The sequence below is a fragment of the Eleginops maclovinus genome, chromosome 3 (genome assembly GCF_036324505.1).
Source record: "Eleginops maclovinus isolate JMC-PN-2008 ecotype Puerto Natales chromosome 3, JC_Emac_rtc_rv5, whole genome shotgun sequence".
NCBI classification, from domain to species: domain Eukaryota; kingdom Metazoa; phylum Chordata; class Actinopteri; order Perciformes; family Eleginopidae; genus Eleginops; species Eleginops maclovinus.
The window spans coordinates 6,879,620-7,023,798 of NC_086351.1; the positions used below are offsets into that span (position 1 = coordinate 6,879,620).

The 144,179-nt window shown below is 41.8% G+C and overlaps 3 protein-coding genes across 4 annotated transcripts; 1 reads left to right on the forward strand and 2 right to left on the reverse strand.

The window, feature by feature from the left end:
• Positions 1-9,707: 9,707 nt before the first annotated feature.
• Positions 9,708-12,274, forward strand: LOC134862190 (free fatty acid receptor 2-like). Of its 2 annotated transcripts, none has more exons than XM_063879946.1 (2): positions 9,708-9,934; positions 10,544-12,274. In XM_063879946.1, the coding sequence occupies exon 2, from the start codon at positions 10,788-10,790 to the stop codon at positions 11,799-11,801; it is 1,014 nt and encodes a 337-aa protein (XP_063736016.1). In that variant the 5' UTR covers positions 9,708-9,934; positions 10,544-10,787; the 3' UTR covers positions 11,802-12,274. The 2 variants fall into 2 exon arrangements, with proteins under 2 accessions (XP_063736016.1, XP_063736017.1); XM_063879947.1 differs by having other exon boundaries at positions 9,878-9,934; positions 10,547-12,274.
• A 580-nt stretch (positions 12,275-12,854) lies between these two features.
• Positions 12,855-16,969, reverse strand: LOC134861684 (uncharacterized). The gene is made up of 5 exons (XM_063879091.1): positions 16,789-16,969; positions 15,482-15,895; positions 13,938-14,024; positions 13,812-13,853; positions 12,855-13,561 (listed from the first exon to the last, which is right to left on the reverse strand). The coding sequence occupies exons 1-4, from the start codon at positions 16,967-16,969 to the stop codon at positions 13,822-13,824; spliced, it is 714 nt and encodes a 237-aa protein (XP_063735161.1). The 3' UTR covers positions 12,855-13,561; positions 13,812-13,821.
• Positions 16,970-20,160: 3,191 nt separating this feature from the next.
• On the reverse strand, positions 20,161-111,613 carry iglon5 (IgLON family member 5). Its single transcript, XM_063878567.1, has 8 exons — positions 111,070-111,613; positions 41,296-41,374; positions 38,223-38,455; positions 36,223-36,342; positions 30,549-30,680; positions 30,150-30,270; positions 28,861-29,012; positions 20,161-26,582 (listed from the first exon to the last, which is right to left on the reverse strand). The coding sequence occupies exons 1-8, from the start codon at positions 111,128-111,130 to the stop codon at positions 26,479-26,481; spliced, it is 1,002 nt and encodes a 333-aa protein (XP_063734637.1). The 5' UTR covers positions 111,131-111,613; the 3' UTR covers positions 20,161-26,478.
• Positions 111,614-144,179: the final 32,566 nt, after the last annotated feature.

Here is a 144,179-nt window from a genome sequence, read left to right on the forward strand (position 1 = left end):
GTAACTTCTCAGAAACACTGTGCATATAGTTGTGGTGGGGGATGAATGAAACTATGTTTGCTTGCACTTTTTTTTGACTGCGTGGTGGTAATTAATAATAGGGTGTGATGTATGTCATGCGTATGTGTATGAGCCTTTTTAACCCATATAGCTTTTAACATAAGACCGTCAGAGGAACTTCACATATCCTGCGGAAAGGCCATAGACTTGTAATTGCATGACACCAGTCGAATAGATTTCAGTCACTCTTTGACAGGTTTATGCCATTGGCCTACTTTTTTGTGATAATAAAGCAGAGCATTGATACTCATGACAAGTTACTGTGTGTACCGAAGGCAAGTTTTCACAGCTGCATTACAGTAAAACTGCACAGCTGCTCTGCCAGCTCACATGGTACAAATCACTATCAACTCTGCATAACAGCAAAGCCGTGCACATGTTCTCTTCATTCAATGTCCAGCCATCACTATGCATATAAAGGTTTCAGTACTTCCCTCCAGCCACTAGCATCGGTCAGGTTTTCGTTGACATGCCTACATCCTCTTTAAATACGGCATTTGGCCCCCATGTGTGTTATTTGATAATACAGCGTGCCCTACTTATTTGGGCTCTGCAGCTCAGCTTGACTACTTTAAGCTCTAAATATATCTTTTTACACCCACAGGAGGAAATGTGATTGGATTTGAGTGACAGATTTGTCAACCGTAATGAATTTATCTCTGTTTTAGCGACTCATTAAACATTTCTGATTGCAGAATGTCAAGTTAAATTTATTTGCATTAGTTTTAGTCACAGTTCATGTCTAAAAAGAACTTTGGGGGCTTTAAACTATGTATAAAAAAGGTATAACAATTGTGAATATCTTCAATATTATATCCTTTAAAACAGAACCAGAGAAAGGCTACAATTTATTTGCACATTTTCATTCTGCCATTTGTTTGTTGATGAATACGTCATAGATTTAGTTCACAAGCATAATATTTTTTGGTATCAGTTTCTTCAAACCCGACCCAAACAGAGAGCTCAGATTTAGTTTTGATTATGAAATACAACAGAAACCAAACGTTCCAGGATTATCGCTTTCATCATCAATGTCATCAAAAGGAAACCTGTCAATGGGACATTGCTTTAAATTTGGTCTACTGTAAACCCCTGCTACTGTTCAAATTGCCCCCAAAATGTACAATAACCTGGTTCTGAGATCAAGCCTGGTTGGTGGGAAAGTGGATGATTTATAACTTTGCCATCAGTTAATCACCTAATGATTAAAAAAAGATTGATTTTGAGAATCCATTCACCGCTTTAGTTATGCATTAAAAGTACAAAGCTCTTTGCTGCTTTACATTTTCTTTTGTAAAATCGCTTATTAGTTCATATGTGGACCAAAGTCATTTACAAACGTGCTCTGCTAAGTTTTAATGGTCTTTTTTAATTAAACCGTGGCATTTAACAACAAACAATCATTGAGTTTTAACATGTTCCTGCTCTCTTTTTGCTTTACCTTACGTTATAAAATGTGTCCCAAAGAGCCTTGCAATATCCTTTCCCTTCAAAATGCCACTGTTGTGTCATGACCTCGAGTTAGGAAAACCTTTGGGGGAGTTAGCAGTGACATTTACAATATTTTTTGGCAGGGTTCACTTTTATGACATTACTCACTATCATATATTTTTGGAGCAGCTTTTGATAAGGACAATATTTTCCAAGGGAAGTTGAAGGCCTTTAGAAATGTACATTTATTTCTGACACAAAAAATGTGGTCCTATCAACCTGAATAAGCAAAAGCACTTCAAAGAAACTGCATTTTGTATTCATCTTTACTATCTTCAGTGGTAAGGATTTAAAACAGAGCCCTAAGAGCTTGAATCTACATGAGGCACTACAGAAGAACTTATTCATGTATTTTGCATTAACAATTTCCATGTGGGTACTTTTGTTTAAAACCATCAGTACATTTATTTAAAGCTGCACTCATCTTTATTTTTAATACTAAAGGCCATGAAAAGACATTTTTTCTCGAGAGATGTTCAGAGATGCATGAACACATCTTTTTTTTAAGCTAGTTTTGATATTTCTGCATTTGTCATCATTTCAAGGTTGCATGGAGGAGGTCTGTTGGATATGAACCAACCACAAAAACATTTGAAGAAAAATGTCAATTAAATCTGATCAAACCATTACTCAGAATCAGACTTTAATAAGCAAATAAGCTTTTAAACCCTAAAACCATAATCTTTAAGGATATTTTATTGCCAGCAACGATTGTTGCCTTTCCAAAGGTCACCTATTATGGAAAATCCACTTTTTCACGTCTTTTATACATAAATGTGTGTCCGCTCAGAGATTTGGAAAGTTTCAGGTAAAAAGATTCCCTCTCATTCTCCTCTGATCCAATTATATTAAAACCTGTCTTCAAATTTATCACAATGTTTTTTGGGTTGTGCATCCATTAGCCAATAACCAACCAAGGTAACACCCGCCCACCTTATCACCTGAATCTCCTCCTAGAACAACATTGTGTTTTTTTAACCTATCACTTTGCAGAGGGGCGTGGCCAGCAGCAGCTCATTAGCATTTAAAGCTACAGACACAGAATCAGAACTTTAGAAACAGGGCTGAAATTCAGTGGTACAGCTGCCGAATAAGAGATCACTTCAGCATAATTCTATGAACTACTGACAATTGTTTTCTTTGTTGGAATTCAACAAACACTGGAATGGCTGCCATACATGTAGAGATAAAGATTTAAGAAAAATTTGGAGTCGTCTGTTAATTTTTTCTGGAACTGTACATGGCAGGCTGCAATGCATGATCTGCTTGGTATTCCGAGTCAAACACTTTTGAGACATGTTTTGTATATATCTGAGACCTATAATGTATTATTGAAAAAGAGTATAATAGGGGACCTTTAAGTCATCCCATTTAATGTTGCATATTATTTGAAAAAAGTTTTCCGAGCTAGGGAAGTAATCAATCCAAAAATCAGGCCCTGCTTGTGATCAAAATCAATGCACTGTATAATTTTAGGAATAGCCATCAATTTACCTAGCTTCCTCTGTGAGTCCCATCTATTCCCATCCTAATTCAAAATGTCTCCATGCTCACAAAGGAGGATGAGATGCATGCTTGTAATCAAGTGCTAGTAGAAATATTATTGAAATCAGCTTTGTGGTATATTACATTGTGTGTAGGCAAAGCTGAAAATGAACTAAATAGTTTGTAGAGCTTAAAAAGAACACAATGCTTTATAGTATCAGTAAGGTCTTTTTTATTACATTTCTGGTCAAAAACTAAATCAGGAAGAGCAATAATTAGGGATACTTATTTTACAGAGAGTACTGGTGTATCATAATCGGCAGCTGACTGCTCCTCTAAATGCTCTCAAATGTTAACAAATGTTCCCCGTGGCGATCATTAAAGTTTCATCTCACCTAAACACGGAAGCACAGTTGCTTTCCCGCTCTATTTCCTATTATGCTGCACAAAGATTAAATAGGTGAATTCTGTACGTCTATTGAACCATTTTTAAACTCTAATCAGAAGAGCAGTGAGTTTCAAGTTTAACCGACCTCCAAGAATGAGTTGGACGCCGCCGTCTCGGAGCATCCTTTAATCTCGCCAATCACTCAATGTTTGACAAAAACATTGATTCAACTCTCTTTGGTCCAATAATGAGATGCATTTTAAGAGCTGTGCTTTTTGATCTTCCAAGCCCATTTTTATCTCTATGATCTAAGGTCCTGGTCCGAGGATCAGCAGCTTTTCAGCATCGGTTCAGTAAGTGTATCTCTCACATGCTCTCTGCAGCTGCACAATAACAACTCAACTCCATTGCCCTGAACTGACTTAGAGCATTTTGTATTCAAGCCCTTGAATCATGGCTGATTAATAGAGACAGGTTTTTGTATGAAAGCCAGAACTAAAAATATTGGTAATCAAGGATCTAATTGTACTGTAAATAACAAGAGGACAAACAATGGCTGTTTTTTAAATAAAGGCGACATAATAGATGGGCGGTGCAGAGCACGGTTTAACAAGCCCTGTAAACAATCAACAAGCAGTTTCCTGTTGTGCATATTCATCATTTTCAGGCTGATAACGAAAGGCCCGATGGCACGAGAGCATTATTGCTTTGGAACCTCAAACATTAATGCTGTCGGTCTCTGCCCATTTTCAAGGCTCCTCCATACATCCGTCAGCCTGGATATCAGCTCTGCTTTTACAACCACTTTGTGAGTCCCAGCAACAGATAACCCAATAAATGCCTTCGACTTGGATTCATTGTACAGGTGTGTGTCTTGGCTTTGTTCCCAGTAGTAGAGAGAATTTTAGAAAATCTCCACATTGATCATAAGTAGCAGTGAAAACTAATCCTGGTTTCCGTGTTTACAAGACTAAGACAAAGCAGGGTGTCACCGCATGTTGTTGGCTGTGTGAGTAGCCTGCAAAGAACTTCAAAAAAAGACTACACCATAATTTCCTTTTGGATTTATCTCTAATAGGAATTGATGTGATCATTATTAAACTGATTAGTTGTTACGGGCGGGGGGCCATGGCTTTAAATTCTATTTTGCCTCCATGGTGTCTATTTTTCTCGCTTATTTTCTGTCCTCTAACATTTTATTCCTTTGACTCAGGTCAGACTTTATAAGGCTTCCAGCCAAATGTGCAAGATTATCTTTGCAATGTGGCAAGCTTTATTTTATGAATGTGTCACTGGAAATAAAATGAGTCCAGCTGGAAGCGAAGTCACTCTCCAAATAGCAATATGGTGGCTTAGCAGCTGCTGAACTCTTCTGTTGGGATGGCAGAATTGTATTGTTTTTTTTTTTCTCCTCCACCAATGTAAGGAAGCTTATAGGTTCATGCTCTGGGTATTAACAGAGGGATTAGCGACGTGGTTTCTGGGATGCTCAAGTCCGTGAAGTACAGAGACACAATCTCCTCATTGTGGAGATATCTACTTGATGTAACACAATTAACTATTTATTTCAAATGCACTGAGGTCTTATGGAGGCGAGATGGAAGCGGATTTCAGTGGCAGTCATTCTGCAGTGTACGTGTTGCGTCTGACCTGCTGTGGCTGAGCACACAGCCCCTAGGAGACAGCGGTTAGCCTCTTCTGATTTGGACCAAAACACATTTACTGATAAGAGGCTGCTGACACTGTAAGATGCTGTTCAGATAAACTGTGAAATTGGACAAATTAGCTGTAAGAGCTTAGCAAGCCTTGCTGTTTCCACTTCCCAGTGTTCAACTAAATGAAAAAAGAACAACTTTTATTTTCAACAACATACAGTAAACAATAAATCCCATTAAACCTCAGAACAAGATAACTATTCTGTCTAACCAGAGGAGGAACTTTTCTAAGTACTAAATAATCTTGCTGGGCTTTAGCAAGAAATGTTCTCAGATCATGAGTTTACAATTAAAAACATGATGATAAATTACTTCACATTTTTCACAAACTGCTGGTTCAAACCTTTCTGGCATCTATGATCTCTTATTAAACAAATGAGAGTATAGTTGGGCCCACTCTTATTTGAGATATGTTTGATTTGATACCAAAGCAACAAAAGAGAAATGTACCCTCTGAACTTCAACTATCCAACATTTCCATCAAATCCAAAGAGAAAAGTTCAAATTAGTGCAGCAGAACTTTTCTTTAATTGTTTTATTATTCCTCTCTCATCATCCATCTCAAGATCCGTCCAATTTATTTTGGGTCCCTTTAGACATATTTGTGATCAATATTAAAAATAGTATAATGTTAAAAACAAATTGTTCACTGGTAGAAAAATACCAATACCCCACTGTATCAAGAATGATACCTAACTAAGTAAAAGTATTTAAGTACAGTTAGGTAAATTGCCTTAAAGTATTCGGAGTAAAGGTAATTATTGCAGATAAAACTGAAAAAAATAATAATATTGAAAATAATATGTTTAATATTTTAAAGCAAAACCAGCAAATCTTCACATTTAAGAAGCTGGAACTGTGAAATATTTATGAACAAAAAGCTCCCATTTTCTTACGGTTATGGTTACTTAACTATAATATTGGATTGGTTTAATCTATTCCCAATAATAATAAGTATTAAGAAGAATAAAATGAAAATACTGCGGTATAGGACAAGACAAGTACCACATCACCCCGGACTGCTTTCTTTCACATACGCAACATCTCCAGACTCCGCCCATCCCTGTCTCAATCGAACACTGAAGTCCTGGTCCACGCATTCGTCACATCCCTCATCGACTACTCTAACGCCATCCTCTCAGGCATTCCCGCCAAACTCATCAATTAACTTCAAATCATACAGAACTCTGCAGCCCGGATCACCTCCCGCACCAAGTCCTCTGAACACCCCCATCCTCATCCAACTGCATTGGCTCCCTGTTCAATCCCATATCAACTTCAAAAACCTACTGCTCACCTACAAAGCCCTACAGCCCCCCCCCCTCTCTCTAGTGCTTCCCCCTCTCTAGTAAATCCTTCCTCTTTCGCATAAGAGGAAGGAACTACAGAAAAAAAAAGCTGGGTAGCTGAGTGTTTATTTATATTTTCTCAATTTACAGTAAATCGATGAGGGGAAAGCACTCAATGGCGTCCACTTATACTGCCAACATCCTGTTCCTCTTCATTCCTGCTTTTCAAAAGGCTGTTGACGAAATCCAGGGCAGCTCTTGTGTACACTGCCTATGTTTACACTATTAAACAACACAGCACTCTGACACTTTGTTCATAACAGCCATGTCAGTTGAACTTCAAAGTGGTTCTTCCCAGTGAGCACGTAGCTTAGGGATGCAGTGACGGCCAGTAAAATTTATGAGTAACGCCATGCTTGAGTAAGGTGATTCATGTTAGGATTCAAGCAGGTTCCTGAAGTCTGACATTTTGAATTAATACATTCTATAAGTTTGTTATTAATTAATACAAACAATTTAAATTCTGGCACATTTCATCCTCGATGAAATATTCAAAGACACCATTAAAACAGTACTTTAAAATACTTACTAATGTAATTCACTTATACTTAGCAGCCCCATTAAACATTATTGCCCACCCTCTGTATTTAACCTCTGGGATCCTTGGCAGGGAAAAAAAGATTGTAAGGGCAATAAAATATATCTATATTGATTGAAAAATATTTCATGGATTATTCCAATGTAGTGAGAGGAACCTGCATCTGCATTTTGATCCAGGACCTGATTCATCTATTCACCAGTAAATCTTTTGACTTTTATGATATATGAATGCATTCCTGATGCTTCAGTAACCCCAGTCATCTTCGCTACAGGCTTTAGTCTGTATCGCAACAGAGGCTGAGACGTGTCCTTGTTCTATTTTGTGTTATTGTGTCTTTCTCACAAATATCCTCCTGTTGCATCAGCTTTGCATAACTCCAGTGTCACACAATCTGAAAAGCACCTTATGTTTATGTGTGTGCTGCTGCGTTGCAACACCTATTGTCACCCCACTCAACTTTTCCGACACTGCTGGGAAAGTCCCATATTTTGTCTTTACACACCATACCTGCAACACCTGCCTGGAACGTCCATGATTATTTGTTGAGCGCATTTCTAAGCACACATAACACATCAGAAAAGAATGAATCAGCCATGTTTTTTCTCCCACGGGTACCCCCTGAGGAGCCTTTTTGCGGCTACCGTTGCTATGACACAACACCAGCAGCAACGTCCAGCAGTGGCTCAGTCAGTAGGGGCTTGGACTGGGAATCGTAGGGTCGCCGGTTCAAGTCCCCGAACAGACTTGAAATATGGAAAGTGGACTGCTACTTGGAGAGGTCCCAGTTCACCTCCTAGGCCCTGCTGTGGTGCCCTTGAGCAAGGCACCGGACACCTCCAATCCCCCCTCCCCATTGCTCCCCGGGCGCTGCACGATAGCTGCCCACTGCTCCTAGTACTAGGATGGGTTAAATGCAGAGGACTAATTTCACTGTGTGTGCTCTGCTGTGTGCATGTATGTGACTGATAAAGAGGGTTTCATCCGACACAACACAAAAAAAAAAAACAGCCAAATATTTTTCTGTTTTTTCTGGGTGTGTATATTTTAAACTTTAAATTGGCTTTCTTTTGGGGTTATTATATGTACAGTAAACAGTCAGATATTTCTCTTGTTCTTTGGGGACTTAAGTTCTACCTACGACCTTGCTGCACCTGTCTCTGCTTGCTCAGATAATAAAAATCATATCATGAATAAATGATAATAATTATTTCAGGGAAAGCTATTAACTAAATGAGGTAATGTTTAACGATCAAGCATTGCATATTAGACATTCAGCTCAATGTACATTATAAAATGTTCTTTTGGCAGAGGAGCTTTAATAGAGTAATGTGAAATATTATATTTGAAGGGCAAATTGGAACCCTGTCTATATTTCTCATTTGATTTGTCCTCTGTCTCTTGTCAGGACAGGCGAATTGTCTCTAATTTCTGAAAAAAGCTTGCCTGAAACTGTCCTCCCTTTGGACTCGTGTCTGTGGTACGGACGCATGTCAGAAGTTGAAAGAAGGTTTTTTGACTAAGATTAAGAGCAGGGGGTAGGAAGTGACTGACACGGTAAAGGGGACTAAGGCCTGATGTCAGACGGTAAGAAAATATCCAAAACTCACACAGGGGACTCAAGTGTTTAAGGACTAAGCTCAAGTGAAGGTGCCTCAGAGTGATTTACATACATTAACCAACATCAAAAGGACTCTTTGCACACCTCTGAGTCATTATTACTTCAAAAGCTCCTTTCTCTCACTTTGTGAAATTAACCATGACTACCTCCGCTTCCACCTGTTTCACCTGTATAATAGAAACATGACCCTGCTGATGTGATATTAGGCCGTAAATAGGAAAAGGCCATTGACCTCGAATATACCAGGATGTTTTTCCTACAGTACACTGAAAGAGCCTCGCAACTGAGAGTCTCATTATCCTTTTTCTGAATAAACCACCTTCATATACTATCGTGTACAGTATATGGCGATTCAAACAATGCCTTCTCTGTAAATAACTATTTGGCCTGCCGCCCTCGCCACATGTTGTAAAAGGAGAGACTTAAGATATTCCATTTTAATGGTTTATTCACTTTAAAGGACTCATTTCTGCCTCATGTCCACCCCTTCTCTGAAGTAGTTGGTTTAGTGCTTTTGGTTTCTCATCAGAATCCCTTCCTGGTGGGCCATGCTGTAAAAGCACATAACTCTTTGGTTCAGAAGAGTGCACAGTCTTCTCATGTTCAATTAATTTCTTTGAGCGAGTCATATATGGCTGTGAGGTGTTGCAAGAGGGGAGACTCCATACCTGTTTTTTCTCCTCATAATACACAGATATAATAGCTGTGGGCATTGGATAACTAAATATGATTTAATAACATGTGATCAGACAGGCTTGCGGTCTGTGACACTCATATTGCAAAAGGGCCAGTTGTTTCCACGGAAACCATGTTTGCCGAGCGTGGGAGATAAATTGCAGCAGTATCTCCCTAATAATAATTTTCTATTATCTGCACTGGATGTTTAGATTATCATGTAAATATGGGGACGTGCCAGGCGACAGCAGGTAGGAGCTGCAGGCTGGTGAATAGAGGAGATCAAATAAAACAGTTGAGCAATTCACAAACGTGGGTGTGCCAAGAAACACACAGTGGAATAAGGTAAGCCACTATTACTTCTTTTTGTATTGGGTTTCTTTTCCCACACTCAAAATAGCTTGTAGAGGCTACGTAAAAATGTGTGAACATATAAACCGCCAATGCTGACGGAGAGGAAGTTGATGAAATTGGTGGGACTTCGTTGCTTTCTTCACAAACCTCAAAAGAGAAGTTAAAAAAACCTCCTCCTCGTCTTTGTGACTGGACTATAAGAGCTGAGCTTCTGTCACATATGTTCACACTTTTTGAAGCAGCTCATCATAAAAAGGGGTAAGACCTACTTTGACAAGCCTTTTCTGACTATTATAAGCTATAATGTTATTTCACCAAGACTGAATGAGAGCTTTTATAGATTCTTCAAATTTGCTTCAGTCTTTTATTTGTATTTTCTTGTTTGAAGAGGCAGGCATTGGATACTGAAAAGTGTGTTGTGAAGCTGTGCCAGCTAGAGCTTTGAGGCACTCATTTCCCTGCTGTAGTTTAGTCATTATGTTTCTGAGGGTCATCATTTTCACAACATGTTCAGTATTTGTGCACATACTCAAAACAGGGTTAGGACGTTAATGATAAAGGCTTCATTGTACTGTATTTACGACGATGAGGAAGCAATAACACAGCATTATGGGTTGTATACAGAAACCATGGGCAGGACCAAAACACCGGCCCCTAATTAAGAGATAATTCAGCTCCGCAATAAACTCGGATATAGAAAAAGAACTAAGAGGCATTACAGGAAAAAAGGAATAAAAGTTTATCTTCTTGTGGTCTCAGCTTGTTGGCTAAAATTGTGTGTTTAAAAAGTGTAGCAGTGCATACACTCAGTAGGTAGGAATATTGCGCTGTGCAGTGTGCTTATCTCTTTCCATTCTGTCTTATCAGCAGAGCTCAAAGCCCTCGAGGAAACGATGAGCGTTGGTTTATCGGTAGGGACAGGAAAACCACGCTGTCTCGCCGGGTTTGTTCCAGGCTACTGACCCAATAATAAGCTTCGTCTCCTGCGGTTCTGACTGCCTGACGGATCAAACCTCGCTGTGCCGCAGTGTATTCATTCCGCCCAGGGTCAAGGACATAATGTGACACATCTCAATCCCTGACTGCCTGACTGACATACACCGAGGCCATCATGCAGAGGTGCCACACCGGACTGTGTCTGTCCGTCTACATTATTACCTTTGTGCTGGGCTTTCCGGCCAATCTCCTTGCCCTCTACACCTTCTCCAAGAAAGTGAGGCAGAAGTCCACGCCAATCGACATCCTGCTCCTCAACCTGACCATCTCTGACCTCCTCTTCCTCCTCTTCCTGCCCTTCAAGATGCAGGAAGTGATGAACAACATGCTCTGGGACATGCCCTACCTTCTGTGTCCGCTGTCTGGTTTTGTCTTCTACATGACCATTTACAACAGCACCTTCTTCCTCACTGCGGTCAGCGTGGAGCGCTACCTCGGCGTGGCTTTCCCCATCCAGCACACCCTGAAGCGTCGTCCTGTGTATGCTGTCGCCGCCAGCATCTTCTTCTGGATGTTCTCCTTCTTGAACCTGAGCATCGTGTTCGTCATGCCCTTTATCGGCTCTGACGTCCCTTCAGATACTACCTTAGCCCGCAATGACACAGTTATTACAACCGAGAGGAGCGAAGTGTGTTATGAGAACTTCACAGAGGTTCAGCTGAGGGTTCTCCTGCCTGTGCGTCTGGAGCTCTGTGTGGTTTTGTTCTGCATCCCTTTTCTGATTTGCAGTTTCTGCTACATTAACTTCATCAGAATTTTGACCAAGCTGCAGCATATTGACCGGCGGCGCCGCCTCCGGGCCATCGGCATGGCTCTAGGAACACTGCTGGTGTTTGCTTTATGTTTCGGCCCATATAACGTCTCGCACATTGTCGGTTATATCACATGGAGAAGCCCCGACTGGAGGGACAAAGCGTTGCTGTGCAGCACCTTTAATGCTTGCCTAGACCCTCTTATTTTCTACTTCTCCTCCTCTGATGTGAGAAAGAATGTGGGTAGTGTGATGGCAGGGGTTAAGAGTCGCCTTAACCGGTGCATGTCCTGCCACATGCTCAGGGCCTTGTGTGGGAGGATTAACGAGACTGCAAAAGATAAGGAACACAAACAAGAGGAGATCAATGCTATCTAGGCTGACTGAGAGAAAGCTGTGAGCAGCTGCCTTCGCTAATGTTCTTTCTTCATCCCTGGATGCAGGGGCTTAATGCCATGTTTATGTTGTTACACGTGTGGAAATGGCCTGGCATGCTGTATACAGTGCAGCATGTCCTTGTTTGAGCGATGAACTTCCTTTTGAGAATCGAGAAAGAGAAAACCTTCAGTCTGAGCAGACCACAGCAGTTTGTATGCACTGTAATAAGAATGCCACGGAGCCAGACCACTTTGAACTGCCATATTTTAAATGAAAAGCTGTTCCTACAGAGCAGCAGGATTTCATAAAGATCTCCCTCCATGCAGTCGGGTGTTGCCGAGTGCTGCGCCAACAAAGTGAATATCTAAGCAACAGCTTCAGACGTCACCTCTTAGCAATAATAGATAAAGCTTTGCTAACAGCTTTAACCATGGACAGGATATTTTCTTCTGATTGTAACATCATTATGTAAAGATTTGTGCAGCTTTACAAAAACACATGGTATGCAGCTATAATGTTGTTTGCTTTTTATGTGAACATTGATTGTGTGTTTGCCTTACATAGGAGACCATTCTTATGCGGATTTTAGTTTGAAAAACTATATTTATATAGGATTTCATTATATGGTCATGTTTAAGCCATACGTGGTACTAAAGTAGCATATGTGTATGAAATTCTGTATGAATGCAAAACATCTGAATGCTGTATGACGGGGGTTGTTTATGAAAAAGAGAAAACAGATATGCTATTTGCATATTCAAATTGAATAAACATATATTTTGCATAATGTGTGACTCATAGACTATTTTCTAAATGCAGCAGTCAGATAATAGATGATACGTAATGTGACGTCATAGAGACGAATGATAGATCTACTATTTCCATAAACACATCATGTATTAATATTCTTTTTGGATGAGTGAGTGATGCACTTGTCTTTATATCCATTGCATTACATGACTTTAGATGTGATCACCATATAATAACATCCATAAAAATAGTAAAATAAAAACGGATAGAATGAGGATGGATTGTGAGAAACAGCAGGTTTTATTGAGCAGGAAAAAAAAGCCAATTTGACACCAATCTTTATCTGGTCACACTGTAGATTCATGTCCTTACACTTACAAAGGTCATTATTACTGGCAGTATTTGACGTTTTTTGCAGTGTGCGTAGGTCTTACATTTTCCCCCAAAGACGTGAAGCAAGATCTCACCCCACGCACTGCACACATAAACAATGCTATCACACAAGCAAGTACTGGCATCGCCTGTAATCCTGTTTAGTGAGGATTAGGTCTGCGCGGAGGTTGAGCTGATCACTGTATCTGCTTGACAGGTGGCTCATGCATGAAGCATTCATTCTGACACACAGACCAGAATGAATGGCTTAAGATGTGCGAACTACCAGCCACTGGCACAAAGAGCAGATACAGAATAAAAAAACACCCAAGTCAGCACACCGTGGTGATGAAGAGTTACAGATAAAAACAGCTTTGATGTGCAGAAAGAAATCAGCATTGCATCAATGTTTAAAGGATATATGGTATGCTAGAACAGTTTACAGCAAGCGGTTTAGGAAGAGGATTAAACACATTTACTCAGAATTAACCTTTAAGTCAGAGTTAATTCTCAGTTTTCTGTGATGACTTTATTTGCGTGGCGCTGTTTGTCAATGTTCGGTCGGCCGAGATGAGCTGTACTAAACAACCAGCGTCCCTTTTTTTGTTTTCTTTTTTTCCAATTTCATTTTGTATTTCCTGGAAGACAATAATTGGTTACTGTGTCAGTGTTGACTTTTACCTGACAATATGTGATAGGTTACGGGGGATAAGGCAATAGGAAAAAAACATAGCCCTGTGCTGTGTGTTTAAAGTCTGCAGGGTGTGTGTGTGTGTGTGTGTGTGTGTGTGTGTGTGTGTGTGTGTGTGTGTGTGTGTGTGTGTGTGTGTGTGTGTGTGTGTGTGTACATCTGTGTTTGCCAAAGGCGGAGGAAAATATTGTACTCACATAGTGGACATCATTTAGCTTGCACTCTGCAATGTTTGAGTGCTGTTTAGAGAAAGAACACATCAATTAAATATAGTCTCTTAATGACTTTCTGTTGTTTTTGCCAAGAGCTTTAACAACATTTACCTTCCAATAAAAACACGGCGGTCATGGCAGAGAGGACACACATCTTGAAAATGTTCAAGTGTCCAATCAGCTCATTGGGGGCGGCATCTGGAGAGGAAAAAAAGGACTGATTAGCACAGACTTATCATGCTATCGAGCACAACATAATTAAATAAGGAAGGTTGAACTTGCTTTGCTTGATGGACACTTGCCTCCTCGCTGGGAGGAGAGGTGTTTAAACATTGATTAGGAAAATCTTTAATTTGTTCAAGTGCAGTATTGCAGGCAATATGTTGCCTTGGAGTGATCAATGTCTGACACCACATTAACAGTCAAGTAGGGCAAAGACTGAACAAGCGGCTTGTGGTATGTGTGGCCAGGCATACCTGAAACCCGTGAACAGACTGCAATTATTTGAAAAGGAAGTTGCATGTCGACTGGCAAAGTTCTGCTTGGTTTCTCAGAAATGAAAGTCATGCTTCATTTCTACAAGTGCAGTTTAAATGCAGATGGAGTTCTTCGCAGAATTAGATAGGCCGGAAAATCTATATTACCCAGCAACTGGGTAAAACATACCTGGGTGTTGGAAGAAAATCAAAGGTACAAGCTTGTGTACATGAACACATTTATTATCAATCTTTTTAAACCAATAATTGATGAAATACGTTATGTAATGTGATAAACCCATTGCTAATTATCAAAATATGTTCAGTTTCTTTCAGCTCTATATGTTTTTATAACACAACTGTGAACAACACATTATTGTATTTTCTGATGCTTTGTTTTCCCCTTTGTTTGTTTGACTGTTTGATTTCTTTTGCTTTCTGTGTCAAAAAAGTGTACTTTGTAAGAAGCCTTTTACTTCCAAAATAGAAAGGAAATAGAAAGTAAACTCTGATGAACTAGCTGCATAATACAAGCCCAGCACCAAACAGCAGCAAGGCAAAATGTGCAACTATAGTGAACATGGTTTCGCAATGAAACAAAGAAAGGGTCAGATATTCTTTATACACTTTCCTCAGGAGATGGTGAAGACCAAAAACAGAGATAAAAGTAGACGGAGAATCAAAGTAACATTTCTCAGGTGGACAAAAACACAACAATTTTATAATAATTTATAAACTATTTCTATTAAATAACTGTTGCTATCAGGTTTTTGAGAGGTTAACATTGCAGTTCTGTTTTTATAACTTGTTTCAATTATCTGTAATTTGCTTTTAAGGAGAAATATTGCTGCCGGCTAAAGGTTATACTTTGTAGATACCAAATGATGCCTTCAGCAGTTTGTATAAGTCCACTTTCAGATTCTGGATTGAATTCAGTAACTATATGCTGTTTTTTCTCACCAAAAACGAAATGACAAGTGCTCTACATTTCTACAGCAGTGATTTGTAATATTTAGAGAAATCTGTCACACCAAACTCACATAAGAAAAACATGATTTCTCTAAAGCAAAATTAAATATTTAAAAGGGATTGGCATATTATAGTCCTGTATTATATAAGTGATGCAGACTGATTTCTCCTGTATACAATTTTTGGGGATAAATCAATTCTTTCATTTACCCCATGTGAAGGAGGTAGTCAAAGCCGTGGTCATTCCAGGGTGGTCCTGTACGCTACAAGTGAAGGTGATCCCTGTTTCCAAGGACTCCTTCTGTGGGAGGTAGAGCACACTGAAGAAATACGCTTTCCGGCTGTGGTTGTCCATCACCTGGAAACACTTTGGGTTCACCATCCCGTCTGAAGACAGCATGACAGCATCATTCGGGTGTTCAGACAGGTCAGTATGAGGGTGGAGCGCAGGAAGGGTGCAATTGGTGATTGGCAGGTGATCGATATTGGCTGCTGCACTCTGGTATGTCCAGGTGACGGTGAGCTCGCTGGGGTGGAAGCCCCCAGTGAGACAGAAGAGAGCCCACTGACCAGTCTGTGGGTCCGGGGGAATCTGGAGGTAGATTCTCGGTGCAGACGGTGGTGCTAACAGGAGAAAATGGGTAAGAAAGAACATCAAATGAGATGATTCAGAAGGAGCATTTGGGTCAATGCAGCAGCAAATAATAATATGCAGCAGAGGAAAATAACAGAATTATGCAAAGAGCAGATATAGTAGTAATATATTATTTATAATGCAGCCATTTATTTTAAAACAAGGACAATTGAAGCAGAAATGGCTATGAGAACACATAAACAGACTACGGATGCATTGGGAACAATGTGCTCATTGGTAAAGTCCTCGGAGGCAAGAAAAGGTTTTAAAATAGTATACAGAACTCAAATGAAAACATGCACTATATGAAAAATACCACTACTTCTTTTAGAAATATATGTAATTACTATTTGCACTGCACATAATTCTAGGTAAACAACATCAATAGTTTTACTTATCTGGAACAAAAACAATTAACAAGAATGAAATGGGAAAACAAATGCAATATCTATTGTAATTTGATGAAGGCAACACTCATCCAGAGAAAAACAAAGGGATTCTTTTTTCCACATGAAAGATTTCCACGTAATAATTTGGCCATCCCTCCCTGCCTTGTTTTCTGGTGAGTTTCAATTCCCAGGGCAAGATCGATACAAGGCACTGCACATGGTGCCGGGGTGATTATTTCTAGATCTGTCATGAAACTGCTGAGGCAAAAAGATGAACTCTGAGGGAATTTCCCATGACTTTTTAGATTGAGCCTGGCCGTTTCTGTTATGGTGAAGCGCGGTCCAAACAGACGCCTGTATGGAGCTGCCTCAAGCCCTAAATACTGTGGCTCTGGTTTAGAAAAGATACAAATGAGACATAATTAGCAGCATTGCAAGATCACCCAAGCACAGCAACTTTGATGAAGTTCTGAAATGATCAATTGGTTTCTTACCTAAAACAACCAGCTCGGTCCCGTTGCCCCACTCTGGGTCTTTCTGCAAGACGTTGACCTCGCAGTAATACCACCCAGAATCCTCCGGTGTTACCTCAGGGATCACCAGGGAGGAAGTTTCATTCTTCTCCACAACGAACTGCCTGGATGACTTTTGGATGAGCTGCTTTTCCGACTTCATTTTGAACCACTGAACCCCATACTTCAGGGATTCAACTTTGAAATGACAGGAGAGGGTTGCCGTTTCACCCCGCATCACACTGAGAGAGGGGGGGTACTGTCTAACCCACAGTCCCTCTGGGGTAGCTGTCAGGGCTAAAGACAGAGCCATTAATACAACGTGTCATACAAGGAACTTTTGGAAAGTGTGGAGCAGACCCGCAGGTCAACTACAAATACTTTAAATGTGCGTTTAGTACGCATGAGTGACAGCTGGGACGAAGAACAGACAGAAGCACACAATTGAATATTACTTTACCATAATGCACAACACAGTTATTGAATGGTTCCTAATGCGATAAACAGCACCTAACGGAAAATGCGGTCTTCTTTCCAAACAAAGATGAATGCGGACACTCAGGAGTACAAAAGATTTCAACAGCATTGCAGTAACTATTTGATTGTGGTACTTGTCTAGCTATGTGTGGTGAAGTGATTATTAAGTGCGATGATGAAATACTGCAGATATGATAAGCAAAACACTCAGGAGCTCTCAATGGAGTACTGACGACAAAGAAGATCAGCAAAAGTTAAGGTCCAAAAAAAAGGTTGCATAACTAAATCTTCTACTTCAATCATTGTTATAGATTTATATTTTACTTTTAAAATGGATACCCAAAGAAACTAACCTAGAAAACTAACTTGATGTCAGGGTATAGAAAGCAAACACATTTTGAAACATGACTGATTCGCACTGACCTGGTTTTTGGCCTGCCAACAAAAGAAGCACACACAGGTGAGGCAGTTTTGCCATGCTACTGTTGCTCCCCACTCCAAGCTTAAATGGTGAAATAACCTCTCAGACACTCTCAAGTCTGAAGCTCGCTGTGTTTTAAAATGTGATGGTGTCAGCTTGTTCTGCTGTTGCACTCTGTGGTTAGAGGGGATGGTTCATTAATAGGTCATTCTTCAACAGAAACCTGAATCTCAGAGATTGTTTTTGTTGAAAAACCTTCACCTGTCAAGAGTCTGGTGAAACCAATAGACATAGTGTTTGCATGCTGAGAGAAACCACAGTGCAACAGCAAGCATTATTCTACAGGTTTATCTTTCTTTCTACACTAGGCTCTTTAAATCACAGATTGTCAGATTTATACTTTGATTCATGTGATAACAGTAATGGGAAAATAATACTATAAGCCTTAGGCCACTAAAGGTTCGTGTTTACAGCCAGTTATCTGATAAACAACTGCTGATTTAGAGACTTATTAAAGAAAACACAACACAAATAACCTCTTAATATAAGTTGAAGTAATGATCACTCAAAAACAACTCAGCATTTTGAGCCAAAAGATCATCACAAGTAGCATGAAATTGTTTTTTCTGGTTTAGAGGATCTTAGAGGATTTGCAGGATATAACTCAATGTGTAAATATGTTCCTAAACTCTTGTTTTGATTTGGACTTTTTGAGGTTGTCTTCCGTGCGATAGCTGTAAATAGGAATTTCCTGAGTGGCCTAATGAGCTAGAGAATAATTAATTTAGATCTGCGTCCAATCTCTTGGGGGAAGAAGACATGTGGTACTAGGTGTTATCATCATCATCAAAGCAGGCACACAAGGTGAAAAATATGAGTTCAACTTGAGGAAAAAATTGCACTTCAATTGAAACAACTTAAAGGGACATTATGTTCCTTTCTGTAAGTCAAGTGGCTCTGAAAACAGCTATATGTGACCTAACTTAAACAAAGAAATTCCATACTTTAAAAAGAGAAGATTTCAAATAAGAGAGCATCAGTGAAGTAAACATTTTGTTTTTCTAGGTCCCAGTATTTGTAGAAATCAATGTGACCTTTTTAGGTCATGCATGTCTGTCAAATACCCCCCTTCGGTTGGAGCATTACAAGATGTACTTAAATTTGACATCACATTAAAGTTCATGTATGGGATATTTCAAAGTCTATTAAATATTCAAGCATCTTCGTATACAGCTTTATAATAATGACATATACTGATCCAACATAACTATTTCTTTTTGGGGAGGGTTTTATGTGTGGGGTTAAAACCAGACTAATACATACAGTTAATCTTGTGTTTTAAAATGCAGCTTTATCAATTTTCCTGGACAGACCTAATACTTCAAAGCATTTTCGGTGGACATACAGTATATTGTATGTATACACAGAATACTGTATACTGAATGAGAGCAAATACCTAAAGCTATTACTGGTGTGATTGACAATAATTGACTTTACATGTGGAGCTGTAACGACAAGTGGAGAATTTCCTACTGTTTGTAAGAAATTAAGACTAATCACATTACAACACTGACATATTTTCACATTGATACTTAGTAATGACTACAGATCTATTATGAACTTATCACCCACGAATAGCATTTAAATAATTAGCTGGCAAGTGGTTTGGTATGAGCCATTTATTCTGAGAGCCTCATCAAACCAAACATTCAGACATTTTATTAAAAAAATCCGAGACGAACCTGCAAACACAACAAAGACAGAGGCTCTGTACGCAGCAGGAAGCCAAAATCAAGCCGAAGCAACTCGCCTGACCTCGCCTCCTTTCCAACCAGAGGAGTCAACAGAGCCTGGCTTCCAGCAACAAACCACACATAGCGAGTTCTGTTAAAAACAAAACTGATTTTTTATTTTTTTGTCTCCCTCCACTTGATATGATTTTTAACTCCACTTCATGGATTTTGAAAAAAAAAAGACACTCCAAAAATAAAAGTCAAGAAGACAACAAACGACAAAAACGGATCAAAAGGAAGTACAATCATCGCTTCACAGCAGGAAACATTTGTCGGGGTGAAGACAAATGTTCTGTTCCTTTCATTGTTCTTTTTTTCAATCTTGTGAGTTTACATTGATGAAATCTTGACAACTGAATTATGCCTGTTTGTGTTTTGAAGGAAAACAATGTGACTGCCATGTGCAGCACAGAGAATAAACACACACGCGCACAGACACACACTTTTAGATATTTGCACATAACCCTTGAATTCCTCATGCTCAATGTGGAGCTTAATACACACTTGCGTGCACACACACACACACACACACACACACACACACACACACACACACACACACACACACACACACACACACACACACACACACACACACACACACACACACACACACACACACACACACACACACACACACACACACACACACACACACACACATACCATTTATATCGGCAACAGCAGAGTGGGCAAACCTGGAGCACTGAGGGGTGGGAGGGCAGAACATTTTCCAGGTTAACTCCCCACAAAAAAAGAAGGAAATGGAGGACAGGAAGGACGAAGGAAACACTACATGGGTGTGTGTGTGTGTGTGTGTGTGTAAGTGTGTCTGTATGAATGTGTGTAGGGAGGAGTAACAAGCGAGGGAAGAAGAACAAGAGGTGAGTAGGAGAGATGGGTTCCACATTCAACACTAACCTAAGCCATCTCATTCCCTCAATTAGCCACGGTTGTTTTTTTCTTCTGGTAAAATTTCTTATTAGCTCCCAAATTAGACATTTCCCATTACTCTGCAGTGAGGGTTTCCTGCAGTCGGTTCACTGTGATTGCCCTCTTGAGGCACAAAGCACATGACCAGCACCTATCATACATCCTGTCATGTATCCCAGACTCAGGCGCACCTAACACGGTAATAAGACACTTGTAGCCCGCATCGCTGACTTCACCGCAGACCCGCCGCCACATAACTGCAATATAAATCAGCACAAAAACACCAGTTGGTGCTGTCACTTGTGAAAGAAATCCAAGTTTCCCCTGTCAGTTCTCAGCACCACAACCAATATTTACCCCCTTGGTTGATTGACAAGGAAAATGCCAGGCGTGGGCTGGTGATTCAGAGAGGCCAAGTAATGGGACTCTTTCGATGTTGGAGAAGTGAGGTGGGCGACTTAATGACTAGGGGAGACGTGGTGGGCGAGATGCCTCCATTGTGTTGCCTGGTCCATGCGCACGACGCTGTTGCTCGACTGGCGGAGTGGAGCACGCTGTTAATTATCCATGCGCTCCCGTTCTCAAAGAGGTGAGTGATTGACAGGACGCCATCTGTGGTCGCAGTGAGGAAGAGGGCGAGGCTGCCTCTCTCTGGCTCGGCATCTTTGCTGCAAGCGGGGGTTTTAATTTATATACAGAACACCTGAACCGAATGATATGTGTAAGGAATGTTACTACTCTTAATTACTATCTATTAGAAATACACAGATAGACAGTATTGAAATATGGGCTTAGCTCCCACTGTTTGTGCTTTGCAGGGGCCGTGGATGGATAATTGTGCCATGGAGGTTTTGTAGGGCCCATGTCTGCATGTCACAGGTACACACCAAGGTGAGCTTGTCCTTGAAAGCAATAACATTAAGTTGATCCTTCAATTTTTATTTTTCAAACTTAAAATTATTGCTTTCACCAAGCCTAATACAGTTAAGTGAAATCTGTTGACATAATATCTTTAATTTAAGTCAACGTTTCAGTTATCTATCTATCCATCCATCCAACCATCCATCTAACACTAATCTTGATCTAAACCTACATCCTGCAATGGTCATGCGACTTTAATTAATCTGAACCTGAAGTGTGCTCATGCTCTCTGTTGTGGAGACTCTCCGCGTCACAACTCTGTCTAGCATGCTGTATGATAATGCACTCATTAGCTGGGGTAATGAAAAAGTTCTGGGCCCTAATAGACTTGCAACATGGACTTTGCCCATGAGAACCGAATGAGCCGGTAGATCGTTGGTAAACAATGGATAATTAGGATAATATATGGGAATTAGACGTGCTTTGTTGTAAAGGACGTGGGCAGGAGATTTAGAGCAACGATAATCGTCATATATAATTATCACTGTGTATATAGCTTATTTGTATACTGACTCTGGTGCTGAAACATTTTGCCATTTGTCACAAAATTATAATCTGTTACATATACATCATTTCTTTCTTTTGTAGGCTATATTGCGTTGCCGCCATTTCTTTATAACAACAAACCAGCCTGTTGATACACAATGCTGACTGAACTGCAAAATGATCCAGAGCAAATCGCTCTCATTGCTAATAAAATGAAAAGTTACCTTAGAGCACACACTCAATTGCACAGAGCGTAACCGCCCAGGGACCATGTTCGGTTAACAGGATATTATGTAGCAGAAAGCAACAAAAAAAAACCACCAGCCTGGATTGACTTGAAAAGAAAAACAAATGATTAATTTTTCATTCCCTGGATCTGAAGCGTCTGAACACATAGTTTACTGAGCTGACATTACAGCTTGCCCAAATAGTTTCGGCGCAGGGTTTGAAATCAATGCACAATTAGGAGTGTCTTGTATCAGGCATGATGAATTATGCTCTCTGTTCTAAGGCTGGTCTATAGACACTTGATCAATTCAGCTTCTGGGGACCTGGTAAAGCAAGCCAGGGAGAAATTGCTCTATTCCAAAGCCATTTGGTCGAATGTATTGATTAACCATTGCATTCAAAATTGAAAATCGGTCCGGGATCTGTTCTGCGAGGGTGTTGTAGGAAAAGCTACAGCATAAGCCTGCCACATACTAAATGGAGAAAGCACTACGTTGACACGTTCTCTGGGCTTTGCTTCTTGCTAATCTAGTCTTTGCTTCAGCAATGATGGGTGGAGCAGAGACACAGTGCTTTCAAACTGTTCAACGTATTTTAAAGTATTTTACCAACCCAGTTAAAAAAAAATCCATCTCTTAACACTGCACTGGTTTGTTAACAAAAACTACAAGTTCCATTCAATGACAACACAATACCTTCAACTCCTTTTCCACCCATGAAAACCCATTGAATAAATCTCCCCATAAACAACAGTGCAGCTTCAACACAATGCTATACATGTTAAAGTGGCACTATGTGCTAGTTTTGCAAGCTCTAAACAACAGCCTCGTGGCACCTTATTAACAAAGTAAACAGATCATAACCTTCAGCTGCAGAAGCCAATCAACACTTTCTCATCAGGGTGCACCGAATGTAATTAGGGGCCAAGCAAACGTCTTGTTTATATCACCGTAAACTCATTGAACCCCAGTTGGGTTATTATTTATACACTTGAAGTAGGCCAGACTGTGTTTGCGATCAAGGCTATGTTAATGCTATTCATTACATAGCGCAACCATAAATAGTGTGTGGTACACCTTCCCCTGGGAGGGACCACAGTGCCCAAGTTTGGAAATGCAATACGAGCGCTTGCCTGTCTCCCTTCTCTAACTAGAGGGTTCACAGTCACAGTCATCCCATCTCCCCCTGGCTCTCAGCTTTTGTTGTATTGTCATGGTATCCTCCCACAGGCCCGTTGCACCGGGTGCTCTCTCAACAGCATCCTCTTCTACCCTCAAATTGTGCACCCAGGGGATCTGCTGCCTCCTTGCCCACACCCTCTCGAGTCTTGTGATTCATCTTCATACACCATGACTAATGAAAACATGTTATTTTGCTGTTTGTGTGTACACATGCCCACATTCTGTTTGTAATCACTCCTCAATCTCAAGTCATATTGCCTGAATCGCTATCCATCTGGAACATTCAACCATGAACCTGAACACAACATACAATGTTTGCTTGTTTCTTTTTTTTCAAAATCCACCCACACACGAACATTGACGTGCTTTTTTTCAAACCCACATTGAGAAACATGACGGAATGTTTTTTTTAAGTCCATGTTTTTTTCTTTTTAACATTTTCTTCCATTTTTTTTCTTTTTCTTCATTAAGGACAGATTATGTACATACAGATGTTATATGCCACCGACAGACCCAGTGGGATGCTGACATGGAACAGTATACAATATTTGAGCGGAAAACCAAAGAAAAAACAAACAGCATGAATGGCTGAGATGTTGAGGCTAAAAAAGTGAATGAGATAGAAAAAAGAAGCATTGACCGAACAACCTGCTCTTGTGCTTGAAATGGAATCCATCATTATTTTTGGAGCGACAAGATGCATGCACAAACAGTGTGTTGTGTCACAGAGACAACCCGAATACATCGCAGAGGGCAAGACTTTTTTGAGTACAACATGTATTGTTTTAGATTAAGGGCCATTTAAACAGAGCTTCACAATCATTTCCGAGTACTGCACACAGTGAAAGTACAACAATAGACCTATTTGATATACCTTGTTAATGTGATTTTTTTCAGATATTACACCACAACTTTACCCATATCTGATACCTCTTGCACAGTAGAGTTAGGGGTTATTGCTGGTTTGAAACAAAATCAAACAAAACACATTCAGACAATTGATTCAATACAGTAATCAGAGTAATTCAGAGTAATTTCCCTTTAAGGTCGCAGGGTTCAGCCGGGGGAAACTCGTCTCTCCGTGCAGGCTCGTTATGGCATATTTGCATATAGTCGCTGCATGTGAGTGGAACAGTGTTTCAGTGGAGAGTCGAGTGCCACCGTATTGAAATATGGGCTTACCTCCCACTGTTTGTGCTGTGCGGGGGCAGTGGATGGATAATTGTGCCATGGAGGTTTTGTAGTGCCCATGTCTGCATGTCACAGGTACACACTGAAGGGCGGACCGGCGCACCAAGGCGAGCTTGTCCTTGAAGAGGATTCCTGTCAGTGGCAGGATTGAGCTTGATTTATGGGGGCCATCACTGGCTGGCAGGAGGGACAGGTGGAGCCCGGGTTCCTTCACTTAGCCAGCCACAGGTAATGGCTAATTACATCTTTATCTCCCTGTAGTCCGGCCAAACAAGAACCAACTTACAGTACAGCCACGACCAGAGCCTGACATGGATCCAAATCATTTATCTAGCTGGTCGGAGAGAGACAAACTATGATAGGTGGACAAATATGCAGTAGGTGTGTGTGGGTGATGCAGTTAACAGCATGACAAAAAAAGAGTCCAATACATAAACTGTTACAAATGATAAATGACATCATCATTCACTGCTTCTGGACTTGGATGAAATAATCCTTCAGACTGTTTCAAATGCGTTTTTAAAAAGCTTGTCATGGCAAAATAGAGCACATCACTTCAAAAACTTTACATGTCTTTTTTTTGTTTGTTTTTTGTTGTAGTCGTTCAATGTGTGTGATTTCTCAGAGTAAGTACAAAAATTATTTTTCCCACGCACGGTTCATTACCATCAGATTTGTTCTTTTTTTTCTCACATGGAATTACTATTCATAGTTATTCAAATACTTATTAACATCATCATCATCTGTACTATTATTAACACCAAGAAAGTAAAAGCAGGTAACCTTGCAGAGTAAACAGACACAGTGCAGGGAAGGAGGGAGGGAGTGAATGGAGTCACAACAGGAACATCTCTAACCGGTACATGCTATCAACAAGCGACAAAGAGGATGGAGTCGCAGCTTTGAAACAGAAGATATTGGTGTCACTTGACAGTCTCTTGCTGCTTCAGATAACTGGAGCATAGTCGAGGCTGATGGGAGCTGTCGTTCGGCGCCAGGCAACATGAGGTCACCGGCGGGGCCTCTGTACTGCATATATTTACACTGGGGAGGGAGACTGGGGGAGGAAGGGGGTAACACGGAGCAGGAAACACTACAGCGATGCATGGGGGACTAGACAGAGCACGTTGAACAGACGGGCGGGGGCGGGGGTAAGGGGTCTAAAAAGGTTTGGGTAGTGAGGGGGTCTACATGCGAAACCTTGGTATAAACCCCCCGAATTACATAAAGGGGAAGTTAAGACTGACACCTTCACCACCCACCCTTTTTTTAAAATACATTTGACATCATTCATAGCAGCTTCCACTGCTACACAGTTAAAAGTAAAAAGCCATACGTGTGTGTGTGTGTGTGTGTGTGTGTGTGTGTTTGTGTGTGTAGATGTGTGTGATCACAGGGTGACACTTCACATAGCCACCAACTGGACAATTTTTCAAAAGGTCACATGACCATCAGTACCACATGATAACTATAATTTCCATAAATATCCACCGTAATATTGAGATTTTATGTACCATTCCCATAAGGCAAACATTGTAGGTCAGTCATTAGTCTATGTAGTATATTACATCAATGATCGTCCAGTTGTTAGATTATCTATTTTCTCATTGATCACAGACACAATAATCGTTAATATACACTCTCTATCAACATCAGCCCAGTGGTAATCATGAAGGGAAAGCTAGGTGAGGAGGGGGGTACCAAGTCAGACAAATCTGCAAGGCATTCTGGGAGACAAAAAGAGAGAGACAGACTGTGAGAGAGGAAGAGATGATTACAGTGGTTTGACCTCGAAATTGAATTGAGGGTGTGTGTGTGTGTGTGTGGGGGGGGGGTGTTGGGGGGGGGTTTAATGGGGTTGTGTTTGATGCAATGATTCAATGGATCCTGGAATAATGCATATTCTTTTTGTTCACAGTGATGGGTTCGTAATTAAAGAATTTCATTTCCTTCTTCCATCCGTAGAGGGGGAGAGAGGGAGGAAGAGGGGGGAGGGGGCTTTAAGGGACATTTCGGGACAATTCCAGGTGGAGCTCCGTCTTTACACCTTCAGCAGAAGAACAGCAGAGAGGGAAAGCCAAACAGACACGCCGACACTCATCCCTGCATGTAGACCGGCTCCTCGCCCCTTAATGGCCCCCGGTCCTGGAGGAAAAACAGATGGAGCAAAGAAGAGGAATAAATATATATTAAATAAACTAAGAAACCTATGTAGTAGTAGTAGTAGTAGTAGTAGTAGTAGTAGTAGTAGTAGTAGTAGTAGTAGTAGTAGTAGTAGTAGTAGTAGTAGTAGTAGTAGTAGTAGTAGTAGTAGTAGTAGTAGTAGTAGTAGTAGTAGTAGTAGTGTAGTAGTAGTAGTATAATCAGTAGTAGTATAATAATGGGTATAATTATGGTTATTATTATAAAAATGAATTAAAGAAATACATTCTGATACCTGGTCAAACTTTTTATAAACTGAAAACTAGGCCTGTGTATTACAACAGTGATATAGTGTACACATTTAACTATATTTCCATTATTCCAGTAGCTTAACACCACAATGAGGACGTGTGTGTACATTAAACATGCAAAATACGCAAAAAACGTTGACCTGTCAACCTCTCACATTCAAGATGACTCATAGTTCCTTTAGGGTTATCAGAAAGGCAAGCAGCTGATCATGTCTGCACAGTACGAGCACTCAGCCATTATGAATGGTATTAGTTACACCTCTCTGAGGGAGAGATCTATTCAATTCCCTAATTTAGCAACATGTTGATATGAAGTTACTAAGCCATGAGATGCTGGAGTTTACATGTTAAAGGCTTTCCGAGCTGACATTTTGATGTGCCAAACACAGGTGAAATGATTGACTTTAATACTGGCTTTGTTCCGAATAGTTTTGGCAGAAAGGCACATAGCCGGCATGCATAGTAGAGGTACACAGTCTTTATTAATGTGATTTGTTTTGCCTATTTGTTACGTCTTAATTGACACTGGGAGGAAGGCCTATTGAATTTCTTAATCTAGTCACACGTGTATGGTTTATCTCAAATAACAAAGTGATGAAAAGCTTGAGTTAACATGTTCAGGGCTTACATTTTGAATTGTCTAACACAGGTAAAACTAATAACATTTATTATGGCTTTGATTTGATTTATGTATGCCAGAAATCTAATCCAGTCAGCCAGTAAACACATTATGAGCACTCTGGCACTGGGACACTTCAATGAAATGCAACCCTTATTAATGTTGTTAGCTACACCTGTGGCTGACAAAGTATCCACAGTGCGCAGGTTCTATTGAGTTATATAATTCAGTAGGTTGCCATGGCTCATCTTAAATTAAAAAGCCATTAAATACAGAGTATAACCTAAAAAAATGGTATTGGTCACACAAAATTACACAATTATTTTAGAGAGAATTGCAAGAACACCTCTTCCTGTTTTGGACCATTGGCATAGTAGCAAATTGTAACGTAATAATGTACAGTAACAATGTAGATTCAAAGCTAGTACAGGCTGCCAATGGTCCCAGTAATTGGATCATTGGTTCAGGGTAATTAGAATAATGTGCCAATTTTGATGTGACAGTGGGCTGTTGATATGTAAGTGCTACATCAGGTACCTTTTAAAATAGTGAACCAAGAGGTACAAAAGGATATAAACAAAGTCAGAAGAGACAATGACAGTGAGGGACAGTGTATGAATAGATATGCCACATAAGTATCCGATTATGCTCCGATTTTCCGTGCCTGGACCATAACAGAGAGGGGTTTGTTATGTTCTAATGATGGCAGGAGGAGATTAGGGAGGAAAGAGGAGGCAGAAGGACAGATGATGGAGAGATAGTCTGACAGAAGTGGCAGCGGTGGTGGAAAAAGAGAGCAGGAAGATGTATGGGTCTGACGAGGGAGTGAGTCATTGAAGGGAGACTGGCCGAGATAATGGGTAAAGGAATGAAAGAAGAAAGGGGATAGATGAAGGACTCACTTAAGATGGTAATGCTGAATGCACTAAAGGGAGGTATGGGTGTGGAGGGGGGGTAAAGGGAAATGAAAGGGAAATCGCTCATTGGGGACAGTTAATGTGAATTGGGCTTGGAGAGAAATGACAACTTCTTGGGTAACGGGACAGAGCCGAGCGAGTGTGTGTGCATGCAGGAATGTGTATGAATGTGAGATGGAGGGTCGAGAGCGGGAACAAACTAAAGAGAGAGAGGGAGACGGTAATGTAGGCAAGCAGAGCTTTAATGGGGCGGAGAATAACGAAAATGGCGAGGAAGGAGGGAGGAGATGGCTGAGAAAATTGCTGTGCAGAGTAAAAAAGAGACAGGGCGCAGAGGGAAAAACAGTGTGTCATTGCATATGTACCGTTTTGTGGGAGTATGTCACATGTGATATATTAGAGCGTTCTAATGTTCTTGCTATGTGAAAACTTACGAAAAAGCAGCATGCTGGCGTTGGAGGCCCCAAGACTGTTTGAGGCAAAGCAGGTGTAGTTGCCAAAGTGTTTCTCTGTCACATTGGTGAACAGCAACAGCGAGCGCGTCTTCTCGTTTTTGATCCTCAGGGTGTTGTCACTCTCTACCAGCCTGGGTGGTAGAGGTGGGGAAGCGAAAGCAAGGGAAGTGGGGAAAAATAAGGGTGCGTCAGAAAAAGAGAAACAACACACAATCACACCTAGTGACTCAGCCCGCATAAGAGGCTTTTTCTACATCTCTCCAGAGACGACCTTGCAACATAACCCCCCCTCCACACTCTAGCTCTGCCTCACCTTGTACTAATAGTGAAATCTAAAAGGCCATGAATAACAGAGGCCTCCTGCTGGGGCCCATTATACTCTATTAACAGCTCTCTCTGGCTGACAAAGTCTCGTCTAAGAACTTTTGCATCTTGCTTTCGCTGATGCCAAATCATCCTCACTCTTCCTACACTCTGGGACCTTTTACAAACTTGGATGGAGAGATTATGTGTGGGTGATAGAGAGCAAATAGTTTTCCAACCAGCTAATATTTCTCCAGTGATGGCAAAAACCATGCATGATTTTCCGACCTATACAAATGTCAGGGGTTAGGTAAAAGGACAGCAGCCATGGTAAGATGTCTGAATGGAAAAAAAAATCTAATATTTTTTGCACAGATTTCATGTTGCCACTTTCAGATGCAGCCAAGTTAATCAAATGACTCTCAAATGCCAGTTAAATGTTGTTTCTGTTCCCTCCTTTCCTCTGTTATCGCTGAACTCACAGTTTAACAGTTCTCATTAACATATTCTCTTTTTGTTTTGGCAGGCAACTGATTATTGTAACACATTGATTTGATTGAGGCTCATAAAAGCTACATATTAACCAGACACGCTGTTACTCCTGTGCTGCTGCAATGATCCGCTGTCCAATCAACGTCACAAAAAATAAAGGTTAATGAAAACACGGATGTGATCAGCTTTTTTGACATTATGAAATGACTATTCACAGAGGGAATGAGGGGCAAAACTAGTCTTCTTAACTTACAGCCCCCACACTGTGTCTGAGCCGAACCACGTCATCATTTTAGAAGCTAAGTTTTTAACATAAACATTTAGATTCAAGGCCGGCGATGGAAGGATTTTGGACTCTGTGGAGCATTTCTTTTAAGCTTACCATAGACCATGGATAGAAAAAACATGTATAATAGATGAAGATGGTTGAGTCTAATGCTTTAACAAATTGAGATCTGGATTGGTTGCCTCACTTGTGTTCATCTCTGTACCACTCGAAGCCGGCTTGTGGGACTGCCATGGCTTCGCAGCGCAAGATGGCCGTTTTACCCAAATGGGCTGGCATGTTCTTCATGTCTGTGATCATGGGAGGGTCTGGCAGGAAAAGTGAGGGAGGAAACAGTGGAGAAACATAAGGAGGGAGGCAGCAATTAGTATACATCTGCCTTCACCGGGAAGTCGAGTCAGGTCAGCAAACAAGGTTGATAATCCCCCGGTGAGAGCAACATTAAGATGTATAAGCTCATACATAATAATGAAACTAACATATTAACATATATCATTACCACATCATTGTGCTACAACGCAGGACGTCCAGTGTGACTTGAATTATCACCACTGGGATGTGGTGAGGCGCGGAGAGGGATACTTACAGTTGACCGTGACCTTGACCTTGCGCTGATCGGGAGGAGCCACTCCATTGTTGGTGATGCATTCGTAGTCCTCGGCCTGCTGCCTCTTGATCTCTGTGATGTCTAGGAACTCCCCGTCACTCACCAGCCCATCTATTGACATAAGGCAGATGTCCGGAGGTCAGTATATATCAAATGCAAGGTGACTCGGGCTACTGATTTAGGGTTTACCACTTGGAGATACTGCGGCAGGGGGAGAAAAAAACCTATAGCTCAGATGGTTTTAAGAGCATGGGGGAAGCACCAATACATATCAGATAACAATATAATGTATATTTGGATTGTGTTCTGGAACATTTTTCCAATATTGACATACCGTATATATATGGTGGAAATCGATATCTTGATGTAGATTAAAATTTGATGTTTTACATGGCAAGTATACATCTAAAAAACACAAATCCATGTTCGTCCTCATGATCTGAATTACGTCAGTCAAAACCTTTCTTAATATGTTTATTTTCTATTACAATGTGTTGATTGGAATCATTATTCATCATTTGGACCACCCAAACAACAACATGAAATGAATAGTAAACAATTTAACTTGACACATCATTACTAGCTGAAATATCAAGACATTTTTATTTTATTTAAATCATATTTGTGTAATGATCCTAACTAAGAACCTCAAGCTACTTTGTTCATTAAAGTAATAGACCAGCTGGTGAATTGTTGTCTAGATAAACATGTTGTAAGTAAATATGATATGACAGCACTGACACCATTTTCTTGTATACGTGTCAGGGGAAATTGTAAGTATTTCTTCCAGGCAGTGGACACCAGGGGTGACCTGTTCACTACATCACGTATTGAGAAGAATATTTGGCTGTTATTTGATGTTAACAAAATCCCAGGTGCCCCAAAACCAAATTAGTCAGTCTAGCACTTTCAGTTTTTTTCCCCTCAAGGCGACAAACAGCCACAAAATCTCTTCAGAGGGAAGAGTCAAAGAGACAGGATACAAGTTATTGCTCCTTCATGTGAGGGAATTGATGTTGGGGTGTTATTGAATCGGCAGCAGCAGCAAAGAGAAGAGGAATGAGAGTGAGGGTGCACCCCCCCTCCTCCCTGCAAGCCAGCTGTCTCACAGTCTCTAAAACCATTAGGTCTTTTTTTTTCTCCCCTTTACCCCATTAAAGAAGTCAGACTGTGGAACACGACATAATACATAATCTCACTACTAACAAGGACATCCAGCTCTTAAATTGCTGCTCACTTTCCCCTTTCAAAGCCCACTAAACATACACACAACCACCGTCAATCAGTGGACCTTTACTTCCCCTCACAAACACAAAAATGGCCCTGAGCACGTTTGTGAGCTACACCGTTGCAAACACACACAAAAAAGGCGCTAAACGCCATGATTATTCCTGTCAGAGATTAGCGCGGCGGTTCTAATTGGAGATTATACTGGAGGATTATTAGTGTGGCTACTGAGCTGGAGACGATTATTCGCAGCTGCTGCGGCAGAGGCTGAGCAGCGTGCGTCAAGGGCTGCTCCTGCCACCCGAGAAAGTGCGTGCAGGCGCTGGGTGATGAGGTGGGGTGGGTGCAATGTTATTCATTCATTCCATTAGTTTAATAAATATAGCTCTCGTGTGACATCTCTGTCATGTAAGCAGAGCAGCCAACTTTGCCAGGGGTGGGGGGAGCTGAGGCGGTATGCAGGGGGGAAATGTGGAGAAATAGATCGAATCAGACAACTAGCACTGGAGAACACACAGGGCTGTTACAGATGACTTCCAAGAAATAAAAAGCACAAAGAAAAAAAAAAAGAGCAATCGAGCGCTAGAGAGCGCATTACAGATTCACAGAGAGTGGTAATTTGCAAGAGATGTCGAGCAAGACAGTCAGAGAGAAACACAGATATAAAGATAGAGGAGAAAAACAGCAACATGAAGAGGGAAACAGAGAGATGTCAAGTTTGGTATTTGATGCGGTTCGTTCCTTCATGGACTTTTAATCCTCAGCACCATGTGTGATGTAATATGACAAAGGAGGCTAGCAGCCGTCTCACACTCACTCTCTTCCCCTCCCTTTCTCTCTTTTCTCCTGCCTCTCCATCCCCTGAGATCTCTAGACAGGCACGGCACACCTTTCTCCACTTTGGTGGGAGATCATATCTGACTGGAGTCGGCCTCTAGCACCCTTACAATGGTCTGTAAAATACATCTCCATCAACCACTTATGGCTTTTGAAGTAGCCTGACTCCTGACCACCAGAGATAGTTGGATTGCACCTGAAAAGAAAGGGGGGACTGCATGAAGGAGAGGAGGGGAAAAAGGATCATGGGTTCAGCCCTGCCCTAGAGTGACACCATGCTCTATTTCCACAGCAGCACTTTGAGCCTCAATAGATCATCAGTGCACTTGATTTCTCGGCTCCTCTTCTCAATTTCCATTACAAAAACTACCATCCAGACAGAGAGGTCTGTCAGGCTAAAACAGAGATGGATGGGTGGCCATACAGTTTGTAAAATCTGTGCTTTAGACGATTAAAATGCTGAAAAGTGTGTTACTCAAGTTAAATGAAGCCAGATGCAAACCAGAAAAGCCACCTGCTCAAATGTAGCCCATTGCTTTATCTTTGCTCGGATTGTTTATCCAACATTTTTTAAACAATCACATTTGTTTTTCTATTATTAATGCCTGCTGAAGAAGGAATTTTATCGGTTCGTTGAGGTGTCGTCCTCTCAAAAACCAACTGATTGTGTGAGTAACATCTGTAAAAGCTTTGAATGAAGTTGCTTCGTGTTAAAAATCTGAGTTTTTCCATTGCAGTTGGGTGAACATAGCTGGAGGTGCTGCGAGTTAATAAATCACGTTTTGATTTTTGCTGAGGTTGGTTCTCAGATATCTGAAGATCCAGATGTTTACGAGGAGCAAGAGATAAATTATTGGTAGGGGTCTTCTCCTCTCCATACTTTGCTTGCTTTCGAAATACACATCTGTCTTGTGCTTACAAATTAATCAAAATATGGGAGCAATTGAATTAAACTGAGGCCTTACATTGCTAACTAATTATACATATATAGAATAGACAGCCTTACATTTTAACAAAGAGCCAATATATTATCTTCCTTTTCAAATCTCAGCAGGAGTTGAAAAATAAACTTGGGAGAACTTTCCTGCCTTTTCCAATCGTCTGATTTCCACACTCAAGCTGCACACCGGCATTTCCTTCTCTCATCAAGTCCACTCAGTATATAAAACCCACGCACGCACACACACACACACACACACACACACGCACACACACACACACACACACACACACAGACAGACAGATTTTTGCATCTTGTCTATTTTGGATTTGTTTGGCTCTGCTGACTGCTTAGCTGTTGCCAGACTCTTACCTTTCCTTTTTCATTCCTACTTTTGTCGATGACTCAAGCTTTTGGATGCACACAAACATCAAAATCCTTTTTCCAGTCTAGAACTACAAACTCCTCAAAGGCATACCCTTCTTTATGCTTATTATAATCATTGCTTATCAAGTTCTTAGTGAAAGTGCATTCCTCCTTCTCGTCTCACCACCAACAGCATCCATCTATTCATGCTAAGATTGTGTGCCCGTGTGTTTTAACAGATGGGACGTCAAATGATAGGGCCCTTTCGCTGGTCTATTAAACGACAAAATGCCAGTATTTAACAGATAGTATCTGATCTTTGGTGAAATGAAGAAGAAGTCACTATCTGTATGTGACTCTGGTAACTGTGGACGAGTTGCAAAGGGGTTAAAGACTCGAAGTACGTCTCTGTCTCGCCTCCAAGGGGTTGCACTTCTTCTTACCCCACCACCACCTGACACACACAAGGATCTTCCACCCAACCTCAACATACAATGTTCTCCCCCCCCCTCTCGCTGCAGCTTCTCTTTGCAGTCTCTGAGTAATGGGGACAGATGGCTGGCAGCTTCTTGCTGTTTCTTTGGGCTAGTCCTCCCCCTCTTTCTCTTCCGCCCCTGGTCTCCTGCAACTGATGGCTTGGTTGCACAGACTCCCATGGAATAGCAATGCATCCCCTATCTCCTTCTCTGCAAGCTGTGGGGCTATTATTGGAGAGGGAGGAGACGGGAGAGGCGGTTTGAGATGGTGGGGGTGGCTTGAGAGGGAAGATTACTGCTGACAGAGAAGAAAATGCTGTAGGCTTGCAAGTGAGGACATAGCCGCACACAGTTTGTGATGTAAGGTTGTGTGTGTGTTGGCTGCAGGTGTGTGCTTGGGCACGCTTTACTTTTCTACCTCATGTGTTTTTGGGTGTCAGTGACCACTATGGGCTTGTCCCTGCCTGAGGTACTGTGTACGTTCACAAACACGTACTGTACTGTGCAGAGAAGGACATTGCACACACAGCAGGCTATCCCAGGGACAATCCAGGGAGAGCGGAGGAGGAACAGACCTCTGAGCAAGCCCAAAGCTATCAGTAAGTACAGCAGTACAGTATAGGTTGCGCATGTATTCGCCCAATAGTATAATTACAGCTTGTTGACAAGATGTTCACATTGACCTATTTATTATTGCTGTCTCGGTGCTGCATGTAGTCAAGCTGAAACTCAGGCAATACTGTTGTGTGGTAGAAAATCTTCAACCGTGACTTTTGTGACATTGATACAACATCCTCCTTACATTATTTGACTTTCAGAATACAAAAAAACCCTTAAATAAACCATGTTTGTTATGAATCTCTCATTTTCCTTGTTCAAAAGTTCAATCTAAGATACTTTGGACTTCTCTCCACACACATGGCCATATTAAAACACAAGAAATACAGCTTAGTTCATGTTTCAACAAAGAGGTCATGGAGCTCATGCAATATGCAATTTATTTCAGTTTACTGAGGCCAAGCTGAATAGCAAGTTATATTATTGCAAAAGCTTTCAACGTCTAAAGCGATGAACATCCTTTAATGGCTGACCATTTCTGAAAAGTAAAACAAATTCAGAGGTATTGAGTCGTGGAATAATGTTATATTCAGTACATGGGAAATGTCTTCATGTGCCAAGCAGTTCAAACAGCACTGCCGTTACAGTTCTAATAAAACCATTTAATCCCCAGTGACAATGTAACGGTTATTTGCCTGACTTTGGACATAAGTGGTGACAAATATGGGAACAAATAGGAAATAAATGCAGTGCTGATCAAATCAAATGGATTTGACTTCATCCGTCAGCCTGACAACTCTCAACTCGTTATTATTCTACAAAATGATGGAAGCTAAAAATAGCTGATTTAATGCAAAAAGGGGCTGTTAGCGTAGGTTGGCATCATGATGTCAGTTGACAGGGCGGATGAAGACAGATGCTGATGATTACAGGTGGCGCGGTGGGGATAATTACCTTTAATGTGTGGTTATTTGGGACAAAACATTGGGACATTGGGAAAATGCGGAGAGTATAAATTTAAGATCAGGACAGACTAAACAGCTGGGTTTAAGAGTTATGGCACAGGTATAAAGATGTGGATATGAGCTGAATGCTGATAAGCCTTGAGGGAGGAAAACAGGGGTAAAAAAATGAAAATGCTAAGGCAGACCAGGGGTAGGGATGAATGGGAAGGCATGGAGATAAAGGTGAAGCTGTAAACAAGAGATCTCTGGATGTGAAGACAAGCAAACAGGAAGGGGTAGCTTACATTTCTGGTCTTTCCAGGTGACAGTGGGCTCAGGCCGACCCACCGCCAGACAGAAGAGGTTTACGTTCTCCCCTTCGTTCACAGACACGTTTTTGGAGATGTTGACGATTCTGGCCGGCACTGAAAAACAAGATCATGCTATTAAAATATGACCTCAAAATCCCCTTTCATTTCATAAATTATTGATGAGATATGCCCTCACAGCCTATTAAGGTGTTTAAAGTATAATGCAAATCCCTGCACCTAAGACAGAGAGGCAATCAGCTGATTAATGATCTGTGCCTGAGTGCTTACTGAACTGTGCAACAATATGCTTGTCCGTCTACTTATGATGCACTGAATTCTAATCTGCCGGAAAGGGCAATAAAATCTCGTTCTCCTGGCACCTAATCAAATCTGATCTTTAAAGAAAAAAAAAAGAACATTTGTAGAAGGGATAGTCAGAAATGTTACTTAAAAGTAGAATGACCACTTTGCCCCAAACCCACAAAGTGTTGGAGTGCTATGCATGTAGTTAGTTTGATAACAAGATGGCCCCTTGAATTTAAATGGCCCATTATCATTTCTTTTAATGAGGTTGGCCCTAAGATTGCTTTTTTTTGGGTGCAAGGCATCTACTGAGGATCCTATTTTTCTTTATCTTGCTCGAGTTGAATACTTGCAGCGATAAAGCACAGACTGGAGTGGCGGTGAAGCCTGCTTGATGCACTGACTTCAGGGTGTAATTATTTTGTGAGATACCAAGCTTGGGCTGGAACTGCAGGCGACTTGGAATTAGGTATATGGTCATCTGTGCCAAGCTTTGCGCCCTGCAGACAAGAGTGTTTGTTTGGCTGCAGTGAAATGTGAAAACTCTGTTAGTAAGCAGCTGACACTGTCTCCGCCACCTGTAAGCGCTGAGCCAGGCCTTGTGTTTTCATTCCAGCAGAACTTAACCTAATATATCCGGTTAAATGTTTGATTCTACTGGTGATGTATTCATGCAATTTGCTCCACACACAGTCCAAAATATGCATACAAATTGACACATGCAGCAGTAGAAGGTCTGAGATCCATCCTCTGGGCAGGTCTGTGCCCATACATCATGTCACTCAGGATCAGCCAGACTCTCACTCACTTAGCTGCTGACTTGATGACTGAGCCTCAGTCGCGGTCCTGAACTGTCAGTTATTTAGTCAGGCAGTTGGACAACCCCCCCTGTGTATCTCATCTCCATCATACACATCCTCATGCATCTGCATATCTTTCTGTTTATACAGACAAGTAACCCTAACTGGTTAAATGTAAATAATGGGAATACGATTTGTCACCTGCACTAGACTGGCTTTGCTGTAGCCAGTGGTGGATTCAGGCCAATTTTACTGGGGCGGCCATGCTGGGGCCAGTTATTTTAAGAAAGGGGCACATGTATTGCGGTACAACATACATTTTTTATTCAGTTTAAACTCATAGAGCCCTACAGAAAACGTGATTGGCGTTTGTTTGTTATATGACTCGTGTCAACAACATTTTTTTATTAAATTACAATTTGTTGCCCCCCTCCCCCCCCAGAACTGCCCATGACTGTAGCCTCACATACACACCGGCTTTCAGACTGAATAAAATACTTGCTATTTGATATAACCACAAATACCAACCTTAGATACTTAAACATCATAAAAACAGTAACTACTAATTTTCCCATCATACATTTAGGCATGATTTACCAGAAAAGGAACTTTATTTTAACGATAGTTTAATTAGTATAATTTAACCATAGGAAATCTGAATCGCTTCCCCTGATGTCAAACCTCAATCATATCCAATAGACAGCCCTGCTCGTATGAATTACCAATTAAGCCATTCAGGTCTTATCCAAGGCTGCTTACAGTAACATCGGTGCACACAGATATTATTTAGCAGTTGCCTTGGCAATCAAATCTGCAAGTTCTGGATAGTTTTGGGAAAAAAGCCGACACATTTATTACAGATTCCTGTTTGATCTCCACTCAGTTGCTCACCTTGGACGATGAGGTAGACATGGGCGATGCGGGGCTTGTTGTTGGCCTGGAAGGTGCATGTGTAAGGCCCCTCGTCGGATATTTGCACCTTGTCGATGTGGATGGAGAAGTCACTGTTGTTGCTGTTGGCCAGCGTCACACGCTTGTCCAGTGACCACTTGTCTGTCCCCGTGAACAGGATGTTGGAGCGGTTCAGCCAGGCCTTGTGGGTCACCTCCTCGTCAATCCGACATCTGTGTGGGGACAGGAAGTGATTAATAGGTGAGAAGCCTGCTTGACTGCAGAGGTGTTTTATCATTACATTTATAATTATCACATAAACAAAGGAGTGACTTATCAAATTTTAAAAAACTTAGTTGTACTATTGAAAACAACCATAAAGATTTCAATGCTTCTCAGAAAAGATATCTCATGAAAGTGACAGAAAGGGTGGTGTTTTCATCATGTTGTTGAACAAGTTGTTTTTAAATATCCTACAGGGGTTCACTTATGTGCAAACACAGTGGCTGCAAAGGTCATAATATATGATTCACATCCTTTTCAACTAATTATACCTCTCATGGAATCCTCATGCCCAGTGCTGTATCCAAGCATTTGCATTTATTATGTCTCTAGGCTAATACTTTTTCAGGTTTTTCCTTCATTTCCCTGTAGCCGCTAATGAATATCCATCACTCCTATTACACAGATGGAGAAAAATGGGTCATATTATAAAAAGAATAGGTGGGTGAGATCAAAGCTACAGCTTGCGATCTGCATTGAAATGGTTGTCCATTATTCTCTTAACAGCTGGGTTACTTTGTTTGTAAAATTACCAATGGATGCGATGCAAGATACATTGAAGATCAGAGGTTTGTCCACTGGCCATTTGCCCTGAATTATCTGTTAATTAAATATGATTAAATGGCAATACATGGAAACATTAGTGGAAATAATGAGAGAGGGACTTATGATGTTAGTGATAAAAGTGTAGTATTCATTACTTTCGTTCTAAAAGATTGTGGCTGTATCAAAACCACAGTCCACAGGTGTGACTTCAGTTCTTGTCTCGACCACTAGATGTCCTTACCCAGCCTCGACTAGCTGTGAGGACATGCCTCTGTAGTCCTCATGTTTAATTGATAAGACCCAGATAAATATCACGGTTGAGGTAGATCTTAGATCACCTGCCAAGTCACTGACACCACAATGCATAACAGCCACAGTGCAGCAAAGCATGGAAGTCCTCTACAAATAGGCTACAAGGCACTGGGCTGACGTTCAGGTGGACACATGACCTGAGGGCACAACCACTTCTAACAAGTTTTGAAATTCAGGAAATAAAAGGAAATATTATTTTATTAAAATGTGGTTTGTGGTCGGTGGATTTAAATAAAGAGACGAAATAGGAAGAAAACCCTCCATTAAAAATCATTATCTGTAGACCAACACTCTTTTATCTATTTTTGAAATTAATCACTTCTGCACTGATGATGTTGCTATAGGACTGAAGGCCCACAGAAAATGAGCACCATAATAACATCAAATGTCTTAATGGCCCGCATCAAAGCCAACACAACAGCATTGTCTCAAGCATTTGTGGCACTCAGGCAAAAGTGATTTTACATAAAAATAGAATTTATTTATAAAGCTTTATAGTCTTATGTTTGCCAGCATTCTGCCGTACTGCGCAGCCGTCCTAACACACACACATTACAAAATATGCCATTACATCTCTACCCAGGGAGAGAGGCAGTGCTTAAGCAAGGATTTAAACTAGGAGTACGGTTCTAAAGCAGTGGTTCCCAAATGGGACACCCAAACACAAGCTTGAGGAACTGTGAGATGGTTAACTAAAGCAAATATGGAAAAAGATGTTTCTGCAATAAAGGAAAATAAACTGTTTGTTTCTTTTCAGGCTTTGATCAAATCTTTTTTCCTTGTGAGAAACTGTATGATGACTAAAGAAATTAAATACAACACACATTCAGAAAACAACATTCATTTAGTTGAACTTGTCAAAACCTGTAGATTTATCTCTACTGTTTAGTTTTAACAGTAAAATGGGGAAGTCTACAGTGACATGTCTCCATGCTTTAATGTTCAAAAAGGTCTTTATTTTTGCTCATACTGCCTGTACTACAGCACCTCTTTTCACCCTCTGTCTGAAACCAGAGCCCAGTCTGCCCTGATTGGTTAGCTGGTTGGCTCTGTTGTGATTGGTTAACAGCTTAGAGATGTCCCGCCCCTTAGCCAATCACTTACAAATTGTCAAAAGTCATGGGAGATGGCCACCCTGTTTTAAAACACGTAACACATGATGCACAGCTCTCCCGAAACCCAACTGTAAATTAATTAAAGGTGACAGTGGAAGCACAGATTTTACCACCCAGTCTGAAAACACCCAAATAACTTTTATAGATTTAACATCTCCACAGCATCAATAAAACACCCTCAGGCTTCACATCTTGATGCCATTATAGATCAGCGTTCTGGTCCTTTGATTTCCAACATGGTGAGAGACATGTTGATGTTAACAATTATTGGCAGAGCTGTACATGGCTTCCTAATAACACATTTGATTTAAGTGAAAGGCCCACTCCTTTTTCAAGAGAAAAATGTGACTAAAAGAAGAATTTGTTTAGAGATCTAAGGCGCTGTAGGCTTAAAGGGGATGAAAGTAATGTTGACTTGATTTTTTTAGCTGCAGAATGTACTGCATTGCCAGGTCACATCCACAGGAAGGGAGAAAGCAGGTCGGCTGTTTCTCTGCTTGGTTGGGAGCCGGGGAAAGCTGTGATTTCTACTTTATCACTCACAGTTAGGCAGGTGTGGTTGGACGTAGACGAGCTCCACCCCCTGTATCTAAATAAAAATGGAATGCAGACAGACGGGATGACTGCAGCAAAAATGAGAAGTTATACCATTTTGTTAGCTATAGATAAAGCTGAAAAATATGGCACAATGTGGGATGCTTAATTAAAGTTGTGTGAGAGAAAATTGGCAATTAACAGGTGGCATGACAGGTGGGTGGAAAACACAAACATGTTTTTTTTAGGCAATTAGTAGTTGCAGGTGTGGGATTAGGAGTTACCTCAAAGTGACGCTTTCTCCTTCCAACACTGTAATGTTGTCCGGCAGGTGTCCGAATTCTGCTCCACGCACACTGGACGCTGCCAAGGAAAAAAAGAGAAAAGAGACCAATGAGCTTCCAATAATGGTAACAGGCGCTGGTGTTCATCAATCTCAGGTCAGGTGCTTGAGAATCGACTGCCTAACCAAATCACGTTTGGGCCGGGATGTGCTCTGCATCCTGCTTACCTTCTTCGGAAAAGGAAAGTAATAAATATACTAAACAAAAGAGTCACAACGTCTGCACTGACCCCCGTTCTTGAATAATGATTTGGTTTTACCCTGCATTCTGGTGGGATGCACGTTCATTGAACAGCACTGATAATGAGCCAAGGGAAGAGGATTCACGCGGAGCTGCCGGAGCGTGAAATGAAGGGACAGCAACGGTAACAGAAGGGATGCTCATCCTGCCTGCCTAACACACACACACACACACACACACACACACACACACACACACACACACACACACACACACACACACACACACACACACACACACACACACACACACACACACACACACACACACACACACACACACACACACACACACACACACACACACACACACACACACACACACACACACACACACACACTCAGAGAACAGAGACACATGCTTACCAAAGCACAAACACACACAAGAACATACACACATACTGAGAGCCATTAGTTGAAGAGGAAAAACGAACTTGGCATCTTTGAGATGTGTTTCGGCACTCAGGTGAGAAAAACACTTTAAAACAGTTTGAAGTCTTTTTGTGAACTTGCTTGGGTAGAAAACAAAGATAACCAAAGACCTTATACGCTGGCAGAGAAAGTGTCTACTGAGGCAGGCCGCTCCCCAGTAAGACACCTGGCTATGCCCGTCTAAACTCTGCCAAATCACAGCATGACACCACGTACCTCAGCTTGTGTCTTCCCTCCATCTCCAACAATCTCTTTCTCCCTCTCCCAGTAAAATGACCCCAATATCTCCAATAAGCTTTTGCCGTGGTATAGCCTTGAGGTTTAATAAATGGTGACTTTATGAAATGAAGCCGGCGCAGTGAGGAGCTTAGAAGCACCTCAAGGTTTGTTAAATAGCGGCACCAAGTCAGAAACATGTTAAGCATGCCGATGGGGATTCCGCTAAGCAATGAGACCCAAAATGATGGCAATGCAGCACTACAGGAAATGTGGGTTTTGAATTAAAAGTGGGTCTTTGTGGAATCATGGTTTGATTACAAAGAATAATGAGAGAGGCTTCAGAATAATAATGTGCCTCATGGATTGCTAATCAAAAGGTTTTCCAACTGCATAACAGAAAGTCCGGAGAAGTGCCAACTACACTAAATAATAATTAATCATCTCTTAAATAAAGACTCATTATGCCTGTTCTCTTTTTCTGCGTCTTGTTGTGAATGTTGTGGTTTGGTTAATGTGCGTGAATATGGCACAGTAAATATGGGCTACATGCTTGTGTATTCATATATTCATGTGCGTATGATTGTGTGTGCACCATTGCATGTGCTGCGCATGGTTGGGTATAAGCAGTTACAGTACCTAGCCTTCTGTTACTTATTTGTGTGTGAATGCGTGCGTTTGTTTACCGACATACCGATGGAGAAGAAGAAAGGAGGACAAACTAATGATGCCTCTAAAGAAAACTGGCCCTGAAAATCTTCAGCTAAAAGCTATAATCGCATTAATGGGTGCTGCTGCTGCCACTGCTGCTGTGCTATCTAGGCCGGCCAAGGATCCAGGAACTGGCTCCATTATTCTCTCCCTCTCTCTCTCTCTCTCTGAAAGCCTTAGAGGAGGGCTGTAGCACATTAGCCATTGTGTCCAATGTTCAAAAACTGACACAAGCTTTCGTTTATCTGTGTTTTTCACAACAGAGTAATGTTGCCTTGCTGTGCTTGTGCTTTCTGTCTTAAACTCAGACAGTCCTTAGCTCAAGCCCTCAGCTGTTCCCTTTCAAGTGTTCTGTCTGCTACACACTAGAATTTATTTAGGTTAATTCAATTCCGTTCCAGGGCTTGGGGCTTGGAGACGGGTGTGACATGCTGTCATAAATACACACTACCCCACATACGCAATTACGGACACACACATAGAGAGAAGTTGCTCTCTATCACATAATATAACCATCGGGACACAAACTCAACCCACACTTTTTGATTGAATGAATGATGAATGCATACGCTGAATGCTTCAAACAACATTGCGAAGGTTACGGACCAGCAGGGAGCAATTCCCATTTCCCTACTCAATTCCCATTTTCACAGCTCGATTCCCATTTTCACAGCTCGATTGGCACCTCAACATTCAAAAACCTGTATCGCCCTGCCTCTGCTCACAGACGCTGCACAACATGATAACCTGGTTAACACATTCAGCACACATTTTCTCTCAAACACACAACACCAATCACCGACGTGCTATGCACACATATGCAAACACACTCGTCGATGAGCCAAGCAAGCAGTGGAGGAGCTTTGTCTGAGTTCATTGTGACAATAATCCTAGGGGAGATTTTTTGTGGGATTTACAAATGTGTTTGAATACACACGGGGAACGGGAGTTTCTAGCTATTCACAGTTTCTGATTTATTCACTGTAACTCTGAGTGACCTCTGTCACTCACTGAATGCTCAGTGTGCATGTTGCTTTAGGTGGTGGAATCAACAGCTGGTGTAGGCCAAACAAACAACAGCAACATCTGTATTTGGGAGATGGAAGACCAGCTTTGTTTTGAGAAAAAAGCTTCCGTTTCAAACCCCTTTTCTTCATTTTGGTAGCTTAGTATTGTATGAATAGCAATTATACTTTCTGGCACCAATGTCGTAAATCTAGAGCAGACCACTTTGCTTACAACCCAAGCTTTCAGGAAAATGTACCAACTCTATCCTCAGAACTAGCTATCAGAATATTATATGTTGAAAGCAATACTTTGAAATAACAACACAAACAGATATTTTGAAAATAAACCCTTCATTTTTTTGTATGATTACTGTGGCTCATTTTCCAATTTAAAAAGTCTAGAGCCGGCAATAATTAATTTATAAACATATCTTAATTACCTAATCTATTAACACTGTTTTTAGTAACCAGGGTTTTCAGACGCACGAAGGATTAAACGTCGAGAGTATTGCACATTGAAATTATGTTGTGAAAATTGGCCAAAGCAACCAACAATAAATATTACAAGGAGGTAAATGGGTAATTTTTCCACAGATAACAGGATAGAAAGTGAGCCTCGGAAGCATCTCATTAAAGGGAGAGTGGGAACGCTGGGTGTAAAAACAACAAGATGCAAAGGGTGTAATAACAACAAGATGCAAACATCATCATCTGGCTGAATGACAACATGTGTCCTTTTGATATCATCCATATAATTTATCCCTTTCAGGCTTTTCCGACCAAACACAGTGGACATGATCAAACGGAACAATAACGAGTCCAGAGTGCAACCAGCAGAGTGCGGTTGCATGACCTAAACAGAATGATCAGACATCACTTTCAATTTCTGGATTACTTTCGGCATTATTGATCCCTATCTCAAATCCTGCTTTTTCTCCTGCTCCCACCTGGGACTCAGCATGCAGGCCGATGAACTGCACCCACCAGGAGGAGTCTCGCCCATTGACACTCTAGAAAGGAGGGTGTGCTTGCCAACAGGGAAGCTTCAACCACCGTCTACCCTGCAGACTCTAAATGTGGAAAACACAAACACAATGTGAAAGCCAAAAGAAAGCTTCTGTCTTACCCGCTTTGGCACACTACTTTACTAAAACGAAAGTGGATTTGCTTGTGTGAGTGAAAAAAATCCTGAGCCTGTTTAAAACCACAAGTTAGCCGAGTACGAATAAGGGGATGATGTACAACCTTATCAAACAGTGTTGGTGGGAAACACTGCAGTGGCTCCTGGTGTTGGTTAAAATGTCCTGCTCACTGCTGTCTACAGCTCATACAGCCTGTTATGGCCACTGGTATCTCTTGTCCTTGCTATGACCTACTGAATTGGCACACAACAGGAACCCCCATGTCCATACATAACACAAATTCACACAGAAAGACACACTTGTATTCTGTCCAAATGACCCTGTGAAGCCTTTGTCTGCACACAGCAGTGAGCCTTTGGTCTAGATTTGTTTGGCCTTTTTAGGAGAATAACATTTTATGGACAAGCCAATTACATAAAGGAAAACACTAGACTAGCAGACCATTAATTCATCTATACGGGTCAATCAGTTCAGTGGTTATAATGAACACCCTGAAAAAGCAAGACCCTGTTCTGCTCATCTCTGGATAACATTTTATCAACTGCTAGTCTATAGTTGGACATTCATATAATTATTTCCACTTATGGTACACTGTTTTTGTCTCCAAGCTCTCCTGCAGCGTGTATTTTGCAGCATTGCAAGGCTGCTTGTTCAGTATCCACAACACATCTATTATGTGATTTGTATTCTCTTGACTTTTACATGTGCCTGTTTGTAATTGCACTTGCTACTGGCAGACACTTATGAGCAGAGCTCTATTGAGCTGTAAGACTTTAGTCTGCGTAGTCTTTGCAAGGCTGTCTTTGAACAGTTCATCTGTTCGCATTGCCCTTGACGATCAAATCAACAGAGAAAAGGAGGCAAAGTTACATTTGAAAGCATGATTGGCGTCAAGACGGATAACAGCGGTGGCTGTAATGAAACACATAACAATAATCGATTTTAAGGGAGGCTGCCATGGTTTCGAAATTGAAAAGAGCAGAGAGGCACAGCACAAGGTTGGAAGACAGAGGTGAAAGAGATAGCTGGGGTGAGTCCCCAAAAGAAAGTGATTGAGAAATAAGAAATGCTATATTGGAATATAGAATTACAGTGTGTTCTGCAGCAGCAGCAACAGTAGAGTAGTTCTACAGCTGTTGTAGCAGCGGTAGTAGGTGACAATAGCAGTATTGATGTTATAGTGGTGTTATAGTAGCAGAAAGAGGAGAGACGAGTTGCACCCTGATGAGGAGTATGAGAGATGTGCGAGGACACAATCTGTAGCACTGGGGCAGAGAGCAAAGCAAAGGAAAGACACACCCGCATAATTAACATCGGCATGCTGCAGCCAATTAAATATTTACAGAGGCACTTCCCTTCAACACCTTGATGATGAAGAGAGGCAGCCTAAGGATTATCCGATGCTGGGAGCCTGAGGCAGGAGACAAGGGGTTGGAGGTGGAGGATTAAACATTAACCGGCACAGATATCCCTTTCTCTTCCTCGTCTGATCCCATTAACTCTGAACGGCCCAAATCCAACCTCATGTCCACCTCTCTGAAGCCCCATCTTCTTGCTTTCCTCCTCCTCCTTCCCCTCTTCTCCTTCACTCCAATACTCATTCATCCCCTTTACTCCCTATCGATGAAATCCCGGACTTCCCTACTGTCTTCGGCACCACCTGCCTGGGACATCGCAATAGGAAAGCAGGGAGCGAGTGATGGGCAAAGAGTGGGAAACCACCTGAATGCCACGCTCAAACAGCACAACAAGATGGATATGCAGGACGTTGCTTTTTACAATTGCTGGTGAAGCAAAATGGATGTCAGCACGATTCCACTTGACAGGAAATCTAAGAAATGTCAGAGAAGTCACGGTGAATGAATTGTTTTGAATCTGTCTGGTAAAAGTCATTTTTCTCCACCTCCTCAGACCAAAGAGTTTTTGAAGTTTAATAAACAAGCAACCAATGTTAGCATTAAAAGCAACTCTTCTGGTGAGATCCAACCCACTATCAATCTAAACCAGAGCTTTAGGCGGAAATGGGAACTCCTGAAAGGGTATTTCAGTCCCCAGATTGGTCACAATTCAAAGGGTAATTCTAGGTCCTCTGTTTTTCTGTTTCAGTGAAATTGAATGAGTTCTGATGTGGTTTCTGATCATGACTAGAAAGAGTGTTTACGTTATATGTGGCTTATTTTGACATTAACTGATCTCTTGAACTTGTTCTGAAGCATCAACAGGCTCGATTGGGGCATTTAGCTGCCCGTAAATTCAAGGTCATTTATCTGGTCTTACTGGCCCCCAACCATTCTGACTAACCGCTAACACAGCTTGATCTCAGAAGCACGCCAGAATCATCAGCGTTTACAGAAAGGCAGGGCAACACCCTCGGGTGTCTGACGTGGCCTTACCAAAGATGTGACATCTGCCCCTCTTTTATTGTACACATGCTGCATGCACAATTCTGCCTTTGGTCGCTCTGCCATCCCCTCCTTCCCTCCCTCCCTCCCTCCCTCCCTCCCTCCCTCCCTCCCTCCCTCCCCGCATCTCCTCTGCTCCCTCCCCTCCACCCACTAATCCCTCTTCACACATCAATCAATAGAGCACTGCAGAGTGCACAGAGCCATACAGTACTCAATGCAGCAGTTGTACAACTTCAATGGGCAGCCACAGATCTTTACCACTGAATCAAGCATGGCCGGGGAGAAAAGCCGAGCGTGCTAAAACCAGGGAAGAGCCCCACTCCTTTTTCTTTTACCCCCCATTTTCCTCGGACTGACGCCTAAACCCCTTAGCACTCTTGAAATCAATACAGCAGTTAAACTGTTACTTCCTTTCCTAGTGAGTACACACACACACACACACACACACACACACACACACACACACACACACACACACACACACACACACACACACACACACACACACACACACACACACACACACACACACACACACACACACACACACACACACACACACACACACACACGCCCTGCCTTACACAAGGCCCTGTAGACTGTCCTAAGTACACCCTGTGCACTGGTAATTTGACAGATTTGGAGGGAAGTGCTGCCACTGTTTTGAAAGAGAAGCTTTAAATACTGATTCACTCAAAGTAGCCCTGGATCTTTTGTCCTCTGATAATAACATACTTAAACAGCAACAACATAAATGGAATACTCATATGTAGCAGCAGCATGGCCTTTGATGGCAGTGAGTAAATCTGAGTTGTGAATCGTTTTTCTTCCTCCTAAAAGCATACAGTAAAGGTACCATATATAAGTAAAATGTTAATCTCATTGTCAGTGTCCAACCCTTACCCACTCTCTATCTCTGTTGGTATATTATAACAAAATATTGCATTATGTTAAGGTACTCTTGAGGGTGTTAGAAGTATTGATTTACTTACCTTCCATAGAGAACATTCACAAATAAATGTTATTTTTGAATACGGCTTGCATCTGTGGCTGATGCTAAAAATATATTCCTTTTCTGCCTTTTCATGATACATATGAACAATCATTGTTGCCCCGCTGCCACTGAGTGTTCAAAAGTGTTCAATCAAAAACAGGTAAGTCTATCGGGTCCAGGTGAGTGAAGTACAAAACCGGAAGATGCAATCACAATAGGGACCTGCTTTTGGAAGTATTGCTCCATATCGCCACAGAGTCCCATTGATGAGAATATCATTATGTTTCTATATCTATAATAACATATGAAGAAATGCAAATCATAAAAGTTCTTCAGATTAATCTCAACAACATAACTGCTGGACAGCAACATAAAAGCGTCGCACAAATGAAACTGTTTTCAGGTCCTATGTCATTTCCTGTTATACTAAGGGCCAGACTTGTATGTAATAAACAAAACTTCAAAATACACATATTTTCTTGTGTTACATATTTTTTACTGTTTACAGGAGCTCTGTCAGACGCTGTGAGAATGAACACATTTTTCCAGTCATGCGGTTAAGCTTCCAGCACAGTGGCGAAGCTTACCCTATAGTTTACACTTGAGCTTCTAAGAGGCTACAATAAAAACAGCAATTACCAGGCGATAGTGACAGGAGACAAAGGAGTGTAATAGCATGGGAGCAGTTATTTTCGATAGGACCATTGGCTGTAAAGTGGAGTCAAAAAGAATGAGGCATCTAAAAGTCAGTTGAGTGTTGGGCAGTATGTGTGAGAAATGAATGACCAGGTAAAACAGGTTGCCAATCGTCATTTATGACACTATTGTAAAGTAGGACAAATGGGGGAAAAACAGGAGTTTGACAAGAGTTTGATAATTACTGCCGCTGGACATTAACTTCCTGAGCTGAAATCATGCAATTTCCATCAAAAACAAAATACGATGTGCTGAAAACGCATTCAGTACATTTTGAACCAAATCTTGAGTCAATGCAGAGCTGTTGAATAAAATCTCTCATTAAGCTTTTGTTTAGATGTTTTCTTGCATTAAAAAGCCTTAACTAAGCCACCATTGACTTAGCTTATTAATTCCTCCCATCATTCATTTCCTACTGATAAAGACATTTTTCTGTGGAAATATGCAAAATATGTAATATACTCAAACAGAGTAATAAGACCAGTTAATTGTGATGAGTGAATGGCGGGCAATTAGCCACAGTCTGAAGCCGCCATGGTAATGAGCAATCTAAAATAAGTAAGTCTTTGTCTGCGCCTTTTGCAAACAGTAAAACAAAAGACAGCAACATTAGGCTGCAGGGGAACAGCAACGTTTGCACATCAACACACTCAATGTCAATGAAAGCACGGATAACTGAGTGTACTGCTGCAAAGTGGCGGCTTCAAGAGCACCTGGGCTGCATTGAGCTTGTGTGCCTCCTTGTGTGTATATTTCCTGGCATGTGTTTTTTACTGACCATTTGAAGTGTGTGTGCACGTCCATCTCAGCATGCTATGCCTTCGTTTATATATGTGTGGGTGGGCTGATGTGTTGTTCAGGGCCACTGGGCAGCTCGTCCAGGGGACTCTCTAGCTGCACCACAGGGGGGTGGTAAGAGAGTGTAGATGAAAAGAGAGGTTCAAGGCAGGGAGGGAAAGATGGAGGGGCAGGGTGTAGGCAAAGAGAGTGAAAAGAGCAGGGGGTAGGAGAGGGGAGGCGGGGGCCAGAGCCCAGGAGTAAGGTGCTGTCAGGATAATTCACAGCAGCAGTACTTGCTGCAAAGAACAAAACCGAATTACCTGAGGGAACAGAAATCAGCTAACACCTGCTTAGGAGGGAGCGCCTGTGGGATGGAATGGGAGAAGGAGGAAAAAAGGAGAGAGGCATGGCGCAGTGCACTAAGACACTGGCAAGTACAGATGAAGTAAGCATCCATGTGTGAGCATGTGAGAGGGTGAGGTTGAGAATGAATGTGCTCTTGTGTATTTGAAAGCTTGTATAAATCCGTGTGCTGTGCGTATTTGTGAATTTGTGTGGGTGCTAAAGTGTGTTTTTGTGCATGTGTTTGCAAACTTCCGTCTGTTTGTGTGCAGTTGGACTCTGTCTGGCGGTGCCCAAAGCCATCCTTACAGCTGTGGATGGGGTTGATTTGCATTCAGAATCGCAGCAGCCCTTGCCATTGTTGCACCGCTGCTGTGACTCGGCAGCGATAGCTCCTGCACACATAAATGCTGTGCCAGTTATGTTTGGCTACTGCTGTGGTGGAGAGCTTGTGGCAGACATTCAAACTGCCCCCCCGCCTCTACCAAGCTCCGGCCCTGGTCTGCAAGTTGGAGTGTGTTTGGTTCAGGTCATGACAGGCCTTTGTAGGCTACCTGGTTTGCTAGGCCACAGTGTGTAGCCCACTTTAAGGAATCTTGGAGCGCCCCTATATTTTTCTCTGCGTCCCTGTCTCACACCAGATGGAAAGCGGATGACACCCTGGGTAGCTTTTGGCACCACCGTGCTGCCACCGTTCGATTGCTAGAAAGTGCTTATCCATTCCCTGGACAGCTTGATACTCTTGCTCGCACGCTCCCTGGTTGTTCTCTTCGTCTTGTTCAACAAAGATGAAGTAAAAAAATATAACCGACTTTGAACTCGAGTCTCCCTCCCTTTTCACTTCAACCCCTTCTTTCCGCCTGGGTGATGACATGCTTTTGCTATTTCTTTGGAGAGGACTGTGTATCAGAAAAAAGCAATCGATAGGTAGCCCATTTCATATTTGCTGCTGAGCAGACCTGAGAAAGCTCTCATGTATGACATGCAGAAAAAATACTGAGAATCAAGAAAAGAGATATGAAAAAAGGTAAAGGTGAATTAAAGTGTCATAGTCGGATTGAGGAGGAAACAAGCATGCAGCCAGTTACTTGGGGCAAAGCTAAGCTGTGTGTTTATATCAGCCCTGGTGGACTGAGCCACTGATGAATCTGCTGGCTCGTGTTACTGATGAAGCTGTTTTACCAAAGCCTGAGGCTATTGAGAAACATGAGGAAGTCAGGGGCATAACTAAAGCAGTGATAGAAGTAATGTGTGATTATACATTGCCACTGGCTAATTTGTCTTTCATTTGTCGCTAAAACCATCTTGGCTGTTTCCTTATTGTGTTTTCTCACGGAAAGGGTTGTATAACTCATTTTGCTGAGGTTATTAATCTTTCAGTGCACTTTTACAAACATAAACAAATTCCTTAGTCACCATAACTTATTACGGGTCCGTCTCCTTGGAGCTGTTTGAATTGGATTAATGCTCCTTCATGTGGAGCACTGAAAATGATCTCTGGCTCTGCTCTCCCTCATGTGTGAATGAGCTGCAGAACAATTTCACTACTGTGCCACCAGCACACACAGACATGTGAAGACTGCAGACATCCTTCATGCATATGCATATATACCCACATACAAATGCAAAAGCAGGTATCATATAGTATTGTGTATTTAGGGGGTTTTCTAGAAGATTCAAGGGTTTTATTATCAAGTGCACAGTAGCTACAGTGTGGTTTTTAATATCTAAGGTCCCGAGCTGGTCCAACAGTGCAAGATATAATATATATAGGAAATAAGACAATAAAAATAGTGCAAAAGGAATCAGAGTAGGATAAATTCAAAATAAAATTGTAAAAAGTATAGTATGAGGGCAATACTGTGGCGGTCTGATTTTCAGATTTTTGGAGTAGTTATACCGTTTTTGGCGAACAGAAATATTGTTTTCTGACATCACTTTAAAATGTTATAGGGAAAATCGGCATTTTGATATGAGAGCGCACGCCGAAAGTAAGAGGGCTGTTAACCGGTTTAGACAAAACCCTGATATTCTTACTATATTCTTCACTTTGACAGTTGAAATGTCGATTTCCTGGAGAAACATTTAAAGTTTAAGTGTGTTACATTGAACAGCATACAAAAACAAAAGGCATAAATAAGTAACCATTTTCCAGAGACAACAAAATACATGTACAGGTATCTTCCTTTAATGTTCCGTGCTAATGAAGCAAACATTTTTTCCACAGCCTCAGGTTAGTGTTAACTACACTAAGGATAATCAGACGGCTTCCTTAATTGACTTGTCATTCATTATTACAGTAAGATGCGGCATGTGAGCAAGTGAATGTGTCATAGCGAGATTGCTTTTTAGCGCATCAAATTCTAACTTTTATACAAGCTGTCTCATTATCTTTACTCACTCCATACTGTATCGGCAACGACTTCCTCTGCAAATGACCCGACAAAACATTAGCCAGATGTTTATTCTCTACATTTGCACAAGAGTCTGGAGTAAAAGATTCAAATCAACCCCCTGGGACATGAGATAACCCCCAGCGATACATTCAGGGCCTGATAGGAAAAAAAATATGCGTTTTAAACAAAGAGAAGTTGATTGAATGAATATTTTTAAGGAAAGATCCTCCCTCAGACTCTTTTACACTGTTATGAAACCTATCATGATGGTAAATGTATTCCAGGAGTTATTTGTGGAGAAGTAATTTGTTCTTTTACATTTACCCACTTTGCTGCAACCAGCCTCATCTACTTCTAGAAATTTCACACCGTTCCTGGAATTGTAATAGAGTAAGAGAGTGAAATGTCAGATTGAAAAACGATTACTCACAATAAAGATTTCCTTGAAAAACATTTTTAGACCTGCTTTTCATTTAGTTCTACAGGGGCTTCTGTCAGCTGAGAAAAATAGATATCATAGTCTAGTCTGCACTTAATGCATCGCTTGAAATTTGTTGGACCACAGTGCAAATTTGTGTGTCTGGAAAAAAACGTTTGAACTTTTCTGAAGTGCAAAGCTAACAAAATGCCTTGCTAAGAAACTTGCATGATGTCACATCTACGTGGAGTGAGTTATTTGAGCAAGGAAAAAAAACATCAAACCATGAAATGAGCAGAGAGTGTTTTAACAGCATTAAAAATGTATAATCCTCGAGGAGCATGAGAAGCTGACAGGAAGATGAAGCAACAAAAAGGGAAGTCAGTCAAAGCAGCCGCTCATTCCTGCTTTTAAGACCTTCTCTGACCTTGCACCTCTCCACTAACACTGACCCTCCAGCTGCCGTTATTAGCTGTGCTTTATCAGGGGGGACTTTATGCACTGAGCTTCACACATTGTCAAAATCACATTTTCCTCACTCACCTTATGTGTTTGCGTGAGTGTTGTTGCAGAGGGTACAGAGTTTATGTTTGCATACAATGTTGTGAGCTTGCATGCAGAAGCCACATGATCTTATGGGGATGCACAGAAATGTCATGCATACATGAATACATCTGAGCCCTGAGAATACAAATCTCCAAACCCCTTCTCCGAACACCGACTGTTCAATCTAGCAACTCTCTTTCTCCACATGTTAATACAATATGCATGGGGATGTAGTAAAAGCAACATGCTAGGTATTTGCCAAGTTTGAATAGTGGCAGTCATTTGTTTAGTCTTTTCACAGCTAAAAGCACTTTCTCTACATGTTTTTACAAACAACATTTCTTTTTGCGTTAGGGTATGAAGACAGGCAACTGATAGATGGATGCAAGTTTGGCTTTCAAAAGGTCTTTTGTTAGAATGTAATAACTATATTTACTATTTTCATTTAGCTTAGCCCCAGTCTTTTGGCATAGTAAAAGTGCAATACAGTGCAGCGTTAAGACTCTTTTAACAGATTGTCTTTAATCAAGTGTGTTGTAAATATAAAAAAATCTGCCAGAGACAGCATTTCAACCATGGAGTTATTAAACATTAGCCAGCTAGCCATGGCTTTATTTCAAATTTCAGCCCACAAAAATCACAAATGCTTGCTACAAATGAGAAAGCACATTTGTTCTTCCTACCCAACTTTTAGTTTTAATCTGCAAGCTTGACAGGCATAGTATGCGTAACCGCCCATGTCTCCTTGCTTCCACATACTTTGCTCACCCTTTCTAACCTCATACTAACCTTACCTCTTCTCTCCTTTTCCCATCTTGGTTCAACCCCATATCCCCTCCTCTTCTAGAAACCTCCCTACTTTCTTATCTTCTCACCTCCTTGCTCATCTCCTCTCCCCTGCAACACCACAGCTGATCGTCTTCACTCTCTAATTCAGCAGCTTATCTGAGCATACAAGTTCTACAAAGCTCCATGATCCCTGTCACCTCACAGCCCTCGTGGGAATCATGAGTCAGGGCTGCAGATAGATGACGTTGTCAGAGCAGGTGGGGGGTGGAGGAAGGTGACAGAGAGGTGAAGGAGGGGTAAGTGCTGCCGGGGGGGCACAGACCGACTAGACCAAGGGAAATGCAACGTGAGCAAAAAAGAGAGGATCAATATTAGAGATCTGAAATAAATAATGGAACTGGAAGAGAGTCAATAGCATCCTACAGGCTAGGCAGCATAAATCCATCTACCTGATTATCTTTTGGGGCTTTCTGTAATTTTAAATTAAGCCAAGAGAGATATTTAAAGAAATTAAGCAATAGAGACAGAGAAAGTGAGAGACCCGGCTCCCCAGATAAAGATAGAGTGTCTTTGTTAGAGATTTAGTACAGATGAAACACACAAATCCTGATCTTAAGTCTGACAGGCCAGAAGAACATCAGCGGTCCCCCGCTAGTCCATCTGCCTATCATCTCCTCCTTTTATTTCCCCTCTCCGAAAGCTTCTCCCTCTGTTGTCACTTTCTGTCTGCCTCATTTCTCCATTCGCTTCAATCCATTCCTCACTTTTTTTGTACTTTTTTGCTCTAAACCATCCGTAGCTTCTCCCATTTGCTCAGTTCACCGCAACCGTCTTGACTCAATTTTCACACTCCCAGTCCTTTCCGTTCCCTTCGACTCTTTTCTTCCTTCCATCCTACTCTTTTACCTTCTTTTGAGAGTGAAGTTTCATTAAAAAGCTTCAAAAGTCAGTCTTGCTGCCCTTTCTGCTACTGCCCTCTCGGTCCCCTCTCTTCCCTTCTCGTCTCTGGCTCTCCTGGTGTGTCTCTCTCCTGTTGGATTCCCCTTTGCCTCTCTCCACTAATGAATTTTGGGCACTTTACAGCCACAGATGGTGCAGCAGGCGGCCACTGGCGTCAGGGCATTGGCTTAACAAAGAGGGAAAGGGAGAGGGAAAGTAAGACAGAGTGCTGCAACGAGAGACCGTCTGCCATCACCTCCGTTTAAAAGAGGATAGAAACCAACACATCACTGCATCTGCCATCACCTATACCTCACTACCTCTCATGCTGCATGGAGATACAGACATACACACTTTAGTCAAACAGCCACTGTGAGCTCATGGATCCCCTACTCTATTTTAATGCATTACCTCTTTCCTCAACACCCATCTTTTTCTCTCAGTGGCTCTCTAGTTAATTGCAAAACCTTGTTTTTTTTCTGGCAAGCTTGAAGCCTCCTTTCCCTGCAAGGGAGCCTTCGGGCAAGGAAAACAACCCTGAAGTCGTGCTCATCTCCCCATCTTTTCAAACCGCACCACACCCTTATCCATTTCCTTTTATTTTATTCAAATCACACAACTTGAAAGATTCAATGCGTAATTCATTCTGCCAAGGTCTAAAAAGGTATCAGAGTGGATGAAGGCACAAGCGATGAAAGTGGGCATACCGCAGAGTGATGGAGTAAGTGAGCTTCGGTACAAATGTTTGCTCAGTAAACAATCATCCAAGGTCTCAATAAGAAATCTTCATTCCCGTTTATTAAAGCCTAGATCTCATTTTATGGTTTTGTGTTTTAGTTCTGCTATGATAACTTTTTTCTTTCCAAGGTAAATGTTCGCAGGAATTTTAATCTTTTTTGAATACACAATTGAAACATCTGAGACAGAAAATCATTTGTTGGTGGAAAACGTCAACTTGTTTATTAAGGGACTGCTAGAAGACTTTGCTTTATTTGAAGGGATCTGAATGTAAAAACATGTTGGAAACAATGATCTGAACCATTATTTTAAGGTGAAAATGAATGTGAGCATAATCCAAGGTGAGCTCACTGAGACACTTCCAGATTTTAACTTATTGATATTAATACTTCTTATAGGAATGAGGGTCACGTTTAAACAAAATAGGCCTAATAAACCTAATTGATCCTTTAAAGACACGTCCCCTGCAGCCTGCCGCTGTGCTGAGCTCATGTTTGGTTACCTTTGCCCTCGCTTCAGCTGTAACATCAAACGGGAGTCCTGCAAACACAAGGACATCAGAGAGAAGCTGTGTACTCAGCGGATCTTGTGTGGGCTTCACTATATGGTCAGCACATCCTGAGGTAACACTGAATGATTTATGATTTCTGGAAGATTTAACAAGCTCAAATGGTTCGTCTCTACTCCATGCTATGTAACCTCTATAGAGAGCTATGTATAGTACCAATGGGCATATAGGTTAATTGTGCCAAATCAAGGGCGGCCCAGCTGTGGTACATTTGAGAGTACTATACATTTTTAAGGCCAAACAATGCTTCTCCCTAAAGCTTTCCTTTACCCTTTTTTTTCTCCCTCTTTCTCTCCATTTTATTCCTCTTTTTCTCCCCTCTGCAAACAAACTGCAGAGTCATCATCTTCAACTCCCTTGACGATGATGGTGGCTTTTGGTGCCGCAGGTGAAAGCTGTTCTCCCACGCAGAGGTCAAAAGTTCAAGTCCTCTGTCCATTCAAAAACTTTTTTGTGAGCAGTATCACCTTGCTGTACTATTTGTACTCTTTGTCTTTGAGGGCGAAAAAATGCTGGTAACACAACATATTAATGTAGCCTTGAAGTTATGTCTGTTCCCCCTGGTGTTACATGGTTTTCTGAGGGACTGCTGCAATTCATGTACTATCTAACATATTTTCTGTAGGTGTAATTGCTGGGTTACATGATGAAACCTTCAGAAAATATTATATAATAAGTTAACGTGATTAATTATTTATTTTTGAATCAAAGTCGCACATGTTCTTGTAGCTCTTCATAAGGAGAGTCAGAAAGAGACTCAAGTCAATAAATAAGGTACACATTGAGTGCATTATCCACAAAACTAAAGTTAGAGAGTCCAGAGAAATACATATTCGACTCTTCTGGGAGAGAAATAACAGATGGGAATGTCTTTGGCTAATCCAATGAATTTAATGACAAAAAAAACCCGTATTTTTCAACAAATATGTATTTTCTCCTTATTCTTTTTTCATATTTTTATCAAAAAATAGTCTTCAAGGCCTTCAAACCATTCCAGAAACATAACAATAGGTCCATTTACAGTCATTTAAACAAATACAGCTGAAAATCAAGAAATAAAGAAAGGTAGAAAAGTAAAATAATTGATTAATTATGGGCAGCAGTGGCTTAGTCTGTAAGGGCTTGGACCGGGGTCCAAAGGGTCGCCAGTTCACGTCCTGAATGGACCAAAAAAATGGAGTGAGCTGGCAGCTGGACAGCCTGAGCCACTGCGGAGGTGTCCTTGAGCAAGGCACCAAACCCTGAAATTGCTCGCTGGTGCCGGGTACCTGGCAGCCTCCCTGCTCTGCCACCTCTCCTGTCTCATGTATATCATCTGTGCAGGTTTGGATACATCCTAATGCAGATTCCCAAGCACCTAATGGTTCACCACGCATATAGGTGGAGAGGCAAGAGGTGGAAAGTAACTAAGTACTCTTCTTCTACTACTAAAGTAGCAGAGCCGACAGATGTCTAAAATTGTCCCAAATGGACAAGAACCAATGGTAAAACAAAATGAACTACCCTAAAGAGTTAAACAGCATCCCTTATCACTTCAAAAGCACTATATCACCTCGGGATATCTATCTTCATATCTCCCAGTTCTAAACTGAACTAATCGCACTTCATCCAATCATGAGAGCTGATGATCCTCTCCTTTATTCGCCAAATTAACACACCACACTCTCTCCCTAATACAGTCCTTGTCCCTCCTTTTATTTCCCTCTGAGAGAAATAAACACACTCCAAAAAGAAGTTTTCTCCAACTTTCTTTTGCTTCAATTCTTCATCATTGCTCTCTCCTTCTCTCCCTCTCCCTCTATCATTCTCTCATTCTCCATCATTCCCTGAGGTAGGCGGCGGTGCGGGGGAAACTGACAGCCATCATTGCATCGTTTGTTGGCTCGGCTGCTAATCTGCATGGCGTTAATAATTGATTGAAGCCTGCAACCACAGATCTATGATGGACTCTCTCTCCCTCCATCTCCTTCCCTCATTCGTTCCATCTTTTCTCCTCCGCCTCTGAATATACTCCCACTTCACTTCCCCCATGCTATCAAAATGCATTTTCCTAGCATCTTTCTTCATTCTCTCACTCTTGATGAATCTACTGAACCATCGTAATTCTTTTCTCACTTTCTCAGTCTCTGTCTTACACACACACACACACACACACACACACACACACACTAGGCCCTCACTGTGAAACCTTTACATCTATTTTTCAGCTTTTCCTGCACCTGTTCAGTTTTGGAGATGAGCCTTTTCAAGTCGTTCAGCTGTCTCCGTCCTGTGAGGTGGCTTTATGTATCCCCTCTCGAACAAGCAGGACGGAACAATGCTGTGTCAATGCCTCGCCACCTGTCCTACTGTAGGCAGCACCACAATACACACACACACACACACACACACACACACACACACACACACACACACACACACACACACACACACACACACACACACACACACACACACACACACACACACACACACACACACACACACACACACACACACACACACGACAACATAATCCTGCTATGCTGCTGTCTGTGATTTATGAGACCCAGTTAAAAGGATGTGAGGGTTCTCTCTTCCCTTCCCTTCACCTCTCTCTCTCTCTTCCTTTCTCCAAGGTGTGTCTGTGTGTATGTGTGTGTGTATGTGTGTGTGTATGTGTGTTGAAAAGGAGGGGGAGCATATATATGAGGCACAGGGCGAATCAAGTCACTTGTGTCCCCCTGTGATTTCTAACCACAAGCTCTTGCGCCAAAGCACTGCAGTGCTCATCACTCACCTGCCCAGTATGAGTAAGTACACACATACACACCGACATAAATGCATGTACACAAAAACATTGAAACATCCATGCGCGCACACACACACACACACACACACACACACACACACACACACACACACACACACACACACACACACACACACACACACACACACACACACACACACACACACACACACACACACACACACACACACCAGCCGCTGTCACACCAGGCAGGCCTGCTGTTCCTTTTCCACAAAGGTTGTTACTTATGGATTTATGTCTGGAAAAACAACAAGGCAAAACAGGCGACTGCTCTGAGGTCCCAGACCCTCATTGGCACTGAAGGCCTCATGTTGACTGTGTGGCAGGTAGTTTGGGGCGGCAGTGGTCTAGTCTGTAGGGACTTGGACTTTGGATAGAAGGGTCGCTGGTTCACGTCCCGATCAGAACTAAGAACACGGAGTGTGGACTGATACTGATACGTCCCGATCAGAACTAAGACGAAAATCTCAATAGTTCCTCAACAATTATCTTGATATTAAGGTTGTTGATTAGAAAAACTAACCCGAACGAAAATGTTCTGAACAGACGGTACACCAGATAGGTTATCATAGGCAGAACGTGGCCATAAGTGTGCTCTGGGTCTTTGATATGGATTTCTGTTTTTGGCAGAGTTGAGCTGAAGAAACCAACCCATGCTCTCAACCATTTCATAACAGTTCCATGATCCACAACATCCACCGACATTAGGATTAGGCAGAACCAGCACTGAGCAATCCACAAAAGGGCGGTGGTGGCAAAGTCCATAGGGGCCTGGCCTGGGAACTGGAAGGTCACCAGTTCAAGTCCCCGAAAGACCAAGTGCTACCGTGGTGTCCCTGAGCAAGGCACCGGTTCCCTACACTGCTCCCCGGGCGCCGTACATAATGGCAGCCCACTGCTCCTAACACTAGGATGGGTCAAATGCAGAGACTTTTTAGTCCTGCGTTAGACTTCATTAGGATAGTATTGGTAACCCTTCGATTGGCTCCGAGCTGTGGTGCTGTTGGAAACCTGATTGATAGTTCTCAAAATATTGTTACTGATCATGACTTCCAACAATTGATTTGAGACAATTTTGCCAGTATTTTTGGTAAAACAAATGAAGCTTAAAAAATTGGTCAGTAATTGTTATGGATAGAGGGATAATAACCAGGTTTTTCTGGGAAGTGGCCGGACACTAGAACCTTTGAAATAGTCAGTAAGACCTAATGAAGATTAAGATCTGTTGATATTTGAAAGCAGGCAATAGAATAAACAACCAAAAATCGTTGCTAAGGATTTTGGATTGTGTAATAAAATGTGGGGACTGTAAATCTTCAATCAAAATGTCTTCAGTCATGTCTGCTGCACATCAACACAAGTGAAAGAGAATTAAAACAACAAGTAATTACAGTATTCCCAAAATAAACATTTGTTTTTAATCAAGGTACAAACTAATCGACACAAAGCAAACCTGGGGCGGTATAGTAATCTAGCAGAGCACAGTACAGTACAGGGTTTCAGGATTTTTAGTCTGTCATTTGCACTGTACCTGATGGATGCTTAAATGCAACAATATGCATTCTTAATGGGAGAACAGAAAGGGAATTGAATAATAATTTCTGCCTCAGGGCCCCCTTGCAGGTGATTATGGCCCTAGTTTAACGTTTTCCGATGCCGTACACAACCATAACTTTCACAGCTGCAAAGAAAATCTCTCCACACACACACACACACACACACACACACACACACACACACACACACACACACACACACAAAATAATGTCTTAAGGCAACCACCCAAAGCAACATAACCACATTTAGAGGAACGTGAGCAGCAGGAGACACAGTGATGTATGTGTGTGTTTGTGTGTGTGTTGGAGTGTGGTGTGCATGGGGGCTTGGCTTGGCCGGGGTTTTGGCAGCAACCACTCTGCCTGGACTGTTAGTCACGACGCTGTGACACCCCCAGCTCCCAGGAACTGCACGGGTCATTAAGGAGCAGCACACAGTGGAGGATGACCACACACACACACACACACACACACACACACACACACACACACACACACACACACACACACACACACACACACACACACACACACACACACACTGTATTTGTTGTATCAATTTCTCAGTTCCCAATAACCACCTCAGGTTGCTGATATGCAGCTCATGGTACACACTGATGATTCAACCACATTCCGCAGGGGGGGGGCAGTGAAATGGGAATCATGTATTAAATTACTTAATTAAATCCAGATCCCCAAGGGCCCCGGAGACCCAGGAGAAGGCTAATTGAGAGGATGGGATCCTCACCGCGACCCCAGTGTTACTCTGCCTCCTGACCCTTGCCACTGCATGTGTCTGAGGCCAAGCAACACATCATGAGGACAGGGCCTGAGATATGATCTCCAGCGTCACAGCAAAGGGGTCGGCGCTGGATGAATCGATGAGATAAGTGGATTAGAGTTAATTTCTGCTTCGGTGGACTTTGAACCTGAGGTGGGATAGCAACAGGATAAATAATCATGAATGGTTAGTGAGGCAAGATATATCCTTTTAAAACCCCAGAGAGAAGTTGTTTACTATTGTGAGGACAAAAAGGCACTTTTATGACTCCCTTTTTGGCCTTTAATTGCACTGATCTATAGGTGTAATAAAAGAAGCTCAGGAATGATCACAGTCCCAGAGAGCGTTGAGCACTTTCTCTGCCACCTAAGTGAGATGCTCCCCACCCTGAGGGGAAAGTTGTTTCTGTTAAGGGCAATGAAGGAGGAGGGAAAAAAGTTAAATGGCTTTTAATTACATTTTAATCAAGAGATAATTTTCCCTTCCCCAAACTGGTTAGGAGGAATAGATGGATAGACCTGAGTAGAAAGCAAATAAGGGTGACTGGTGACTCGTTAAAATTGAATCGATCAGTTGATTCTCAATGAAGCTGCCAGATCTTAAAAAATATGAAGCTGCTATAAAGGTGAGTTCTTCAATCAGGCCTTGCCTTGCTAGTCTGATCATAGTCTCATGGGGAAACATGTTGTCAATACTGTTGTCTTAACATCAGGTCAAAGTGAGACATATCTTTGTAAATGTATTTGCACTATGAGAGTTAATATAATTAGTGTCCTCTTTGGAACTCAGACATTAATATCAATATTACCACCACGTTCTGTACAACAAACACCTTTGCTATGCCACCCAAAAAATGACCTGACCTTTAAGCAAAGCCTGGTGCTCAATACAACTTTATTACTTTATTGACGTGACTGGCTTAGCAGCGCCAGTGCTGCACAGTAGACATTTCATCCCGAATGTCAGACCGTTGATGTCATAGTTGCCCAGAAAGCTGGACCCCATCTTCAGGAAATCATAGAGCCATGTAATCATCTAAACCCTCATCTCCCCCTTCCCTTTGCTCCACTCTCTGCTCTTTATGAGGTGCCTGGTGGGATGGGCAGGCTGCATTGTGGCCCGGAGCCTGACCATAACATTACATTCTCTGCACAGACAACATGCAATATAAGAAAACACACCAGTAATTACATCATTATATTCACGCAGCATGTGTGTGATTTATAGAGGAGTAGCTGCAAGCTTGATGTTACACTGGATTACATTTCAGCTGAGTGTTTCCTGCCATTACAACTGGCTTTAACTATCATCATCTTCCTAGCTGGGCAGGATAGGAGCGCAGTGGCACATAAAGTGAAAATGTCACGGGGGTTTTAGTGGGTAGGAGGAGGTTTGAAGGGGGAGTGTGGTAAGAGGCACCGGTGCACAGGGCTGAGTGTGTTTCTGACATGGTGTGTGACGAGGGGCATTGCGCCGACCCCCTGCTCATGAATAAGACATGGGCTGAGAGAGCTGCCGGGAAACCCGCTGTCCATTTGCCATTTGCACGCTTGGGCAAAGCCATGGAGGATGACTGGTGAGGGAGTGCTGTATGAAGTCGCTCTAGGAATTCAGCATGGAGGAGATCCCTGCATGCAGCTGTGCCATTTGTGGATTGAGGTTTGGAGGTCTGCTACATACCATAATTATTGACTGGCTTGCCTGATTACAGGGGCATAAACAGCCTGTCAATTTGATTGTGTTTTTAAGGGAAAGCATCTGGAATTTTGAATTGCATGGCTCTGGGTCTTTGCAATACTCTCCTGCTGTACAGTATTTGTCTCATGAAGGAAAACACTATCTTTGTATTCCTGTCCAGTGTGTGTCAGGTATATAACACCAATCTAACATATAAATACATAACCTCACTGCAGGGAAATATTTGTAATGAATTGCAGTATACTTCCAGTGAGTATTTCGGTTATAACATTTTCAAAGTTGGACTTAAACTGATTCCAATAATAAACCAACATCTTTGCATTTGAATTTCAACATATAAGGAGGCCACTACAAATTGCAGGGAAATGTGAATTTTGAGGTAGCTTTTGGGGTTTTTTTTTTCACTCCAGCTGGCAAACCAGAAATGGTTAATGACTTTCATTCGAAAAAGCATCTGCCCCATCCCCCCATGAGAGGTCAAGCTAACTTCGATCCACCACCCTCCTCGCCGACTTTCTTCTTTTTCTCCTTTTCTTCTCCTTTCTCAACAGAACAAGTCGGATGGAAATCAATAGAAAATCAAGCAAAATGCTGGAAAATAAGTTGGTCGTGAAATGTTCCAGACTGAACTTTATTTCAAAAGGAACTTCTGAAACAAGGAGGGAGACAGATACACCCATCACAGAGAACTTTGAAAAATAGGCCTTGTGAATGCGAAGCAGCAAATTGAGGTGGAGATATATAGGGAGGGTGCTGGCAGCTTAGATAGGGGATAAGAGGTCAAAAACACTACAGATGAATGGATCAAATAAGTGCTGTGCTGTTAACACAAGCTGACACATTTACAGAAAGGCTAATCCTTGTTCAAAATGTTTTTTTTCTTTCTTTCTGGAAACAAGCAACCTGGCTGCTCTATTCAAGGCTTGCTCAAATGTTAACAACTCCAACTGGTTGACACAGCCTTAACCTCAATGTCCATGGGTCTCCTCAAGGTTTTTAATACACCTTTTAACTGGAAAAAAAAGTGTATTTCCAAAGGTAGCAGGATAGGTCACAGGAGCTGTTAACCATTGACCTTATGGCTAACAGTGCCTGTTAGCAGATTGACATGTCCAACCCAACTACACAAAACAAATCAGTCAATAAACGAGGCAAAGGACGCAGCTGAAAGCTCCAACCACAACAGCTTCACTTGGGTCCAGTGGAGATGCTATAAAAACAGCTGCGGCCACATATAAACATATCCCTTATAATGAAGAGCTGAAATGAAGGGGAAAACTATTTGTCAAAAGACCCAGAATTGATTGGGTCTGTCTAGACAAACCTGAAACAAAATACTCAGAATACCACAGTCTACAAATCAAACAGCCCACATTTTGCTAAGCCTTCCAGCGTTTTAACCCATAGGTAAAAGAAGAAAAGATGAATGGCTCAGTGTGCGTACAGTTGCATAAATAAAATTGCAACCTAAGTCATTAAGCTGCTCAAGGAAACATTGCTTCAGTGTAGTACAACATTACAAGATATAAGATATAATGACAGAGATACCCATTAGCAAGCAGTAGGCATTCCTTATGTAACAGATACGTGTTTAATGAGATCACACTACATGGATGCTACGCGCTCAAGAATAAGGACTCAGAGTAGTAGAAAATGGGTGTTCATATCAGAGAGCCTTTAATTAGAGCTGAGTGGAAAACATCTAGAGTACCAGGAAGAAAGCTTGCTCAGCGGGGACTTGGGAGTGCCAGAGAAGGGATGAAACATATCCAGAAACAATTGGGTTAAAAAGAGGAAGAAAGTTACTCTGGCAATAATTGCGAACAAGTTGGAGAAGGGCACACTGCTGTTGGAGGAGAAGGAGGTGTAACACAACAAAGAGTCTGAGGCCTGTCGAAGGGAGAACTTTGGTACAGTAGGTAATTAAAGGTGATAAAAGCAGACTCTTGTAAGTGAGGATTGTAGTAGAAGAAGGTACGGGTGTGAATAGACTGAGGCGTGGAGGCACAAAGGTGGAGGGGTGGTGACAGGTGGCAGGTTGGCAATGTTTTGTGGTAATTGGTTGGCAGGCAGCTAGGCTAAACCTATTCCTGCACTTTGTGGCAGTTTGGGCAGTTCCTAAGAGTGAGTGATGCTAAAGGGAGAGAGAATTGATCATTAGATTTGTTCATTCCTGTGGAAAGGCTGGAGGGTACAGAGGGTCAGAAGAACTGGGTTTGTCTAAGTTCGATCAAGGGAGAACAAAGGTAAACAAGGGAGACATGGACCAAGACAGAGAGAGAAAAAGTATAGTAGAGGCAGTGTGAAGACAAAACGTAGGGAGAGAAACAAGCTGTAACACAGAGAAAAAGAGAAACACAGACTCTTGAGAGGATTAGGAGCCGAATGCAGTGGTGGAAAAATAAGAAACTAATTTACAGAAGCTGGTCAGAGGCATCTTCAACATTTTGGAGCTGATCACAGAATTTCAAGAAAGATTTCAGCTATCTCACTCCGAAAGGCTGGTCCACTGAGAGAAATACATTTCTTTCAGACAGCAGACGTGCATTATGTCATAGCAAAAATTGTATGTCTAAGTCCAATTCACTCCCGATCTTTCCTGTTCAAATTATAACTCTCAATAGTGGCTTTGACATTTCTTTAACAGGTAAGGCGGAAAGGTTATTCAGAAATTCTTACTTTTCCCAAAAGGGCCTGGGAATCAGAGTGCAGTGGTAGAGCTCACTGAGTGATGCATATTGAGGTAAAAGTCCATGATGGAAAATAATGTTTTCTCTTCAATAGCTCAGGCCAAGTGGCTCAGCAGTCATTGCTCAATCTGCAATGCTTACATCAACTGTCAGAGAGCAACATTATCAAGTATCCCAAATGTGTTGCCTTAGTACAATGTTTGAGTTCAACCTTCACAAACATCATCCGCTCGCACCTACACACCCACACACCACACACACTTTACTGTGCGAGCAGGCTGATAAATGTGCAAAACTGTAAATCCTTTGGGATCAAGTGGAGGAGAAATGCTGTGAATGAAATGCCTTTAAACATTTGTGTATGTCTTCGTTTAATGTAAAAACGTTTGAAAAGTCAGGCTTGCTATGGGATTACGTTTGGATATGTCAATCACAATCAGTTTGAAGAGAAGGCTGAAAGGGAGTTACAGTGACAATGTCTCCACAACAGAAGGAAGGGTAAAGGGAAGACAAACTGTAAAATGAACAAAAATAAAACAGGAAGGGAAAGAAAAGAGAGACTGCGAGCGTAAGCTAAAGCAACGTCATTGTGAAAGAGAAAAAAACTACTGTATATATTTGTCGCAGTCACATTGTATATCTCTCCAGAGAGGAAGTGAGGTGAAGGGAGAGAATAGCAAAGAAGAGAGCCATTAATATTGCAAGTCAAGCAAGACTTAGGTGTGAAAATGGCCTTCAGTTTGTTTGCCAGTACTACTGCCAAGCTTTCAACCTATTCCCTTTAGGCAAAATTCTCCAAAACACAAACAGACACTCATATTCAGAGAAAGTGAAAGCATTTCTCGCGGCAGATAATCAAGCTGCAGTTGCATAGTCCAGCATGTGTAATTTTCTTTCACATGCTTAGGGGTTATAACTCAGGACTGAAGGATTATCAAGCAGTTACATAGCCTTGGTCACTACGCTGTTAAGATTATTGGTGAGACATTGATAAATCTTCCATGAGACCAGCTCAAAAGTGAGCGGAATAATTACACAAGCCAAGGGGAAAGAGGGGGAAGGACTTCAAGGATTTTCAATGGGAGAGAAAGACAGAACGCAGACACACTGGAAGAAATGAGCAAGCTGCCTGTCTCCAAGCACCCTTGACCTACATGTCATGCCATGAGGCTGAAACACAAAGACCACCCCCGATTTGCATGGCAATACATTTTGGCAGCAGATGCTTTCATGTCAATCAAGCTTCCTTGATGAATTTAAACTAACTAATTCAACTGAACGAGAGGCTCCAGCCAGGAAGACGGGTAAACATAGAACACAAGAGAGATGTAATTTAAGACTTGAAAGACCGAAAGAGGGAATAATTGGTCACCATTGAGACTGTACTCTCAACTAGCGTGCGCCTGCCTTCCCAAAACTGGCCCCCACCCTGTAGACGTCCTCTTGAACCCCAACTCTTTAACTCCACTTCCCCAAACCGTCAACCAAGTCCTCCAACCATCCCCCTGCCTGCCCCCTGGAGGCCGCTCATACTTCCTGTAAGATTACTCTTTTCAGTGCCAGAAACAGGAGCTTGTTGCCATAGAAACAGCCTTGTATAGGAGGGGAGGGGGGAAAAATCTCTGCCGCATTGCTCGACTTGGATGAGTGTTTTGTATGTGTGCGTGCGTGCATGCGTTTGTGTAAATGTGTCTGTTTGTCTGATAGAGACCTTATGAATAAGTGTCTAATCAGGCACTTGTGGAAAGGAGATGCTATATGTTTTTGGTTGCTTGTTTGAGAAGGTATACAGAAAAAGAAAGGAAGATGGCAAAAGAAACTGTGCGCTTATTCATTTAGTTTCAATGTACATTTTAAATTAGAGCCAAATCTCCACTGTCCATCATCCTACTAAGCATGCTGTTAATGTGGTCATGTGCACCCATGGACATGTAAATGTATGTAACCGATTCCATTTCCTGCCCATTAATGTATATCATTAATGTAAATGAGACAGGATCTTCTATTGGCGACATCACTTACATTTGCTACATCCATGCCAGGCTCATTACGCAACGTGTCCCACTTAAAGCCTCTCAGCCAATCCCAGGATTGGAATTGGAATTGATTCGGTTTGATTTGCTTCTGGATCCCCAAGACCTCAACAGCCTTTACTGTTGGCCCACCCCTTCCCCCCACTACTCGAGCTCAGACCCTCCGACGACGAAGGTGACATATTGTATTAGACCATCAGAGGAAGGTTAGGGAGCCTTGGTCTTCGCCCCCAATTCTCATTGAGACCCAGCCTCGGCCTCCTTTGCCTTTCCACGCCACTCAGCAGCCCCACTCCTCTATTGATCCCACAATCTCATCAAGCATGTTTCCTTGAAGATGCAATTTCCACCACATCAACACATGGAGCCGGATCACTCTGTTCCAGCCGCACCCGCCGTGTCATTGATCTACTTCGCCTCTTGCTCGATGGCCCCCCATCCTCTTTTCCCTGTTTTGCCCATCATTGCACTGTTGCCAGCGTCGCTTCCAGCTCCAAGCCACCACCCAACACAAAAACAAGACACTTTCCACCCTCCGACACCCCGCACTGCTCCACCCTCCCTCAACATCACGAACATCCATGCGCCGTTCACTTTTCCATCACTCCCCGCACTTTTGACTGAATGGGGTTTAGAGCGCTGAACCGTAGTGCTCCTACAGGCACGCACACACAATGCTTACAAACACACACAAAATGCACATACAAACACACACCACATGGAGAGGAAGACACGCAAGGGCAGGTGTATGCCCCTCATCAAAGCTGTGGCAGCAAAGGCCATGAGGGACTCAATGGGGAGGTTGATGGGTATCCTGGTTGTGAAAAAGAGAAAAGAATCCTCTTCTGAAAACTGTGTCACACTCTTTAGACAAACACAGCCACTCTATTTATACTGTACAGTAGACAATCACCAATGTAATCCTCCTCTGTATATTTGCTCAACCATTTTCCCTTTTATTTCTCTGTTTCACCCATTTCAACACACTCTTTAGTACACCCACACACATCAAGTGAACAGAAAAATCCATGCATATACACAAAGTCACACACAAACCTCAACTGTTTGGCTTCAGCGGTGAGGTCATGGCGATCTTAGTCTACACCTCAGGGCCTCCGAGACCTCATCCAATTCTTGATTCCTCCTACTCTTTCTCCCATTTCTCCTCCTCCTCCCCTCTCGGCCCTCTGTAATCCGCTTCTATTTCTCTTTATGTAATCTTGTCGCAAGCGTGTTTCAGATATGACTTACACATCCTCCCGACCATTCCCCTTTTCTTCCGCTCCTTTCTCGCCTTCTTCCTTTAATTACAGAGGCAATCATATTTACCAATTTCCCCCACTTGTTTATCCCTCCCCGAAACTGTTTGAATATTGAAATTGCAATATTTATTTGTCTTCACTGCTTTACATTCTTGGAGAAAAAGGAAAATGTAAGACGGAACGGTCGGGGATTTAATTGAGTGGGTCAGTGGCTTCGGGATGAATTATTAAATAAGAAACAAACGTCGCTGTCATGCAGGCGGTGGCACTGGCAAAACTGTGATTAAACACACTCACACTGCTCGCCACCTCCCTTTCCTTTCCACTGCTTCTCACCTCATCCCCATATTGGATGTCAAAACTGTCTGTCACAGTTCTTTTTAGCAAGCAGACAAGAAACAGACTGTGCTGCGACTGGCCTTTGAGGCACTCTAATGTCAGTGTTTATTTTCCAGTGCCCACAATTATGCTACTCGATTTTTTTTGACAGTGTCACCTTGAGTTATGCCATGAAAACGGGGTTGGACAACACGGACGCAGGTGAGAACTCAAACCAATGCTGAATATTTTTAGGTACGCACAAGACATTTGAGTGAATGCCTGTCTTCCTGATTTACCTACGGCCGTTGGATGCCTCCTAACTGATGCTGCAAAACTGGGAACTAGAAAACAGTGATCTAGCTTTCCTACGGCTCACATATCTGCAGCTTTTATAGCCTCTGACATTGTTTTTCCAGCAGCCTAAAAAAACGATGAAACCAATTATCACATCACTGTCATGCACTAGAGGAGTGGCAGTACTGTGAGAAGTACCTGCATTGGTTTGAAAGACTAGGTAGAGAAGTAACTGAAAGATGGTTACTTCAAAGGTTAAATATGATGACTGTAACTTTGATGAACTGGAGTCACAAAGCAGCATGCTGCGTCAACTCTTTAAATTGAGAATCATTGGCCACGCCGAGGTGTAACTGGACCATCAGCAAAGACTGTCACTGATGTCACATTTGGCATTCAGCACAGATCTCCTCCAGAAGCCAGGCTGATTAGCCTACCCCGTAGGGGGTGATGACATTTCTAAGTGTAATTATTCACGTGTTGAGCGTCATTTTCCGCCGTCGATGTGAATCATGCAAAATATACATACAGAGACAATTTCGAAGAGAGGCCTATAGTGACTACTTTTCCCAGCTTGTGTCCCATTTACATTCAATTACCTGAAGGTAGGATTCACACACATAAGTGGGCTTTGTTTCCAAGAATACATTGACCTTGTTTCTCCTTGCTTATGAAACAGAAATTAGAAAGCCTCCACTGTCTGACCAATCCTACCAAGTGTCTCGTTGCTGTGCTCTTGGTTTTAATCAGTAAAAGGATGGGACTTTCTGGCCTGTCTGAGGTAATCAACATCAGGGGCCATAAAGCGATGCTAATTGAATGGTCTCCTCATTGTCATGCACAGGGGGTATCTCTCCTCACTCCCTTTCTCTCCCAATCCTTCCCTTTCCAAGCTGACTCTCCCATCCCTTTTTTCTCTTCTATGCCTCTCATGCAAGTCCCTTGGAGACCCTCCATTGCCTGCGCTGGCTTTTCCCACAGACAGCTCTAAGAAAACAGGCCTTGTTTGAAGTGGATGGAGGAGCTGCTGAGAGAGTTTAGCCCCTGTTTGGATCCAACTTGGGGGGGGGGTTTAGGAAAGGCGAAGAATTGAAGGAAATGGTATAAACATTCTTAGGAGATCAACAGAGCAAATGAGGTGAACATGCACATCAGTGAGTGTGTAACGGCATGTGTCAGACCTACAGTTAGTGTTTTTTCATGTAGTAGAAGATAGAAAAACACATTGCCTACACAGACTAGTTTGTATTGAATTCCACTTTTATTTCAAAGATTTATGAGAAAGTCGGTCATGTGAGGAAAATCCACTTTGGTTTTGCTGAAACTGCTAAAAACTATTGACTGTTTTAAGGGATCTTCCCTTGAAATGGCCCTTAATATTTAGACCCACAAATGAATACCCATAGAGACAAGCCAGAACCGTGACCAAGCTTATTGGCTGCAACAAAAGATCACTGTTTTCATATTCAGCTTTACAGATGAAAGGAATCCAGTTTACATCATGTACCAGGGTATAATGGCACATCAGTGAGTCACATCGGAGCAAATATTGTGGGAGGATATGTTTTGCTCCAGACAGCATTCGACAAAATCATGTGATTGCATAACAAGTCCGCTTAACCTGAACAAATGGCGTTGCTCACACTTAAATCACTGCCTGTTCCGCATATGGAGGCGATCCCCCACAGAGAGTCTTTCCTTGAGGCCACCATGGCAGAGAGATGTCATATGGGAAAGCATGCGCGCCACTTCCAGAACCAGAGGCAGTGTTCTCCAGCGACGACTTCACAAAGCGAACCATCGACACAGCACCTCCGGCGTCAGAGCGGAAACCACACAGCAGAGGGGCTGCCTGTGTGTGTGTGTGTGTGTGTATGTGTGTGTGTGTGTGTGTGTGAGTGTGTGTGCGTGTGTGTGTGTGTGTCACACAGGGACTAAACAGGCAGACCATAGCATGCTGCCGACAATTGATTTTGTTTTGTGTGTGCCCATTTTCACCTGGAAATGCAACAAAACTGTAATCATCCCCACGCTCCCCATCTTCCTATCCTACAAGCTCCCCCTCCTCTTCATCACCACCCACCCTCCCACCCCCCAGGCAGCTGCTGCTCAGTCTGCCATCTGGAGAGAGGCTGACCACCGCTTATCAGCCCCTGGCTCATCACACAGCTGGCACAGTGGCACAGAGAAAGAGAGAGAGAGAGAGAGAGTGAGGGAGAGCGGGAAGAGAGACAGAGATGAAGGATGAGAGGAAGAGTTAATGACAGAAGGGAGGATGGCGAAAGAGATGTAACTGAGGAGAAGTAAAGGAGGGACATAGGTAGAGGAAGAGCGACAGGTGAAGAGGGACAACGAAAAAGAAGCATACCAGAAAATGGAGAAATAGCTTGAGAATCTGAGTGCCAAATCACGAGGCAACTGAGGGAAAATCCGAGGCGAAAGTGTGTTATGGGGTAAAAAATAGATTAAAGGCAATTAGACAGCAGAATCTCAGGGGCAGTTGGAGCTGAACCACTATGTTTGTCCTTTATGCCTCATAAATTGCCTTTCAGGACATCATAGTAGGGGCCATTGATCTGAAAAAGACAAACACACCCCATCTGGTCAGGGGAGACGGACGCTTGTTGCCACCATTGCTGATGTCCCTGTTCACTCACTCTTTCACTGCGATCCATTCACTCCTTGACTAGAGAAGAGCGATCTCCACACACAATCTCCTCTGTTGGCCTCTTAGCCATCCTGGCCTACGTATCTAGAAGAGAGGGAGGAGTGGGAGGCTCCAGGAATAGCCTTGTGGGTCTCCTCTCCTCACCTCCCCCTACCTGTAATGAGACTTTGTGTTGCTGTGAGTCAGTATGTCAGTCAGCTCACTCGGTTGAGGCAGTGTGTCTGTCAGACAGCTAGTGTAGATCAGGGAGTGTGTCATGGGGGGTAAATGGTACACAGTCCACTGTATATCTCCCCATCAGCTGACGCAAAGTGTCTGACATTGACATAGATTAAATCAAAGCGCCATGCTTTGTATTTCCGCCTTAATACCCCGGCGTTGATCACGAGTCTAAGGGTTTCTCTCTGTCCGATGGTGGACGCTGCATTCTTAGGGCTGAGATTCCCCCAAAGGTTTGAAAACATGTTACTTGTTTGGCCCTGCTTTCTTCCTCCTCCTTGTCATCCAACACGTATTTACATGAAGGAGCTGTTGGGAGTGCTTGCATTGCACATCGAGACCCAGTTTCCCTCCTGCAGGATTTCATGATGAGATCAGTGAGTAGGACTGCAAGACATGACGTGTTTCATATGCTCAGCCAGTCGTATTTCCATGATTCAATCATTCAACTTGACTCCTAATTGGTCCTCTAGTGCTGGGATATCCTACTGGGCCTGCAGCTGTGGGAGCATGTTGAGGCTCCATGGGCAGGGTAAGCCTGCACCAGGTGTGGTCTGACTGCCACCTAAAAGTCAAACTGGCTTGCTCATTTCCCTTTCACTCCTGGCCCTAATTAGCAAATTCAACAGGTCATTTGGATAATCACTCACACTGGCTATTTTATTCAGTTTTTTAAGTCTTAAAGACATGTCCTAATGAGCTGATAATTAGATAGTACCTGAACTTGCGTGCCCCCCAGAGGAGTGACATTATCTCTTCTCTTGGATCAGTGAGACGTTGGTTGTTGCTGCCGTGGCTACCTCCTGTCTCGGAGGCAGGGAGTAAACCCACTCGGTGAGAGACAGTCAGAGCAACCTGATTAAATCAGCAGATTTATTTTTCTGTGTTGGTCCCCGTTGTCTCTTTGTTCCAGTTTGCTTCCTTTCCAGAATGCTTCTGATGGAGCAGAGGGGAAACAAAAGGAGCAGCGGCAGTAGCTTTCTTCTTTTTCCCTCTAAAGAGATTATAAGTGCTTGTGAAATTACTTCAAGGGAAAACCCGTTGAATTGCCTTTTTTCACTTCATATCAGCCTGCAACCATGAGCATGAGACGGCTTCTGGGGAGACAGAGTGGCTTCAGACATCTTGCCACACACAGAGTAGCAGCAGACAATGGACCATCCTTGTTTTAAGCCTGTCCCCCTAGCCTCTGCAACCATCTGGATGGTCTAATAGCCTGTTAGCCTGGATCCAGTGGAGCAGTCAGGGCTGGTGTAGTGAGTAGAGTTGGCTGGCTAAAGGCTAAAGGTCAGATGGCTGGACAGGGCTAGTCCGCTAGGCATCCACAGAGATGATTTACAGTGATCCTTTTAATTAATCCGTTCCAACGTGTTATGAGTCCTGCCATGCACACCAGAGCTGACTTATTACACATGCAATGGACAGGCAACATCAATGAACTGCAGGCTTGGATATACAAGAAACGATAGGGTGCTGATTGTGATTCCTTCCTAAATGCCTTTTCTACTGTCACCGTCTATTTGCAGTTGAATATGGCATGGGATAGCAGTGCCCTTTTGCAAGGAATTCGCATAAGCGTGGGTCTAAAGATCATCCATCAAAGCTGGTATTTCTTTGTGCACCCTCCCTCTGATTCTACCTATTTTTTGGATGATCAGTTCGCGCAGCCTACACCACCATCCAACACTCTCCCTTGTGAATTGCTTCTCCTATCCAAAGTGACTGATCCAATTCCACATGTGATAGGAATTCTGGTTCTGTATCGATGTGTGGGCTCTACTAGCTCAAATCTTTGAAAGTCAATTGTATCGCTTACTCCCCGTTCCCTCTGTCCCGTGACACTCATTTCTGCTCGGTGGAAGTTCTAATGAGTTTTTGGCACGGCTCTGGCTGATGTACGAGGCACTGATATTGGAGGAGACTTTGATACCAGGTGGTGGATTGCTCTATGGAAAGAATACTTGGATATGGTTGTCGTCAGAAGAATCCTATCCAGCTGCAAAGATAAAACAAGTTTAATGACTTAATGTTGGTTTTAGAGATTTAATTAATTTAATTTAAGTAAATATATAGCCATGCTATCCAGATGGCTTTTTTTCTCCTTATAGCCTGATGAAAATGACCTATATTTTTGGTTTTGGCAGTGATATCGTAATATCTTGTCACTTGTTTCCTAATAATTGAGTGATTCAAACCAATTAGCAACAACACATTTTTTGAGTGCAGTTCTCATGAAAACTCATTTCACTTTGTTCATTATTTGCGAAAAGAGTGTTTCATGTAGTATTTATGAATCAAAGTTATTGATGCCATGATATTGGTATTACACTATTACAGTGGATAATTACAACTTGTGTAATTGTTAGCCAATTTGTAAGAAAATAAATGGATACAGTGTTGTTCTGCTAAGCAACGCCATAGTTGTATAATATTATATAGGATAATGGGAATTTCCTATACTGCAAAGGAATACATTAGCTTGGACATCAATCCTGACATAACAATCCTTTTTGCGTGAACATGAACTCTTGTCAGAATGAGGAAAATGGGGATATTGCTAATTGCAGTTATTAAATGCATGCCTGTCAGTATCAGCTTGCTGGGAGGCAAACATGATGGGCTTACTGACTTATATAGAGAAAGCACTTCATTTGCTAATTATCTGAACAGCCAGAGCCTCTCATGCAGCTTCCTGGAAACATGAGTGCTAAACCAATAGGTCATGTCCATCACTTACAAAAGAGGTCCCGAGCTGTCTTTTAGTGCATCCACCCTGCCGGGTCAAATCACACGTGTAAACTTTTTAATAACATTCAGATGGGTATATCAACGCTGAATTCCATTTGATGGAGGCATAAAAATGCATGATGGTACGCTGCTTAGTGTGAGGATATGACAAAAAACTGTCAACATGAGCGACAGCCGGCAAGCCCGAGCCGACGCATGATTGCACTCTGCAAACCACCTTCTGGGGAAAGGGTCAAATGAGACTGAAATCCTGACAGGGTTCTTAAAGTCGCCAGGCTCATAACTCATAAGTATAATTTAGGACAACAACGGCTGCAGCTGAAAATAGAAGCTAATGAAACAGCCCCCGGAGTTGTGTTGAGGAGGGAGTGACAAAGCGATGATAATGTGATTGGACATTTGATGAGATGAGAGTTAAAACAGAAAGCAAGTAGGAGAAAAAATGCCACTCACTTTGTGTTTCTCTGTCTTTCTGTCTTACTATCTTTCTCACAGACACACTGGCACACACCACCAACACATATTGACAGAGTCAAGTAAAGCAGAGTTGCCCTGGGTGCTCCCCATCAGGGACAATTAAAGCCAGTGATCTGTGACCTCCCTGCCACTACATGTCACTGGTTGCCTTTTCAGAGATACACACAGACTCTTGGGTTTCCCCGAGTTTCACTGGGGGCTACAGTCAAATCAAGGAAATCGCAAGTACTGTATCTGCAGTGAGTCATACGGTGTGTATTCTTAATCTTACTTTCTCATTCTTTGTCTCTTCACCTTCTACTCGGTCGAGCAAACAAATTTCATTGTCATTTCTGTCAGTGTTGACCTATTTTTGCGCTAAGGTAACATTTTAAATGCAACATCATGAGCATGCTGCTAGGCAGGACATAGAGAAGAGAAGCGTTAGCCTCCTACAATGATCCTGGGTGACGTTGAGGAATAAATGCTGCTGCCATTAGATCATCTCACAATTGGTTTTGTTTTTGGTTATAATTTTCCTCCTGTCTATCAAGTCCAGCATCCCTCCGTCACCTTAAGCTCAGCACTCCGACATGCATGCAAATTGCCTGATCTGTTGCCTACTCTTATTTCCCTGCTGACTAATTTGTGAGGCCTGGCGTCTGCCGAACACGAGCTGGATGCACACCAGCAGGTTCACAGTCAATTAAACACAACACAATGCTACGGTGATGAATAGAAAGCAAATAGATTTGACGATAATTTGTGCCCTTGTAACACTGTTTGTGAAACTTCGCTTCTGAGGGGATCTATGATGCTCTACACTACAGAGAGAAGGAGCCAAAAACAGAGAGAAAAGGACAGATCCCATGGAGCTGCTAGCATCAGCATTCAACTTGTATAACAGCAAGCTAGTTATGAAAAGCCTGGGCGCATGTGGGTGTTCTGCTTTTAGTCAAGTGCAAACATTTTAGCCTTAAGAGGGAGTTCTGCCAGAGCCCACTGCCAATATGTATGCAGCATCAACACCCACGCCCTTTCCAGTTACTCAAGTACACACCTCATACATATGAACAGCGCAACAACACACACTCAGAGCAAGCTCCACTTCCATTTACTCATCTGCAAACACTTTTATGCTCTCATGTGAATTCCCACATGCTTCTACATTGTAAAAACATACGCAAATACAAATACTACAGTTTGATTAGTGTGTTATATCACATTTTACAGTACAGAGCAAAGAGGGCCATATACATAAATAACTAACTATGTATATTTGTTACTGCTGAGACCCAATGCATTAAACTAATCCCAATAAACAAAGGAGTCGACTGTCCAGTGGTTCTCCTAATAAAACTAATGAACCTCAAACTTTTAATTTAGTTCGTTTTTTTCTTCATTTTTGATCTGTCCTTATGAATTTTAGAACGCAATAAAAATAACCCTATGACATTTAAAAGAGATCCTCATGCTGAAGGAGGCCTTTTTGATTTGCCATCCCTAACATTAAGCTATACCTACAAGAGTAAGGATCCCCTGTTTGCTTTGTGTTAAAATAAACCACACCTCCTTAAAATACTCAATACAACAATGTAACCCCGCTTACTGAAATGTGAAAAAAAACATACAACTTAAATCAAATTATAGATATGGTTTGTAAGAAATGAGTAAACATAGTTTGCCATTTCTACAAATGACCTGTGCAGTTGTTTTTCATTCCTCTGTGGCCTTTCATCATTTTATAAGTCAACTTCTGTGGATCATAATGAAAAAATAAATGATGGGCTTAACCTGATTTATAACCTCTGAGATTTTTTAATAAACTCTCCTGTTCCGAGGCTTCTTGAGTCCCTTTAAGCCACCACACCAGAAGGTTCCGTCAATCAACATAAATCTCCTTCAATCAGAAATGTTTGCAGCGCTCTGCTGGACCAATTCTACAAAGGAAGCAGCGGCGCACCAATAATAAAAAATGATATGCATCTTGTTTCTAGGCATGTCAAATGAAGTTATTTATTCTGATTCGGAGGGCCAACATCTTGGGGCGAACTCCATGTGATAAATCTGGTTTACCAATGTGATGAGTGAATTTAAAACGCAGAGGAGGTGATGGAAATGTTCCTTTTAACCTTGTAGCTGACGACAGCATCATGCACAGGTCACTTGCAATATGTACGACAACAAAATAAATTCCCACCATATTGCTGGGTAATGAGGGTGATAGTGATTCTGGGCTGTCATGTGTGCACACCGTGGGTTCCCATCTGTAGCAGTGAAGGTCACCGTAACATGGCGACGAAACCAGCAAAAACCTTTCACCCCGTCACAGTGACGAGCAGGCGATGTTGCTGGTTCCCTTTACAGATCACCTCCTCGCTGATTAATTAGGCTCATTCTGCTAATTGAAAGTCACCCCTCACCCACTGCTCTGCTGTGAAATTGAGGGCAGACTGGGAGATTGCGACCGCCCCACTATGGATTGGCGAGCCACTGAACTGCCACACTTTATTAAATCAACCAGAGACCGCCACACTTATTCTCATGGCACTTCTTCCCGTAACCTCCCATTCATGTTTCTTATTGGTCCAGACAACTCCCCCTCTTTTAATGTTTGCGGAGGCCTCCGATGAATGACAGCCAACCCACACCGGCCGCCCTGGGAGCAATCGGCGTAATAAGCCAATTAACTAATTAAGACCTCGTTTGGAGGCCTAACGAGGAACACGGACACTCATTTGTGTAAATAAACAGGGATTTTTTTTGACAGCATTTGGAGAGCGCAGACGCGTGTGTTAATATGCAGAGGTCAATAAATGAAAAACAAAATAACAGCGAGTGTACACAGGTTTCTGCCAATTGACGCCTCCTCCTGTATGGATGCAGCGAAGAAGCGGAGACAGTGCAATACGGTGATTCATTTATTCTAATGATACTGCTGACATCAGCCAAGCGAAGGAACGGATCGGATCTGTCTTATCGCAGTAGGGAGAGGGGGCTCTTAGCCTGCTGACAGTCAACTCATTGGCAGCCTCTGTATCGTAATAGCGTGGCTGCATACCAAACCGTAAACAGACGCGTGTTGAATTGTTACTGATTCTCCTGCTGTCCAGTATCCATCTACATCAGGACACATGATGCCCATTAATCTTGTATCTTGGCGCAGGCTTTGATGAAAATGCTCTATGAATTCAGAGTGTACGATGTAAAATTGAAGGCGTAATGTGCTCTCGTCTTGGTTATTGGACAGTGAATAGGTAAGATATTGAATCCACGCTCCTCTTTATCAATGCTTAAAAGCGTGTGAGAGCAGCCATCATCAGGATATATAATGTTGAGAATCATTTAAAGAGTTGAATAGTATTACTAGCAGTGATTGATTTGGAAAAATGGAACTAAGGGGAACGCGATCTTCAAAATGTTTTTCATGATATCCAAGGCTGCATAGGGGCACAGTGCAGTGGTAGATTTATTATTTCTACCTTTCCTCCATCCTTTAATATTTGAAGAGTTCTATACCAAAGTGTTTTTCCATTTTGAATTGTTTAATATTTATCTGAAGCCTATGATTAAATATCTCAAAGATACCAAGGACGCGGGGAGTTAAGGTTTCCTCCTCCTCCTCCTCCTCCTCCTCCTCCTCCTCCATTTTATTCCCTGAATAAATAGGTGTCTTCTTTTCTGCTAATGACAGATATCTACTTTGTAGTAAAATGTTCCACATTTTATAAACTACTGGCTGGAATAATGTGACACCTGGAGGGTACCAGGTAATGAAAGATGATGGGATCCGATAATTGGCACATGACAAAAACTCTTCAGGATGAAATGTTTTACTGGTGGAGCAGAAATGATTTGTGATGTGCAGTTCTCTCATTTCTAGTGTCTACAAAAAAGGACTAGAGTATAGAGCATGAGTAGTCCTGCCTGCCTGCTACACACAGCTGAAATACAGACATCAGGTTTGAAACCTCAACATCTGTGTGTTATTAGGTGTTGTGTGTAAATCTTCCTGCCACAGATACAACCTTGGCAACCGCAGAGTCTCTGATCATGTCTGTCACTAATCCCCTATGACTGAGCCTCCAATATGTGCTACAAACAGCAGGTGGGAGGGTAGAGAGAAATGAATGCTTGTGAGTTTGTGTGTATGTGCCTTTGTGTGTGTATGCGATTACCCTGGACGAGCCCTTTTTTCATCTTTCATTCAATTCAGAAAGGAATTGACTAATTTAATTTGTGAGAAGCTGTTGATCCTTTTGCATGATTCACTTTACATTTACAATGTGATAAAATTGTCTAAATCTCCTAACGCACTGCATTTGTTATTTAACCAATCAAAGAACATTACAAAAATACTTGTTTATATGTTATTGAATAGGATTGTCATACTTCCTGTACCACATAAGTGCTGCTGTTGGTTTTAAGCAGCATTTGAATTATATTTTATTCATGCTAGAGAGGCTGAGTGGATCTGGTCCTAACCATCTTGCCACAGCAGATCAATAGGCCTACAGACAGGAAGCTACAAAAATTACAGGAAACTATCTAGAAAGTCCCGCAACAATTAAATCCAAAATATCTCATGGGAAACGGGGAGGGTTCAGATGTTAAAAGACATAAAGCATCACTCACCCACCTGGGGGCAAGGGGGTTGCTACAACACCTCTGTGTCACAGTGTGTGTGTGTGTGTGTGTGTGTGTGTGTGTGTGTGTGTGTGTGTGTGTGTGTGTGTGTGTGTGTGTGTGTGTGTGTGTGTGTGTGTGTGTGTATGGAGCCTCAGGACCAGCTGTTCTTACATGCATAGCGCATCAATCAACAATGTTCAGTGAAAACTTTCCTTAATACTTACAAGCATTTTCCATACTTTGCAGTGGCAGCAATTGTTAATCAGTAATGATCGTCTGTGTCAGTTTACACAGGTCAATAGATGTGCATAGCGAAGCAGAAAGCAGCAGATGCAAAGGGGAGAGGGTGAAAGATGGATGCGCTAGAGGTAGGAATATGAGAGATGGGCAAGGGAATGGAAATATTGGATCTCAGGATGAGAAAAATGCTGAACAGGGGAACAAACACAGGAGAGAGTCACATCTGATATAGTGTGAGTGTTGTCTGGAGACAGAAGGGTGAGATGGAAAATGGCAGGTTTGATCGTGGGGGAGGAAGAGGGACCAAAGTGTAGGAGCGACCTGTTTTGTTGATGGTTGTGATAGCGGAGGGAAGAAAAGCGCTGAGCGGTTACTTTTTTTTGTCTTTCTTTATTTTCTCCCTGGAGTCAGCAGGTTTGGGTGTGGACTGCAGGCGAGTGGATCGATGTGAGTTTCTATAGCCAGAATACCCTCCTCCATCTCTGACAACCACTGTGACGACGTGATAGACCAATGGGGTTGAGGAGAAGGACGGAGGCAGGAAAAACCAAGTGAATGAGAGAAAGAGCGGAGGGAAAATGAGCAAAGCAGTGATGGAGTGCAAGGCTGGCTAACCCGGATTATTAAAAAACATAATTTTGTATGTGTTGATGATTAAAAGGCCGGCTAACATTTGCTTTCTGTTCTGGTCCTGCCCCTGATAGATTTATCTTGCCTTGGCTGCTTAATCCACACACACAGCTTCATACATAAAGTATATTCCATCCTGAATCCTGAATCCTGAATGTAAAGTAAGGTCTGGCCTTGGACTGCCACCCCAGAAGTTAACAAGCTGTATTAAGTGAGCAAGAGGAGCGTCTCTTTACAAGGTTGAACATGCTCATCAGGGCTGAAAACACGCACAAATAGAGACACACGCACATACAACCTCACAATTCATAATCTGAGTCCAGCCAGATACTGTATATATGATGTTAATGTGTCATTCACTATAGGATTATGCTCTGGCTTAGGGGAGCCACTGAGAGATTAATGTTTATCTTTATTTCCAGTACCACCTCACTCTGGGCCTTTCCTCTCATGCAGTGTGATATACAGTCCAGTCAATGAAAGGGGGAAAAAAAAGTCATGAAAACAAAAGGCTGTGTTTTGGAGTAGAACCAGGCCATTCAACCCTGCAAATGGGTTTTGAGACACCTATTGAGGAGCCGCAGTGTGAAGTAGCCCTTGCATCCACTCCATGCGGGGGGAGAAAAAGGGAGGCAAAGAAGTGTATAAGACAGCGGATAAGTCCCAAGATGAGGGAGTGTGGAACAATGACAATGCCCTTCAGGAAGATCCTTAACCTGACCCATTCAGGCAGTACTAATTCGCTAATGTGCACTATATGAAAAATGTAAGTGGCTTAAATTGCATTAGATTAAGGCAGCCATGAAGCGAATAACTGACAGAATAAAACAATAAGTCTCAATGGGAGTAGCACCAGCAGGGAAATAAAAGCACTGGCTTGTCGCTTTAGTCTCCAGGCCTTCTGCTGCCGGCTCCACGCTGCCGACAGCAGGTTGGACACGCGCCACAGCCAGGTGTAGGGGATTTTATGCTTGTTACCTTGTCCTCTGTGTGAATATTGAGTTAAATTACAATCTTATAACCTCAAATTTGTTCGAACGACTTTTTTTTTTTTTTATGTATTTGCTATACCTCTACGGCAATTTAGATCACAGTAGCGCCCTTGTGGCTGTGACACACTTGAAAATGGATCAAAGTGCTGCATTGCATTTTTCTTCCCATCGCTTTTGGTTTTTTCTGCAGTGCCAGGTAGAACTGCGCTTGGTACTTTATGTATATAACACAACAACTCATAGCCAGCTCAGTTTTCTTTGTCCCCAGCTGTGTCCCTTGATCCCAAACTGCTTTGCACCAAGTCTTGCATTGAAGAACCTTGAGGGTAAGTGCAGGATTTGCTTCTCAACGTTTTTTTATGCCCCCCTCATCGATCCTATACCCCAACATCAAGTAGTTCTATCAGAATAATACTTTGAAATAAAATCACTTTTCATGGCCTCTTCTACTGGATGTTGGTGTAAAGACACAAGTATTAATCGTGTAAGTCAGACATTCATCTCTAAACCAGCTCTTTGTCAAAGACTCTAAAAGGAAAACTGCAGGACGAACTTCAGTTCATATAAATATATACGACACCACAGTCTCAGCTGCAGATGGGATACAATGAGACTTCATTAGTGCAGTGCATCATGAGAGACTTTTATATAAGATCAAACATAAAATTGTGCTAAGAGGATTTAGAGCATTGATGTTAATTCTGAGGTTGTGTCTCTCATAGTGGCATGATATCTGATCACATTTAGGCTAATGGAAGACGCTTTCACATAAATGCACATTAAAGAACTTCAAATATGGCTCTTTATGTCATAGATGTGAGCCAAACCTTTATTCACTCAAGGAGCTGTACAGTACTTTCGTTTTTTTTTATTCTGTCACAGTTTTTAGTGGCCTATGTGAAAAAAGTTAGATTTAAAAATAGAAAGTGGGTTGGCTAATTAGAGCAGAGCCCCTAAAGTATAATTTACTAAACAGATTATATATCACTAATTGCTATTTATTAGTTCTGCCAGAGAATTTGACTTTTGCCTCCATAGCTTAGCATCTTCAGCTGCTGGAAATGAAAAACTTTAGTCCGCAGTTGCTGACTTATGGTTTGTTCTTCAACTGTGATACTTAACAGCTACACATAAGTTCATTTTGTGCTGTTATAAGGCAAAAGGAATTGTTACAACATTTTAAAACAATATAAAGAATAAATTACAATAAATTCTGTTAGTATGACATTTAGGGAATAGAAATGTTAGCGAGTGCAGCAGGGAGCGAGGAGGGTTCAGCTAAGTAGGCCAAGTATGGAATGCTCCCGCTCACCTTGGGGCTCTGTTTGTTTTTTTGCGGAAGCTCGTAAAACTGTGCAACAAAAGCCTCAGGCCTGCAAAAAAATCCCCTATCTTCAGTAACCAAAACACGGCACTGCAGTCATGATGCATAAGTAACATGTAAATTGCAACGTTGTGGGATAATGAGTGATAGCCTGCAGTCTAACTGTAAACAATATGTGAAAAAGAAGACACACATTTTTAACACAGAATCGTTTGTTAAATAATGTCACTAAAAGTGAAGAATGCAATTAACCGTAATCACATTCCCATTGGAATACTGCCGCAGTGGTTGTCATTACCCTGTTTTATCTCAATATTTGCTTTACTGATAACATTATGTAAATACTGTATGTGAAAATAATTTAATCTGATGAGTCAATATTAAAACAAAAAGGGGATCATCAAATAGATTTGAGTTGCACATCCTTCCACTCATCTATCACTTAAGTCTTGCCGTAAACTACTACAACACAATCAGCTGATAGGATGAACAAGGAAACAGAATCCAGGATTATCATTCATTTATTTTTATGTGGAACGGCTTTGGTTTGCTTCATTGGCCGGTTCCCCTTGGTGAACTGATGATCCCAAATGATCCTTTCCTAATGATCCCCTCATAATGATCGCAAAGGCAAACTACTTATACTGTATCCTCTAGAATAAGGGTACATTGCTATCAGCTCAACACTGACTTGGCAAATTTAGAATAATACAAATCCCAACAGAGGGAATTATTTGTTTAATCGTCATAAGGAGAAGTCTGTGACTTAATGTCCAGACAAAATCATACTTAAAGAAGTAGAAGGCCCAGTAAGATCACGAGTGCTATTCAAATCTACAATTCAGTCCATAAAGGCGATTTGACAAGCAATAGTCCGTTTGGCTGGTCCGAGTCAGAATTTAAATTGTTGCTTTTGGAGGCAAGTGTACAATAAAGGTCGGAAATTTCCAAGCAGAAGTCTTTCTTTTTGATTAGTTGGTGGAAAACGTAAACATGGAAATCATCCATGACAATAACGGAGCACCATGGAGCAAAAACGTGCTGCATATATGTTTGTAGAGACTAGCAGTAATCCTGATGGTGTTTCTACGTAACACAGTTGGAAAGAGTCAGGTTGAGATCAGATAATGGTAGGATCCACCTTGTTTTGGTTAACATCATGCAATCTGTTCCCATTATGTTCTTACAGGAAAGCTGCACTAGGGTTCAATGGGAAGGTGTTCTCTTTCAAGCAAGGCAAGTTTATGAGCGGTCTCGGACATGAAGCAGAGTTTCACCAGAACATAAAATAAATATGGGTGTACCATAACTGTTTCATGTTTTAAGTCTACTGATAAAGACAGGTTTGACAATACACCCAATGAGTATAGAGAGGTTGAATATTGTAGACTTGTTTGCAGTAGTCTTATCTTCAAAGTTAGATGTGCAAAGTTTGGTTTTCATCCATTTTCGGTGTGAGGATCATCACTTAATATAATATTTGCAGATCGTTCACAGGGAAATTTAAATGAGACTTCTCACCTTGTGTACATTTGGATTCTACCCGTCCCTCTTTTCAGACTGTGACCTTTCTTTATTATTGTACGCTCTTTATTAATGGAACTTTTCAGTCCTTGTTATTCTGAACCTGTCTACCAATTATCCAGTCACCTGGTTTCCTCACATACCTGAACACCTGATCCTAATTCCATCATCAAGCCACACCTGTCTCTCATCAACTCCACTCAGTATAAAAACCTGGCCAGCCCAAAAAAGACGGTCCCCTGCCAGATTCTCTTAAATGCCATCGCTGTGAGCTGCACTTGTTTTGTCTGCCTGTTCATGACTGCTACCTGTTTTACATTTATCCCCTTTTTCTAAAGATTTACCTCTTTGTGACCTTCTCTGCCTACAAGTCCTACTTAAGAGTCTACACTGCACTTACCACAACTTTAACACGCTACAAAAAGGCTCAAAATAGCTGCTGCTTTGGGAGACTAGGACTGTGCATCAAGGCTTTGTGAACTGACTGAAATGTGTTGTTCGAACTTTTTTTGAAAACTATCAAGTATTTGGAGTTTTCATCCGACTTTAAGCCCAATTCCAACTCTTATTTTATTATTATTTAATTCAATGTTTCCTGACAGGTTGATTACAAACCTACTAGTGTATTAAGGCAAAGGTTATGAGTTGTTGCTTCTGTAAAGACAACATAATGCTTTGTAAAGGTTGGCATATTTTTAAAGATTATTACAAAGCCTTTTTAATAAAAATTCACAGACAGTCTTAAGTTGTGTTCCTGTATTAGCTCCAAAACTCAGATACTGTTCATAGAACTTTCAAAGAACAATTTCAAACATTATCCACACTTAACCAGGTTTTTTTTCGGGCAAAAACAGCCCTGACAACCAGCATCAAAGTGAACACTGTCGAGAATAGGTCTATTGTTTTTTCTCAATAAAATATTCTGATTTGATAAGAACAAGTTTGCTAAGTCATCACAAGGTACATTGTTACCTCTCAGCTTTGCCTCATTGTATGACAACCTTTACACCCTGTATAAACACAACTGTACTCTCTTTCCCATCAGCACAGCCGTACGCAGAGCACATCTCTTAGCACTCATCTAATTATGGGGGTCATTCAGCATTGCAGACGGAAGAGAAAAACTTGACAGATTTGCATTCATGTCATGAGTGGAGTTCAGATCATTTGCAAAGCCATCAACTGGATGTCCTTTCATATCCTAAGTCTCTGCTGTCCTATCACTCCTACACGCTAGGGATCTTAATGATGGCTCTCTTATTTGCAGTTATTTCAGGAAATTCAATGACTTGCTTGCCGGGGTCATGAGCAAAATGAACAAGACAAGCATCTTTGAAGATTATGATAATGGAAACGGAGGGCAAAATTGGAATTGTTTAAAAATTCACCCGCACGTTCCACATCTTATTATCCTTCCACTTGGCAGCCACCCATTTTCAAAAGCGTGATGAAAATACACATTAGATACATTCACTGCTACTTCTATGGAGCAGAGAATTTTATGGCCTGTAAAGTTTGCAGCTTGTGCATGAGAAAAATAAACACTCTTCACAGCAACACCTAAAGGACACGAATAAGAGATCTACTGGGAAGACGGATTTTAGTCCATCCACAAAATAGTCATTAGGATTCATTCAGCTCAGTAGATGAAAAACATTCCCACATCATATAATTTACTCTGGTTTTTGACGTTAAATGCCACAGACGCCCATAGTGAGAACAAAATTGAAACCTTCCGTTTTTGGTGGGAGAATAGCTACTCGGTGCTTGAAACAGCACTGAACTAAGGACCAGATGGTGCAGACTAAAACATACTTTAAGAGGGAGGATGTTGTTTCAAAAGGAAAACTCATGCAAATCAGTTCCACAGTGAGGCTGTTGACTCATGCAATTTCACAGTGTTTACCAATAACAAATTGGAAACGAACATTAATAGTGCTTTTGGAGCAAAACCCCGGATAAGTCTAAATGTTCAGAGGAATACATTATTAAAGCTGACCTCAGAACTGAAATGCTACATTAGCGAATTATGAAAGGTTTTGTAGGTGCCTGGCAATAAACGACGGGCAAGAAAAGACACAGTGACCTCAGAAAAATACACCCATATTAAGAAAAAGTCAGTAACAGCCTTTGATCTTTGAGAGCTAAACAAGTAGTGACTAAAACATATGCAATTACATCAGCTGGACAGCCTCTGAGGCCACATGTTCAGCAGTGTCACCGGCAGTCTGCCTCCCCACAAAATTATTCATCTCATTGTAAACCTGCTGCTACTGTGGTTTGTTCTTCCAGCCACTAATTAGAATTACACAGAGTCCAGAGTTTGCATACTTTTGACATTGTTTTTAGGAGGAAACAGAGATTTTAATCAAGTCTGAATAGCCTTAAACAAGGCACAAGAGTATTGTGGGCTGAGGGTTTGATTGTGATCAAGCCAAAGCATGTACTTGTATGATAAGACTATATTTACTAAATGTTCCACAACCACCCTTCTCCGTCCTGTTCCCCATTGTGGACATCTGGAGTGCAGCACTAGCTTAAGGAGTTTGGAAGGACACAGCAGACTGCGGGGAAAGGCAGGTAGCTGTACAGTGTGCGGGGGCGTGAGGCAACCAGGTGCTGTGAAGTGTGAGGCTCAGCCCTCCCAGCTGATGATCAAAGACGGCCATAACTGCCACTGATGACCATGGCTGCTGGCCAGACCAAATCCACAATGTGGACTGTGATGTCAGCACAGATGAGCCGCATCGAGGCAATTCCAGCTAGAAAAATACTCCCCATTGCTGGCACCTCAACAATGCAGTGGATCCACACAGACACAATATGAAATAATGCTTAACCAATTAATCATTTTGTCTGCTTTTATTAACCTTGAGTTTGCTCTTTTAGTCTGTAATGACTGTAATAATGACTCTTTGGTTGCACATTTAAAAAAAACGGTTTGGTGGCTGGGGATTACTCAGGACATTGCAGTTGTATGAGAGAAAGAATATGTCCCTCTAGCCAGCCAGCCAAGATAATGTTAATGATGTCTTGTGGGATCCTCCCCTTGAAGGACTCTTGATCTAGCTCCAGGGGGATCCACCGTGACTTTTTGCATCACTGTAGAGCTCATGATTACTCCTATAATTTTCTCTTTAATAGAATTAAACTCTTGATAAAAATCCTTTCCATAGGACAATTATCTTTAATATCGAGTTATGTGGGCACGGGTCCTCTTGGGTAGGCAGAGAGAGGACCTTTAGCATTTACTTAGTGCTTTGTCAGATGAATCTTATAGAAGAAGAAAAAAACAGTTTGACTTAATGGGAGATAGCTGTCATGTTGTCCCAGTGCTCTGTTGTGATAAAGCACCCGTGTAGACCACAAAAGAAAGACCATTCATTTAATCGATGACCCTGGGCATTATCTGTCCTAAATGCCTTCACAGAAGGAACACTATATCACATCAGGTCATAACACAGAACCAGATTGCTTTGTAAGACAGACTCAAGTGTACTTCGAAAGCAATGCAATTCAAATGCGATGTGCCTTATGTTGAGATAAGATAAGAGGTACTTTATTGATCCCAAATTGGGATATTTTTTGAAGATGAGCTTTGAGGGAGAATATGAACTACAGCCATTAGGTATTTAAAACACAAGTCAAAAGCATGGAAACAAATCATTCAAGAGAAGGGAGTTCAGAGTGTCACCTTGTTTTAAAAATATCATAAGTTGAAGACAAACAGAAGTTGTATTTTTTTCCATATGGATGGAAATGTTGTTGGATCATGTCATCCCAGACTGTGATGCACTCAGTGCACAATCCTCTGTTACCCTGTCATCTCTGACCATTAAAATTCCATAAGTAAAGTCAGCATTTCATGCAGTATTTATTCGACAGAAAGACATATTGATGGCAATGCCCTTTACTCTGTGTGCAGCCTCCACTATTTGCAAATGCACCATGTCTTAAAGCCCTACCTGGGTGTACTCCATTGTCAGGGATGACATTCCCTATAGTAAAAGCACTGAGAGATCAATGCATGCAGGGCAACCACCTGCGCTGCCTGGAGCCCCACTTAAAGCCTCTGCGTCTCATCTGAAGACGGAGCTGGCATCCCCGGGGAATCACCTTACAGGAGAAAGAGGGAACCCCCCCAACTCCCCTGCATCATAGCTGTGAAAAGCTCCACCATACAGTCATCCACTGCTGGGAAATGAACGTGACTTCTTGTAGCTACCCTGTCTTTTCAACTTTTTTTTCACTTGTGTGGTTTGAGCAGGCCTAATTAACTTTTTGTTACAAAGGGCTTTACCGCCGTTGCTGCTGGGCCTTATTGGGCGTGCTTGCGGCACGATAGTACAAGCTGAATGTCACGCTCTCCTTGGGCCGATCAATCCAGGCGATCAGATATCAGACACCTGAGGGATGGCTCTAGCCTCAGATCACTCACGCGCAGACACACACAGGCATGCATACAAACGCAATTGAAACACAATGTCGGGCACGTTGAAGGCACGCAAACAATCACACACATGCACTAAACCACGGCTGGGGCCAAGGGCAAGAGCTTGTCCGCAGACAGACATGCTGAGCCGAAAGCTTTTCCAAAACATTTTTTCTTTCTTCTATTTCAGCCATAGTATTATCTGCATGTCAGCTTGATGAGATGACTCCCATGTTGATAAGACCCTGTGTTTGTCCTGATGGCGCCACTTGTCACATGCTTACTGAGTGAAAATTGCATACCTTGCTCAAGGTCACCGACAGTGGTTTTCCCCGGGGTGGGGGGAGAAGGATCCAGACGGTGCAACTCCCTCTGTTCGCATGTCTACACCTTTGCTCGATTTCTAATTGCCTTTGTGAGAGGTTGTGGCCTGTGGCGGGAATGTAGTGCTGACAACAACAACCATTTTGTATTTGCCTGTATAAGTCATTCATTAAACAATCAGCGATGATTAACATGCAGTTTGCCCTCCCTGGGAGTGTTGATGACAATCATTTTGTTTGTAGATCATCTGCCTCTAACCTAGAGGGATGACAACGACTCCCTTATGTAAACCTATGAAGGGATGTTGCTTGCAACGTCAGGATGAACTATAGACACTGCTCAGAATTCTCACTAGGCTCTCGGATGCTGTAAGAAGAATACATGCTTCATATGTCTAAATAACACCATTGATATCCTCTCAACCATTGCTCCTATCCACCAGTACTTGGTTTCAAGACCGTCAGTTGTTCTCGTTTTTTCTGCCTAGCAAGCTCAATCAATATGGTCAGCAATAATACACAACTCTCTCATGCCTCTGTATCTGTATCTCACCCTTTCTTTGACTCCCTCTCTAATTCTTCTCCTAACTTTACAATGTGAGGCTGTCTTCTCAACCCTGACCATCTCATTATCCCCCGCGACTATTCTTTTTTCCCCCCCCAAACCACTCCCATTTGGTTACTCTCCACCAAGGCTTACAATACTCTTCAGTGTTTCCGTCATCAGCAACATATTATCCTTGACACTAGCCTGACTTCTCTTCTCCATTACAACAAACTCCTATTATATTCCCTATTTCTTTTATTCTCCCCATTCTACACTCTCTTTATTTCTCCTTTTCCTCCCACTCAGTTTTGTTGAAATGTAGGGGAGCTGACGGGACCCCAGACATTCTCTGTGGCATGTCCACGACCCCTCTTAGCGGCAAAGGAAGGCTACGGTACGGGCTTTGGTCTCCTGCTGAGCTGCAGCACTAATCCGCCTGGGGAATCACATCAAATAGAATTGCCCTCATGTGTCATTTGTATAAAAAAAAAAACAGAAGCATGGCTAATAAGCCTTGCAGATGTACTTCCTGTAGGAGATTCACTGTCATTAAATGGCGTAGCGGACTGCGAATACAATTCCTGGGAGAATTTCCCCACGAGTCACCACAGATGACGCATTTGTTGGACAGAGCTGCATAAACACACTTAAACAAGCTCTTAAAACAGATTAAGCGTTAATTTGCCTGATAATTTTGCGGCCAGGGAAGCACTGGTGAGTAACAAGCGCTCCAGTGTCATGGGCTGCTAAATCAATCGCAATCTGAGCATGTCCACTTACTCTCCCCTCACTGCACTGCCAACATATTGAGCAAGCCTCTTCCTGGATACTGGAGTAATCCAATCAAAATGCATCATGGGGAAAGCATTATGTGCTCATTTGTACAGCTGCAACGCATTCACTTCGAGGAAATATGTGGGAATCAATAACTCAAAACCCAGCCCTCTCTCAGCCTGTCCTTTTTAAGAAGTTCAAATTAGGTTTGTAGAGGAAATCAAATAAAAGTTGTGTTTTAATCTCACAGCTGAAAAAAGGGCTGCTGTTTTAACAACAGCAGAGTGAATAAAAAGGTTGTATTGTTAAATCGGAACTTGAGATTTTGTTACACAGTTAAACTGGTAAGAAAATGAAAAGAAAGTCAGAAGAAAGTCGTGGAGCGCTCAGGAGATGCATCATGTTCGCTTTTTCTCGTTCCTTTTTTAAAGGGAAATTTGCTTAGGAATTCAATCAGCTTTGGAGAGCTAAAGCTGTATGTGATCCAGCTCTGCCTTAGTGTCTGTGTCCTGTGTACCCATGTGAAAAGAAAAGCAAACAAATGGAAGAAAGATCAGAGGAATAAAAGAAGACATTCAACCTAACGGCAGCAGAGCGTCAACATAATGCAGTGCCGTTGAAAAAAAGCCCCCGATGTCCTGGCTACATGCACTTAAATCATTCGTTCATAAAACGGAGACAAAATTCAACCTACAAAACTTTTTTAAGACCATGTTTTCTTGCCATCTGGCACAAGTGATTCAATCTCTGTTACACCTTTATGCTGTTGGCTGAACACAAGCGAGGGCTGCGGTATTGATCCAGTCGTATTCCCCTTTTATTATCTCTTCTCCCATCCAAAGACAGCTTTCCGCTTTGATAGAACCACTGTTGTAGAAAAACATAAATTCTCAAGCCCATTTGCTGAGAGGGGGTGGATAAATGGATGTGAAATCAAGCCATGAAAAGCCAACATGGCATGGTGGGGAATTTTATCCTGAGCTAATTAGGAAAAGCATGTTTCTTCATTCGTGCATCGTAATGTTTCACAATATGCTGCAACAAAAATGTCTTCTCTCTGCCTCCCACATTTTCATGAATGCGTTTTAATTGGGAATGTCTGTTTGGGCTTTTGTTCTACTGATATTCCTTGGCACACTAGCCGCGGGAGAAATCAAGCCTGGCTTTAGCTTGTCAACCTAACAGTGGGCCATAGAGGAGGTGAGGAAGAGGGCCCCGAAGCCTCTCCGCGCTTTGTGACAATAGGGCAGCTGTGTGTGAGGAAGACCAGAGTAAATAGGGCTGTGTGGAGTCACAGAGCTGCCCTAATCGAAGGCGTCTCTCTCTGTTTGCTGTCACAGTTTCTAACGTCCTCTCTGTTACTTCTTTGCACAGTCCGCCCGACTGACTGACTGGATAATGTGAATGGAGGATAGCCCCAAAAGAAAAAGATGAAACTACTGCCTGCAACACTATCAAAAACACAGTTTTTATGAGAGTCTGTCGGTGCATCAGGTTGGAATTCATTACCCCCGCTACCCATGTTGCCTTTAAGATCCCCTGTTGTCTCTAAAGTTTAGAGAAAAAGCTTCACAGTTAGCGATGGTCCAGCAGGCAAACAGTGCCTGTTGTTTTTCTCTCAATGTACCCCTGCCATGCCCACCATCCTCTTTCCTCCCTTCCCTCACACGTTAAGAAAGGGCCCTGAGGTGCGTTGTTCCAACAGGTATGCTAAAAAGATTCACTGGAAGGAGGAATTTTTTCTTAGCTTTCTTTCGTTATGGATATGCCACGCCTCAGGGGACTACTATGCATATATTACATTACTGCACATGGTTGAGGTTGTAGAGGAATATGTATCTGTTTTTGCATCCGTAAGTTTATGAAATGCTTTATGTTGCATACCCTCATAGGAACACATCCTTGCAATGATGCTCCGAGGACTTTATGCTCCACCTGCACATGTTTCATCTCCTCCTCCTTTTCCATATATTTTTTCCCCAGATCTGCAGGCTATCTCCCATTAGGAGAGCTACACTGCCACCCCCACTGCAGTGTGGGCCGAGTGTACATATCCTGCCCTCTTTCCCACATGGGGGGGGATCACAGCGAGGTGTTGCGTGACTGCTCATGATAGAGCCTTCTTTAGCTAACAGGTGCTATTATCTTTGCAAACCTTTGCCGGTCCCTGACACTCAAAGTCCCCACATAATGTCTAAAAGAAAGAACAAATGTATGAATTATCTGATCACAAAGAGAGGCACAGCGTGAAATCCCAGATGGAAGGATAATTGAAAATGGGTTTTTGGACTTTAGGATAAGAGCAAAGAAAACGACATGTGGTTTCCTAGATTTATGTAGGCTAAACCTTGTGATTTCCAGAACTGTACTAATTGTCTGAAGACGTGAAATTGACACTGCATTAGATGAGGGAAGTAGCCCAGCTTTTAAAAGCCACTGTCCTTGAATGAGGACAACAGTTTGCTCCCGACAGACTCCTTAAAAAGCCCAGAAATAACCCAGAATCTTCTTCATTTATCAGGATGATAAGTCTCTATTGGCTTACAATTTGAGAAAATAGGACCCTCGATACATTTTACAAGATGGCAGGAGTGAGACTAGTTATGTTACCTGGACAGCGTTTAAGAGCCCCCTCTCTCTCCTGTCTTCCTCCTTATCGCTCTCTCCACTTCTCTACAATATCCTCCTCCAGGTTTTCCCTCAGCTTCCCTCCCTCCAAATCACAGTCTTTGCACCTGTAACCCCTGGGTGAAAGATGATTACACCTTCCTCAGCAGAAATTGAACTGAGAGCTCGGCCCTGACCTCACTCAAACCTCTCACTCCCCCCACCTTCACCACAAGGAAAAAACTGAAACACGAGCCCTTAATCATACGTGCAGAATTAAAAACAACAGTAAATGGAAAAACATTTGCAACATAAGATACATAGAAGTTGGCCATTACGTCCTGTCATCTTCTCGGAGAGACACCTGCCCTTAGATAAGCACACCACTCCCCAATCCCAACCACCCAAAACTGTTTATAGCTAGCAGGACAGTGAACCAAATGCAGCAATTTGTAATTCCCTTATCCCAGCGGCTAAATGACAGTTAGCCAATGTCCTTTTTCTCTTCTTGCTATATCTCCTCGAGTCGGCAACAAACTCATTTCCTCTACTAGAAAACATCACAAAGACTTTGTTGGCATACTGAGAGAGCGGAGACAGAGGAAGAGAGAAGTCTAAACAGCAACGAAAGATAGCGGTTGAAGGCAATATAAAATAAAAAACGGGGGGAAGAGTTGTGATGGATTGAAAAGAAGGGGAAGGGCTGTTTGAAGTGAGACGAGATAGCGTCAAGGTGGGGGTAGGATGGGGGGGAGAGGATGAGGGTGGGGGGACACTGAGAAAGCGACACACTTTCCGGGCTTATTTACACGTAGCTGCCAGTATGACAGGTAATTTGGGCAAATTCTCCACAGAGCCTGCAGCAGACGGCGGGGGGATAAAGAGGAAAGGAGAGAGCAATAAGGGAGAAAAAGGGGAAGGGAGAGAGGGGGAGAAGCAAAGAGGGGGACGTGCACAGACTACCTGACACGGCCTGAGTTGGGTCTGAGAGCGAGACACCAAATGGGTTTCCAGATTCCAATCAGAGGAGAGGGGTGGGATAGGAGGTGGGGGAGGAGAGATTGAGGAGGAGGTGGGTGAAACAGGGGTGGAAGGCATCCTGCTGACAGAGTTTGATCATTTTATTTATCTGCAGCAGGGAAGAGATATCAAAAGCACTTTTTAATTCAATTTCTCTTCTCCTGTTGAGACTGAAAGATCAAGCTGAAGGCAGGAACGGATGTGGCAAAAGAAAAGAGAGGGGGAGAAAATACATACTATCTAGATCTCCCGATTTATTCATACTCTGATTTATTCACTTGTTTGTCTTACTGTGTGTGTGTGTGTGTGTGTGTGTGTGTGTGTGTGTGTGTGTGTGTGTGTGTGTGTGTGTGTGTGTGTGTGTGTGTGTGTGTGTGTGTGTGTGTGTGTGTGTAAGCAGGTGTGCATTCCTCTCAGTACACTTCACGTATGGCAAAGCAAGCCTTTTAGACTGTATTTATAGAAAGCTCTTGTAGTTGTTCAGCGCGTGGCTGTCTGTCAGTGCTCAGAGCCAATTAGAAAACACTTGTTAATGGAACAAGCGCTCCCCTTCCCGCTCCACGTGTGAGCGAGGGGGGAGATGACTTTATTCTCCTTCGCAGTGACAGGAATGGAGGTATGGATGACAGAAACAGAGATAGTGATGAAGGGGATAATGAGGTGTTTGTTCCTGTGGGTGGAGGGGGCTGGGGGGGAACACATTGCACTGGACCATTTGCTGGCTTCCAATTCCTGTGGTGACTCATGCTTTATACAGTAGGGGGAGGAGCGCTTACCCTGTGGTGACCTTCTGCGTTCAAAGCCTCTGGCATCACAGAAGTGACTCAAACACATTTTACACGCGACACAGCCATCATGGCATGCTACACACACATATTGTTACTCCTCTGCGCATGCACAACCGCAGCCCTCTCGACATATATGTTGATTTTCAGATTTACACTGACACTAGACGTGGTTATCAAACATGCTCTACCTCTTCAATTCAAGCACCCGTACCCCTGTTACGCACCATCTGCACCCAAATCTGCGCCTGGTGCTAGAGAGCAATCTCACAGTTTATGACACAGTGAGTTGGGAAGAGCAACAGAAGTCCAGCACATAAAAATGAAGAGATGGGGACAAATTGAATGAAAAAATAATGGGGAGCAGATGGGTTGAGAGAGGAACCCCCAAAGGATGACAAAAGAGACTACTCCAGAGAAACTGAGAGAGAAAAACAAGGACACAGGTTAAAGGAAGACGGATAGATGGAAGGGGTAGTAGGAGGAACTTGGAGTCAAAACCAAGCCTCAACATCTGGGGGTGGCTGCAGATTCCACAGGGGAGTGACTGGTCAGGGTGAAGGGTGGGCTCAGGGGTGTTCAGATGAAGAATGAGTGCAATGCAATATAATCAAAGACAGCGAGAGAAGGGATTACCTCCTTTGCTTCAGTGGAGTATGTAATTGTGGTAAAAAATAAAAACACAGTGACTCGCTGTGACAACAAAACACTATTGTGCTGCACAGAGCCGAGTGTGATGCAGGGTATTAGCAACAATGATAAAGATGGAGATAAATGTGAGAAGATGGGGAGGAAAGATCTGGCTGATTATCAGCGCGATGATAACAGTGCTGGTGGTTATCATAATGAAGGTGGCGACGATCAAACGTGGCATAATGTCTCGATGATACAACAAAAAAAGATGACTTGATTAAAATTGCTACTGATGCCAGTGATGATAGGGGTATTTTGTTGGCACAATTTTAATCACAGAGATTCCAGATTTTACATAAAATACCATAATCCAATGTAGCAGGAAGGCTATTTTGCATCACATCTTTCCCTTTGGTTTCATGCACTTTAAAAGCCTCTCCTCTATATGACTCATGAATATTCAACCAACAATATTACCCTGGGGTATCAACACTGGTGTCACTCATTCGCTTTTATTTTAAATCTAGTATGACTGCCAACACTAAAAATTTCATTAGTGGCTACACAGCCATGTTACACTTACAAAAACGTATCACTTTAATTGAATTAATTGCACTTCTTTCCCCACAGTCACTGGAGGTCCGGCCCAAACTCTTGTCACCCATACTGATGAGATGTCTGCTATCAAGCCCCAGGGCGAGGTAACCAGCAAAAGTGGGAAAAATAGGAAAAAGGCAACATGGGAAAATAATTTAACATGTTTATTAAAAAGTTCTGCGTGCGATTGTTTAGCCCACGGGCAAAAACAGTGGTTGAGTTTTAAAGGTAATGCCATCTAGTGGTCTGATCTAAGACACAGAGTACCAGAGTGCGGTACAGGCTGATTATAAGAGGGATTTTTACTCGGGTCCCTTGATATTACTGAAGGCTTATTCCATTGTGTTGTCTGGATGGGGGATATCGAGTTTTATGAGTTGGGAGGATCACATGTCTGATTTGTGTTGCATATTATTTTATCCACATCAAATCAAATTCTACTGCGTGCAACCATGTTTCATAAACTGCAGCTACACCAGGATAGGTTTGAGGGAGACTTGGAACAGATATCCTGTCAACATAATATAACCTTACAGCTCAGAGTGCAACACAAGCAATGTATTTAGAAATACCAACATATAAACTTGGTAAGACACACAGTCACCGATAGGTCATCTTTCTTTTGTATATTTTGCAAAGCACATTGTTTTGTATTAATTGAGAACAAGTTGTATAACTACTATTGTAGCCTTTTACCAGCAAGATAAGAATTATATGAGCTATGAAATTTTTTTGAAATGTCAACATTTCCATAGCACAGGTTTCAAATACACATGTACCAATCTGATTATATTGTCTTGCTTTCTCTAACTGGACGCTCTGTAAGGTGGGTGCCATACGTGTATATACAAAGCTTTGATTAACTTGTCTTCTCTCTGACCCCAATCTTAGAAAGGCCCAGACATGGCCTTACTCGGAGTTGCTTTACACAGGTAATGTATGGCAAGGTCATCCCTCAACCCTGTGTAATTAACTGGGTGGCTTGAAAATGCGCCTTTAGGATACCATTAACCCGTGCTAGCCTAACAAGCCTGTGCAAACACAGACTAAATACACCAGCAAACACACATCTGTGAATAGAGTAAGTGGGAGAGCAGAGAGGAAAATCCATTTCATGAATATTGGATTTCATTATGAGGGTGAAGAAACAGCTTTGCTGTGGATCATTCTTTAATGACCCAAAGTCCACATGCATGAATCTTTTAGTAGTGGCTGTCGGTTTGATATAGAGAAGAAATGGAAGCGCATTGGTAGAGCTGTTTTCCCATTACGTTTAAACAGACCATGAGGGTTGACCACCTGTATCATGGACTTAAACATTTTGGTGGGTCAAGGTGGGTCATCCAGAAACAGAAAGAGGCCAAGTGGAGATTCAAATCTGAGGAACAACTCTTATTTTAGGGAACAACACTTACTTTTGGGACTACTGATGATTGAGGAGGGTCTTCTTTGTTTAGGGTTTTTTTTTTGTTCAATATAAGAGAAGAAGCGTGCGGCTGTAAGACTCTCCCTTCCTCATAACCGATCCTCACTGATTGGTCAAGAGGTCCGACTCCACTTTACTCCTCTCCTCTCTTAACTCGAGCCACTAGACTCAACCACACTTCAGTTTGGGTTGTCGCTAGTAATTTTCATGTTATGAGCATGTGACACATCAGATGTCTGCCTCTTGATTTGTTTGCAACATTTAAATTCAACAGCAAGATATTTTTGGTGTCTTATTTTGGAAGCAGAGGCTGTCATATTCAACACATTTAGTCATAAAATATGTATTTTCACTTTAACAATTTCTCCTACAGTCAATCTCAGAGGTGATTGACATTAGGATGAGTAACTTCCAAGAACGCTGGTGAGAAATAAAGCTAACATGCCAGGGAACATGATATTAGCTAATATTATACAGGCTGCTGAGTTCATTTGTCACGTTTTAGTTATGTTTTGAAAAACATGGATTTATATCAAAGCACATCTGTATTCAAAGATACAACGCAGAGCATCTGAAAAGAGGCTATGAGATCAAAAGGCAAGATTGTGTGAAAGATCAAAAGCTTAAAGCCAACACGAAAGATATTAAACATAGCATTAATCAATTGTAATTACAATTAATACCACACGGTATTGCTTTATTCATTTTTTTCTCCAGTTTGAGGGAAAGCAAGTGTTCTCGATTATGGAGCTATTTAATATCAGCAAGCGCCAGCCAAAGACGCAGGTGGAGTAACACAGGCATGAAATGAATGTTGCAACCAACCTGGCAGAGCTAATAAATAAAACAACCAACCAAAGCCAGACACAGCCCTCCATATGTTGTGCTTCCAAGTCAACCAACTCTATCTGACTCATCCATCCTTTGTGGAAAGTACAGTCCATGCCAGGAGTGGCCTTACCCTTTCCAGCACGGGCAATTTCCTCCAAATGCACAATTGTTAACCTTCACTTCCTTACCTGCCATTTCAAATGCTCACCTTCTCTCAAACAGGATTCATCAGTTCTCCAGAATCTGTTCAAAGTCACCCTATCTCAGCAGCTCCCACATTTGGTCTTTGACATGATATACACATGTAAAATGAAAAATATTATACATTCTGTTTTTGAAATGTCCCTTGTTCTCTAGTGTAACTCTCGTGTATATAGAAAATGTGTTATCTCCAATTCATGCGGATCCTTCTCTGGCTTCCTATCAGCAATAATAAAATCTGTTCGAAGGAGAGCCAAGCCAGAATCACAGCAACAAGGGATCATACTGTACCTGTGTCTTTGAAATGGTTGTCATGTGTTTTTCCTCTGTGCCACGCTAGCAGCCTTCAAGTATAATAATCAAGGTAGAAAAATAATCATAACCCAGAACGAAATGCCAATCCTGCAATCCTTATCTAACAAATAATCCATGAAAATATCAATTTTACCAATTAACTAAATGTTTTGCAAAGACTAGAGACAAATGAGACATCCAAGACATCATCTTCACATCAAGGTGTTTATTTGTAAGGATATTTCCTGGGTTTTTTTCAAGGACAGTCTCCATCATCATTGCTGCTTTTGTATACGAGTGGCCTGGAAATAATCCAACGTTACTGCATGCCAACTTTTGGATGGAATTGGACCATGAGAAATTGTTCATATTACGTTCTGTTTTTACTAATAAAACATTGAAAATTGATTGACATTCCTTGAAAATAATTGTGGATTTGATAAGAGCTAGATTTCCCTGCCCCTAGAGGGATTTCAGCTTCATGTGTTAAATTCACCAACACCTGCTGTGATATTTACATGATTCACTGGTAAGATTCAAGTTATCCATATCATTCCAATTAAACTTGCTGCAGGGAGAACGTTACAGCACAGCACAGCAGACGGGACGGGGGGGACGGGGGGGGGGGGGGACATCTTTTATTACTTATTAGTGGTAAAGATGTGGTGTTCCCCAGTTAATCAGGCCAGACCCAGCCCGCTGACAACTCTGATTTTAATTTTATTACATATGTCCATGTCCCTGCTGGCTTGAAGTTACCCCAGAAAAAGAAAACAGATGGCCTTAGGTTGAGCGAGCGCTTGTGTCTTTAAGTGTGAGCTGAAAGCAGGAAGTGGTAGTAACGGGTGAGTGGGCACAGTCAGATGGCCAGGGGGTCCCCGGGGCTGAGCACCAAAGCATAATTTATACAACACAAACTGGCTGGGTTTTACATTATAATAAAAGTGACTCTACTCTAATGCAATTCTATCCAGTTCTATGTTTGACTGAGTAATTACTGTCCTCTGAATTGAAATATTTCAGATTCCAAAGCACGGTATTTCAAAGACCTTCGCACTTTATGGCTTGACAACTTGTGTTGCGTCTTCTTTGCGTTGAGCCCTGACAAGTCCACTTGCATAAACGAGAATATCTGCTCATTCAGAAGTCTCTGCTTTGAGAAATATAATCTTTACGTTGCATCAAACTGCACTGTCGAAATGCAACAAGAATACAGACCTTTCTGTAATGAAGGAAGCAGAAAATTGGTATTAAAAGACACATTTGCTGATGGGTTTGTTCTTCAAACATGATTATTAACATATTTCCTCAGGTGCATTTTATCCAGCACTTTGAAAAGGAACGAGGCATAACATGCTTTAATCAAGTGCTATCCATTACACATGCAATGACCTTGCTCTAAGTGCTTGAAGATTTAACCTGAAGGCGAGTCTTCCCATAACACCTCACATCAATTTACCACACAAAACCAGACCAGTAAAAAATGTAATTAAAGGAAAATCAATCACGCCAGCAGAAACCCTTTCAACATTTTTGGATTTATAAATCGTCTGCAGGGCGGACTTGAAATGCAATTCTTTGCAAAAACTTTTTGCCCACTGTAATCGATCAGCTGCTATCTTTCTTTTCTCTCTCCCATCAAAAAAATCAAAATACAAATCTTAATAGAACCCAAATGTCAATAAGACTTGATCAAGATGGATTCAAGAGAGGATCAATCGCGTCGGGCTGATTGAGAAAACACCTGCACCGTCTGCCCCGCATTTGTCATGTCTGATTTAGCTGCCTCCCTGCAGTATACAGATCAATTCTGATTACAGCTGTCAGAACCCAAATAACAAACAATGGTAACTGCAGGTTTGATAAAGCAGATATTTACGATAAATGGGTCAACATGAAGCTTAAAAACAAGCGATGAATTGGGTAGTTTATCTTCTATGCTTCAGTTAATAACTGATTTAAGTCTTTAGTACTGTGGTTTTTGCTCTGACATCAGCCAGATTTTATGTTGTTTTGTTCAAACTTTTTTTGTTTGTTTTTATTGTGGACCTACTTAAATTTGACTCTGTATTTGTGGCCTCTCATCACAACATCTCTCATGTATATGCCTATAGCATAGCATAGCATAGTATAGAATAGTATAGTACTGTTTAAATGCATCTCGCTCACTGACTTTTCTAGTCGATCGCAGTAGAAATGCATAAGGGGTAGTGAAACAATTTCAGCGGATCATAAATCAACAAATCCATTTATTTAATGTCAACAATTCCAATATGTCTCAAAGTGCAGCCATTGTTGTCAGGTATAGATATTGACTTGTCAGCAAAAATATGTTGTATTAGAGTACTGTTGCCCAACATTAAGCAGCTAATTGCCCTTTTCTGACACCTTCATTATTTCTTAATGGAACTGGAGGTCTGCTGGCCAGATAAAGGGCACATCGATACAGCCAGTACTCGCTGACGTGGAGAGAGAGTGAGGTTTTTCCTGCTGTGACAAAATGATTTAACAAAGTCGTTTCTAAAAAGAGGTTTTTCTAGGAATGGCTTTGTTTTAGGGGCTCAACCCATGGAGTACCATATTTAATCAGTGTTTTTAAAAATACCATTAACCCAAAACACTTTTTGTACTGATTCATTTACATGCGCACTATTACTGGGATATCTGCTGCAGCAAGGAGAGAACAGCAACTCAACAAGGACAGAATGATTAGGAAATTTCACTTTTATTTCTGGAATGATATAATGCATATTAATTATTCAAATTTGGCCAAATTGCTTCAATCTTTGGTGATGCTTTAACACAAGAGGAAAGAAAAAAGAACTGTGAAATTTGTTTTCAAAGTGAACCACAGCCTTGAATACTTATTTTTCAAGCTGAACTTGGAAATCACACTGTCAATCCAATAATTATTTTACACAACAAATGAGACTTGCACTATTCATCCACATCACTCAATGAATAAAGGAGACTGAAACAAATTGAAAAAGCACACCATATCCTTGAAATGTTTTCAATAACGTCTCAAGCCGAATAATGGGCTCACAACAGCACACATGCAGGCCCAAGTACTAATGGACTAATGGAATTCCACTCACTGCATTACAAAATATCTGGGAACAGAAGCCCTAGCTTTTATCGTTATCCAACCCGACATCTAATTAGTGAAATATTCTAACACAATAACACAGAAGCGTCTTTTCTCAAACCCAATTAATCGCCCATTGCGGCAAATGTTTGATGAAATCTCACCTAATATCCAATTACCACAACAGCTCAACAATATAAATATGTTCTGTACCAAAAAACATTCCTGTGATCTCTTACTTAAAAATGTGTGCAGCCATTTTAAACACCTGATACCCAAAGGACTTTGAAAAGAATCAAAGCCACAGTGGAGCATTTCCTGTAAGTCCATTTATGTGCTGTCACAGCCAAATCTTTGGTGAAATTCTGCTTAACTGAGTCTTACTGTCAGGATGTCGTGATAATATGGACATTTTCTTGTACGAAAATCCCACCGGCAACTTTCCAGCTGGAGCAATGTGCTGGGATTAAATGACAGGACAATTTTGTAGCATACCTTTTAATCGCAGCATAAGCTTTAAGTAAGGCCCCGACTTCGCCAAGCAATGACTACTACTGGGCATCAGCATGGTTTGTTTACGTAATTATGTAGCTTTCCAAGTCAGAACCAAAACATGTAATGTTAGTATTTGATTGCTATGTGTGCTGGCAATTTAAAGAGAGTCTAAATATAATGTTTTACATAACCAGTGGATTTCTGACAAGCTCCAAACCACTCATTATGATGTGGGCGCACAGCATGAGCGTCTTATTAGAGGTGTGCTGCCTCGCTGAAATCACTCCCTAACCAGTGGCATATCACATTAGCACCAGTTTCTTAATGCCGCAATATCACACAACAAGTGACCCCGAAACAATTTGAATACTCCCACTCACAACAATATCACCGAATTACAGTTTTCATTGGCAAGATAAACCTGCCATGTTTTTTATTCCAACTAATCATCTGCCTGCAGAATCAATCCATCTCGATCACTGCCTGTTGCGGGTCTTTGAATCCCTCCTCCCCTTCCTCCCTCACACCATCTGTCTCTTCCCTCGCTTCCTCCCAGCAGCCCTCCTTCAATCATTTTTTCATAACTCCTCAATCTCTCCAGCCTGTCCAACCTCTCCGAGCTCTCTCTGTCTTTCCCCCCCACTGCCTTTCACTCCCTTCATTAAACACCACACCATGCAAACGGCATGTTGTGTGTGACTTGTGTGTGCAAATTTCAAGGCAATGTGAGAACATGTAAGCTAATGATTGAAGCAAGGTGGCTTTGACACTGGCCACGCCCGCAGCAGTAACACGTCCTAGCTGCTGACCAGTTCATAATCATTGAGAACTGCGCGCTGCACAAACTACACACCCACACGGCCGGTCACTATCTCCTGACAGGAATTGGAATTATGTGAGAGTCAAGAAGAGAGAGCGAGATTCTTACAGTTGCTATTATGTAGTGCCAATGTCCAGGGACCCAACCTCTCGTATGCCTTTTTTTGTTCCCATAGGAGACAATGCTGGTATGTGGTGCTCGTTAGCACACCCTGTGTCGCTTCTCCACCCCTCACTCATCCCTTCGCTCTCTGTCTATTAAAGTCTGGGACACAATTATCCCCATTCTCTGCCTCTCTCTTTCACCCTCATCTTTCTCGCCCACTGTGAATGAGAGTCTGGAACACAATTACCCCTGTTCTCTTTCTCCTTTTCCTGCACTTATTCAATCCCTCCCTCCCTCTATCTCTCTCCACCTCTTATGGCTTCAAGAGAAGTCTGTGAAGGGAGCAGCTGCTAAAATATTTATTGATCTGTTTTCCACAGTTTTATTTATTTCCCTCTCTCCCCTATTGCCCTGCTTTCCCTTCTGCACAGACCCAGCAACAGCTCCGGCACCTTTACATGTCAGAGGCATCGGAGGGGCTGAACAATCACAACACAAAACCATTATTTAACATTTGATGCGCCCAGTAGTTTTACCTGTGTAAACAAAGGAAGAGAAGCGAGGAAAAAGTGAAGGCATATGTGAGAACAACAGCATCAGCTACAGCTAGAACAGATGTGGTGCAGATTGAGCCGTGAGACGGGTTGATTGTTTGGCATATTTTGATGTAGGCAGCGGCTGCAGGGTTTGTTGACAGGAAATACCAAGGTGCTGCTCTTCTTTTTCACAGCGTAAAGGAAGTTGTACACAACTGTAGGCTATTGAAGTAGTAGTAGTCATGGCAACAATGCCCTGAGCAATTAATATTACAACAGTAACAGGGTTAGTACTGGACTAAATGGATTCGCTGATGGATCTGACGTTATCACTGTGTAATAAGGGCCATGTTATCGGATGTCCCGTGGTAAATATCAGCGTAGTTAACCGGGAGTTTTGAGGTTACTCTAACGGCGAGTCATTCAGCAGTCGTTTGAAACTAATGTTTTTCTCCAGCCTTCTGCTGTAGCACAAATGATTAAACTTCCACACACACATGCACACAAGGGAAGGATCACACACATAAACACTACACACACTGAGGCACAAAAAACCCACACAAAAGCTAAGTTCCATCACCAGGCATGGCCTGCATTAGTGCTTAAGCCTTTTCCATTGATTTGCCGGCGAGCTCCTTGTCTTTTGGTAATGAGGACAGGGAGAGAAGCGGGACCCTCGTCCCTTCCGGCTCCCCTAGGACGAGCCGCCTCCACTAATCTGAATTGTGTTTCCAATGATGCTAACTCCCTGGCACAAAAAAGACTAGAAAGAAGAGGGGAAAAAAAGCACACGACATTCTCTCCCCCTCTAACACCATTCATTCCCTTAAACATCTGCACATCAACCAAACAAGAAAACATCTCTATTTCTCGCCAGAGATAGCTCAATCTGCAGGGTGGACTGAAGCTTTGAAAACCAAAGGGAGGAAATTTGCAGCTTGCTGAGAATCATTTTGATGTTCTCTTTATGAACACTATAGAAAGGAGATCAATGCGAGTTATTAATATCCATGCTGATGTGTGTGTATATATAAATATGTCCAATAGTCTCCCTCATGGCTGTGCTCCATTAGCTATTCTAAAGTCTATGCATGCATAGGTTTATTTGTGTGTGTGTGTGTGTGTGTGTGTGTGTGTGTGTGTGTGTGTGTGTGTCTACGTGGGCGATGGTTGATGTGAGACACAAGTCACCACTCATATCTGCTTCTACAGCCACTCTGCTCCCTCTCGAATTATCCTCCCTCTGCACTAAATAAAACATAGCCTTTTTACATTTGTCACAGTGAGAACACACAGCCAACGCATGTCTTTGAGCTGGGGCTGGGACGTGGTGGAGGAGGACAAGGGGAGGTTGTAACGAAGCAAATTACTACAGCAATTAAACACAGTAACTACCTGTCCCGAGCTGAGAGCTGTCCCAGTTCCTTTCCATTACACCGAACTCCATATATTACAACTGTAATTATAATTGCAAACAAGCCTTACTGTAATCATTATTTATGGCACGACACTATGCATAATTGCCAACCCCCCAAACCAATATGAGAGGCCCAGCTGAAGTGTTTATCAAAACTGACAGGTGTAATCTCAAGGGCAGCGAGGTGGTGGCGTGCCCGCGTTGGCAAACTATCCTCCAAGGATTTGAACCTGTGACCTCTCAGTCCCCGGTCTGGCCCGATAGCTACTAACTCTATAGATGCAGAGTTCAGCCTCAGTTTGGCAGGTCACGGGGTCACCAGCTCAGGGGTTATTCATCTCTGTCTAACCTGTAATTGGAAATGCTGCAAACCCACAAAGCGAGGGTACTCTAATGAATTAATTTCAGCATTCCATCTGTTTGGGTTTGTAATATTGCCACTGATATCTGCCACCCTTTAAATGAATAGTTTACTACCTTAAGGGTGGAGATATTAGATTCAAAAGCTCACTTCATTTACAACCTTTGTAGTTAACAAAAAGACCCTGTCCTATTCTACTGTTTTTTGTTGTTTTTTTAACAAATGCATCTTTACTTCCATCAATGTATCTTTATTGTGTTACTCGTTGTGAATCCTATTTCCTGTTTTCAATCTGTTTTACTGATAGATAAGTCTGCTCTGGTGTGTCTGTTTATCCATGCTGCAAGCCAAATGCAGGAAAATAAAAACTGAATGGGACTGTTTTTTTTACAGGCCTTGATGTGGTTCCTTTAATCCAATGAAAATAATGTCAGCGTTTGTTTGGTATGACGTGGCCTAATAACTTTTTCATCTCCTTATAAATCTTAGTTATTGAAGTCAGATAATTGAATTGGTTTTACTAAGGAGGTTGTTTTTGACTTTTCAATAACTACTTTTTTCAAATGTTTGACTACTTGTATACTATAAAATGTCAAGATTGTTATCACTTTAATTTCAGTCACCATTACATCATGTATGTACTTTACTATACCCACCAACACTGGAATATAGGAAATAACATTAATCTCAGAACTCTTCTTCAGTATGGCCCGTATTTTTTCAGCCAGCTTTATCAGGTTAACAACGTTACAATACAACCAGTTATTTGCCATCAGCTTCATCTTTGCCAGTGCTAGTTCCAAACACAGCTTAAGGTGCTATCTTGGATGTTCAAGAAATAGATTCAGAGGAATGTCTTGAATGTACAGCAGCCCAGGCAACCACAGGGTAGCGAGAGAAATAGAAAAAGTGAAACCCAAGGGAGAAACATTCAGACCACAGACCCACTCCAGGCTGGTTAAACCTCCAACCCTTGTCCCTCAGGCTCTTGAGGAAAAACCCAAGCCCTCTCACTCCAACACTTGCAGATAAATGAAACCTGCCAAAATGGCAGAGAATTTTTAAGCCAAACATGGAAAACAACAGCACACAGAAACCATGGATTTCAAAGGGAGGGAGAAAAAAGCAGAGTCCCCTCCAGAATAGGAGCGCAAGGCATCTGTTGATACTGGCATCTCCCTTCTCTTCATCTCCAAGCCAAGGATGGTGATCCAGCCGTGTGTGTGTATCTGTGTGTGTGTGTGAGTGGGTAGGGACGAAAGAGGATGGCTACGTGCTAACATGTGCAATATGCATTGACCCCACTTGGCCCCCATATGTTGCTAAAACAAGAAGGATGGTGGGCTCCAATGTGACCCCACCTGTTTTCACCTGTGTTCCTGCCTTGTAGACTTCCTCTAACCAGAACCTCCATCACAGCAGCGCATGTTGGTGGGAAGACCCATCTGTTAGACTGTGACATACATGCACAGAACACAGTAGCGATTTTTTTTCTGCAATAACTGCGTTAACGGGTATCAGTAAGGCAGGAATCAGTTTCTTTAATATCTAAATGTAGCATTGAAATACTATCCTTTGATATATAACCTTAAACGTCCTTTGCTGTGACCTATCTAGCCCTGTTAGCAGAAGCAATTTCTCTTGTCATCTTCACTTCTCACTGAATCAATGACAGCATTATTCTCATTATCCAATCATGCAGGTTTCTGTCACAACAGAAATCCTTTGAGCAGAGGGTACATTTTTTAATTTTGTGTGGAGGTGTGTGTATACACTCCCAGCCTTAACATTTAATCAGCCTCACGGTGTCTCATCTCATAGGTAAAAAAATGCTTTGATTAATTACAGACAGCTTCTTGGCTGGAAATGCACAGATATTCGGATGTATGTTAGAGTTTTCTTGAAAATGTAAGAGAAATGAAAAGGAGAATAACTGTGGAGGGGAAAAGCATGACAATATCTCATGAAGTGGTTTATACACTCAAAAACACCAAGCCAGCAGGAACCCTTGAATAGCCTAATTCTGTTTGGCAGCAAAAAGAAAAATCCCCTTTACAACCTGGTTGTGAGTGTACAGGTCTGAAACACCTTTTACTTTGTGTTCCTGGGGGGTATGAGAGATAAAATTGCGCTCTCTCTTAATAATTATTTGTTGTGCATAATGTGAAGTTGCGTGATTATCACTGTCAAGAGGAAAAAAACATGTTCAGGGGGATAAAATAATGGGATTTCGTGTTTTTCGTCATTTACCGAGCAATAATAAACACACACAATTTTCTGCACAATGGTGCTAGAGCCTTAAAGCAACCACTTACCGTGCTGGCCTGATTCTAAGAGGCACAGATACAAAAGATAATTACACTGCTGCATGATTTATCAAGCAGTGGACAGTGCCCTTTTAACAGTCATGTACTTCCTTTATAATGCATGCTTTCTATCTTAAAAGACGAACGTGTTGTGGACTTACAGCAACTCAGAGCAGCAGGCGGGATCCCATTTCAATTTGATTCACATGTGCTGCAATGTGCACAACTCGCATCAATATCCAATCATTTTTCAACTGCTGCTTAATGATTGGTCACACCTTCACAGTGCAAAAACCCACAGGTTACAAATTCAGAGGGCTGAATGCTGAAATGAGACTTGATGTGGTTGTAAGGTTGGTTTGTGTGCTGCTGAAGACAGTGTGTGTGTGTGTGTGTGTGTGTGTGTGTGTGTGTGTGTGTGTGTGTGTGTGTGTGTGTGTGTGTGTGTGTGTGTGTGTGTGTGTGTGTGTGTGTGTGTGTGTGTGTGTGTGTCTTGCAGGGCTGCCCGTCTGCTCTCTGCCTGGTGTGGAGAAGGGGCTTGCTGTGGCAAACCAACCGTGACCAGCTGGGCTCCCCTGCCCACAAGGAGCTCAGGAGCAGGAGGCTACAGCCCGTCTGCATCTGCACGTTGTTAACCTCACATCTTATTGCACTGACACATCAATTATTGTTATTAACGGCCGGATTAATTTATTTATATACTGATTTCCCACAGGATGAAGGCAGGACTAATTGAGCCAGGTGTGTTTATTTGTGTTGCCTATGTGTTCATGCTAGATAGGCAAAAGGAAATTAGAATACATGATGAGAGTGGCGTGCACAACTAATATAAGGTGGGACATCCCAAAGCATGGTGAGAATGTTAGAGGATGAAATGATGAAAAACTGCAGGTGGATGTTCAATTATTCCCTGGTCAGCATTCCCTGAAGACAACAACACAACTCTGTTTGTGTTGTACATAATGAAGCAGTTTAAATGGACATCTTCTCTGGAGCAAGTTATCTAGATGTTGTAAAAGAGAAGATGCATGAAGAGTGTTTGTCTCCTTTGCTGTGCTGTAGGGAAGATGTTTTACAGCAGGGATAAAAGAGAAAAAATTCAGGCTTCACTACCCAGTGCATGTTTAACCCCCTAAGCCCCCCCACCCCCCACACTCCACCAACTTCCCCAACTATCCATATTTTTCCATTTATCTCTCGACCTTGGTTTTGAAGAGAGAGAACAAAACACTGTCTTCCCCTCCTGAGTCTCTCTGCATTGCTTCTACCCATACTTACATTAAGCCCACCACCAACACCTCCCTTCAACCCCCCCTCCTCTTTGCACTGTTGGTGCGTCGTGTACGTGGGAAAGCAGCCCATTCAAGTCACGTAAAGGAATGTTTCACGGAACACTGGGGGTGGGACTCTATTTTTTCATAGTAAACATCTTAACATGCATCACTCGTTGCTTACACTGAACCACGAGGTTGGCTTGGAGATGAACCTGGTGCTGCGCTCGTTCTCACGCACACACAGACGCAGGCACGCACGCGCGCGCACACACACACACACACACACACACACACACACACACACACACACACACACACACACACACACACACACACACACACACAGACGCAGGCACGCACACACACACACACCATCTCTTTCTCTACATGTCTATCTATCTCTGCGTGAGCAAATGGAAAGCTGAAGCGCAGTGGTACAGCAGACACGCGTGATTCATGGGCAGGTAGACCCCCCCCCCTTCCCTTCATCATCATTAGTATTCACCTCCACAACCGTTTTCCGAAAATGAAAGGCGAAGATACATGCGTAGAGGCGCATCAACACACAAACGTGAGCACATCGCTAAACTAGCTTGTAAGAACTTACCTTTCGACAGCAGCACCAGGATCAAGCCAGCAAACGCGTTCCGCAAGAGGGGGCAGCCCATGATGGAGTTCTGATTGATTTTTTGCTTGTTTTTGCAGCCAAATGCCTTGGTATTCCTCCTTTATGGTGCCGTTGCGGAAAAACAGTGTAAAAAAACGACCCAGTAACGAATGTCTACTGCAATAGTCCAACGCTTCTACATGTGACTGGACGAAAACATCAGTCTTATCCACTTGACTTTTTCCTTTTGATGACCCGCGTCGGAGATAGAGGCGAAGAGAGCGGTCTGTCTTCTCCTGTGTAGACTCTGACAACCAAAAATGACCAAAGCAGTGGGAAAAAACAAATATCCCACACACTTAGTTTGGCTCTCAGTGCCTTGGAGAAAAATGTTTTAGAAAATGCATGGGAAGAAAAGGTGACATGTAAACTGTCAATGAATGACAGGAATATGTTTTTTTGTCAGAGAACAGGATGGGGTCTGTGCGTCCTGACTAGTCGCAAGTCTCCACTTGAGCTTAATTAGCCTGCTCCCGTGTGTCTCTGTTGGTATGCAGCGCGTCTCGTCGCTCCGCACTCAGCGCGTCGCAGGGAGCAGCAGTGAATGCGAGGCGCACAAGAAAGAGCATGATTGACAGTTCAAGGAGAGCCCTTTTCTCCCAATCAACGGCCCCAAGGAAGGAGGCGGGATGTACGATTGCACCGATGTCCCGTTTGGGGAGGCTGGCCTAGGAGCCTCAGCGCCCAATCGGAGCCGCGCGATGGGCGGGCAGAGCGCGAGGCGAAGCACAGCGCGGTGATAATGCAATGTGATTTATAGCCAGTTCGGTGTTGCTGCAGTACTCAGAGAAAGCAGTCCACAGGGGGACAGGCGGGAATAATAACTACAGGGACAGAGGTGGGGGTGCGGGGGGTGAGTGAGGTTCAGGTGGAGCCATATGGGCTCCGGTGCTCGGGTTTTGGAGACGATAAATGAAACAGAAGGAGGGAGACTGACAGGCTGTGTTGCTGATAAGCAGATGTTATTCAATTGCTGAAAATGAATACTGTCAGACCAGAGAGGCCTGTAAAGACAGTGAGGAAATTGCCCACATGCATAGAAGTTGTTGGTAAACTGGGTAGAGTGTCAACAGGTAACAACACCAACGCAGGCAATACAAAACCATAGGAAGACACTTTATATCTATGCATACGTTGAAATGAGCTATTTATAAACATGTTAGTCTCTTGAATGATGAATTTACACATACATCCATAACATCTGGCAGTTCGTTTCACTCATATTGCATCGTGACAGCAGACCTTCTCTGTCAGGAACATACAGCAAATGAGTCATTGGGTCTATTCCTTGCAAAATATGCTGTATGTCTGCGGTAATTACTTACATATAAGCTGATGTTTTATTCCATCTTTGACTCATACACATGTTTCATTATTACCCAAATAAGGAAGGAAGGAACAAATCACTATTTCCTGATTTATAGTGTTTGGACATTCATACAATAAATACAGTTGGGGATTAACTGACTGAAGATGTGCCTCAGATGAAAGATGGAGGAAGATGAGCGGGCACGCACTACAGAAACCAAGGCTGATTAATGAGTCAGCAAATCAAAGCCCAGCATTAGATACTTACAGTGTATGGTTTGTTTGTAAATACTTAATATTTACCATTAATTAGATTTGAGACCGATGATTAAATCAGAAGATGTTCTTGATGTTAACCAATGCCAATAGGTTGTATTTTATAATGTAAATATATGATTTAGTTACAAAACGAATGATTTGCGAATAATGGATATTGTACTGCAGATAGATGGATAAATAGGTAGATAAATTGATAGAGTTTGTATATCAGCAGCAGCTAACAGTGAGAAGAACAATAACACAATATAATTAATTGAATGAAGAGAATAAGTCTAGTTTAAGGCCTGAAGGAAAGCTCAATTCAACATGGCTTATACACCGTAAACTGTTGTTCGGAAAAAACAATTAAGTCCTGCCCAGCATGCTATACTGTTCCTCTAATCGGCATGTCCTCCTCCTCGTCTTCGTTTGGACTTACAGAATTTGCACTGAAAGCCCCGGGGCAATTATTATACAGCTTCCACATTAGCATAGAAACATTGTGACATTAAAAACTCTGATCCAAACAACAGATACTGTATATGCCAGTGAGTAGCTTCATTGATGATATTCATGATTGCGATCAGTAATTCAACTTTCCATCCGTCAACTCAGGGATATTATTTATAGACCTGTCACAAGTTGCAGTTTGTTTGTACTCAGTTGTTCCAAGTTATTTAATAAAAGTACAAACACCTGCGAAAATGTTGACACACATTTGCATTTTGACTCAGATTTTACAAAGCCAATTACCCTCAGACCTCGCCTGCTCCAAACACACTGCATGACATCCTGAGCACAGTGAGCAGGCTCAGAAGGAGACAGAGGAGCAATATGTTTTTCATTTTGGAAAGACTGACATGCATCAGAAATAGTGCTGCATTTGGTATTTTAATCAAATACAAAGAAAAGAATAACACTTTCTGTATATACACAACTGGCACATACTGTATACATTATGATTGTATGTTATATAGCAACTACAGTTGTTTTCCTCTTTAGAAATATATCCCCAAAGAAGCGTTTGTTTCTACTAAACTAAATACATCTGTTTCTTTGTGGCCTACAAAAGATAAAGGAACAATACCATTGGATTGTTTTGACTGGAAAAGTAATCTGTGTATTCAGTCCATCAGGTTTAAGGTGAAACAGAGTATATGCGATAGAGAAACAGCGGTCAATAGAAATTGCCAATTAGTTATAATAGCATGTGCAAATAAAGCAGCACAAAACTCATCATGTAATATCTTTAAAAGCATTTCATTTTGTCCTCTGCTAACCTCTAAACTCTAACATATTCTGCCCCAAATGTTCTTTTAAAGATAGGTGGCATTTTTCCAAACTATTGGAGCAACAAAAATGAATAATTATGCATTTAATAGATGTTCTTTTATTAGTAGATAGCTGTAATAAACATAAATGGACAAGAGGCCGTTATTATCTCTTTATCTTATCTTCTGGCTGCTCAGGTAAGAGTAATCTTGGCTGTTAAGTCTGATGCAATGTTTTTAATTTGTCATTGATTTATTGTATGGCATTATTATCTCAGTGTGTAAGATTTTTCCCTGAAGCCAACACGGCAAGGAAAAAAAACCAGCTGTATTAATATTGGATCAATGTGTAAAAGTAATAAAAGCTTTTAGCTGGACTTGAGGGCCCCTAGAGAATTGGAGGACCCACAGAGACCAACGAAGAAGACTTACAGAGACTGACAGTGGGCACTGACGTTCAAAAACCATATTGCTGGAATAGATATAGAAAGAAAACTTATAAAAAGAGGAGAAATCTAAAATAGTAAGTAAAGTGGAGCAGACGGTAATAGGAAAGTCCATGTTTAAAGGTCCCCTATTATACTGTTTTGCAATAATATATTATAGGTCTCAGATACACTACATGTCTTTGAAGTTTTTGGCTCGTATTACCAAACAGACCATGCATTGTAGCATGCCATAAACCCCTGCTGCTGGTCACGCCCCTCTGTGAAGTGATTGGTTGAAAAAACACAATGGTGCTCTAGGAGGAGATTGAAGTGATAAGGTGGGCGGGTGTTACCTTGCTTGGAATACATAGTGACATCACAAAGTGGCCAAAATCTGATAAGTTCATTTTCAGACAGGTTTACATAAAGATGGATCAAGACAAAAACAGAGCTAATTTTTTTTCTCCTGAAGCTTTCCACTCTCTTTACACAGAGGGTACACATATGTATGTATTAAGACATGAAGGTGGATTTGCATAATAGGGGACCTTTAAAGTGAGAAATGTGTGTGCACACAGTTCAAGGGGAAATGTTTGAAGAGGAAATAATGCAATGAACAGGAAATCTTTGAAGGTAAGTTCTGGCAAAAGAAAATGTAGTAATATACTTTAAAAATAAGGATTAGAGAAAGATATTTTCCAAAGCTTCGTCCAGATCCTTATACTCACAGATGAGCTCAATACTTTGTGCTTAAGAGGAAGACCTCATGTTCTTTGACAGCAACACTAATTAGAGCAGTTATCTTAGAGCTGTGACCCTTTGTCGAACTTCTGTTTTTACCTTCAGTCTTTGCATTTTTTTTTAAAGTGAAAATTCTTATAGCTTCCGCAAACAGTTATGGTAATTCACTTTTGACTTAATAATCCCAATCATTTCTGCAAAAATGTTACGCTCTCATCATCTCCGCTTTTTTATGACCCACTGTGAGTGACCATTTTCTTGTAGTTAGTCTTGTACTGAGATAACAAGCTTTGCCTCGCTGTCATGGTGCAGTTACAGCAGAATAGAATCGTCAATCCCTTTGGTTTCCTTAAGTATGAGGTGAAATCTAAGAGCCACTGTAATCAGGGTTGCTGGATGCATGATGGGGTCATGATGCAACCTAGAGTGTTATTAACTGGCTGCAACGCCACTGAGTGCATCATTACTCATCAGGGGGAGGAACAGTGAGGTTAGTTTGATTGATTGTAACCTAACCACACTTTGCAGCAAATGCACTGTAGCATATGTCTGCAGACTGTTTGACTGTATCAGATTATATTCAACAAGTACATGCCTGAGCCTACCTACCGTATAGCACACAGTCAAAGTCACTGAGACACATTGAGTGACAAGATGAAAGCAGACCGGTACTATAATGTCAGATGTGTGCGCCATGATGGAACGGACAAACATAAAAGGACACCTTGAGCTTGTTTCAGGAGCGGCAACGTTTTTGACGACTTGGGAGTACTTCCGGCCTGGGGAAACTCACCAAAGTGTCTGTAGAGCTACCAGTAGAGCTACTAGTTGGGCTTGCTCCTGTTTAAGAATACATGGAGATGCGGGAGTGGACACTTTTCCCCTCTTCCCCCATGCTCCATCTTTAAGCCCCACACATTAATTGGCATGCCGGCAGTGACTAGGTTGTAATCATGGTCCCCCAGAGAACCCCACAGAGAGGGATTGAAGGGTAGTGAGATGAGGGAGAGCGAATTAGGGCGTTGGGTCTCAAAAGGCTGGTCCTCTGAGTTATGTTATCCCAAGACGTGCAAGGAAGCAAAAAGACTGGGAGTTGTGGGGGGAATTTATGTAACAGGCAGGGGAAAAGAACAGGGAGAATCTGGAAAGGAAATTGTGATGTGAACTCCCCTGCCCCCAGATAAATGGAGGACTATAGATGGAATGAGAGGAGAATTGGATGGATGATTCATGTTGGGGATTATGGATGGAGATTGATAGCTGGATTGGTGGGAAATCAGTATAGAGGGATGGAGGGAAGTTTGATCGACAAGAAGAAGATGAGAAGGGAAAAGAAGGAAGCGGTGGGTCAGTGGAAGATGACAGAGGTTGATTGACGTTAAATCTCCATGTGTTGTACTTAAAATGCTTTTTTTTTTTATCCTGTGTAAACTTTCAAAACTAAGAAAAAAATCAACAAGCCTCACATTTCTTATTCAAGGCAATTGATTTATTAAGCATTGCCAATTAATTTGGCTCATTTCCACTACAAGCCTTGTTGTTAGCGCCTCACAAGTTGAAGTTGTTTTATCAATTTTAAGCACACAATTGTTTTCACTGATTGCAACCGCAACACGCCACGGTAGTTAAGTACCTTGAAATTGAGGAACCGCATCTGAATCTGAACGCCAAGGAGAGCCAGCCAAGAGACGGAAGAAAAAATATAGAAAAACTGAAGGTTTCTTTCTGTGAAGGTCAAATGTAAATGTTGTGCTCCATCTTAAAGAAGGCTGCTAATTACTTTATCCATAGCATGAGTGTGTGGGTATGTGGGCATGCAGGCATATTTATATACATGGATGTGTTTCCCAAAGGCAAAGGATGAGGGATAGTAAATGAATGATGAAGCACAGAGCGGGGCGAGTCACCTTTTAAGAAGCGAATGGAGCCTGAGCGCGTCAGAGAGTGCGGCCTTGAAGCCAGATCAAAGCCATGAGCCGAGCTGTAATAGATGATGGAATTTAATCATGTCTGCTGCCTCTCTCCCTCTGTTTTATGGCTTTCAAAATGCAACTGCCGTTATTTCGTCCTTTTTAATTTGCCACTCCATCATTTTTCCATCACTGCACTGCAACATTGACTTTCTAGATACAAGTCACTGACATGGGCTATTGAAGTACAATGACACAAAATATCATCAGTGTAATTACTTTATTAGTGTAGACTGATGTCAGATAGGCCCGTCGTGTTTCATGTCACATCAGTGGCTTAGTTAGCGTCCGCTGGTTGCCTTCTGGCCACGAGGAGGTCTTTGCTGCTGAGCTCAGTCGTTTTCCCAGAGTCTGGGAATAAGTGCTGTTTCTCATGCGGCAAAGCATCCCCTTCTAATTAAAAATGTCTTAATGATAGTACTTCACGAGCATTCTTCTTGCAATTAATCATACAGATATATCCTATAAATCTTGAAACAAATATGCAGCAAAAAAAATAACTTTTCACTGGTTGGTAGAAATAACAGTCTGCTTCATTATCATCAAAAGTACTTTGCATTCAGAGCTGTTGTACTTAATGCAGCGATTCATTAATCAATGGCACGTTTGTAGGGATTTTTGAACTCTGACTCAGCCATAAGTCAGCAGCAGTAGGGTCTAGAACTAAAGCACTTTGGTTGGGTTAAGTCCAGTCAGACTTTTTAAGGGGAGGCTATGCCACCCTTTGCTCTGAGCATGAATTGGTAGTCTTGCAGAAATGTAGCATTGATGAATAACTGGTATCTGCAGGTAGATATCTATCATGGATAACCATGCCAAGTGCCATAGTTGTAAGCTTCGACCATGCCTGCTTATGACTGGCTCACACATCATTGTATCCACTCCTGAGTTTCCTAATGGATTCTCTGACCCTGTCATCCATCTCTCTCTGTCTTCTTTTGTCCTTTTTTCATTTAACCACACTAAAAGCAAATAACTCCCTATCTCTGCCTTTCTTTGATTTTTCTTTTGTTTCCAGTTGCTGTCTCTCTACTCGTTTCATTTTCATCTCTGCCACCCATTATGACATTCTTCCTTTTTCCAGCAGAGTGTTTGTGTCTCACATTTTTTACTCTCTCTGCTTCCCAGCTTCACTTCCCCATCTCCTCTGCTTGATTCAGCAGTAATGAGCGCAGCTTAAGGTGGGGCTGGCCTGAGGTGAGCTGGAGAGAGGCAGGGAGGTTAATGAGGATAGCAACCTTGCTTTTTGCCTGAGGTGTAAAAAGAGAGTAAATGGAGGAGTGAGGGAGAAAGAGAGCAAGGGCCAAAGAGACAGACAGACAAACTGACACACAGTACTAACGTTTGCAATAATACATTTAGCTGATGCAAAAAAGCACTCATGTCTCACAGTGTGAACGTCAGCTGAGGTCAAAAAGTATGGTGGTCGCTTTGTGCCAAAACATAAGGTTTAAAATCAAAGATTGTTTTATAGAAATGTATGTGTACGAGTTTCACAGTTATCAATAAAGCAGCAGCTATTATAATCAAGATAATGCATTATTAATAAATTTATGCCGAAATTCCCTATGATGAACTATTTAGCCATGTGGGATCCTCAGAGTGATTTCTTTAATTGCCTCGCCAAGGTTCCTACGGATAAGAAAATGAATAATCAAACAAGGACACTGTCAAATACAAGAAGCAGCCCACACAGTTCAGCCGCGGTGCCAGGAGGAGGCGAGTGAACAATGCTGCTGCTGCTTCTTCTGTAGACCTTTATTCATATAACCACTGCGGACAGATTATTTTACCACGAGTTGCTCAGTAAAAATAAAAGGAAAACTGAATTTAAAAAAAATGACGTAACATTTTAAAGCTTTTTATTTTATTTTACACGTCCACAGACTTTGTTGCTCTTTTACAATTTTGACAGCCTTCTCACTCCATCCCTTCGTACATTCATGCCCTGGTCCTTATTTTCTTTGTTTCACTCCTAAATCAATCTTTCTCATTTCGTCCAGAATTTATTTGACCACCTCTTATTGTTGACGCAATCCACTCTCACAGGCTCATCCGGTACTATCCTGCACCATCTTTTTGCTCTTTTCATCCTCCTCGATCTCGTGCTCTATCCATCCTGCTCTGCATTCGACTTCAGCACATTACAAATGGGGCTCCTTTGCTCTGTACTCTTACTTGGTAACCTCTGCAGAGTTGTGGAACAATGTCCTGATTGGATGTGTCTGGCATTGCTAAGCATCCTGTGTTGCAGAATTGGTGCCATGAATAAAATATTATGTTAGCAGCCAGCAGTGTATTATCACTCCGGCAATGGTATACAGTTCTGGGAAGACAGATTACAAATCAATCAGGCTGCTTGTGTCAAGGTATACTGATGCACTGCATTTTTCTTTTATCGCTAAACTTTTGCTTGTCTGCACATTATTCACATCTATCATAGAAGTAAACAATTCCATACCTTGTATCAGCCTCAGTGCTGTAATAACATCTCTGAAATCCCGTTTGTAGAAAGCAGCAACAATATTTATTAACTCACGCTGCTTAATTTATATGTGTACAGAAGGCCAACATATAGTACAGATTGTGATGTTAGTCATACAAACACACACACAGTGACAGAGCTGCTCAGGCAACAGAATAATCACATTTGTCCACTGGGCAGAGCCAAAAATCTGTGCCCCCGGGGACAGAGCGAGCTGTTGTGATTTTGGCATGGCGGGCAAAATCACACGGTGCACATGGAAGTCGCATGATCTCAAAAGATTCCCCCCAAAAATGTGTTAATTAAAAAAGAAAACAGCACTTTGAAACTATGACGGGCTACAGTACAAAACATGCAGGCACTGTAATATCCGGAGATTTATACTTATTTGTAATCAATTAGGAATTCGACATTATTGATTATTTTTTACTGTTCAGGACTCGATTCTTCCTCATCACACACGGGAAATGAATTATGTTGGATATAATTCAGCATTTCTCTGAAGCAATAATAGCAGAACATTGAGTAAACGAGCATTTAACATTCAATTTTCTACAGCTAACGTTTAAAAGGTGGCAGAAACAACTGTGTATTGTGTCATTGCACAGTGCATGCGCTGTTCCTGCAATTATAGATATGTTAGGAAATATGTTTTTTAGATATTGGGATCGGATTCTTTTTTAATTATAATACGGCAAAAAAAAATTGTATCAAGATTATCAGTGTGTATAACAAGAAGAAAAATAAAGTACATTTTCATGGTGTAGAATTCTACACCTCGCCGTTTATTTCCAATGCAAATGGTCTTTTATATAGCAGGAAGTGGCGTGCTATATGTATTAAGGCAGAAAGTAAAGAAGCCAAGGTCAGGGTGGTCAGATTCGACTTCCAAACAGAAGAAAGGCATCAAGCCAACTTTTCAGATAAAATGTAGTCAACAGGCTGAAGGTTGGAGAAATATTAGTAAAATCCTTGAACATCAGAATAAAAGATGGTTGCTTGGGGAGAAAAGAAGAATCTCCATTCAGACAAGGGCTCAGCAGCAACACATGGATCAAGTTTTAAAGTACAAGGACAACTCGCACTACGTTTAAATATACTTATTTCTGGACGTGGTTTGCTGAAAATTCTAGGTCCTTCAGGGTTACAAACCATGGTCTAAAATCCTTTGACGGATGCTTTATGTTGCTACCTCTCTGGACCCTGAATGTCAGAATTAACCGAAAATATATCTGGACTCTTTAATTCCAACAAGAGAGAAGATTTCGCCTCTAGAAAATGTTTTCAGTCCTGATATGTTAACGTATGAAACAAGGAACGCAAAGCATACCAAATAACCATATGGTAATAAGTAGGAAAAACGGCAGATATGTATTCCTTTAACTTCACACTGAAACTATGTCAGAGGAGCAGCTTAATAGCCAATAAATGAGTTCTGATTTCATTTTGCGTCTTTGATAGTTTTCTCTCAGTAAGCTGTTGCCGCAGTTGCTTGGTGATATATTACCTCTGAAGAAGTATTTCAGTGTAGGATGTCAGATTGATGAAAAATATGAAAGAGAATTGATAAGCAGCTTTTGGATTGACAGCCCAATATGTAAACAAACTGTATTCATTACCATGTACACCCTTTCTGTTTTCTTGTAAGAAAATATTTCATTATCTAATTCAGATTTTCCCCAAAATACAACGGAAGAAAAAGGTACAGTCAGCTGTTTGTGTAGTGCAATCAGGCAAGCATATACTGGTAGATTTATCCATTTCCCCTCAACCCTCAGCAACTTCCGTACAATGTGGCGGTCTCCAATGTATGAGTAAAGCCCTATAATCAATCTGTGCCATACTGTATTGTCTCAGAAGGTTTCTGCTGTGTTTGTAATGTTTGAAGAGAAAAGAAGAGGGAAAAAATAAGAAATGCAATTGAGAGTTGAAGCAAAATATAAAAGAGGGAGTTTCAGAAATGCAATCATTTTTGTGCAGGGCTGAAGTATTAAGGGCTTCAACGCGATGGTATCTACTGCGCATTGAATTTATCCAGAAACAGATTCTGCACTCCTGAGACTAAACTCAGTGGCTTTTAAAATTGATTATTTTCAGCCAACCGAGTTGCTAAGTGGAATGGAATGTACAATTAAATGTTTGATTGTTTATGGCGCTGCCGCTCATTTTTCGCTGGCTGTCTCTTAACCCATTTACCATGGTCCATCAATACACGTTTAAACAGTCGTACACCGGATACGCTATGCTGTTAATGTCACGGTTCTGGCGCATTTGCGTTGCGCTTGGAATGACTCCCGGTAAAATCATTAATCAAAGTAGGACTGTCATCAACAGCCCTGTGTGTGAGTATCATGCGTTACCATAATTAATGTATTGATTGTAGACACTGCCGAGCTTCTCTACAGTTCGTGTTACAATTTCGCCCATCCCCTCTGCCCTGACCCTACTTTACCATATACCCTTTGTTTTGCACATTAATTAAACACATCCTTCCCTTCCCAAGCATGAGGGAACACTTGTCAATACACTTTGAATCGAACTCCTTAGTGCTGATGTGGAATCTGTCCTTGCCCTGAGAGTGCCAATCAATGACGCATCGCCCGGCTTCTCAACGAGTCCGTCCCTGTTGCTCTGCATCTAAATCACTCAGCTGATATCATCTCTCTCACAGTCCCTGCAGCCATTTCTTCCATCTCTTCTAACCTCCGTCAATATCTCTCTGCTCAATACACATTGCTTGTATTTAATCAGGGCCCAACCAAGTTTACGGTTGTACTTTTTAAACTGTACTATCATAAGTCAAATGATATGACACAGTTTGGAGCTGAAACGGATGCTGAGATTGGACGCTTTGTCTTGTTTGATAGAGTTCTCGTGACAGGTCAGCAGCTGTTGTTCTAACACAGTTCACTGACATTTCTGAAGCAAACAGATTTGCTACTCAGTGTGAATCTCATTATCATACATTTGAAAAGTTTCATCACCTTTAAGATAATCTATTGTAACATCAGGACCATGTCAGTGCGCCACCTGTTAAGAAAAAAAAAGACATTTCCTCTAGAAACCATGATTTTCATGGACAAGATCTTCGGGTATAAGGATAAAGATGTCGTTTCATTTCTTGTTATTGCAAACAAATCTTGTGAAAGATCAAAACCCATTGCTTTAATGAATGTCTCGTGTTCTTTATAGACAGATTCACGAGGCTGTGAATACATAGGAAATAATATTAGGTTAGTTTTGATTATGTTTTTTGTAGCAAAATGATAATAGGAAGGATATTTCCAGATTCAGGCTTTGATACTGTATCTGGTACTAGGTTATTTTATAACATATGGCAGAGGAAAAATCAAAGTTTCCTGTCAGTCATTCTCTACCCTATTGGCCCAATTTCCATATTCATGGGCTTGTGTATGTGTGTTATGTATTTATTCAGCTGACGGTGGTGCACATGAAAGTCTAATACCCAGCATCTTGGGGAAAAAAATGAAGGTGTACCTGTAGGGAAAAAAAGGGCCAATGGTTTCCTCCCCAAGTAAAACAAAGGATAAAACCTGATTAAGTCATTACAATAATTATTCACTTTACCCCAACTAAACTAGTTAACATTGATACATTAATTAGACAAATAGCTCCACAACGTTGAAACACGGGCTGACTGAACACATGTCAAGTTGAATTTATCCTCCTCCTTTATATATTTCTTTTGTCAGCGCTTTCAAGTGACCGCTGGGATTCACAGCCGGATTCTTTGTGAAATGTGTAGTGCTTTGATCTACATCAAATGCAAACCAAACTTGGGGAGGAAAAATTAAACGGTGTCTAACGGCACAGAGAGATACATCGCGAGAAAAAAAACTGCAGCATTTGTTGCCCATATAAAAGAGGGTTTTAGATTTTTCTTGATGTTAGATTCAGTCTGTAGTTGATTTATGGCAGGGATTCTGGGCAAAACTCCTGGTGCATAAACACCTTTGGAGAGTGCTGATCAATGTAAATTGGTATGTGAATGGACACTGTGACCTTTGGAAAAGTCCTTTCTGGGAAAGGCTGTTCACTGATCTTGGTCGGTGTCCTTTCTTTTCCCTCTCAGTGCTCTCAGAAAAGTCCTAACACAGCAGTAACTCTCCGCGGCAATGTCTTCCAAGTGACTGAATAAAAGTGCAGGATCTGACTTCTCCAGGACTTTTCTGGGCCTTTGTCTTTGAAGCAACACGACACAGGGCTTTGACACTCTAAAAACACTGCTTAGAATTTGACTCTGCATCTAAAAGAGGATGGGGAAAGCTGGCAGTGGCAGAGGATGTCAAAGAATGATGGCCTTCATGTTCAGTCCCAAGCACTTAACGCTGACTGTGAAAAATTCCTGACAGTAAAGGCAGGCGAGGAAAAGGCTGCCAAATATTTGTAGTTGGACGTTGTCTTTTGAAGGATTTTATCACAGTTCTCTACTGTTGCATTGTAACAGAAATCTCAATAACTGATTGCCTTTTTGTACAAAACAATGTGGATTTCGAAGATTTAAGTACTGCATATTGCTCATCACACGATAAGTAGAATGACATTTTCAGTGCTGTTGAAAAAACATGATTTACTCTTAACGCAGTTCATAAATATCTTAGCTCCCAAGCACATATCAAAGCTTACTTAATGACAAATGCAATTTTGAACAACCACTTATCTCATGATATGTATCCCCAACCACCTACACTCCATCAGATAACTCTTGACATCCATTTGCTTCCTTCCTGTCTCTTCTAGGCCTTTGCTTCTGGAAGATGGTCTGAGCTGTTAATGCTAACTAATGCCCTAAAGGGACAACATGCACCTGTAACCCAAGACTGCAGCAGGTGTCGGATGCTGAGCCTGCTTAAGGAGGCCAAATGTACCCATTCCCCAAGCTAAGATTGACTCCAAGAGTGGAGCAGTATAATTCTAGCTTCAGGCAGCTCTTCTGGGTGGCTGCTTCCAAAAGCTTAGCTTCAAGATGCACTGCTGGTCTCCCATCCAACGAAGATGCATTTCCCTGCTATGCCTATTTTCCTGGTACTTCTGAAATCTTTTGAGAGAAGGCTTCAGCTTGGGTATGCTCAGATAGTTGGTTACTGCCATCCTGCTTTACAACTTTTATATTTTATTTGCCGTTATGTTATGTGCTAAAAAACATTTTTCACATAGCCTACACTCCATGATGGTTTTAGTTTGGCAACAAGCAGACACAGAGACACAAATCAAAGTGACTCCAAACATAAATGTTACAGGCCCTCAAGACAGTACCACAGCAAAAATAGAGCATTCAATCAAAGCATCGTATTAAAATCCGCAATCAAATTCACATTAAGCGCTCACACAATACAGAAATTCAAAACCTTTACAATCAAAAAACAATAAGGTTAAATCTATCACCTCACAGCAATTCATATAACTTTAAACTACATAAAACACAAGTTGTAAATTATAACAAGTAACAATAAATATCAACACTATGTAAGCCTGTAAGACTTCACTCAGACAATATAAAACCCACAAACACCTACGGCGCGGCGACTAACATGCCCGCAAGACAGTACTCAGGTGACAAAAACACAACCATGTAACTGCCGATAGTATCGGAATATCAAAGTTTATAAAGTTCCACAGAAATGTCCAAAATGATCTCAAAAGATGTGTATAACAATCACCATTACAGCACGGTGTATGAGGTTGACAATGATTAGTAACGATCACTCACCTGTAAACTATAAATCAGTTCGTCACCAGATCGCGTCTGTGAAGTGGCCGGAAGTTTCCACCTGAGACAACCCGGGCCGCAACTGATCCCAGGTCAACAGTTCCCCTTGGGTGTTGCTTACATCGATCTGCTACCTACATTAGCCATCTAACATGTTTATTCAGAATGATTATAACATGTAATGTCTACCTGGGATAATAATATGTTTTGGAAATCAAGGAAATAACTCTTTAGCTATTTAAAATAAAAAAAAGGGATTGAACAGTTCTTGGCTGCAGCACATAAATATCACTGTTTTGGATATAGACTGAAATTACTGACCTTAACTTTGGAAATATCCAAATTGGTTCCATGTCAAATTTAAATCATATATATATTTATTCATCCTTAGTGCATGTTCTGTTGTTGGCTGCAATTGAAGCATCCACACAGGTCCACACAGGTTATTTCACAAATACAACAATGTAGGAGGCACTATCACGCTACAACATTTAAAGTCATTTAAATTATATAACAATATTTGGGGCACAGAGAAAAAAAATGGATTTAACAAAGTAAACACTGACACCTGTGTGGAAAATGTAGTCCTGATCATATCTGATGATTTAAAAAAAAAGGTAACCTGCAAGGCCATTTTCACCTTTACGTCACACCCTGTAAGCAACAACTACTCTACGCCATGACATACTGGGCCCTGCGGCAAAAGGGAAGCAAAGAAGTGAAATGAAAAAATGGCATACAGACACGAGAGGCAAGAGCCTTTGTAGAAGGAACAAAATATTTCAAAGTGCGGTGATGGAGGTGACGAAAGGTCATACAAAACTGAGAGGGAGACAGATTATGAAGCATCCTTGATTCATGAAACTACCAGCAGAGTCACAGACTCGAATTAAAAAGTGACTCATTCGACTGAAGCCATTTTTACCTAAATAAATATGGTCACTTTCTGTTTTGGTGCATTAAGGTTGATGGGGAGTTGTGTGAAAAGTAAGCATATGGAGTTATAATGGAAAAACACAATCCTTAGATGCTTTTTTTAATATACTTTAGGTCACATATGAAAGCACATGTATGGCTATATCAGCAGTACGGATAACACAATAAAGGTATTACTGTTCCTATGCATGCTGGCCTCATATTGAGTTTGGATTAGTTTTAGTACCTTATAGCTGTGCCGTGTCCTTTTTACCTTGATTACTAAAGGAAGAAAGGAAATATCATTGGTTGTAAGTCCCTCAACTACTATTCATCCCGCCGCTGGATATTAAATTGGAATTCAAGAGGGGGTTAGAGGTGTTAGAGGCTGAAAAAGAAATTGTGTCATGTAAAGACCCAGCTTTGCAACTTTTCATCAAAAAGAAAAAGGAAGGAAAGGACAAATAAAATGTGAAATTAAAGCATTTGTTGAATTATAAAACTTAGAACGTCTCTGCTTGTGTGGTTTCTTGATATTCTGCTCTATTCTGCTCTGATGCATACATACTATATAAAGTGAAAAGCACTTTTGTAATACTTGTGACCTAATGTAAGATCTTTAAGAAGGGAAATACCACCTCATGCGCTCACATCTTCCCAAGGTGGCCAAACGTGTATCCTTTTGAATCCTAGTGTGGTTTCAATTGCAGTAAGAACATAATCCTACCCAGTTCCAAGAAGTAAACCCTTACGCAGTGATAATGCTCTCTGCTCGGCTATTTGTTATGATGAACATAGAGAAACGACAGGCTAACATGAGGGGGAAATGACTGAGTTGGACTTCTGCAGTAGTCCTATGTTTGCCTGATGTCTGAGATGAACAGATCATATACAGAAAAGTCCACAAAAGAAAGAGGTCTGGTTTTGGAAAGTCATTTTGTTGTAAACTGGGGGATAAAAGACATTCACATCCTAATAATGTTGCTTGATTTCTGGCCTTTTATAAATCCTGTCCTGTTCCTATTTTCTTTATTTGGTCGGCTTTAATTGTTTTGCACGGTGAAACTGAACCAAACTAAACATTGATTTGCAATTACAAAAACTCTAATCTACCTTTTTCTGCTGATATTGTTTCCGACATGATCAAAATAATTTATTACATATTTACAGCTGAAAAGTTTCACTTGAAACAAACAGTATGAACTTGATCCATTTCCCTGAATACTGTGAGCCAAGCAGAGCTGTCTCCCTGTTCAGTCTCTGCCAGGCCTTCTGCTCCCTCCTCTGCCTCCTCTTCCCTCGTATTCCTTTCTCTCCCCACCATGCTGAGCACACACACACACACACACACACACACACACACACACACACACACACACACACACACACACACACACACACACACACACACACACACACACACACACACACACACACACACTTCACGGTGACAGATGACACTGAGAGCAGGGGGTCTCTGCCAGTCTCACCCCTCTAGCTTGGCATATGCCAGCCTCTGCACCACTGCAGCAATCACCTGCTCGACTCTCCATTAAAGGACGAGGCAGACAGAGATCCAGCCACTAACTGCTTTGCGCTAAACTGTTTGACTTTCACTCAGCGTCCCAGGGCTGTCCATTTCAGGGATTCAGTCGGCAGCCTCCGTCTTTGTCTCTGTCTGAGTGCATTTAGGGAAAGCAACGAAGACACTTCCATTGATACGGCCTGCTAGCGCATCGCCAGACGTCAGGCTATTCTGTCACACATCAGTGCTTCCTCCCAGCCCTGTATGACATTAAAGTGCATGGGCAAACTCATGTGTATATAGTCCCAGACTGCAAAGTGGACATCTGGCTTGGACTAAAATGTTCTCTATATGAACAAAGATTCATGCTTAATGATCAAGAGATTGGCCAATTGTCTGTCAAGTGCGTGTTCTTTCTAATTTACATGTTTGTTAAAAAACCTTCACATTGTATATTGAAATAAAAAATGAATGGAACATGTCCTCATCACTAGCTGGCAGAAGGGAGACTCCAGCAGAGACAACACCAATCGTAATCAGTTTTTTTTTTTCATTTTATCACATTATGTGTTAGCAAACAATTCCCAGAAATTACTTACACCTCCACAAGAAACAGAGCAACATGGGTATTCAGTGAGAGCTCAATTTCTCGCCACCTGTTTAATGAAGTCCAATGTTCACTGGCACTTTTTCCAGAATTTTGCACGCCAACTCCTGAGAAAAACATCTGGCTCTTTCTGGCTTCCTGGACGTTCGACTATGTTCACCAGCCACTCAGTGACTTTGGCGCTCCCCCATATCACGCCGGGCAGGAAGCCTACAATCAGCTTGTGTGTGGATGAGAGCTGAGAGCGGCTGCCCACAGTTTAATATGCGGGGGTCGGTGGGAGCAGGACTTACTCCACAATGTGGACCAGCAAACCAAAACAGTGAGCTGAAAGGGGCTGGTGTTGCCTGATGCTGCAGATGTTACTTATCTGTATACAATCTGTAACAGTTACATCCCACTGCAATACATTTCAGGGAGTGATTCGATTTAATGTTACCTTAACACAACTTTTGTGACATCCGGTTTCAGCTAAAAAAGTGAGTTGTCTGCTGAAAACATTTTCAAAACCCTCCTTGCTTGATTCCACCACTAGCTGAAAATTGAAATGGGAGACGTGTTGGATTGCCTGTGGATTGAAACCACCATCGAGCACAGTAATTATTGCAAATCACTTGTAAAACTCAAGTAAAATTAGTCCCTTGTGAATCGGACTTTTCCCCTCTTTTGAACTTCCTTTGTCCTTTTTTTTTTTTTTTCTTATAATGCGTTCTTCATACAATAATGTCTTAGTGCTGCTTGTTGTCCTTGGTTCTGCGTGACTTCCTATTATATTTTGGTCACTGCATGAAAAGATAAGTTCTTTGGTTCAAACAATCCAGGGCTTAAAACAATATTGATCTAATGAAAATAAACACATATTGACAGGTTTACTTCCAATTCATTTAACACGATGTCAGTGATTCAACTTATAAGTCGATCGTGAACACTTTTAGATTCATTGATGTAGCAGCTGGTGGTGGGTGAAGTCCTTATCTGGGTTGATGCAAAGTCGCAGCTAATTGGAGTAAATGGTAGAGCAGACAAATAAAACTGGAGCCCAATCGGATACTCCGACTTAATTAAAAGAAGTTGCAGTTAATAGAAAGACATCAGCAGCGGCCGCGCTGTTAGACTCAAAGGAGCAATCCATGACCTCATGACACCTCATGAGCAAAATACAGAGTACATGAGCAGAAACAGGAAATTGGAACTTGATATCATCCCAAATTGATTTGCAGGTCTTTGATACTAAAACCAAACTGTGAACAATGTTTTTGTGGCCGTTAAGGTCTTTTTGCATCTAGTATTTTGTCTCTGAAAATCATGTATCTCCAAAACAACATGTGTTTTGGCATTGGGTTGTTTAAACCACAAACGTAAACCATGTGTTTATTATCGTACCTACGACAGTGAGGCCCCCTAATCTTAATGGAGTCATCACTTAAACACAACCAACAATGTTTCCCTAACCATGACATGTTTCAACCTCACTATTAACATGAAGGAACAATTAATCAATGTAAATATGTTTATTCAGATTTATTTGATAATTCATGAATGCAGCATGAGGCCCTTTGTTTGCAGACTTGCCTTATAATTAGTTTCTTTTATCTGTTCATGTAAACTTTCAACCAAGATTTAACTTAAGAAAGTATAACCTCCAGTGGTGACGGCATCTTTTTTATTTCTTTTTTTCTTCACCTATGAAAAATGGTTTAACTCAAAATATGTTAAAAAGACACAGCTCAAGAACGGGTCTTTCAATGTAAATGTAAAACAGCACAGGTAAGACGAACCATAACCATTAACGACAACGAAGGATTTGCAGATTACAACCTAAAACATCCTCCTTCCTTTCTCCCATCACTGCAGATCCAAATTGCGGCCCCTCCCTTGGGGGATACTGGTTAGCTACTATCGCTGGGTTAATGGGCCTTGTCTGTCTCTTCTCCATTGCTTTAGCTGGTTCTATTGACCCTGCCTGCAACCATCCCAGCCCACTCCCTCGACACACATATCCCCACGACACACTCCAGTGGGCCCCCTGGCTCTATTCATTTCATGCCCTTCACTCCGCAGGGCCACAAATCTCTCTCTTTCATTCTTTTGCCATCTCTCTCTGTGTACACTATCTGGATCTGCTTGATGTATGCTGTCCCATTTGCCATACCTGTGATGTCAATTTCTGTCCGTGTGTGCTTTGTTTGTATCTCCTCCCTCCTTTTTTCATATCAGTACTTTTTCTGATTCGTTTCCTGTTTCTTCCTCTCATTTTTTATTGCTTCATTCCTTTTTTCCTGCACAAACCCGCTATCTGTTTACTCCTCCTCTTTCCTCCCAAATCCCCAAATGGCGCAATGTGCAATTCATTGCCAACACATTTCTCATGGTTGAGGTGTAGCACCACATTCAAATATAATATAGAATCTGTCATGCAGAAACATTACAAGACATAAATATTTATTCTCCACTCTTCATTGGTTCTGCCTCCATCTTCATCTGTTTCTCCCTAGGACTCCCCCTCTCTCCATCTCTGCTCCCTCTCTCTTTATACTTTTTCCATAATTTCCTCGTTCCAACCTGCACTGGGTCAGGTCCGAACCTGTGCTTGTGTGAGGAATAAGTCCTTGTTTATCAAAGAAAAACACTTCTGAGAAATTGATCCCCCACATCAAAGACCTGAGCTCTTAATGAAAAAAAAAAAAAAAATCCATTTCAGCTGATGTTTTTTTGGCAGTGCCCCTGGGACTGGTAGAAACAATACATTTAAACAGACAGAACACTGTTCAGGTAAGAAATGATAACACACTGGTAGAATGCAATCATTCATTTTTCCTATATAATTTAACATATCTCTCTAATTATCTCTTCTATTTCATCCAGGCCTTTGAGGGAAGGCATCCCTTGCAGAGGATCTCAATCAAAACATAAATTGTGCTCACAAACAATACAGTCTCCTTGATTACTTTTGGCAACTTGCTTCCATATTTTTCCTAGGGAAAAATGAAAACACTTCATCAGACTAAACTAAATTCAGCATTGAGATAATTTGCTCATTAAGCCAGAAAACCACAAACAAAGCAGCATGAACAATTATAACAGAGTCCCACCAGCAAAAGGCTTTGTGTAGCCAGCATAATTAGAATGCTTATACTTTATCTTGCTCTCTTTGTGTTAATGTTAGGGTAATTAACTTTGTATGATTTACCTGTTCTTTGATCCTATCGGTTTTACTTCAGAAATATTTCATATTTCCTTTTTATTCTGAACCACTACATTCACAAGTTTTGGACAACCATTTCATATAACCCTTTCACTTGATCTTGCAAAATCGTTTGACCCTATGTCTTAAACACACGGTAATCCACACTTGTCCAGGTGTCCCTCTCATATCTGATCAGCTGGATAACACCCTGTGCAGTCATGACTGTGTGTCTGAATCCTGAGTGACAGGAAGGCGCTACCTGGTTGGAATAAAACCAGTGAAGTAGAGATTTGGTTCCCATAGCGCCAGCAGCTCTGAATCAGCACAGGGACGAGCCAGGCAGAGCATCAATCACAGTGCCAGTCTGTGTCAGCCTTTTCGTCTTTTCCATACAGTCCTCTGCAGGATCAGTGCAGGTCCTACAAATGAATCGGTGCAGCGATAAAAACTGAATGACAATAGGTTTCTGGTCGTGCAGGTCGTTGCATTTTTAAAAAAAGATTGGTTGATAATGCTGGCAATGAAATAGAAATCTGATTTATGAATATGTGTTTGTATGCAGTTTGCACATGCTGGATTAACTGTTTATGTATGCTAATAGGTTTGTGGTGTTTGCTCACTTGAGTGACTGGATTTCCTCTCCTGAGCAGCAGAGTTTTATTTTATTTATCCTGCACACTCATTCTGCACCCATCCATGTCAGCAGGATGTACGAGCGTGAGTATGGCAAGGTATTTATGATGTTGCTCGATGAATGTGTGAGAGTGAGTGCCTCTGGATTAAGGAGTTTGTGCTCGGGTGCATCTGTGTTTGCCAGGGCGTTTCTCTTCTACCTGTCCTTGTTACATGGCTGCTCCCTGTAGCTGCTACCACCTACAAGCTTGCGGTAATTAAAGTGTTTGATCTCCTTTGCCTCCCCGTCGAGACACATATTTCCAGACCGGCAAACACTGTGCTATTGCCACTGTGATCAATGACTGAAGGAGAAGCGAGAGCCGCAAACTGACAGCGCAGAGATTGAACAAGGGGGTGCGGGATGGCGAGAGAGTGCGACAGGGTTGAGAGGAGAGGCAGAAGAAGTTAGTTAAGAGGAAAAGTGAAAGGGACAGGGGTGAAGTGAAGGCTGATGAGATAAGTTGAGGAATGTACCGGCTTCATGTTGAGCTGCGCATTTTAAAAAACATCAAATTCCCATTATTTGTGGATGCAATCTTCATGTTAGCAGAGCTGCATTTTCCCTAAAGATGTTTCACACAGCTCCCTTTATTAGAGAACAACTTCCTCTGCTTTAAAAATACCTTTCCAATGTAACTCAAGTGCCATGATAGAAAGATCTCACTTTGATTAAAGTAGCTGCTATAATCAGTTACAAGAAAAATGTAGTTCAGTATCCGTGTGCAATGCAATTTGTATTTCAACTGCATTAGCAGCACAAAATATCACCTGCTTTTAATGCCAAGCTCTAAGTCTAAAGCTTAGCTACACATTTTGAAATAGATAAAAAAGTGTTATGTGGTTTTTCGTTACCCTTATGGGGCACAAAATTGATTTTTTTGAGCTATACTTACTCAGCCGAATCTACAAAGAGATGATCTAGTGACATTTATACAGTACACTCATGAGGCTCACAAAAGCACACTCAAATCACCTAACACACACACACACACACACACACACACACACACACACACACACACACACACACACACACACACACACACACACACACACACACACACACACACACACACACACATGCATCACAATGAAACAAATACTGACACATACACGTAAATATGTGGGTGTAGAGAGTAACAGCGATAGCCGAAAGCAAGTTTATCACAATCTGGAAAGAAAGATTTGATGTCAGGTATCAGAGGAAAAGACGCCACCACACATCAAAATATGGCCTCCATACTAAAACACTGCCTTGAATTCAGAATGAAAACAAAGCCTAGAAAAACAGACGTCTCTCTGTTCTCTCTGCTTTTTAACATACCCAAAGGTGCTTTACAAATTGCAAAAAAAACACAAAAAGGCACAGGGCATTGAATTAAACATTAAAAGCAGTTCTTGTAAGAACCAAGACTTGAGTGAAGTCATTATCTGTTTAGGTACTGACAGCCTGTGGTTAAGGTTGGATAAAGATCATCTTCATTTAATGCAGAAAACAATCAAAAAGATCCAATACAGTTGCTTTATTATCATTTTATCGTAACTAGGATCTTTTCTTAACATTGGCCAAATTGCTTTTGTTGACTAAACTAAACGAAACTCGTCTGTGGTTCTAATCTTTTGTCTCTAGTGTCACAGTACTTGCACATTTTACCAGCCTCAAACACCACCTTATGACTTGCAAGTGGTACCAAAACATTAATTCCTTGATTTAAGAAAACATTTCAACTGATCAAGGCAGCAATTAAGTTTCCCTCAGAAACTATTTGGCAAAACAAATTAGAAGCGTGGAAACATACTTTATAGTAGACAGAGTTCCACTAAGAGTATTGCTGTTCTGTCTTGGAAAAATATTCTTAAGATGTTTCTAAACATATCTAATAGGAAAACTCTTGGACATAAGCAAACTGCATTCAGTAAACCCTTTTCCCTTTGAGTTAGCCATCACGGTTGATGATGATTTCTCATCTAATAGGAGAGTCGGGTGAATCCAGGAAGTTGGCCCCGGTTTAATTCCATGTGGCAGCGGATACCAAAGCAAGACCAATGCACTTAACTGCAGGTGAGCCAAGCAAGCCGTTTGCTGGCAGGCTCCGTCCCTCTCATGTTTTTAATTCCTTGTGGCTCTCACAAAAAGACACACATTGAAAACACACAGGACACATAGAGGGCACACGAAGACCTGCTCAGACCCAAGTCATGTACCTTGCTTTTAGACTCCCTGACATCTGTCTTCTCCCTCTCTCACACACACCCACACACACACACACATAGCTTTGCCTCTACCCCCGTGCACCTCTCTCTCCCCACAGCCAGCCAACCAGCTCTCCCAAACCTGAATTCCCATTCTCCACAACTCTGTGGCTGGCTGACCTTGGAGCAGCGAGGACGGATCGGAGACAGACACGGCGGGAGAAGGAGCCGCAATTCATCTTATGCCGGCATGCCAGCCTGGCCAAACAAGCTTGGGGAAACAATCCCTAGCAAGGCAGAGCTGCAAGCATCACCGGCCTGAGTGGCACGATCCGTCAAATTACCTGTGCTCTCTGGACTGAGGCCCGGCCCCATATCGAGAGGCCGGATACAGGCTTATGGTTGAGCACACAAACACAAACAATGACGATGGGCTCCCACGCCGCAACATGGGATCACAGCCTCTTCCATGACATTTATTTTGTAGGCAGTGTTGTGGATGCCGTTATGCCTCTGACCTTGTCTCACTGCAGTGTACCTATACTTCTTGTTTATGGAGTCTTCTTTCTTCACACAGCACATTCAAAAATCTCATAACTTTTTGCTTTATAGTTTTTTGGATGGATTTGGGAGATGGTGCTCTATCATCCCCCCTTCTCTTTTACCTCCCCCTGCCCTTTTTAGCTTGTAAAAAGCAACTAACCCCATCCTGTTCTGTCACTCCCCATTTTCTTTCCATTTTGTGGGATGCACAATGACAATCAGCACTATTGAAGCGTTGTATTTTTCCTCCTCCTTTCTTTTGCTTCTTCCCATCGCTGCTGTCTTCTGCCTCTCTCCCACCTTCTGCGATATTTGCCTCGCTTTAGAAAAAAAAAAAACCTTGACACCTCTTCTGATCCACTACTCTGTTTTTTTTCTTTTTACATGGTAATCAGTTTGCAAATCAGTGCAGCGTCAGGAAGAGTGTTGCCAAGTTGTTTGGATCACTCTGCCTTAATCTGCTAGACGGCGGAATCGTTGCGGACTGCGGAGCACGCTAGTCTGGAGTGGATTTATGTTTTAAGGGAGGCTCAGAAGGCGGAGAAGAAAGAGATATTACATTTGAGAAATGAAGTGCTCTATAAAAATATCCCAAGCACCCAGGATGCAACAGAATAAAGAGGTACCGAGTCATAATACTGTTCTTTATGATTCGTTGATGAATTATATTTCAAAAGAACTAGTTGGATGGTTTAGAATCCATTTGCTGCTGTCCCATGGTGGATGAAGATTCTCAATTTTTAAGAACGGCAAAATGTAAATTCAAAAGAAAAAGCTGAAATGAAAGCTTGATCGGTAACTGGTAGGATTTTCAGCATTGTAATGAAACATAATTATGTATGAAATCATTTGTTGTTACTAATGCATATTTTGTCATTCTGGTGTAGCATCTGCCAGGAGTAAATAGTCTCTGGTAAATTGTCAGTGGTTTTGTTTTGTCTTGCCACGATAGTCTAGAGAAAAACAGCTAAAGGTCATGATGGTTTACAAGCTAAGAAGTCGATACTTTATCAGCCTTGGTGGAATAATGGAGGGCATAAAACAGGAGGAGCAGTAGGTGGGTTTTTATACAAGTTTCCCCTGGGGACCTTATCTAACCACAAACTGTTTCTAGAAGATGAGGAAATGAAAAGGCTCTCTGAGCGTGACGATTTTTCCTGATGGAGTTACTCAATGTTTCAGTTTTGGCCTTTGACAGCTTCAGTACAGCCCATAATCAGTATTCTAAAACATTTACAGGGAGTGGGGGACCATGGTTATTAGAAATATGATGAATAGTTGCATTATTTATTCAGTGTAATACATTTATGTTAAATGAAGAAAAGTAGTAGAAAAATTGCTTTATTTCTTGTGACTCCAAATAGCCATGGACAATAAGCAGACACACATAGACCCCCCACCCCCCTCCCTCATTTGTTTGTGGTCATAATTTGTGTCTAGGATTGTTATTTTTCGTCAGGTCCTTTTGTTTCTATATGGTTCTGTATGATTGACTTTCCAACAAGAAATTGGTCGGTGGGGCATCAGAAGGCCAATTGGATTCCAGCAAGGGGCCACTGGTCCCACCCCTGCCTGGATTGGTTGGAAAAGGAGTCTTCCAGGATGGGTAGTGAGCCATGGTGGATGGGCACTTGGAGGATAGGTGTGATGGCAGTGGATTAACAAGGTGGACTAACTAGAGCCAGGATGGGCAAAAGAGGTAGAACAGCTGGGTGAATCTCTGCACAGAACACATTTGAGATAACTATATTATATTAGTTTGAAGCAATAATATTAAGTTGAACCTATTCTTTTTTTATTTAAACTCGACATTTTCGCTTTCAACTAGCCTCATACAGTTTTGTGAAGTACATTTATTTGAAGTCAATGCTTTTGCTCGAAAAATGACATTTCCCTCCATTAACACATCACAGGTTGTGAAACACCAGACAAGATGTATTTTGATGGAAGAATACATGGTCGCTGCTTGGATCTGGTAATCGCCTTCGGAAAAGCCTGGGAGTGTGTGGGGCGATACAGCACCTCCCCAGAGGACCAGGAGCAGGGATGGATGGATTTTTGGATATTTGGGGAAATGAAGGTTTGCTGATTTTTGCTCTAAAGCGCCACTGGAGAGCTGAATCAGCAGGAGGGGGCGATGCTGCGTTTGTGTGTTTATCAAATAAGTCCTCTTCAAGTTGGCGTCTTCACAGGATTTCTACCCAGAGGAGAGAAGAAGAAGTTGTTGGAGGCCTTTGCCCCCTGCGTGGAGTTTGTGTGATCGATGTTTGATGAGAGCCCTCCCCTTCAGGACTGGGGATGACAAGCCAGCTGTTCTAACAAGTTTGTTGATGATTGTAACTTTGTCATTAAAAAGTGCTTAGTCGTCACAAGCAGACAAATGCACACACACTCACATTTCACATATTTGAATACACAGTAAAAACGCATGAAACAAAGGTTGGATTAAGCTACAGAAGCCGCTTAGGGAACAAACAGAAACACCTTACATGAAATCCCTCGGAGGTGACATTCAAAACTAATAATTCTGTGTTGTTATCATTAACGTGTTGCTTTCAAGAAGCGCTTGAAAAATCCCTCCGAGGCCTTTTCTTAGGGAATCATTTCAGAATTACATAAGAGGATGCAAGGAATTTGGGAGGCGTATTCATATGACAGCAGAGCGCCGCAAAGGAACTAGGCAAGGGGTTTCTTAATTGGGGAGGATTTTCCTCCAGCATCAGCTTCAAATGCACTTTACTCCTCTCCCAAAATGCTTTGGTCTGGAGCATCCTTAGAGAGTCTGCCCCGCAAGAGATGAGTTATGCAGATATTCAGCTGGCCAAGAGTCAGCACATGTACTATTTACTCAAGTATATTCATGAATCTTCTTCTTGTTTACTGACCTATTTTTCAGATAAAATAATTCCGTTTTCCCTGCTTTTGAGAAAAACTCCCCATAATGTTTTGTTTTTTTTCTTTAATACCCAGAATTTCTTGGCGCTATCTGAATTGCACTGAAATTAAATTGCATTTTCAACCAAAAGAAAATAACACAGTTTATGTAGCAAGAAAGCAAGCTAAAGAAAGAGGGGTGCCTTGAGAGAGGATCTTGCCAAAAGTGGGGGAGGGAAGATGGAAGAGGAACACTGGATCGATGGAAGGTGCAACCCAAAGCTCCTTTATAAGTCCGGGAGGAAGTTATTTGTACAAGAGCCGTGGCACCGGAGACGGGGGAGCAGTAGACACGCGCAAATTTGCCTACAGATGTGTTGGCGTCAGCAGGAAACATAGCACTCCTGGGACTCAAAGGGCCTGCTAATATCCATCCCCACTGTACCGCCACACGTGACCTTACAAATCACCTGCCTCACAGCGCTATACTCGCCATGCCTCTGTCAAGCATATACACAGAGGCAGCTAATCGTAATCATCCATTATATGAGGGCAGACTTGTTTCAGGCCACTGGCCATTCATGGTGATGGATGTGAATGAACCATGAGGCAGAGAGAAAGAGAAAGGGAAATACATTTAGAGAATGAAAACAGATTAAGTAAGTCATTTAAGGAATGATAGAGACATGAATCTGCACTGATCGCGATGTAAATGCCATGTATGAGTTTGTTTCATAAACCCAGAATTAATTTTGACTACCTAACTCTTTCACATGCTTTCACAGATTTACAATTAGATGCTTTGCTACACGTTTGATTCTCTAAGTCTTTACAATAGCGGATTAACATGCACCAATTCACAAAGCTGCTCTTTGAGGTAAGGCAAAGAACCTCATTATCTTTTCTTTTTATCTTTCACACTGATCTAAAAGAGTTACATTTATGCAGCGACACTAAACGACATCCACTTTAGTGGCTCAGCGCTCATTGGCTGGTAAGTGATGGAACGTGTGTGAAAGCTGGAATGACAAATCCATGCTGTATGATTTTGTAGCACCGTTACATTGACTAGAGGCACACGGGGGAGCCTATGCAGCTACATATTGGAGTGTGAGCCAGTAAAACAATGACAAGCCCTATCTATCCACCCCAGGGTGGCTCCTCCGAAGTCTTGCGTATTAAACTGAGCCCTGAGATAAAGCGGCTTCTTGCACAGTTCAGCCATGGGGGGAGATGCGCCCACTCTCCTTATGTATTCCAGTCATGCTGCATATTGTTTGATATAATCAACGTGGACCAGGGGGTACTGCGGCACTCAAACACGTAGCCCTCCCAAGGGTAATATAAGTCTGAGTAACACTGACATGATTTATGCAGATTTCGACACATGGCTATGTGCAATATTGCTTGTGAGGGGACACAATTTTCTGCAGTTTTTGGAAAGCACTGAGCTATTTAAAGGACACTGTACTCAGTGAAGGTACAGTGTGTGGTGCTAGTGTGTATATACGTATGAATGCAGTGTGTTTATGGTCACAATCCAGGAGAGAACATTGCCTAGGGGTATATTCTATTTTACTGCTGCAAACTGTGTCAGAAGCTGGCCAAATGGCTATGCATTGCCTCAGATGTGATATATTAACCACACAGGTAGCCTCATATCCCAATCTAGCCTGGAAGTGGGAGCATAGAGTAGTTTTGCAATGAACTCGTACACTGTATACATTTTCACAGTTTGGTTGGGACTCAAGAAGCCCTGGAAAATTGAAAAAGTTCCACATGTCTGAACCAAGATAGGACTTTACATACCAATGGGACTGCCAGAGTGTTGCAGGTTTTCAAAACACTGGACTTTTTTTAAGTTCATCAAAACCTCTGTTGCACCCCTACCCCCAGCCCTGCAGTCTGGAATGCATTTCGGAGGATGAGGTAAAGTCTAAGCTATTCCAGTAGGCTGGGAGGCTGTTTTGGGTATTTGACAGCAAGGGACAGGAAGATTTGATAGGTAATGTAAATCAAGGAATATGCTTCAGTGGAGAGGAGGGGGTGAGGGATGGAGCGGAGAAATTCTATCAGGAACCAAATCCTCCAAATGCAGCTTTGAATAAAAATGAAATAGATAAAGCTTGGAGGAGCCATCTTAGGAACTGTAATATTAGCTCAACAGGAGATGTGCAATACTGTTTTCTAAAATATCACAAGACATTATCAGCACCTACTGGCTAATCTCATGCTTTTGCCTGAATTTAGAGGACAGTGCGCTTGCTTTTCCTCTGCTTCAGCTAACATGGGATCTGTGCAGTGTGTGGGTGGAGTGTCAGGGCAGTGTAGGTGACTACAGGCCTTATCACTGTTGAGAGAACGGTTTGAGAGGGGAAGCAGTGTTTAAGGATGCCGGAATCTACTGCTCGACTGTCAGGAGGTCAAACTCATGAAATAGTAGTGGAAAGTTGCCCACAGACTGGGTTGGATAATCCATGTCATTCTGTTTTAACTGACATTTATTTCTGTTTCGCAGTCAATCCAATTGAACAAAGGCACAAGTGCTCTGTATTTGAAGAACTATTATTGTAAGATAGCAATTGGCACTGGAATGGGGAAAAACAACTGCTTTAATTATCCAATTCAACTGAACCCGTCAAAATATTGACCTGATTATTTATTTGTCCATGCAAATGAACAATGCAATTTGATTCATTGTCAGAGTATGTAATTGTTGTGGTGAAATGAGTCATTCTGGATCTGTTACACATCAATTAAATACCAATAATAAAAGAGAAGAACAAATGTTCAGCAGTCGAGGGTTGCATCAGTATTCAGCTGCACCCCACCAGAGGGGGTGGGTGGGTGAGAGGGAGGGGTGAGGAGCTCCTATCACTCCCCTCCGCTAATTAAAACTAACGGCTCCAGGTGCTGCATGGCGCCAGGCAGAGGAACGTCCGGGCGGCGTGTTTGTGTTGGTGGTTCGCCTTCATTACCACCTCCATCCATTCTCCTTAGGAGCCCACCACAGTATCGACTCGCATCCCGGCACACTGTGCAAAGCAAGAAAAAAAGGGGTGATCTAAATGCAAATGGTACGGTGTGATGCATTACACAGGGTGTGAAGAGAAGTGATATGGGCAGCAGGAGGAAGACCCTTTCTTTTAGTAGAGGTGGTGGAATCTCAATGATGGCCGCCGGTCAATAGTATCAGGCTTCTAAATGTTATCCAAAAGCTTTGGAATGGGCGATGCTGTTTCTCAGCAACTATGGAGTTGATTAACATGTTCTCTACTCAGCCTTTGAGCGAAATCAATGAAAGACGGGAAGAGAGCGAGAGAGCAACTGTGTCTATTCCCAGCCCTGTCTTTTTAAATCACACCAGGTCTCGAGAGCCCTTAGGTCATCCCGGCAATCCTCTAACACACATACACACAACGTATTCACTGTGGCTCTAGCCTTAGGCAGCCCTGCACAGATCCATAATTATGACGAATAGTTACCTTTCATGATACCACCGGCTATATCACAAGTGTAGAATTTAATTCTGGGAAATGGATTTGACTAAAAGGTAGTTTGAAGCAGATGATGGTCTTTCAGTTCAAGCGGACTCCCCACTGACAGCAGCATCTCATCCATGTAAAATAAAATAGAAATGGCTAGAATAAAAGATTTCAAATATGGCTTTTGTACAAATGAACAATTACATTTGTATCACTATCTGGGTGATAAATTTGATAATGTACATCAAAATGTTTCCCCATGTGTCAAAGCCTCTAGTGGCCAGCGATAAGTGTGAACACAGCTTTCTGGAGAATGTTAAATCATGGACGTTGTACATCAAATGTTCCCCCTGTCATTGTCACAACTGCACCAACTCCCCATTTCCCTTCATCAGTGCTGACTTTGTAGCTGCATCCCATTTAAGGCCCTGGATAGCGGTGTCTTCTTCAAAAATGAAAGGTTTCCCAGAGGCTAGAAAGTCAAATCCCTGTAAAACTTGTAAAACTCTCTGGTGTTGTAAGCAAACAAACAACAATATAACTTTGGTTTTTCTGTAATGCAACAACATCCATGTTACTTAAAAGGATTAACAGAATGCCCAACCCAAGGCAAGTTGCAGGAAAAGAGAACATGACCACATTATTTTTCTCATCTGCTGAAGACTGCCTGAATGCAACTGACTGGTGCAAAGTGGATTAGATGACCTTGTTATAGTACGTTCTCCAAATCAAAGCAAAAGAAGGACGTGTTTTCTTATTCACAATGGGATTTTTTTTTGGACTGTTATGTTGGAAACTATAACAACATACTGAAAGACCTTCTTATAAAATGAGGGTATAACAGGAGCAGGAGTTTGAGCATTACTTTGTTGGGTGAAAGTTTTGAAGAAGGAAGAGCATATACATCCAAATATGTTTTACAGGTTGTAGTACAGCAACTCATACTTAACATAAAAAGTATGAGTTGCTTTCTACATTTGAGGCCAATAAATGCAATAGAACAATTTCATGATCCCTCAGAGATCATTGGCCTTTTTCAAAGAAGACATTTTGCCAATTCACAGTAGGAAAAAGCATTTGTGTGAATAATAGAATTATTCATGGCTTGAATCCTCTGAGGAAGATAACAATTGCTGTGCAAACACAAGAGGCTTTGTCTCTCTTTGTCCTCTGAGATGGCATGTCTACGATGTGATTCAGGAGGTCAAACTCTCTCTGCAGGGGGTGATCAGGGCACTGCAAGGTTAGCTTCACCTTACAGCACTAATGCTTAGATTTTTCTCCAGATGTTTCTGCATAGACTGTTCACATGCATGTTGAAGTGACACAAACAGTGATCTGTATGAATGGAGCTCTGCCCTTAAACAGCATATTTTATTTATTGGGACAACTTCAAAGAAAGTTGCATTTACGAGACGAAAATTAAGGAAAAATTAAACACAGCAGTTCAAGCATTCATCTCCCAAACTGTTTTCTGCAGATGTAATGAAGATGAAAGTGAGAAAAACAGGATGGTGAAATAGACATGGAGGCAGGAGAGGTGTGCTTTGTGGTGAACAGTTGCCCTAAAACATGTGGAGCTTCATTGGCTATCAACTGTATGTTCGACAGCATCGACGGCTTTTAGACCTTTTTAGAAACTGTATCTATGTTTCGTTCTCCTCGATATCCGTAGGGCTGGTCGACTACCTCCCAAAATCAATGATCATGTCCTTGGTTTTAGACACGTTCAAGTCAAAGTCATCAACTACTGGCCCATGGCCTAGTTTCGCTCCTTCAAAGAGGCTTACTATAACCAAATGTTCAAGTATTTACTTTGACAGCTGTTTGTGTAAGGAATATAAAGGAGGGGAGTCAGAACCTTGAGGTGAATCAGAGGATGAAAGAAGATTTTCAGAAAAGATACAGTTAACTTTAACACATTGTGACCACAATCCAGTGTTATTGCTATCAAATTGAAGTGTCTCAGCAAGCCAATATGGAGGAGTAGTCTAATAAACAAAGGAAAAGTCTACAAAAAGAAACCAGCAGTTCAGGAAGGTCAGGGTGGCATCTTTAGCCCTCTGCACACCCTTTAAAGAATGTGTGGAGGATCAAACTCATACCTTGACCTCCTGTAGAAAAGTATATTTTTATTATCTTCTTCTTCAAAAAAAAATGTTCACTGAAGGTGTAAGGCTCAAGGTGTTTAACACTTTTTTTTTGCATTCAGCAATAGGCACAATGGACAAATGTGTGTGTGGATGATATCTATGGTTGTTTAAGATATATCAAGCTAATAACATTTTAATAACTGCAGCCATATTTCATCAGGACCTGAGCCATCTACTATCAGTGGGCAAGCTTTATACCAGTGTCAACACAAATGGTAATTGCTTGTCTACACGTAGTCTTACGCTTTAACTCATCTGTTTGTTCTTTGAAATTATGTTTTTAAACCTATGATAGAACAGATAGATTGTCTGCTAGTTTAACATTAAAGTTTTAGCCATCACAAAGACTCTCTATATTCCTATCTTGGCATCCTTTCATCAGTTTTAATGCAATTCAAGACAGCTCTAAGGTTGTTACTTCTAATCTCAGCCTCTTATTCCTATATTACATTTTTGTTTACTTGATTAAGCCTCTGAATCGTCCTTAATTTCGCTCTCATTTATTTCATTCCCTCTAAAATAAGCTTTCCTTTGAAATGATCCCTTTCAATCCTGAGAGATGGAGGTTTGTCAGGTTGGTTATTTGCAAAAAAAAACCTTTGTCACTTTGGTGGGAATCACAGAGCCTTAACAAAAATCTATATAGCCGTACACGACATCAATGAGCATGCACATAAACCTGCGGTCAGGGATGGTCAAGG

Bases quoted from the DNA above. Each gene is read 5' to 3' on its own strand.
- LOC134862190 (XM_063879946.1), top strand. From the start codon at position 10,788: ATGCAGAGGTGCCACACCGGACTGTGTCTGTCCGTCTACATTATTACC.
- LOC134861684 (XM_063879091.1), bottom strand. From the start codon at position 16,969: ATGAAGTCGGAAAAGCAGCTCATCCAAAAGTCATCCAGGCAGTTCGTT. The intron at 15,896-16,788 runs GTAAGAAACCAA...TTCTCCTGTTAG, and splicing joins GACCGAGCTGGTTGTTTTAG to CACCACCGTCTGCACCGAGA. The intron at 13,854-13,937 runs GTAAATGTTGTT...TTCTCTAAACAG, and splicing joins CGCCGTGTTTTTATTGGAAG to CACTCAAACATTGCAGAGTG.
- iglon5 (XM_063878567.1), bottom strand. From the start codon at position 111,130: ATGGGCTGCCCCCTCTTGCGGAACGCGTTTGCTGGCTTGATCCTGGTG. The intron at 41,375-111,069 runs GTAAGTTCTTAC...TTTCCTTGGCAG, and splicing joins CCTGGTGCTGCTGTCGAAAG to CGTCCAGTGTGCGTGGAGCA. The intron at 29,013-30,149 runs GTGAGGCAACCA...TCTACCACCCAG, and splicing joins TGGTACAGAGATGAACACAA to GCTGGTAGAGAGTGACAACA.